At 35.1% G+C, this 116,982-nt stretch overlaps 11 protein-coding genes across 14 annotated transcripts; 5 read left to right on the forward strand and 6 right to left on the reverse strand.

Annotated features, from left to right (window-relative positions):
* Window positions 1-15,683: 15,683 nt before the first annotated feature.
* On the reverse strand, window positions 15,684-18,776 carry LOC149384023 (uncharacterized). The gene is made up of 3 exons (XM_089627971.1): window positions 18,701-18,776; window positions 17,547-17,845; window positions 15,684-16,355 (listed from the first exon to the last, which is right to left on the reverse strand). Exons 1-3 carry the CDS (start codon window positions 18,774-18,776, stop codon window positions 15,825-15,827), a joined length of 906 nt encoding a protein of 301 aa, XP_089484097.1. The 3' UTR covers window positions 15,684-15,824.
* A 4,248-nt stretch (window positions 18,777-23,024) lies between these two features.
* DELTA-ADR (delta-adaptin) lies at window positions 23,025-26,303 on the forward strand. Its single transcript, XM_089628642.1, has 2 exons — window positions 23,025-25,647; window positions 26,259-26,303. The coding sequence occupies exon 1, from the start codon at window positions 23,089-23,091 to the stop codon at window positions 25,636-25,638; it is 2,550 nt and encodes an 849-aa protein (XP_089484768.1). The 5' UTR covers window positions 23,025-23,088; the 3' UTR covers window positions 25,639-25,647; window positions 26,259-26,303.
* Window positions 26,304-28,724: 2,421 nt separating this feature from the next.
* On the forward strand, window positions 28,725-32,440 carry LOC149384025 (glycosyltransferase BC10-like). Its single transcript, XM_089627972.1, has 3 exons — window positions 28,725-29,249; window positions 31,260-31,468; window positions 31,940-32,440. Exons 1-3 carry the CDS (start codon window positions 28,725-28,727, stop codon window positions 32,385-32,387), a joined length of 1,182 nt encoding a protein of 393 aa, XP_089484098.1. The 3' UTR covers window positions 32,388-32,440.
* A 1,279-nt stretch (window positions 32,441-33,719) lies between these two features.
* Window positions 33,720-38,524, forward strand: LOC149384026 (uncharacterized). Its single transcript, XM_089627973.1, has 4 exons — window positions 33,720-34,103; window positions 34,407-34,435; window positions 35,541-36,045; window positions 37,869-38,524. The coding sequence occupies exons 1-4, from the start codon at window positions 33,720-33,722 to the stop codon at window positions 38,508-38,510; spliced, it is 1,560 nt and encodes a 519-aa protein (XP_089484099.1). The 3' UTR covers window positions 38,511-38,524.
* Window positions 38,525-50,962: 12,438 nt separating this feature from the next.
* SARD1 (Calmodulin binding protein-like protein) lies at window positions 50,963-54,927 on the forward strand. 2 transcript variants are annotated; one of them, XM_089628067.1, is made up of 7 exons: window positions 50,963-51,115; window positions 51,283-51,358; window positions 51,486-52,038; window positions 53,146-53,306; window positions 53,571-53,756; window positions 54,009-54,111; window positions 54,498-54,927. In XM_089628067.1, the coding sequence occupies exons 1-7, from the start codon at window positions 51,030-51,032 to the stop codon at window positions 54,722-54,724; spliced, it is 1,392 nt and encodes a 463-aa protein (XP_089484193.1). In that variant the 5' UTR covers window positions 50,963-51,029; the 3' UTR covers window positions 54,725-54,927. The 2 variants fall into 2 exon arrangements, with proteins under 2 accessions (XP_089484193.1, XP_089484194.1); XM_089628068.1 differs by having other exon boundaries at window positions 54,015-54,111.
* A 7,087-nt stretch (window positions 54,928-62,014) lies between these two features.
* Window positions 62,015-66,283, reverse strand: LOC149384028 (chalcone synthase 6-like). The gene is made up of 3 exons (XM_089629078.1): window positions 66,085-66,283; window positions 63,938-64,952; window positions 62,015-62,259 (listed from the first exon to the last, which is right to left on the reverse strand). Exons 1-2 carry the CDS (start codon window positions 66,245-66,247, stop codon window positions 63,949-63,951), a joined length of 1,167 nt encoding a protein of 388 aa, XP_089485204.1. The 5' UTR covers window positions 66,248-66,283; the 3' UTR covers window positions 62,015-62,259; window positions 63,938-63,948.
* Window positions 66,284-69,590: 3,307 nt separating this feature from the next.
* Window positions 69,591-73,878, reverse strand: LOC149384029 (chalcone synthase 6-like). Of its 3 annotated transcripts, XM_089628234.1 has the most exons (4): window positions 73,676-73,878; window positions 71,823-72,832; window positions 71,256-71,288; window positions 69,591-70,096 (listed from the first exon to the last, which is right to left on the reverse strand). In XM_089628234.1, exons 1-2 carry the CDS (start codon window positions 73,836-73,838, stop codon window positions 71,835-71,837), a joined length of 1,161 nt encoding a protein of 386 aa, XP_089484360.1. In that variant the 5' UTR covers window positions 73,839-73,878; the 3' UTR covers window positions 69,591-70,096; window positions 71,256-71,288; window positions 71,823-71,834. The 3 variants fall into 3 exon arrangements, with proteins under 3 accessions (XP_089484360.1, XP_089484358.1, XP_089484359.1); XM_089628232.1 differs by lacking the exon at window positions 71,256-71,288 and having other exon boundaries at window positions 69,593-70,096; XM_089628233.1 differs by lacking the exon at window positions 69,591-70,096 and having other exon boundaries at window positions 71,181-71,288.
* Window positions 73,879-76,399: 2,521 nt separating this feature from the next.
* LOC149384030 (chalcone synthase 1-like) lies at window positions 76,400-78,711 on the reverse strand. The gene is made up of 3 exons (XM_089627975.1): window positions 78,434-78,711; window positions 77,302-77,884; window positions 76,400-76,781 (listed from the first exon to the last, which is right to left on the reverse strand). Exons 1-3 carry the CDS (start codon window positions 78,615-78,617, stop codon window positions 76,400-76,402), a joined length of 1,149 nt encoding a protein of 382 aa, XP_089484101.1. The 5' UTR covers window positions 78,618-78,711.
* An 8,139-nt stretch (window positions 78,712-86,850) lies between these two features.
* On the forward strand, window positions 86,851-87,916 carry LOC149384031 (putative fasciclin-like arabinogalactan protein 20). The gene has a single exon (XM_089627976.1). The coding sequence runs from the start codon at window positions 86,851-86,853 to the stop codon at window positions 87,805-87,807; it is 957 nt and encodes a 318-aa protein (XP_089484102.1). The 3' UTR covers window positions 87,808-87,916.
* An 872-nt stretch (window positions 87,917-88,788) lies between these two features.
* Window positions 88,789-92,990, reverse strand: LOC149384032 (uncharacterized). Its single transcript, XM_089629189.1, has 9 exons — window positions 92,467-92,990; window positions 92,034-92,218; window positions 91,568-91,746; window positions 90,601-90,885; window positions 90,426-90,484; window positions 90,316-90,352; window positions 90,170-90,241; window positions 89,764-90,064; window positions 88,789-89,401 (listed from the first exon to the last, which is right to left on the reverse strand). The coding sequence occupies exons 1-9, from the start codon at window positions 92,600-92,602 to the stop codon at window positions 89,000-89,002; spliced, it is 1,656 nt and encodes a 551-aa protein (XP_089485315.1). The 5' UTR covers window positions 92,603-92,990; the 3' UTR covers window positions 88,789-88,999.
* An 11,354-nt stretch (window positions 92,991-104,344) lies between these two features.
* Window positions 104,345-112,153, reverse strand: LOC149384033 (ABC transporter B family member 15-like). Its single transcript, XM_089628134.1, has 8 exons — window positions 111,908-112,153; window positions 111,754-111,811; window positions 111,498-111,676; window positions 110,326-110,783; window positions 109,119-109,659; window positions 107,760-108,602; window positions 105,651-106,610; window positions 104,345-105,131 (listed from the first exon to the last, which is right to left on the reverse strand). The coding sequence occupies exons 1-8, from the start codon at window positions 112,151-112,153 to the stop codon at window positions 104,706-104,708; spliced, it is 3,711 nt and encodes a 1,236-aa protein (XP_089484260.1). The 3' UTR covers window positions 104,345-104,705.
* Between the last annotated feature and the right edge of the window lie 4,829 nt (window positions 112,154-116,982).

Genomic DNA, 116,982 nt, shown 5'->3' on the forward strand with positions numbered 1-116,982 from the left:
ATCCTACAGAAAGCTAATTCTTTTTAAATTTCAGATGATTTTTCTTTCAATAAAAAATTAACAAAAAGTTATAAAAAGAAAAAAAAAAGTCACATAAACATAAACAATAAGAAAAAATTATAAAATCAAATATGCTCGAAAACAAGGTTGGACGGCTAATTTTCAATTAATTTTTTTAGTACTTTTTGTGTCTGGGTAGCGCTCGGTTCGATTTCCCTAGTCCCTCCCCAGCCTTTGTGATGTGACTCTTCATTAGCAATTAAAATTAATGTTTGTTTAAGATAAAAATTATCCATAGACAATTAATCTAATAACCCAATAGTTCATCATCTTAAAAAGTAGTCTAAATATTATTTTATTAAAAAAAAGAGTTTGGCAACGCGTAGTAATTTAATTAAATTTTTAGTCAATTTAATTTTTACGGACTGAAGAGCTATTTTTATAATAAACGAAAACTTTAGCTAGAACTTTAGAAAGAACAAGGGAAATGTGAAATGTCTGGTTGCAATAAAAATTTAATTATTAATCGGATAACCTAGCTGAGGCTCTATTTATTGATACGTACGTTGACGTGGAAACCGGTATTCATCTCATATCATCTTTTAGATACATCTATGTAATGTTAAATATTTTTTTTCCTTCTTCTGAAATTTGCATCATTAGGAGTTTTTCAAAGCATCATGTATTTCAGTGGGTGCGCTCTTGATTCCACCTGAGACTTATATTGGATTGAATGCCCAATACATAGTCACTTAATTTCATTTTCTTTTGGTTTCAATTGGTTCTGATGACACCACTATCCACCAATAGAAAATAATATGCCTTTTCAAAAGGTCACTAAATTAACTAATATGGAAAAACATTTATCCACTAAAGGATAATATCCCAAGTGGTTGTTTTGCTATTTTGAGATATTTTACGAGAAAGAATAGATAATAGGAAACAAATTACATTCATATCCGTTTAGATAACCAAAATTTGCAAAACAACTTTACTAACAGTAAAAAACTCAATTTATGCTCATATATGTGTTTAACGGAGAAGAAAGGCTTATGTGTTTTTTTTTTTTTAACTAACATATTAATTGCAGATCTTGATTACTTTGTTAGTATAAATCTTGATTATATTTTTCTTTTATTCAAATATTGTTCTTTCCCATAAGATTATGCTGAATAAAGAGTAGGAATTTTGTTTCCGAAAATCTAGAAATGATTATTGATGTTGGAACATATCAATATAAAACTGAACGGACATATTGGCAAATAATTTCAGGTTGTGATAAAGTCTACACAAATATAAGAGGAATAAGGTGCTCTGCCTCAGTCATAACAAAAAATCGCATCTCAAAATTAAGTGAAAGTTCGTCGAACAGTAGAGAAAGACCATAGTGAAATTATGTTTGGTCAGTAACAAGATGTCTCACACAATGTTATATCAATGTATGCGACAATTGTTCTGATGGAAGTATGGATATGTAAAAGACACTGCGTAAATATAGATGACACGGAGAATGGTAACCCAGTTCGTTGCAATGTCACATATGCTGGAGGGTTCTCAGCCCAGTGGAAAAGATATTCACTATATCAATAAGTAGTCAATAATACAACAATAGACTTATAAGAACAACACCGATCACAATGCCCTATTTTCTATTACTACCCGTGAATTCCAAATCAGACTCCCCTAAATTTGAGATAACTCTCAATTTCACTCTTCAAACACTCTCCCGATATTTGGACGCCTTCGATGTCAACACTCTTGAAACCTTCAATCACGAAATTACAAAACCAAACGACTCCCTAACACTCAGATCTCTTGAAATGTGTTTAGAAAATCACACCACACACATCAAACAAATAGCGTCCGCTAGTCGAGCACATCTAAGAACCCTAAACATTCGATGAATGTGTCAAGACTACTAAGGGTGATGCGCTTGACTTTTTTAGTAGTTAACACCTTTGGAAGTCAATCTAGAGTTTCATTACTCATACATGGGTGAAGTGTTGGAATTGATCTAGGGTTTAAGAAAAAGTTTAACGCTTCGTTAAACGGCGGAATTTTAAAAATTTTCTTTTTCAAGTAAAACGGTTTTTACTAACCTAGACAAAGAGCAAGCACATGTAAATAAAAACTATTATGAGCATAGAAGTTTACTAACCTTTCTTGAAGCTTGAACTTTGAGAAGCTTTTGGAAAGTTGCAACGCTCGTCTACCTCGCAACATGTCTCTCTTTCTTTCCTCGGCACCTCGAGCAACCACAAAAGTTTCTATCACTAAATCACTCGAAATAAAAGGAATTAGTGAGTGGGCACTTTTAAACACTACGACCTAAGAACGAGTCTTGAAGTCGCAGAGCTAAACTCTAGGTCAAATGAGGACCTAGGTGCCAAAACAATAAAACGAAATTGAAGAGAGAGAGAGAGAGAGAGAGAGAGAGAGAGAGAGAGAGAGGATCAGCCAAGGTTCTAGAGAGAGAAGATCTCAAATCTCTAAAACTTGGATGAATGAAATGTGAGGAATGAGGCTCCTATTTATAGGAGAGGCTTTACCTTCAATAAGGTAGTTTCCTCTTCTATAGAATATCACATATTCATGAGCCAATTTCCTCTTTTTCCTCTTGAGATACTCGGCCAACACAAGGCTTCTAGAAGCCTTGATTTGTTTCCTATTTTGTTCCTTTCTAGCCTTGGCCGATTCCCATGTGCATCCATATGCAAATTTGTTTCCTCTTTTTCTTTTGGCAAGTATCTTGATACATTTATGCACAAAATATTCTCTCTTTCTCTTGGGTATTTGGGCGCCTATCACCTTCTAGAAGGTGCTTCTAGAAGCTATTCCATTTTGTTTATGACAACATGAAAAAAGCCCATTAAGAATTTTCATTAAAATTCTTATGAAATGAAATTAATCCACAAGGCCCAATTAATCTTATTATGGCCGAGTGTTACTTGTCATCAAATGAACATGTCAAAAAATTTATTGACATTCATTTCATCATATGTCTCAAAAGACAAAAATACCCTTTTGACAATTTTCGTTCTTGTTTTGACTTAGCTTCCCGTTTAACTATTCATAATCGATGTGATTCGTGACAGTGACCTCATGGATCCAAATGAACAAAGCTTGAGCTAAAATACTTGGACTCAAAAGTTCACAAACCTTTTCCAAGTTTAGCTTAATGCCAACTGACTCCACTAAAGAGTTGACACTGAAAATCTCTCGGTTCAAATGAATTTATTTTCTACTCAAGAATTCAACTTAATTGTAATGAGCGGATCCACATAATATTATCAGTGTTTACCCTTCATGAATATCATCAGCTAGTCAGGATTTACAAAATTACCATTTTACCCGTCTAGCTGTTATTTCCTCAACTCCTTTGTCGCTTGTGAATAAGTTAGAAACAATGTATTGACGAGGAGCTAACAAGTCACATTGTTTCATAAAAAAGAGTCAAGACTCAATTTGGACACTGGCCATTTCATTTATTCACACTCCAAGGAACAAAGCATGAGGTGATATACATTGCATTTCAGCAATCTTGTACATGAATTCCATATCTATGAGAACTTCACAAAGTTACTCATGACATTCTCACAACTTAGTACTTCACCAATATGCCTTGTTCGGAATCACATAGTGAGTCCGAACTCTGACTTTCTCAAATGAGAATACTAAGGTGTGAAATGGCATGTCTCATTTCAGGATTAAGGTAAGCACGATGCAATTCATATGTAGTGACTTCGAGACATAAGAGGTTAAATGGTTTGTTCTTATCTTGTCTCTAGAAGTGCACTGGTCAATTCAGTACATTCGGAAGATACCTAGAAGAACTATAGAGTCTCCAACTCTCAATGCCTCATAACCAGACATCATAGATTCTTATAACAATCGTACTGAGATCAATAGTCCTTTGACTCTTAGATTGCGAATATATCGTTTTAAGCAAACTACGAAGAGTTTGTTCATGCAAATCTACATTTGTCTCTTCGTAAGTTGTTTAGTTTGTTTATGGACTAAAGACTAAGGTTTTATCATAAAGCTTCAGACAAGGAAGATTGAATGAACGTTTCAACTTTTTATTAATGAATAAGCAGTTACAAGCAAGAGTCTTCATGAGACTTTATTAGAATAAATATCATACTCTAAAAATAGTTATATCATTCTAATTAGAATTTGTGGTATAAAAATTAATTTTTAATATTATAGGCAATAGCAAAACAAAATAATTAAAAAATATAGATCTTCATTACAAGTAAATTTTATTAAAAAAAAAAAAAAACATGACATAAATATATAAATAAAATCCTAAAAATAGATTGTCAAGCATAATACAATACAAGAAAATTGAAAATAAAATATATAATTCGTTATTTGTATACCTAAATTTTAAATGTTATATGTAATGTGTGTTTATCTAAAAAAATATATAATTTTATGAGAGTTCATATGTATTTAAGAATCTACAAAATTATTTAAAATTAATGTTAGCTAGATAAGAATAAAAATTATGACTGGATATAAAATATGCAAGTTAAGTATATGTGGGCTAAAATGTGATACATAAAAAGTTGTCAAAAGTTATTAAAATAATAGATTTATAAGGAATATTTTTTTTTAATGTTAGAAATAGAGTTTTGAGTTGGAGATAAACAATGTTTGATTTGACATAAACTGTATAATAAAGTGATTAAAATTGTATAATAGAGATTTGGATTAGAGATTATCTAAGTGACAAAATATAGTTGTATTCTCTCTAACACAACTCTATTTTACACTCTATTATAGAGTTTATGATTGATGAAACTCTATATTTGAAATTCCACCATATACCAATCACATAATAAAGTTAGATTATAATAACATTAAACAAGTTTCATTTATATCAAAGCAACTAAAAAAATATTATAATTTATACGTTATCTATAATTATATTATTTTATAACAAAGATGAATATCATACTCTATGTTATATTATGTAATGTGTTCCCTATAAAATAATTGTTATATATAATGTGTGTTTATCCAAAAAAAAAAATTATAAGAGTTTATATTTATTTAAGAGTCTACAAAATTATTTAAAATTAATATAAAATAGATAAGAAATATAATTATGATTGAGTATAAAAGATACAAGTTAAGTATATGTGTGCTAAAATGTGAAATATAGAAGATTGTTGAAATTATTAAAGTGATAGATAAATAAAGAATATGATTTTTTTGTGTTAGAAATAAAGTTTTGAGTCATAGATAAAATACTGTTTAATATGACATAAATTGTATAATAGAATGATAAAAATTGTATAATAAAGTTTTGGATCGAAGATTCTTTTTTGCAAAACTCTATTTTTTTTATATGTATATGGTATATATATGTGTATATGTATATTTATGTGGCAACGTAACACTGCACTACATAGTTAATTAATTTCAAGATAAATGAGACTAAAATTTATCCAGTGATATTATGAGCCAACAGTGTACGTTGGACACACATATATATATACATATATCTTCAATATTCTCCTGCACTTAGAAATGGATATAAGAAATGATGAACCGCATTTAAAAAAGGTGTTGCAATAAAAATGCTTCCGAAAGATAAAACCTGCAGAGAGAATCCCGGAAACGGCCACGTAAACGAACCTCATTTTGGCGCAGATCGGAAAGTGCTTTTAAAAAGAAAAAAAATGTAGTGCAGATTAAAGTCTGATTTTACCCCACTTGGTATTGTGACCAAATACTATATATCTATAATTTATTACCCGAGTCTCATCAGATTTGATTGGGATGTCTAAAAGATGGTCATCGCTGGATTCACTTATATGATCTGATCTGAAAGGCTCTAGATATAACGCATTACGAATATTATAGACATGAACTCAGTTTTTTCTTTAACATTATTGATTTCCCCACCCCAAAAAAATAATACTTTTAGATATACACATAATTTTAGCTAGAAAAAAATATTGATTCGACAAATGACATCTTAACACTAAAAAAAAACAAGACTACTTCATCCAAATTCTTATTTTCTAATGAATGAAATAAGGGGATGAGAAGCGGGTAGATGATATGCAGGACTGACTCAAACTATTATGTTGCCTTAGGCTAAAATGAAAAGAATTAGGTGTATATTATTAAGAAATTGGGTATCATACATAATAGGTATGTTGTTGCTGAAAATTGAACAATGATTGAAGACTTCGGGCGGTTCGACCCAAGGCCGGACCAAGTGACCCAATACTTGTAACAAACATAAACTCAACAAAGTTCAAAACAACAATAAAGTAATGTAAATGAGTTCAACAAAGCAAGAATAAAATATAGAGAAATGAAAAGAATAAACTATTCGAGATAATGATGATGATGGAGAGTGTGTCACTTCACTCCTTCTTCTTCTTCACTCCAAAGCTATAAAATGAAGTTTTTTCATATGGTGACCTAGCCAGGAATATATGACCCTCCAAAGTATGATTTCGGAGCATTTTGGGCCCTTGCATGGGATTTAAGGGTCAAGATTAGCTCAAAAAGCGAGGATGAAAAAAGCTGAAAAACACGGTGGCGCGATGTGCTACTTGAATAGCTCGCCACACCATGTTTGAACTTGCAAAGGGTGGCGCGCCTTGGATGACGCGTTGGGTGTCTAAGTTCTTGCTTAGTGTTTGCATCTTAGGCACGACGCGCATTGTGATAGGCGCGGCACGCCAACTCCAAAATTCACTTCTCGATTTCGTGAAGTCCAAAACACCCCTGTTAGCTCACAAATGTCTCATTTTATTTCAGGACTCTCCAAAAGCTCTCTTTAACCCAAAAACATGAAAGTTCACTAAAATTACACAAAATAACATAAAAAAAAACTCTTAGAACAAGCTTTGATTCTTATCTAAAAGGCGGAGATAAGTGTGAATGAATCTCACTTATCAGATACTTGAGAGTAAGAAGAAGAAGAAGAAGAAAATAGCTAAAAAGACAGAGGCGGGGCGCTCCGACGCTCAGAATTAGTCTTATTGCTATGCGTGAGGTGAGGACACCGATACTCTTCATAGTTTAGGAGATTTGTGCTCGATCAGAGGAAACTATCAGTGGAGGGTCCTCGACAGCGTTTCAGAACTCTAGAATCGAGTAATTTGAGTTTAGAAAAAGTTATCTCTTCCCTTCTATGAGGAAGGGTATTTATAGGAGAATGAGGGCTAAAAATGCCCTAAATTTTATGGTATTAGCCATGCAAGACACACGCGAGAGTCAAGAAAATGAGGTCTTTTTTCATCCCACAACACATTAGATATGCTTGCAAGCATGTAGACTACGACCTTGCTATTAGCCATAATCCACTTGTCATAATTCTCTCTCAAAATCTGATGCATTATGAGTAAGAAAGGGAGGTCTATCTCCAGTGAGAACAAAACGGATGCTTTCACTCACTAGCACAATATTCATGTTCGACTTCCACTTAGGAAAGTTTTTCACAAATGAGAACGTCTTTCAACTACAGAGCCATAATAGGGTATGGCATGATTTATTGAAAACATAAATATGTAATAAATTAAAAAGTTGAAAAGAAACAACTATAAAAAAAATATTTAGGGAATAAAAACATAATGCGCACATGCACGTGGTAGAATACTAATGTTGAAAGAACTCAGCTTTTATGTTCATTGGTAATTTGACCAATAGTCACCCCTTGTTTCCCTGCGGAGACATAGCAGATTGCATTTAGCCAAAACTAAAAACCATTTCATATTAATGAGTAATTTTCGTTCATGTACTATTCATAACTATGCTCACTAATTACCATTTTTTAGGAATCATGGCCACATGCAACAATTAAATTGTATGTGCATGAGTCGACTCAACATTTCGCCCAAATGAGGACTTAACCCGAACGTGTTAACGTAGGATTAGTCAGGAATGGAATACATCATCTTTTGCCTATCGTTAGAGACTCAACCTTGTTATTGGAATCAGAAAAAACATTCTTTATGGAATGCCATACATAAGCATGCACGAAGCATAGTTACTGACACGAGGCAATCTTTAATGCTTCACGGTGTTGGTATCAATATTGGAGACCAAAAAAATATTGACTCAACATACTTTTAGTATTTTTATTTTCCTATCATTGATCGTGGGTCTAGGTGAGTCATGTTTAGATGTACTAATCTTGATTACATACCTATTAAAAATGATTCTAAGCTACCTATTAAAATCCCTTTGAAGTTATTTTGATTAAAAAAAAATCTATGGTTTATTTTCAAAAATAAGAAAACCCATTATAAGGTATTAGGCACATACAATTTGTCCAAAGAGGTTAGGCCCAATAGCATTGGCCCATAAAATTTAAATTAAATTTCATATAAAAATAATTGAATTTTAAATCTTTGTGTACTGGGCTCAATTTGCCCACGTTCCCGCAAGCTCGGCCCGTAAAAGGTTTAGACCGAGCCCACGTCACATTCCTTATTTATTGTGGACCTTAAGCTCACTTTTAATTTAAAAATTATGCTTAAGAAAACATGCTGACCGGAACAACAATGATTACTAAAAATACCCGACTTTTCAATAGCCAATTCCGACTAAAAATTAGACATTGATGTGGTAAAGAAACTAAAGTGAAAGTTGGAAAAATCGGACTTTGAGTATTGTGCACGCTTGAAGATCCGAAACGGGGCTTTTTCCATGTAATTGACCATTTGAGAGGGAGTCTCCTTTTATACTAAAAAAAGAAGGATTTGCATAGAGACTTGCTAGCTATTAGAGTCCTAATTATTCTAAAGTCGTTTTCTATATTATCTTATGTCGTTTTTCCTCTTTTACATTGTTTGTAATAACGGCCTCGATGGCTTTTTAGTCTTTTACGTGTGAACACTGAAAGTATAAATACTATGCTTCACTTCAGTATTTGGTTAATGAGAAAATGAGAAAAGCTCTACGTTTCTCACAAATACTCTCTCGTTTCTTAGTATACGATTCATGAACTACGATTGTATTATGGTATCAGAGCATTTGATTTTCGCTACATCGCTTGATTGATTGTGTTCGTGAATTTTCCTAGCTCTATTGACTCTACAGCGATCTACGTGAAGATCAGGAATGAAGGATCAATTGTCTTCAGCAACTTCTGTAACTGAGAAGCCGGCGAACGAAGATCTCTCCAATCCTTATTTCCTTCATCATTCGGATAATCCTGGAACGATTCTCGTGACGCAGCTTTTGACTGGTGAGAACTACATTTCATGGAGCCGATAAATTCAGATTGCTTTGTCAACAAAGAGCAAAATTGGATTTATTGATGGATCTATAGAGAGACCTTCGAGATCAAACATTTCTGCCTACAATGCGTGTGGCTACTTAACTCCGTCAGCAAGGAGATCTCCACAAGTGTTCTGTTCTCGGACTCAGCTCATGAGATCTGGCGAGATCTGGAAGAGAGATTTCAGCAAGGGAACAAGCCACATATATTTCAGCTCCGATGTGAATTCGCGAACCTGAAGCAAGATCAGAAATAGGTTGGTACGTATTTCACTAATTTGAAATCGATTCATGAAGAGTTGTACAACTACAAGCCTACGTGGTCGTGCAATTGCTCATGTGGAGGATCTAAGGCTCTAAATGAGTTTTATCACGAAGAATATGTCATGTCATTTCTGATGGGACTCAACGAGAGTTACACTCAGACTAGAGGACAATTATTGCTCATGGATCATATGCCTTCGATAAACTAGGTATATGGATTAGTATCTCCGGAGGAATGCAAAGATTTATTGGATATGTTGAAACCGGTCAATGGAGACTTGTTCGAGGAGGTTTACATGGATCTTTCTCAGGGTTATTCTCTTCCGAATACCTCTTTGCCACCTGGTTCCAAACCTGTTTTCCGCCTTCACAAGACAATTTATGGCTTGAAGCAGGCTTCGCGACAGTGGAATTTGAAGTTTACCCATGCTATAGTGCTGTTTGGGTTTGTGCAATCTAAGGATGATTATTCACTCTTCACCAAGGGACATGGTACTCAGTTTGTTGTTGTGCTTGTATATGTCGATGACATCATCATTGCCGGTCCCAATTCAGACCTCATTGCTGCTGTAAAGGCCTTTCTTGGCACTCGCTTCAAATTGAATGATCTTGGTGATTTGAGGTTCTTCCTTGGGCTTGAGGTTGCACGATCCTCCTCTGGTTTGGTGATCTCTCAACGACAGTGTGCTCTAAATTTGTTAGAAGATTATGATTTCTTGGACTGCAAGCCTGCGAAGTCTCCAATGAATCCAATATCTTCTCTTGCTGCCTCTAGTGGTGAGTTGCTTTCTGATGCTACGTCCTATCGTCGTTAGATTGGTCGCCTACTGTATTTGACGATCTCTCGCCCAGACATCACCTTTTGCGTCCACACTTTCAGCCAATTCCTTTCTGCTCCTCGTGTCCCTCATCTTCAAGCAGCGCACCACCTGATTCGTTACATTAAGGGCACTCCTGGTCTTGGCCTGTTCTATTCGGCCTCACCTTCTTCTCATATCTACGCCTTCTCAGATGCTGATTGGGGCACTTGACACTCGTCGGTCCGTCACTGAATTTTGTGTTTTTGTGGGTGACTCCCTTATTGCGTGGAAATCTAAGAAGCAAGAGACTGTTTCGCGATCTTCCGCCGAGGCTGAGTATCGTGCACTTGCGTTGGCTGCATCTGAGATCATTTGGCTTCAACAATTGTTACGTGACTTTGTTGTCCCATGTTCTTCTCCGGCTGTCTTGTACTGTGACAATAAGACTGCTATGCACATCGCCTCGAACCTGTCGTTTCACGAACTTACTAAGCACATAGAGATCGACTGTCATTTCGTGCGCGACTGCCTTCAGCGACATGTGTTGTAGCTTCTGTCCATTCATTTCAGTTTGCAGCTTGCTGACATCCTCACCAAACCGCTTGTTGGGTCTGCTCTTCGGTCTCTCATTTCCAAGATGGCTCTCAAGGACATCTTTAGGCCGCCATGAGTTCCATCTTGCAGGGGCGTATTAGAGTCCTCATTATTCTATAGTCGTTTTCTATATTATCTTATGTCGTTTTTCCTCTTTTACATTGTTTGTAATAACATCCTCGATGACTTTTTAGTCTTTTACGTGAAAGCACTGAAAGTATAAATACTCTGCTTCACTTCAGTATTTGGTTAATGAGAAAATGAGAAAAGCTCTACGTTTCTCACAAATAACTCTATCGTTCCTTGGTATACGATTCATGAACTACGATTGTATTATTAGCGATCGACGATGCAAACATGAAAGGCATTTTTAGGGTGGTTAATTTGTAATTACTTTGAGGATGTTCCTTTCTCTTTGGATTCTTGCTACATATATGCTCACGAGATTTCAGGCATTCAAATATATACATAAAACAAAATACTTTTATTGATTTCCATGGGATAGTAATATTGCCAAACACATATAGAATGCATTGGTACGTTGAGTGAGACACATACTTATATCAAATTTATTTCATGCAGAGTCACAAAAAAAAGATAGATCAGGATATAAACATCACATACAATCATTATATACATACATATATATATATATATATATATATATATATATATATATGTATGACCTTCGTGTTTAGGATCGACACGTGTCTTTTCCGGTGCAACCGCGAGCTTTTTTGAAATTAGGGTTAAGTCTAAGAGGTGGTAATGATGCATACGCATTCTTCCAGTTCGGGTGGTTTCCGACCCAATTGGTCTTCAAATTAGCACACTCCACGCTCGCCACCATGATCCCCATAAAAACCAAACACACCACCCATGCCCTCATTTTTTTGTTGCTCTAAATTAAATTTCCAATGAGATAATATATGAGTCACACGTATATCTAGGGTTCACGGTGGATTTGAATTTGTGTTTCTAATTTATTAGTTTTTTTTTGTTTTGTTTTTTTATTTTTTTTTATGGTAAGTAAGAATGACTCTACTATTAATAATGTAGGTTATGTATATATTTAGAAAAGATTGGGAGATGGTGAAGCTGGAATTAGTTTTGGAAATGAGTTTTCACTTTGTGGTAATGAAAATGCTGGTTAGCGAGAACAAGAAAAACAGCATGTTGTTACTAGGACACGTTTATTATATATCTTACTTGTCAAACATAAAAATGAAATGCTTTTATTGGTTTCCATGGTGATGATTATGACTGACAAACATAAATACGCATTGAATTGTTTGAGGAAGACTCAGACTCTTCTTGAATTATGATGGGGGTAGTTTAACTAAAAGGAAAATATGGAATATTGATATAACTTAAACTAGACATCTAATATAATAATTAGGGTTTGTCTCAGCCGGGTTCGGTTTAGGAAAGTTGTGACGATGCAGTCATGCAGGCCAACATGTCCCGATCAAAACAAAACACACTACCCACGCCTTCATTTTAATTGTTGCTCTGATTTTTATTTTTTTATTTAATGTATGTACCTTTGGTAATGAGATGAGATTGTGATATAATTCATGTATATTATGTGGTTGACCACCCTTTTCTTGTATATAATTTAGATTTATGCATATTTAGAAATTATTGTAAGGAGGTCAAGCTTCAAATATTATTACCACTTTTACATATATTTTTACTAAGTTGGTGATCAAGAACCATTTTCCTACAAATAACTTGGTTTTGCATGTTGGGTCAGATTTTCCTAAGCCCAAAAAAATTATACAAATGGGCCTATGGGCCTGAAACCAAAACATGAAATCATTCATTTCGAAATAAAAACACACATTTGCACAAGCATATAAAAGGACACATTTGGTTGAGGGGCTGAGGAGATTCACGCGGCAATATATAAAAAAAAACCAAAGAAATTTCCTGCTCTCCTAGCTTGCTACACTGACGCGCGCAGCCACACCCAAAATAAAAGAAAAAAAATTCTCTCTCTAAAAAATTTCTCCGGCAGCAAAAGAAAGGAAAAAATACAAAAAAAAAAAAAAAAAAAAAAAAACTGTTTAAGATAATCGATCCCACATTTCTAGAATATGTCGCGGCGATTTCCATTTTAGCGGCTATAAACTGAACAACCATGAAAAATGTCGCGATTATTTAATATCTCAAATATATAAGTGGTAAGAAATTATTCTTTACAGCTACAATAGTTGGCCCTAGATGGACATGCGTTCCTTATAATTATTCTTTTCCCTTCCTTGATTAATATTTTTCCTTATTATGAAGCAGAGAGTGGTGGTTCCATAATTTCAGCTTGAGAGTTAGTGCGCACACAAACTCAACGTCTCGATGGCTCACCAACGCCGTCCCGATCAAAACCAAACACACTACCCAGAAGTTCATTATTGCTCTAAATTTTTATTTTCATAATGAGATTTAATACATATTGTAACATTAGCTAGTCACGCATAAATATTATCCTATCATTGGGAGGAGTCAAAAGCTGGAAATAGCTTTTAAAACTTACTTTTCACTTGATGATTGAAAACCATCGCCGGTACGCGTGATGCGCATAAAATGTTCTTATAGGAAAAAAAAAAAATAGCAGAAGTGTCTCTGTAAGTTAAAACTAAATACTTTATTGATTTCCATCGGAATGATCACGACGAACAAGCATAAATATACATTGGGTAGTTTGAGAAAGACTCAAAACTCTTTATTGAATAATTATGATCGATATATATATGGGACTAATTAACTAAAAAGAAATATGGCATGGCATATAACATATAAACTAGATACATGAAATGTACGTGATATCATAATTAGGGTTTGGTGCAGCCGGGTTCGGGTTTGTGGCAACCGGCCCAATCCGGGTTCGGTTTGGGAAGTTGTGACCATGCAGGCAAAGGGGATCGGCGGAGCTTTCGGTTCGGGCGATCGATCCGCAACCAATCCTTCTTTAAATTAAGGCACTCCACGTTGTGAGGGCTTGCAAACGCCATTCCGATCAAAATCAAACACACCACCCACAACTTCATTTTGATCACTGCTCTAATTTTTATTTTATTTTTTTGTAATAAGAATAGATGAGATTGGATGAGATTAGATGTGGTGACCTGATTCACGTAGTATATATAGACGTAAAGATTGTACTGAGTGGAAAGAGTTTAAGTAGGGGCTAACGGGTGGCTGTAAATTTGTGTTTCTAATTTTTTTTTTTACCGTTTAGTTATTCGTTAGATAAATATGATTTGGTTGGTCGTCAGTTCTTATTATATTACTAATTTGGTATATTTAGTATTTATTGTGATGAGGTCAAAGGTGCGAATTATTTTGGTGGGTGACATTCACTTGTTGATTGTAAACATTGGCTGGTGAATGGTGACGCTTAAAATGTGACGAGCAATAGAAAAATGACCGTATCGTCTCTGGACGTAGCAATTTGTGATTTTTTTTATTTTTATTTTTATTTATCGAAGATCTAAAGAAAACGTATATCAGTAGCTCAATGCGTACGCTGTAGCAAAAATGGAGTTTACAAATAATAATAATAATAATAATAATAATAATAATAAAGGGTGGTCTTACTCTTACTAAATAGTCTCTAAAATAGAACAATAGCCAAGATTTATCTCATATATATTATGAAGTTAATAAAGTAAGGAAACATTGTTTTATAAGATTTAAGATTTTTAATATTCATAAATTCTATAGCCCTGCTAACTGGTTATACCTAAATAGAGACATTGAAAATCACATGTGAAACATGGATGTAGGTTCATTAAGTGAGATCATTCAGTGCATACTATGTACACAATCTTAGATAGACTGATTAAATGTATCGTTTAAGGAATAATTACAAAACATAATCAAAATAACTGATAATGGTCATACAAGTGATTGATCAAAATCTTAGGGTGATCCTAGATTTCAAAGTTGTATTCTCACGTTATCTTTGTATAATTCGTTAATTGATAAATGTATGTTTATATACTTATTTTTGGGAGTTGATAATTGTTACTGTTTACCTCTCTCAAGAGTTTTAATTGTCTTTGCAGATTACTTCGTGCTCGTTTACTAAACATTTTCAGCATTTTATAGGAGTTTATCTCCATTGTGAATTTTGTATTTATTCTTCATCAACAATACAATTTTCATTTAAAAAAAAAAGTAAATATCTGCTCATTCAACAGCCGATTTCATTTTTTTTTATAATAACCTAATTGCCGATTTCATAATCGATCAATTTCTCACACTTTTATAATAAATTTAGCAAAAGAATATTTCGCCAAAAAAATAGCGGTACTTATAGTCAAGCCCAGGCCAAATGGACGGAGTGTGGTAGCGGCCAAGGCCCCTCCCAAGGCATGCCCGTTTTATTTTATTAGTTTATATTAAAAAAAAAAGTCCCCATGAAAAGTGACCACAATAGCAAGGCACCTTAATTGGGTTGTGTTGCTTTGGGCTAAACCTGGCTTACCGGGAGTTCCCGCGCCTCCCGTCCCGCCCCCGCCCGGACTCCCGTTAATTCGCCGAACGGGAGTCCCGTCCCGTTATATAACGGGACGGAGGCGGTAAATGTCTAACGGGATCCGCGGATCCCGTTAGGCATTAAAAAAAAAAAAAAATTTAAAAAAAGAATTTAATAAATAAAATGAAAGGATTAAAGTGAAAAGATTTGGAATAAGTGGGTAGAAATGAAAAATATGAATGTTGTTAAATAATTAAAAATGGGTAAAAAAAACAATAAAGAAGAATGTGAAATTAAAAATGGGCCTCCTAAAAAACCTCACCGACCCCTAAAAAGGTGCGACGGCGAGGAAAAAGAGCACCCCTTTCCTCGTTAAATGTTTGAAAATGTATCCCGGACAAGGGCCGGGATATCCCTTTGTTATACACGATACTTTAACCATTTATGTTTACGTTTGCAAAATCAACTTCAAAATCGTCTAGAATATCGAAGCACATGAATGTTTCTTGTGCTCGATTTCGATGTTGAATCCAATCTTTTCCGCACGTCAATGCTTCGACCATCTCCGGTTTCAGGCTGCATCTTCTATCGTCGATGATCCGGCCCGCGCTGCTAAAAGCCGCCTCAGAGGACACAGTTGAAACTGGGATGGTGAGGATGTCTTGTGCCATAGATGACAAGATCGGAAACCTCCTCGCATTCTGCCTCCACCAAACCAAGAGGTCGATGGCTTCGTCGTCCGACCTGACCCAATCGTTCCTATCGTACTCTTGGATCTCCGGATGGGACCGTGCGTCGGTTGCGCTTGACCTCGTCTGACTTGTCCCAGCTTCTTGTTGTTGAGGAGACGGGTTGTACGCGGGCGCGTTGACGAAGACATTCGTGTATTGGTGTCTTCTCGGATATTGCGTCTGTGATTGAGAAGGTTGCGCTCGGTATTGCGGTAGAAGTTTCGCCTCGTAAACCTTGAAAAGATCAAAAAAAGCTTGCACGATCCTCGGACGATCAAGTGCAACGTAATCTTGGTCCACAAAATGGTTTCTTATGTATTTCAAAAAAAATTTTAAACCTCCAATTTTACATCGGACGTCTAGAATGGCTCCAAAACCGTATAGTAATGGAACCTTTCCAGCCCCCCAATATTTTAAAAACTTTGCTGTCATTGCTTGAATAGAATCTTGAAAAATAGTTTCGTTTTTATTTTTATCAAGATGCACAGCTATTGCGGTCATAGTATGAAGACCGAGAAAAGAAGTGGGAGTGTAAACAGCAGAAAGATAACAAGTTTCTTTATAAAAAATGTCGAGAAAAGAAACAAATGATTCAGCCATCCTAATATCCAAATCAGATATAGCGTTTTCGCCATGTACGCTGTTAATGTAAGAAACAATAACATCGACGTAACGCTCGGATAAGAAGTTGGTCAGCATAAGAAAGGTTGAATTCCACCTAATTTTGTTATCTAGGTGAAATGTGCGTTCTTGAAGGCCGTTTAGTCTAAGCCGTCTCTTAAGCTCATCTACTCTAGAGGTTGAACTATTTATCCAACTTATGTAATTCCTAATCTTGTTTATCGAAGGGTCGTAACTAGCGGCTCCGGCTTGAACTATGAGGTTGATGATGTGGGTAGCACAACGTTGATGTATAAGGGTTTCGTCTGCGTTAAGTTTTTGGGTCAACTCCCTAATCATGGCGTTGTTGCTAGTGGCATTATCTAAGGTCACAGATATAATCCTATTGTTCAAACCCCACTCAGCTAAAACACTAACTATGATATCTAAGATGTTCTCACCAGTGTGCGAACCTTCTATCCTCCTAAACGCTATGATACGTTTGTTCAGGTTCCAATCATCGTCTATGTTATGGACTACAACGCTCATAAAGTCCATCTTAGATTGACCGGTCCATATATCCGATGTTAAGGCTACGCTATATCTACCAGAGGATATTGAGTCTTTCATTTGTTCCTTTTCTCCTAAAAACCATTTTAGGATATCGGATCTCAAGGCTTTCCTAGACATTAGTTGTACGTTTGGAATAAAAGAACTAATGAATCTAACAAAGCCTTGAGATTCGATATGACTAAAAGATTGATCGGTTGATACAAAATATTCAACTAAATCACGTCTAAATCTTAAAGGATCGATGTTACTTACTTGGGTTGTAGAGGCTCCAGATTGTGTCCCCCCCTGGCAGTGTCTGTGATGACTCCACAATAGCGACGTCCCAACTCTAGTGTTATGAGCGCTAAAGATTTTGCCACAAACGTGACATTTTCCGGCTTTTTCACCGTTGGCAACCACCTCTTCAAAGAACGTCCAGACAACAGACCTCGCTCGACGTCGTGATGCTTGTGCTTGTTCAGGTTGTTGTTGTTGTTGCGGTGGTTGTTGTTGTTGAGGTGGTTGTTGTTGTTGTTGTTCTTCTCGGGCACGTCGTCTTTGTCGGGTCTCCTCTTGTTGCTCACGTTGTCGAGGTCGTGGAACTTGAGTTCGAGGCTGAGGTGGTGGCGGTGGGACGTCTTCTTCTTCATCCTCCTCCTCCTCGTCATCATGTTGTTCATTTGGATCTTGGGTTTCGTCGTCGTCTTCTTCTTCATTTGGATTTTGGGATTGATGATAATGTTCCTCGAACACTTGAAACTCTTGAAAAGCGGCTTCGGATGGCGGTATTTGTGCTTGATATGCTTGCTCGGGATCCATTTGAGGATAATATGGCATTTGTGTGTTTGGAATTTCGGTGAATTCCGTATTGTGGAAAGTAGGAGCAACATAATTTGGATCGAAAGAGTATTGGGTGTTTGGGTCGGGGGCGTTTTGAGACAAATGCAACCAATTTTCTTCAAAACGGTGCATTCGTTCTCCTCGGGAAGCTCTTCCCCTTCGACCTCCTCGGTTGTGGGATGATGATGCCATGAGAAAATGAAAGCTTTAGAGAGTAAAATTGAGAGAGTTTGAGAGAATTAGAGAGAGAGATTGAGAGAATTTGAGAGAGTTTGAGAGAGTTTGAGAGAGTTTGAGTGAAAGGTGTGAAGAAAATGAATGAAATGGGGGGGTATTTATAGATTTTAGAAATAAGTGGGAAAAAATAAATAAATAAAAAAACCTCATTTTCGGCTCCAACGGCATAAAACCAACGTTCATATTCAAACGGCTCTTTTTTTTCGGCCGTTGGATCACCGAGATTAAAAAAAAAAATAAAAAAAAAATAAAAAGCAACGGTCGCTAACGGGATCCGCGGATCCCGTTAGCTACAGTAACGGGACGGGACTCCCGTCCGTTACGCTTAACGGGACCTCCCGTCCCGTTACCTTCATTACCGGTAGCGGGGATTCCGTCCCGTCCCGCTACCGGTAAGCCACGTTTACTTTGGGCAACAAAGCACATTCCTTTTAATTTGGGCTGTGTTGGGTATAAATAATTGCGATTTTAAAGCTAAAAACAGCTTTTATTAACATATAAAAAGTACAGCAGTATTGTATTGAGAAACCGAACATTTTTTCATACCTTAAAATAATATTTCAAATAATTGGCTGCTTAAGCCACGGAACGTGTAGCAATTTAATTTTAGCCAACATTTCGTTAATTTCCCGTAAATAGTCATCTTGCTTACGTGACAGGTTATTAATTGAATTAGTTTTACATTTTTGCCCTTACGCTATTTTAATTAGGCAATTTTTTTTAAAAAATTCGAATTTAATATTGAAACCGAAAATGGAAGTTATCAAATTTGAAATTTGAATTTTGAGCAGATTTTGAAAGATATCAGCCATTAATTGTCTATTTTTGTTGCAATTCATTAGGTAATTAATTTCGAATTAATTCTTCATTCATTGATATTATTTTGTCTTCCATATATTCATAATTTCCAGAATTTTCGTGCTCAAAATATATCCAGAATTTTTCAGTTTATTTACACGATTAACTGTAAATAGGCATTGTATTTACAGTGATTATACTGTAAATAAGCTTCGTATTTACACGAATATACTGTAAATATGATTTCTTTTTACACGAACATACTGTAAATAGGCTATCTATTTACACGAACATACTGTATTTAAAAAAAAAAAAAACCATAAACTTCTCTCAGCAAGAATTTGTCGATTTGCACATGCGTTCCAGGAACAAGAATGAACTTGATTCCCAGGTTATAAAAGAAAACAAAATTCCTGAGAACCAAAATTAGTTGAGAATAACAAAATCATAGATCGTTGCTTTGAGACACGGGATCGTCGCCGCCACATTCGTCGCCACCAGCAGCAGCCCCACGCCGCCCACTGCCTTCATCGCCATCCACCGCGATCCCCGCGTCACCTCTTCCACAGCGTCCTTCTCAGACTTGATCCCGATGCAGATTCAAACAAACAGCCTTGTTTGGAAAAAAAAATTAGAGCAGCCGTAAAAAAAATTTAGAACAGACATTTTTGAAAAAAAAAAAAAAAACTCGGGATATTACATTTTCTTTGTTGTCGGGTTCGAGTGTTTATGATCTTCAATTGCATAAAAGCTTCCGAAAACTCTTTAATCGCCGAAAAGTTCCAGAACTTCTTCATTTGCCGTTTTTTGCTCTGAAATGGTTTGGGTTTTTTTGTTATGAAATTGTGTTCGAGTGATTTGTTGAGGCTGCGTGATTTGGTGTATTAATTAATGACGTTAATGACGTTCCTTGAATAGCGGGAGTAGTTATTGACCGAATATTTGGTTTTTAATTTTTTAATATCTGCAGTAAAAATAGGCGGGAAAATGTGAGGGTATACTCGGCCAATATTTGTTGTAAATAAATCATCCTGGCTATTTACCACTTATTTACAGAACGTTGGCTAAAAATAAATTGGCCATTTTCAGGAGGCTATTTAGCTTAATTACCCATAATATTTTGTTCTCATGTAATTTATACTTTTCAGATCATTTATTTGATTTTACAATATTCAAAGTAAAAAAAAAAAGGGTGATTAGAAGTTCAAGAGAAAAAAGAGCTCAAGAGAGATATTAGAAGGGTTATAAATATTGAAGATAGACATATTAAGCAAACTATTTCCAGGTCCTATCTTTTTTTCTTCTTTTTTTTTTCTTTCGATTTGTTATAAATATTGAAGATACACATAAGTTCTTGAAAATATACTAGATTATAATGAACATTAATAAACCAATGATGATTTGAGTCGTATTTACGATCCGGGGAGATGAAAAAATCTAGATAAAAATTTAAAACTTTTAGTTTCAAGGGAAAAAAAAGTTCAATACAAGAAAATAACATAAATTTTCTAGAAAAGATAAATATCCTAGACAATTCGTAATTTATCATTATGTAAGAAATTTATCAAATGGAGATGGTTTGGTTTGGTTTAAATATTTAGACAAACTATATTATTTTGTTACAAACTATATATCTGGTATTCAACAATGTGTTATGAAGTGAAGGAACTAGAGATTTGAAACACCTTAGTTATAAGTTGAAGAGTCACGAGACAAACATCGAATATTTGGTAAGTATTAGTGCTTCATTTGATTTTGAAGTAGGATTGACTAGGAATAAAACAATAGACAGAGAAGTCCAAGAAAATTCAATAAAGAGAAGGAACATTGAAATATAGTTTATTAATGCGATTTCTCGGATAACATTCACGAGACACGCGTCGAGGTGCGAGCTTGCGATGTGTCTCGATCTTGTGCTGTCGGGGCCACGTTTCCTCGGGTATCGAAAGAGTGATGAAAGTTTGCTTTCTTTTGAGAGTCCTTCGGATTGATGATTATGTTCTTCTGGCCTTTTTCGTTGATCTCTTCGGATTCTTCGTATTCTCTTTGCTCTCTTCACTTGGTCTTGATTCCTTCTTCTCTTATCTCCGTCTTTGTCTTTTTCTTGATCTTTTTCAGTCTTTTGAGTGCTTTGAGAGATTTGAGAGCTTTTATGGTTCTTTTTTCCTCATCTCCGCTCTCGTCTACGTCGGGATTTGATCCTCTTGAGCGACATCTCTTTCTTTTTCTTAGCGGAAAGAAAAAATACAAAGGGTATATAATGAAATGTTCCTCTTATTAAGTGAATAACATGAGAATTGGATTTCTCAAGTTCTTAGACATTTTTTTAGAGGGAATGTAATTTGGCATAATTTTAGCTTTTGTTTTTGAAAAGTAATATGAGGGAGAGAGAATATTTCTTCTTCAATTATAGAGAAAATAAAGTAGATCATTCCTCTTTGTGTTTTGAGGTGAAAGAGTTTCTCTTGTTTATGAGAGAGGAAGTGTTTCTCCTTTAATTCTAGAGAGAAAGAAAGAAGATTGTTTTTTTTTTTTTTTTTGTGTTTTTTTAGAATCAAAGTGGAGTAACTCTAGCATTATTTTGTGGGCATGTGTTGAGGAAATTTTAAAGAGAGAGAGAGAGAGAGAGATATAGAAGTTGTAGTATTTTGCTTCTCTAAGGATTTTGAGTTTTTCCTCTAAGACATGTGTGGTATTTATAGGGAGACTTGGACCTTAAGTTTCCAAAAAGTGGTTTCACACATTAGGGACGTTTGTGACTCAACCTTGAGAGCTATTTGGAGTTCAGCTCTCAGAGCCATTTGGGGCTCAGAGCCGTTTTCCTTGAATCTTTTACTTGTCGGTTTTTGGTTAAGAGTGTCGTTTTTCACTTATGAAAAATGACGACATAACATAGCTCATGCAAGTTAAACACCAAGATCATGGGACTTGTTGTCCCTCGATCTTCGGTTTGTCACTGTATTGAATGCAATCATTGATATCTGTTGCGCACTTAGCGACTAATTGACTATGATTACTCGAGTGAGAATCAAGGAACAAAAAGTTTGTATAAGTGTGAATGGTATGATAGAGCGAGTTTCATCCTGACCCGATCACAGATGGTAGCCTATTAAAAGCTCGTGAACTAGATGTTCGTTGAGCAAATTGATAAAATGATGACACTACATATCGAGGATACGACGGTAAAATCCTTTTGATATACCAACCACATAACCCACCTAGATGAATATTTCGGGCTACTGGAAAAATACGAAATAAAGTTGAACCGTACGTCAAAAGTGTTCGTTCGGATTATTTTTGGGAAATTGTTGGGAAACCTGCTAATCCATGAGAGGATGCTAACCCCGATCAGATCAACACCCTTATGAGATTCCTCTTTCCATGAAATGTGAGGGAGAAACAAATGTTGAGTTGAAGACTTGTATATTTAAACTGCAAGGCTTGTGGTATATTTAAAATAGTTGAAATTATTAAGTTTATGTAGTTTTTATATAGAATGATTGTATCATCCGTTACTTTTCTCGCAATTTTTTTTTTTGAACATTTAAAATAATTTTATCATCGTGTCTTTATAATTTAGTTATCTGTTATATCTGATTTCGGAAATGAAGAGAGGTTAAATCCGAAAAAAAAAGACAGTCACGAGAAATTGAAGAAAATTTTATAGTTTCTTCAAGAATTTTTTTTTTTTTTTTTTTTTTTTTTTTTTTTTTTTTTTTTTTTTAACGTTATCCTCGGTCTCCAAGATTTTTTTTTACGGGTCCAGGTCCATTTCCCTTTTAGTTGGAGCTGGTTTCAAAATTTGGGTCACCCAACAAGATTGACCCGACCCATAAATTTTATACGCAGCGATCTCTCTCTCTGTTCTTTGAAACAATCTGAACATAAAAAAAAAAAAAAAACGCAAAAAAAAAAAAAAACACAAAATGAGCGAGAAACAATGTTCCCATATCCTCTAAAGCCCCAAAAATCAGAATCAATGGCGGGTTCATCGATAATGGAGAATCTATTCCAGCGCACGACGGAGGACCTAATCAAAGGCCTTCGTCTGAGCCTGGTCGGCGAATCAGCGTTCATCTCGAAAGCCATGGACGAGATCCGGCGCGAGATCAAGTCCACCGACATGGACACGAAGTCCACCGCAATCCAAAAGCTGTCGTTTCTCTCGTCCCTCCACTTCCACGACATGTCGTTCGCCTCCTTCCACGTCGTCGAGCTCATCTCCTCGCCGCGCTTCTCCCACAAGCGGATCGCTTACAGCGCCGCCGCGAACTCCTTCCACGACTCCACCTCCGTCCTCCTCCTCCTCACCAACCACCTCCGAAAAGACCTTTCTGCCCCTAACCCCTTCGAGGTAACAATCGCTCTCCAATGCCTTTCCATGATCGCCACTCTGGACCTTGCCCGGGATTTGACTCCCGAGATCTTATCCCTCCTCGGAAGCTCCAAGCTTTCCGTCAGAAAGAAGGCTGTCGCGGTGACTCTCAGGTTCTTCGAGAAATACCCGGACTCGGCTCGGGTTTGCTTCAAGAGGCTCGCCGAGAGCCTCGAGAGCCCCGACCCGGGTGTCCTCTCGGCCGCGGTCGGGGTTTTCTGCGAGCTCGCTGCACGCGATCCCGCCTCGTACCTCCCATTGGCGCCCGAGTTTTACCGGGTCTTCGTCGATTGCAAGAACAATTGGGTGTTGATCAAGGTCCTCAAGATCTTCTCCCGGCTCGCCCCGCTCGAGCCGAGGCTGGCCAAGAGAGTCGTCGAGCCGATATGCGATCTCATGCGACGGAACGGCGCAAAGTCCGTGGCTTTCGAGTGCGTTCGAACTATCGTCTCGAGCTTCGGCGGGTTTGAGCCCGCAGTGAGGCTCGCGGTCTCGAAAGTTCGGGAGTTTTTGGCAGAGGACGACCCGAATTTGAAATACTTGGCGCTCAAGGCGCTCTCGATCGCGGCTCGGGATCATCCGTGGGCGGTCTCGGAGAACAAGGAGGCCGTGATCGAGTCCCTGAGCGACCCCGACCCGTCCGTGAGGCGCGAATCTCTCAACCTCGTGATGGCTATGGTGACCGAGGCCAACGCGGCCGAGATCTCGAGGGTCCTCATGAACTACGCGGTCAAGTCCGACCCCGAGTTCTGCGACGAGATACTCGGCTCGATCCTCGCGACCTGCGGTGCCGGGGTTTACGAGATCGTCGCGGACTTCGACCGATACGTGTCGCTCCTCGGAGAGATGTCGCGGGTCCCGCACTGCCGGAAGGGAGCGGAGATCGAGAGACAGCTGGTCGATATCGGCGTCAGGGTCCGAGACGCGAGGCCCGAGCTCGTCCGCGTGGCTCGCGATCTCCTCATCGACCCGGCTCCGCTCGGGAATCATTATCTCCATGGGATTTTATCCGCCGCGGCTTGGGTTTCCGGTGAATACGTCGAGTTCTCGAGAAACCCGCTCGAGATCGTCGATGCGCTCTTACAGCCTCGCGCAAATCTCTTGCCTCCTTCGATAAGAGCCGTTTATGTCCACTCCGCCTTCAAAGTCTTGGTGTTTTGCTTACACGCTCATTTCTCCGATGGAATAGATGGTTCCGAAGATCTCTCGAGCGACTCCGTTGTGAACTTGTTGAATAAAATCGAATCGGGCGTTGTGCCGTTATTGGGAAGCCACGACGTCGAGGTCGTGGAACGAGCTCGGAACCTAATCCGCTTCGTTGAGTTGATAAGGAGGAACGAAGCCGAGGCTCGCGGGATCGTCGAGGTCGTGCAAGACGTGTTCTCGGACGAGCTCGGTCCGGTCTCGGCGACCGCCCAGGAGAGAGTTCTCGTCCCCGAGGGCTTAGCTCTCAAGGAGAATCTCGAGGACTTGGACCCGCTTCTCCCAGAGTTTCAGACACCTCCGTCGAACACGTTCTCTCTCGGAAGCAGTCCCGTCGAAGAAGAAGAAACCGGAGTTCCTTCTCCGAGCCTGCTCGAGAAGAGAGACTCGAACGAGTCAACGTCTCTGCTCGCCCAACACCGGAAGAGACACGGTCTGTACTATCTTCCGTCGGAGGAGAAGAGAAAAAACGGCGAAGAGGCATCGGAGAATTATCCTCCGGCGAACGATCTCGACGCTGCCGTCGAAGGTCTCTCGAACAAGAAGAAGCCGAGCAGCCAAACAAAGCCGAGACCCGTGGTCGTGAAGCTGGACGGAGATGTGGTACGCGATTCGGGGGTCAAGGCTCGATCAAACGACCACGATTCGCTCTCTGGGGCTGTTCGCGAAGCTCTTTTCGGCAGCGACTCCAAACCCAACTCATCAGAAAAGAAATCATCCAAAGGCAAGGAGATATTATATGCCGACGAAGACGGTCCCGAATCCAATAAAGATTCCGGTATCATCGATGAGACGAGAAAAAGCAAGAGCCGATCGGAGAAAAAGAGCAGTCGTCGACACAGCAAGCATAAGTCTCGGAAAAGAACAGACGTGGCTCCTCAGACAAAGGCTATCCCGGATTATCTTTTGTGACAGCCAAAGGTTGGTTTTTTTTTTTTTTGGGATTTCTTTTGGCTTTGTTTCTTGTCGAGAATTTTGGCTGCTAAGGTTCGTTATAGTGTAGTGTAAATTTTTTTGTTCTTACATTTTGGGTTTGCAGTTTTGCCTTATACACAATTGAATGTTTTCGTTTATTTTCTTGTGTGTGTTTATACTCTGAATTTTGTGACGATGCGAACAGTTGGGATTTCGTATACTTTTTTCTTCTCATTTTCCGTATGAGCGCAAAATATTCCGAGAATTTTAATGTTCTCTTATTTGGCTTTAACCATTTGACTCTGAGATTTGGTTTTTAAAGAATGAGAGGTGATCTTTTAGCAATTTAATTAACTTTTTTTTTCCCCCCACATTTATTACTGCCTTATTTGCATTTCACGAGCAGAGTTCTTGATTCTTAATGAGTATTTCTTTCCCGGATCTGACTCAAACAAGTGTAATGCAGATTTAAGTTTTTCTCTTATTTGGTTTCAAACATTTGACTCTGAGATTTGGTATTGAAAGAATGTGGGGTGATCTTTTAGCCTTTGAGTTGAACGTTTTTTTATCCTATTCTATCCACATTTATTACAGTGTTACTTTCATTTCACAAGCAGAGTTCTTATGAGTATTTCTTTCCCGGGTCGGACTCAAACAAGTGAAATGAAGATTTAATAAAGGGTTATTAAGCTATATAGCCATACGGATATAGTGGATTGAGATATAACCCACCTTTAGTTAATTTCTTGTAAATAGTCAAGTAAACTTATTAACAGATTAATAAAAGACTTATTTAACACAGTCAAACATATATTTTAGGTAGTTAATAGGCTGCCACATATGCAAGTTGGCTATTTACAAAGTATTTATCAAAGGTTGACTAATTTACAATTCCTATAGTTTAAGTGGCTTATGTAACCAATTTTTTGTTTAATAAACCTAGAAATAACCGAATACATGATTCGCAGTCAACTCTTTGTACTTTGGATATCCTCACGTCATGCTTTTATTCTTGACACGCAAGGAATTGCAAGTTTACCGATCTTGTGTAGTTCATCGTATCACGAAGTGTATTAGCTGTGTCCTCAAATTTGACGTTGACAAAATCTGGGCAAGCATGTGAAGAACATTGGTTGGTTTATGATTCTCGAAAAAAAAAATATATATTCAACCGATGCCTTGTTTGAAAACATAGTTAGCAGCAATGGGTCTTATAACTTATCATGACAGCGCTGAGAATATATTATATTCTTTGTTCTTACATTTTGGGTTTTAAGGGCTGCCTTATAAACAATTAAATTCTTATGCGTGTTATGCTGTGAATTTCACCGACCATTGGCTTTTTTTTTCCCTCCCTTTTATTAATTTTTATTTTTATACTTATTTTCATGAGCAGAAAGATAAAGAGTATTTCTTTCCAGAATCAGATTCAAATAACTGAAATAAAGATTTATTTAATTGGAAATAAATAGCAACAGGATGATAATTGATTTTGGGTTTTCTTTATTACCAAGTGTATCGAAAGTGTTCGTACTTTGACCGATCATGTCAACTCAATTATAATATCAAGTCAAGTGTATTAGCTGTGTTCAAATTTGTTGTTCATGCTTTTAGAGAAAATCTTGGCAAGCATGTGAAGAACTCCACTGGTTGCTTGATTCTGTGGCTTAAAGCTTAAGGTATAATAGTCAATTGTTATGGAAGTCATTTTAAAAGGAAACGTTGACGAAATCCAGAGCGTTGATTTTTTTTTTTTTTTTTTAATCTAATAGTAGCTCTACTCGGTTTATGATTCCCGTAAAATAAAAACGTTTGGGGCTAGTCCCTCCTCTTAATTTAATACAGAATTCAACGTAAATTAACATAATAGATGCAAGGGTAAAAAAAATAAAAAATCAATGTCAACAAAGTCCCATTTATGTATCGGTTATGCTTAAATTAAATTAAGAGCATTTATATTGTAGACCTAATAATTAATAAAATATTAAGATTGAACTTGTTATTTGTAAAATATTTGAAATTAGACTTTTGACCCATTTTCTAACAAAAATGTCCTTGAGAGTATTTATGGTTTTCGATGACACGCATAAGTATTTATGGTTTTCGATGACACGCATAGTTTAAATACTCATGGATATTTTTGTAAATAAAAATGTGAGAAAAGTCCAGTCATATATATTTTCAAATAATAAGGCCAATCTCAATATTTTGTTAATTATTAGGTCTATAACCTTAACTTTCTATTAAATTAGTCCATTTATACCCTCTGATTTCTACTGAGGAGTGCAATATCGTAATGTAATACTGAGTTAATAACAAATAACCATGTTATTTCCGTTAGTTAAAAATCATATTTCCAATTGACCAATGGGCATTGTTTATTCTCAGTAGCCGTGGCCTTTAAGTAACGTTGGTAAAAAAAAACCCACTTGCATGAAGTTTAAAATGGAGGTCTATGAACACCATGTGGCTTGTAATCACACTTCTTTGCTTAACAACTAAAACCATACAAATGTGTGGTTATTAGTGTGATTATTGTGAGCGAAATTAAGAAAAGAGAGGGTTCCTAGGAAAATGCGTGGTGAAGCAACTAACTTATGCATGAAGTGTCAACCCAAATCACATGCAATCCACGGTAACTTTCGATTAAAGTAATCTAACACACATTCATGTTTCTCTATTATCATTATTCTTTAGACTTTTTGGCCTAAATAACCCCTACAATTATGTTCTTGACATTTTACTCCCTGACTTTTTCAGTTGAGCATTTGAGTTCGTAGCCTATTTGATTTAGCAGGTCGAAAGAAACAAAAATGGTAATTTATAACTCTTTTTTTTTTATATACAAATTAACCTCCCTAAACTTTATTTTGCATATCAACCCCATTAATTTACATTTTCGGTTTCCCCGGAAACAAGGTGAAGGTGAAGCATGTAATACAGGGACCAAAATGCAAAAATCATAATAATTTAGGGACTATCTGCGCAAAACAAAAACCTATTATTTAATGAAATTATAGTCGTTACCATGTATGTATAAATTAACCTCAATCACCATCCCCAAGTGAAAAAAAAAAATAACAATGGAGAAGATTTCACGGTCCCATTGTCAACTAGGGAAACTAATCCACTCCATATTCTTCCTCATCGGACTATCGATCGGAGTAACGGCGAGCGTGTACTACAAAACAGTGCTTGTGCTGCTTCAAAGAAGCCTCTCAGACTCATCATCATCCATATTCACGAAACCGCCACAACTCTTGGTCGTTTTGCCTGAATCCGAACCAGCGTCGGAACCACCGCCGTCTCCGCCGGCTCCGCCGCCGTTGAGGCCGACTCTCCTGCACGGGATGGGGGACAACGAGGTGTTCTATCGGGCTCTCTCGCCGGCGCCGAGAAGGAGAGGATCGGAGCCCGCGGTGGTCCCGATAATCCCAAAGGTGGCTTTCATGTTCTTGACCAAAGGGCCTATGCCGTTGACTCCTCTCTGGGAGCGTTTCTTCAAAGGCTATGAAGGTCTTTACACCATTTACGTTCATACCGACCCTCTTTACGTTGACTCAATCCCGGCTTCTTCTGTTTTCTTCAAGAGAAGAATCCCAAGTCAGGTCAGTTCTTCTTCATGTACGTACGCATAAGATTTATATGAATTATTTGTTTATTTATTCATTTTGACTTTTAGTTCCAGTAGGAGAAAAGTTATATAAATCAGCAATTCGAAACTAATTAATTAGTTTTTTTTTTTTTTGGTAGTAAACTGTTCGGTAAATAGAAATATTGATATTTATTTCGTATATAAATTTATAATCAAGGCAAAAAATTTACCAACACCAGATATTTATTTTCACATTTTTTACAGAATTAACTATTTTACATTTTTTTTTAACTTTGACTATTTTGTTAGTTTTAACTTTGGCAAAAAATTTCACATTTTTTTTTAACTTTGACTATTTTGTTAGTTTTAGACAAAAATTAACTATTTTACAGATTTAATTTATTTCAATTGATTATTTAATTAGAAAACCTTAATAGTATATAGTTATACAACATAGCCTCTAGTAGTTGTTTTTTTTTTTTTTTTTTTTTTAATTTTTAATTTTTTATATTTTTTATGGATGGGTGTGTCCGTGTCCGTGTCCGGTGGATTTTCATAATTCTAAGAGTATTCATTGTCAAAGTGAACGTAACGATCTTATTGTAGGAAATTTTGTTTTTTATAGATAAAAAACGACCGTAATTTAAGTTTTAGTACTTTTTGTCGTGGAGAAATATTATATATGTGATTTCTAAACGCGTACGAAAACAGGTTTCAGAATCATACTCCAAAATCATTTTTTTAGCCAGATTAATGATATATCAATATTCATTCCTTCTTTATTTTATATATACATTCCTTTTTTTTTTTTTTTTTTTTTTTCTCTAGAAAATAAAGAAGCCTAATTTCCTATTCTTTTTGTAGTCAACATATATCCTAGATCCAAATGCTTTTTCCCTTATTACACTAACCTCACAGCTTGAATGTTCCCTAAAAATGATCGTTTATAATAATAAAGGAAATAATAAATTCAGCAAAATATCGTTCATTGATCACCAATCATATTTTGTAGTAACCGAAATGGCTAAAATGATTAGTTTTCGGGTTAGCAACAAGATATTTTCCACATCAGTTTAATAAAATTTAACCTTTTTTTTTTTTTCACATGTACATAGAAGTTCAACTAAGAGCATCTCCAATTTTAAAATCGTGAGAATTACGAGTACAATGTATATAAACTCCCTACGTTTAAATTTTAACCGAATTATCTAAAAGTTAATAAAATAATCCAAACTAAAGCATAACACACGTAATATATTATGGAGGGGTACACATAAATTGAGCTATTTATTTAATTATTTGAATAATTTAACTATATATAGTTTTAATTGTGGATGATTATTTAGCTATTTCATAACTTCTTCTTCAAAACTGATATTTCTTATCATACATAATTTTGGAGGCATACAGTAATTGAATACATATTTTTATAGTATTTTTCTGTTTACGGTTACTTTTCTATTTATATAATATTTTTTAGTCTTTTTTCCCCTTGTTTATATTCTTCATTCAGAATAAGGGCGAAAGCATCTAAAAATTAAAAAAAATTAGGCATCTATTAAAAATTGAGAATACGAGGTATTCTTGTAATTCCTATCTCCAAATGAGGCATCCGTGTAAAAGGGAAACTGTGCAGGGCGCCCCAATATATATCGTGGCTTGGGAAAATAATTAAAAATTAGGTATTATTATTATTATTATTATTTAAGGAAAAGGCCTTTTGAAATAAAAAAATACAAAACAAATATTAGGCCTATTGGTTAAAAGAAGTTATTATAATTAAGCCTAAATTTAAGAAGTATTCTAAATATTTAGAGGCCTAAAGCAATGGTTTACTTAGTCTTATGCTATCTAATCATTCCATAATTCTTATTTAACTTTTTTCATTTTGATAACATAATTCCATAATTCTTATTCAACCTTTTTATTTGATAAGATATTTAAGAAAGTATGGAATTTGTTACACTCCATGATTTGAATCTACATTGGAGATGGTCTAATAAGTATCGAAGTTGTAATGCAGGCAGTGCATTGGGGGCAAATTACAATGATCGATGCAGAGAGACGGCTGTTGGCGAACGCGCTGCTCGATCCCTTGAACAATAGATTTGTGTTGCTCTCCGAGACATGTGTCCCTTTATTCAACTTCACTACAACCTACAGTTATCTCACCAACTCAACCACAAGTTTCACCAGCTCTTTCGACGACCCTAGGAGGGTTGGGCGCGGAAGGTATTATACCAAACACTTCAATATATTATGATTGATATTATAAGATTTTATTTTATCAATACATAGGGATATAATGAAAAAAATTACGAGGGCAAAAGTTCAAATTTATTATTTTTTTATATATATAATATTAATGTGATCTTTCGAGTATAAAGAGATTAAGATATATTTGTAAGTTTTGGATATTATTTAATTCATATATGTATAAATTTAATGACTATGATAATAAATAAGTTCGAAAGAGCTGAAAAAAAAGAAAATTTACTACAATCCGGAAAAAGAGTTAGAGGGACCGACATCCATCTTTCTTTTTATGACTGACTCTATAACTTTGCACTCAAGTTTATAAATAATGTTCATCATAGTATTAGCAATATATATATATATATATATATATATATATATATATATATATATATATATATTGCTTGATAAGAATCTATTAAAGTTTTTTTTTTTTCCTCCGTGTAGATACAACCCGGACATGTTTCCAACGATCTCGATTTCCCAATGGAGGAAGGGCTCGCAGTGGTTTGAGGTGAACCGAAAAGTTGCCCTAAAAATTGTGTCAGACACCAAGTATTACCCGATCTTCTTAGACCATTGCAAGCCACCTTGTTACGTCGATGAGCACTACATTCCCACTTTGATTCATATTGTGTGTCCCGAGGAGAACTCAAACCGGTCCATCACTTGGGTTGATTGGTCGAAGGCTGCTCCACATCCGGGGAGATTCGGGAGAAATGATATCTCCGGTGATTTTTTGAACCGGATTGCATTTGGTAGTAATTGCAGTTACAATGGAATTCCAACTTCTATTTGCTCTCTTTTCGCTAGGAAGTTTTTGCCCAACACTTTGCAGCCTTTCTTGCAACTTCTACCGAATAATTTCTCGATGAATTTGTCCTTGCCACTCTGATTTTGTACATACCACAAGAAAAGTATGTATTGATTTATTGTTACTCTCTCTCTCTCTCTATGAAAGTAAGGAAATAACATAAATTGTAGGTAGATCAATTTCAAGAAACAGACAGGGTGCTCCATTTTTTGAGCGGTAGATATCTATACACCATTTCAAATTTATTTCCAAATAAATGTTCTCTTTCAAAGTATAAAAGGGACATAAAAACCTACTATCCTCATAGTGAAGAACAATTAATGTCATTTTTACACTAAATAGTTTTAGAGATTTTCGATGTTACAAATCAAAGTTCCTTCAGTTGATAAAACACTTTCTTATTAAGGAATTTTCACCCATATTTATATCTTCGATGTTTATTGAAATGATGCACTATATTACGTATTGTCAAGTATATAACATATTTCCCTTGAGTTCCAAATTATTGTTAAATCTTCATGTTTTATCAATCAAGTGTTAAATATTTATGACGTGAGTATACTTTTTTAGTTGTCTTTTGCATTGAATGTTAACGTTGTGTTATACCTTTGCATTTGACCGATGAATTGTGTGTGGCCTTCTTTAGCTTTAGAAATTCTATACAAATTCCGTAATTGTGCGCATCGAAAAGTTGATTTTTTTTATTGACCATAGTCATACTTCCATTTCAAGATCTCAATGCGCACAAGTTTCATCACTGTTTTTAGAAGTCAAGGATGCTTGAACAAGGGCCGATGGTTCTCCTCAATGAGAATTTAGTTGGCGCAATCGGAGCCAATGCCTTTGATTCCGAGAAAGGTCAACTCAATCAAGGCTTTATGGATACTCAACACTCTAAAATATCTTATGATATATTGAAATTGAAAAAGTAGATTTATTAGTTTATCATGATGTTTCAAATACGTTATGAAACAACTTAGCAGTTTCAGCAAATTATCAAAAGCAAATAAACTGTAAGTAAAGAAACAGACGAGTCGGTAACCTAGTTCGGCTAATCGTGCCTACTCTTCACTAGACGCTAGAATAAGTACAATGTCAGACAATGATGGACGATCACCTTCCAAGTCTCCTAAGCTTCAGATTAACCAAGTGATTTCTAACGTAGGTTCCCCTGTGTATGAGCTCCCCTTACTTTCCATTCACACTCTCTCATTATTTCGACAACGTTTATAATAATACGTGGTTTTACAATGGTCAGAATAAACACAAAATAACTATGTGACAAAGCTCTACCAATGGCTGTGAACAACACAGAGTATAAAGCACACATAGGACCTGTATTTCGGCGATGACGTGTAGGGTCCTCGTTCTCCATCGTGTTGGGCTGTCAACCCACCATAACTCCACATTAGTATGATATTTTCCGTTTTGGACCCAAGCCCGTACGGTTTTGTCTTTGGGCACATTCCCAAAAGGCCTTATACTAATGGAGTTGGTGTGACTCTTATATCCAAGACAATTCTTGCCTACTCTTTCGATGTGGGACTTGGGTTGCTACCCCAACGATCCTCCCCTCAAACCAAGAACCACATACACATGGTCTCCCCTCTAGAGAAATCATCTTGTACCGCCGTTTGGCACCAACGAGACACGCCGCCTGACTATCGTCATTGTCAGGAAGACTTTCGACACAAGGCACTCCCATCGCGAGGTCATCACATTGAGGGCTTCTCATTCCACATCGCAAACACAGCCCAAACTCCCAGTGCTCCTGAACCTTTGGCTCTGATACCACTTGTAGGGCCCTCGTTCTCCACCGTGTTGGGCTGTCAACCCACCATAACTCCACATTAGTATGATATTGTCCGCTTTGGGTCCAAGCCCGCACGGTTTTGTCTTTGAGCACTTTCTCAAAAGGCCTCATACTAATGGAGTTGGTGTGACTCTTATATCCAAGACAATTCTTGCCTACTATTTCGATGTGGGACTTGGGTTGCTACCCCAACATGACGAGTGCAACAAACATACCTACATGTGTAACCCTACCAAAGAGGGAATGCGTCCATTATATATGACATACAACAATGTGTCCTTGACTAGAGTTTTCCAATACATTTGGTGAACGCTCATTGGACGATGGAAAAAAAGCGCATAAACAAATCAGACAAAAAGATCGTCTACATAAATTCACATCACTATACTGACGTGTAAAGTAGACATCACATCACTACTACAAAAATGACTTTTAGAAGCGACGCTTGGAATTAGAAGCGACTAATCGCTTCTAAACTATTCCACAGAAATACAAATATTTTGCTTTGAAAAAGTCATACTGTTGAGATTAGAACCGATAGACCGCTTCTAAATTTTTTCCGCCAATTCGAAGCAACATGTCAAAGGCAACTGCATGTTGAAGACTGATGTTCCCAACAACATAAAGAGCAATAATTTTTCCATATAAAAAACAGCCAACATACGGTAACAACATAAAGGATTCAAAATCAAATGACCACGAATATATGTGTCAATTCTATAAAGCTCAAATGATTCTTTTTGTCACCAAATTAGAAACACAATTGATCATTTTAACCTTATTTGAAACCAAATTATTCATTTTAATTTTGAAAAAATGATATATATATATATATATATATATATATATTATTGTCTATAAATAAGAAGGAAACGGGGGAAAAACGCTATATATGCAGCACCTTTAGTATAGTTTTTCAAACAGAGTTGACTCCTATACAATTTAATTTGACAATACATTGATATATAGGAAATATACTACAGATACAGAGACTACTACGCGTGACTCACCTCTTCAAAAAAAAAAAAAAAAATTACCATATTACATACTCGTGGATGTTTATATTTGGGGTATACAAAAAAATTGGTTGTCTCATCGTCAATCATACTATCATAGGAAAGAAAAAAAAAAGGTAAGAGGACAAAAGTAAAACGGAAACGGAAACTTTAGTCTGATAAAAAAAATGGAAACTTAGTTGTCTCATACAAATACTCGCGCTTGAACGCCAATTTAAGAATCTCTTGTGTAGAACTATTAGGGAAACTTGTATATATATATTATAAAATATAAGCATCTCTCTCTCTCTCTCTCTCTCTCTCTCTCTCTCACTCTCAAATGGCGACCAAGAAACACCACCAAGATCATGCAGTGATAGCCTCGTCCCCAAACAAAAACAATAACAATAACAATAACAGCCAAGTAATACAAGTCCATAAACTAATCTCAAACCTCATAATATTCGCAAGCGGTGTAGCCTTAGGAATCGCCATAAATCTGTACCCCAAACCCTTTTCAAAACCAAGCTTCAACAACGTCATCCAATTCAATTACCGAATGACCCCTCAAACCCCAAACGCCACCACATTCACCGGAATCCCCACACCGCCGCCGCCGGCGAAACCGCGGACGGGCCTGAAGGACTTCCTGAGGCCTCCGAGCCTGAGCCACGACATGACCGACGACGAGTTGCTTTGGAGAGCCTCCGTGGCACCCAAAGCCGGCCGTCGGGGCTTTCCGTCGGAGATCGCACCAAAAGTGGCGTTCTTGTTCTTGGTCAGAGGCGACGTGGTTTTGGCTCCGTTATGGGACAGGTTCTTTAAAGGGCATGATGGTCTTTTCTCGGTTTATGTCCATTCCAGTCCTTCCTTTAATGCGAGCACTGTGCCTCCAGATTCGGCCTTCCATGGCCGGTGGATTCCTAGTAAGGTAATTAATTTAGTCTTTTCTTTTGACTCTCTTTCTTTATCTATGTTCTATGCATTATTTTGGAATTACTATTTTTTTTAATGATTATTATTCTGAAATTTCTTTCGACGAGTTGCTAAAAAAAAACTCGTGACGACTCAACAAAATACTTATTACAGATAATTTATTTTTTTATTTTTTATTTTTTGTGTCTTTTTGTTTTTCTTTGCGCTTCGAATTAAATTAATCACATTGGTTGTGTACCTTATATCATTTAGCAATTGATAAGGTATACAATCAATGGGATTTGCTAATGCTGATTTTTATTTTTTTTTATTTTTATTACATTAATATGCATTCGAAGGGTAGATACACTTCATTGATCGTGTGACATTTAGTTTCATTGTTGCACTTTTTTGCTGGGAATTATTCCCAGTGCCCATTTAAAAAGTAGTCCTAAAATTTGCAAGAGAATAGATTTTATATTTATATATATACATGCAACAATTTGTTTAGTCACGTTACATTTGTTTTAAATCATGTAAAAAATTTCATCGAAGTGATATGTTCGTCTACAGTTACCCGTTAAACTAAACGTGTACTTAACATATAGTTTATTTGCTTTGAATATGAAAAGGGGATTAGTTATTTTTCACTAATATAGCTTATTCCTAATAAAATCTCTAAAATTAAACCAAATTATATCTGCTAAATAAAAGAAATAAAATAAGTTATACTTACTAAGCATAAGATCCAGATAAATCAAGTAGTTAAATCTGAATGATATGGTAAATAAAAAAAAAAAAAAAAAATAGAAATCCCAGACTTGCTTAGGATGTTTCAAAAAAAAAAAAAGAAGAAGATTTGCTTAGGTTTTTTTTTTTTTTAAATATTATAAATATTTAAATTTAAGTTGTGCTACACATACATTACTATTTCCTTATTTTTTTTTCTTGAATTATACTTGTGGTTCACCGTTGGGGATTCTAGGTTGCACATCAAAGCTCTGTTCTATTTATACATTGCTTAGATTCTACAGTCATGGCTTTAATATGAAAGCTTCAAGAAAACTGTATATCATTGCTAAAAAGAATAAAGCTATAAACATTTCTGGATTCAGAACAAAACTTACTTGATATACATTCCTTTCTTCGCCTTGTCTCCTCTATAAATTATTAGGGCCCGCTACGCAAGCAAAAAGTTTTCTTTTCAATTAACAAATAGTGTTAAAAGCTCTGATAACAATACATTTTTTAGAGCGAAACCTTAGCAGTTTTATTTAAGGATAGAAATGGAAATCCAATATTAATAAGCAGATTGCAATTTTTTTAAAAGCAGTAACTTTATTTTTATTTTTATTTTTTTTAGCACTTGTTCCCTTAATGATTTTTGCAAGATGTGTCTAAATTTACCGAATACTCTTTTTAGCTTTTTACCAAATAATTGCATATACTAAATAAACACGTCATTAATTTTACCAACTCTATTGAACATATGTATTTTTATTGTTCTTTGGATATATAAGGTAATCTAATATACAGATCATCATATACATGGGTAAATTCAACTTAAACTGACTACAGGTCTTTATTAAATAATAACTAAAACAAATTGACAATCTAAAATAGTATTCAAATTTCTATAATCACAGTACGTCATAAGCTAGAATTGATCACATAGGATCAGTGTACCCTCATATCAATATGGTACCTAAAAAAAAAAAAAAATCTAAATATTGAATTGTAATTTGAATTTTTTCTTTAACAAAGATAGTTATTAATTTTTTCATGAGCTTATTTTACGATTTGTAACTATTTTTACGCCCAAATTAATTTTGATTTCAGGACGTGAAATGGGGAGATCCGAACATGGTTAAAGCAGAACGTCGGCTATTAGCCAACGCCTTGCTCGACTTGTCGAACAAACGCTTTGTCCTTCTCTCCGAGGCTTGCATTCCTCTCTTCAATTTCTCCACCGTCTACGACTACCTAATGGGCTCAAAAAAGACTTTTGTCGAGGCCTATGACTTGCCCGGGCCCGTGGGCCGTGGCCGCTACAAGTCCAAAATGAGGCCCCATATCAAGCTCTCCCAATGGCGGAAGGGCTCGCAGTGGTTCGAGCTCGACCGAGCCCTCGCCCTAGAAGTGGTCGCGGACCATAAATACTTCAAACTATTTGACCGGTACTGCCACAACTCGTGCTACTCCGACGAGCATTACTTGCCCACATTCTTGAGCATCAAGTTTTGGAGGAGGAATTCGAACCGGACGTTGACTTGGGTTGACTGGTCAAGGGGCGGGCCCCACCCGACTAGGTTTTTGAGGCAGAGCGTGACGGTTGAGCTTCTCGAGAGGCTGCGGCACGGCAGAGAGTGCGAGTACAATGGGAAGAAAACCAATGTTTGCCATTTGTTTGCTAGGAAATTCATGCCCAATACTTTGGATAGGCTATTGAGATTTGCTCCCAAGCTCATGCAGTTCAATTGATTTTTAACTTCTTTTTTTTTGTTTTTTTTTTTTTTTGGGTAAAGGATATAGCATTGCAAATCTTTTTCACCTATAATGAAATTTTTTTAGTTAGAATTAAATTTTCCTTATTTTCCATTTAAACCATAATTTTGATATATATACCACAATATATATATATATATATATAAGGTTTTTTGTTTTTTTGTTTTTTTGTTTTTTTTTGTTTTTGTCTTGATCGTTACAAGTTGTAAATCATATAGGTTTTAATTATTTTGACTAACTTCTAAATTAAAATAAAATAAAATAAAATATAGGGGTCTCAGCCAAAGTTATAACGCCTCGAGTTTTTTTTTTATTTCGTTGATTTAAGGGTGGGGATAAAAGTTGTCAACTAGATATATTAGTTGTTCTTTAAATAAAATATCTTTTGTCATTAAAATCTTAAAATCACAATAGGAAAAAAAGACTTAGACGTGACTAAGATCGCATCTATTAAACATGAGAGATGCTATTTGGCACGATTAACGACCTCTGACGATCCACTCAGAGGTTGACACGTGCATGTTTAATGCCACGTGTCAACTTCTGAGTGGATCGTCAAAAGTCGTTAAGCGTGCCAAAAAGGATTCCCGATTAAACATATATGCTACATTAATAAAACTTATTTTTCAATGAATTTTTAAATAAAATTATAACTAACTAAGTTACTTAAAACTTATTAATGACATTTAAGCCGAAGTTTCAATTTTTTTTTTTTAAGTAATAACCATTAGTAGGGGTGTCGTGGCATCATATTCAACAAACTGAAATTCCAGTTGAAGCCTTCTGAAAATTAATTAAAGTTTAATTTTTTTTTTAAATTCAAAATAAAATATTTTATTTGCTTAATTAATATTAATTAGTTGATTTTTTTTTGGGATTTATAGGAAGCATGAATTATGTTCATTGTTTACATGGCCGGCCCAACACTGAAGCGGACTAAGCAATTGCTTAAATCACCTTAAATTTGGGTAGAAAAAAATGCCCCAAATTTTGTATAAATGAGCCTCGAGTTTATTGCCAAATAAAGCTAAGATTTTCTTATTTTAGGGAGGTTTTTTTTTTGTTTTTTGTTTTTTGTTTTTTTTTTTGTTTTTTGTTTTTTTTTTGTTTTTTTTGTTTTTTTTTTTTACGTTATGAAAAGCGGCCCATTGGAATTGCTGGCCCATTTTAAAGTTTTTCATTTAAATAAGGAAAATTACTAAAAGTAGGACTAAATTAAGGCCAATTTCCATTTTCCTACTTTTTTTCAAAAATTTACCAAACTAGGACCTGTAAAAAAAAGTCAAATGAAAGATACACAAAATTCTACCTATTATACCATCATACTAATTACCAACCTACAATCTTCCCCAATAAAATCTCTTATTTTTTCTCTTTCTTTCTATTTTCCCGCTCAGCCCATCGAGAAAAAGAATTTTTTTTTACTAGTCCTAGTTTGGTAAATTTTTGAAAAAAGTAGGAAAATGGAAATGTCCCTTAATTTAGTCCTAGTTAAGGAAAATAGAAAAAGAGAAGTGCGACCTTCACACCACTGCATTCTTTTGCTGCGACTTTTTTTTTTGTCCTTGCCTGTAATCTTGCCATTATACAAACTGGAGCTGTGACATTTTTTTTTTTCGTTTATGAAATTGCAATTTCATTAAGATAGGTTTAATATTTATTAAAAATAATTGTTATATATCATTATTTTTGTTATTTTTTTTACTAAACATGGACGAGACCACGGAAAGATAAGATAACAACCCTCACTTAGATGGTGGAGGAATACCGTGATTACAACAAAGCCCTTTGATCGCTTACAATCTCTCGCACGGTACAAGGTGGGACAAACCATGTCCAACGCACATTCGAATCAACATAATGACCAAAGCGGGCCAATTATGAGCAACAACATTACAAGATCGCGGAATATAAATAACATCAAAATCTGAAAAAAGATCGAGCTTCACCTTGATGTCATACAAGATTGTACCCAGTTCCGCTGTCGGGATTATCCCACTCTTAATTGTGCACACCACTTCAAGACAATCGGATTGAACCACAACCCGCTTAAGCCCACAATCCTCGGCAATAAGAACACACCCGGTCCCAAAGTGCCCATTTCTATTATCCAAAGCTGCATCAACACTAATGGCTATAATACCATCACCTGGCGGAGGCCATTTCGAAGCACCGTCGACCCTGCCCTTCGGATTGGGATCGCCTTGAGAAAATCTCCGGTCCATTCCACGAGTTCCTCCGGGGCCTAATTTTTAAATTTCGCTTAAAAGCCGGTCCTGGTTTACATTGATTATTTCTTTTTAAATTTTCATTTGAGCAGTGAAAAATAGGGTCGTTCTCGTTTTTCATTAGATAAGATTAATTACACAAATAAGCCACTTGAAATATTTAGATTACAATTTAGCTAAAGTTTTTTTTTTTTTTTTTTTTTTTTTTTTTTTTTTTAACCCAAAAATATTTATGTGGCATTTAACGTAAAATAGTAATTGCCCATATTATCCTTTATTGCTGAAACCATTTAAAAATATGGTTTATTAGATGTATTTACTTTAATTATTTGTATTTATTTATTTAGATTTTTTGAAATGTGGGCTACTAAGTATAGCGATGTGATTTGAAATGTATACGGATAACGCGAGATGAGACTTTATGATGTGTTTATTTTAGTTAATGCTTAGATTGTAAAAATAATCAAAGGTCGACAAAATATATGTTTGTGAATGGCTAATGTACTCGTGTGTGATAGTCTGATAGAAATGTTTTAGTAAGCAATAGGATTTTAGGTGCTAATATTGAAAATTCTTGTAGTCGTATATAATGTATGAAATTTCGATACAATTACGTCAGCTTTTTTTTATAAAAAAAAAAATCGGGACAATAGTTAAGCTTCCTCGAAATGTGGTAGCCTTTACTTTTATTAATGTCATAGAAGGACTGTGACATAGAGAGATTTAGTCAACAAAAAGTTGAAACACTTTCGCAGGAACTTGCTTGGTTAAAATTTCTAGACAAACGAAACACACTACATATTTGATATAGACCTTTTATTTGTCTTGATTTGTAGAAAATCAAGCACATCACATATTTGGTATAGACTATTATGTATTATAATAAAACAGAAACATTGTCTTTTCCAGAGAAAGAGAGGTATTGGCCGTAGTGTACTGAGATACAAAACATACATCATAACCTATCGTTTTCGCTAATGTTGTTTTTTTGCTTTACTCGAGTTAATAACTATAAAGTATATTCATTAATATTAAAAAAAAAAAAAAGTGAGTCCCACACTGCTTCTGAGTGTGAGAAGTGTCCCACACTGCTTTGGAAAGTGCCGCCAAACTTCTATTAATGTTAACTTCAGTAACGGACCCCATACAGTACATACTTGTAGCTTGATTTTTATGTTAATGTCAAAAGTTACATGTCTCAATACAATCCGTTAATGATCAACATTCAAGAGCTCATGCACTAATAAGTCTATCAAGTCTCAAAATCCAATCCTTTAATTTATGTTAGCTCTAGAAAGAGGGTCTTTGGTCCTCCGTCATCTTTAACTTCCGTTCGGACGTTTAACATTAGTCGGATTTGAAATGTGAGGTACGCCTTATAGGCCGTAGCCTAACTTTGAGAGAGGGAGAGAGAGTAAGAGTCTTACATTTAGTCCTTGAGAAGACCTTCGTATTTATAGAGAAGTCAAAGTAGCTAGAGAGACCAAATTGGCATTAGAGAACGGATGAGCAAAGGATGGCCGGATACATGGAGGTTAAGGGCCAAGCAACGGTCAAATCCCAATAATTGGGGAATATGTTTAGCTGCGACTAACATATTTTAAAATAAAAAATTAGGGGTAAATTTAGCCGCCCAACTATTGAGATACCATCTGATCCTGCTTCTTCGCAATATCGTTCATGGTCATGAGTAAATAGAATTATATTTTTTTCTTCAATTCGTCTCGATACTCTCATCCATTAAACCTCAATGGGAGGGAATTATTTAGATAAAAATTGTCAATTAATTTTTATTAATAGAATTAGAAGAATTTGCTGCAACTAGTCAATACCCTAGCTTCTTTAAGATTTCCGTCAAAGTTTCATTTTATTAAGAAAATAGCCCATCAGACCGAAGTAAATTAAATAAACTAAAACCGTTAATTGAATTTACTTCAGCCTGGTGGGCTCCAATTATGGATAAATTACAGGAATCCCCATAAACTCTAGGTCGAGTCACAAACCACCCCTCAACTTAATTTTTCCACAAAATCAGTATCTGAACTCTCGTTTTGCTGCAAAAATGTTCCTTTTGTCAATTTTTAAACCATTCCGTCCAAAATTTGATGACGTGTATGATACATGTGAAGAGCGACCTTGGAGAATTCTTTGCGATCGGGCTTGTGGCATCTCTTGATGAGACTAACGTTGTCCTTGGCGAAGTTTCTGAGGGGATCAATGACGAAGTCAATTGCTTCGATTGTTGTTCTTCTTCGTCTTTAAAATGGACCGGAGAGGATTTTTTTTAACCCATTTTATTGTTTTCAAAATCTGGGTTCAATATTAAAATAACTATTGGGATCGTTGAAAGGGATTTTGAGGCTGATCCGAGGCTGATTCTGGGACCATTGAGAATAACAATTGTTGATCTTTTCAACAACAACAACAATAACAATGGCGTCTTAAAAAAACCCTAATCCCGATCGTGGAGGTCAATGGATTGTTGTCAATGGTGCCCACAAGAAGAGTAGTAGTCCTTCTTTATTTATGTACATTTGATGTAATAAAGTCTCACGAAGACTCTTGCTTGTAACTGCTGAATCATCAATAAAAGTTTAAACGTTCATTCAATCTTCCTTGTCTTTTTGAAGTTTTATGATAAACTAGTCTTTAGTCTTTAAACAAACCTAACAACAAATGAAGAGTTATAGATTTTCATGAACAAACTCTTCATGGTTTGCCTAAAACAATATGATCCAAAATCTGAGGGTCAAAGGGCTATTGATCCCAGTATGATTGTTAGGAGAATCTATGATGTCTGGTTATGAGACATTGAGAGTTGGAGACTCTATAGTACTTCTAAGTATCTTCTGAAGGTATTGAATTGACCAGTGCACTTCTAGAGACAAAATAAGTACAAACCATTTAACCTCTTATGTCTCGAAGTCACTACGTATGAATTGCATCGTGCTTACCTCAATCCTGAAATGAGACATGTCATTTCATAGCTTACGTATTTTCATTTGAGAAAGTCAGAGTTCTAGATTCACTATGTGATATAGACATGATCTATTGGTGAAGTACTAAGTTATGAAGATGTCATGAGTAACTTTGTGAAGATCTCATAGATATGGAATTCATGTACAAGATTATTGAAATGCAATGTATATCACATCATGCTTTGTTCTTTGGAATGTGAATAAATGAACTGGCCAGTGTCCAAATTGAGTCATGACTCTTTTGGATGAATAATGTGACTTGTTAGCTCCTCGTCAATACATTGTTTCTAACTTATTCACAAGCGACAAATGAGTTGAGGAAATAACAGCTAGAATGGTAAAATGATAATTTTGTAAATCTCATCTAGTTGATGATATTCATGAAGGGTAAACATAGATAATATTCAATGGATCCACTCATCACAATTAAGTTGAATTCTTGAGTAGAGAATAAATTCATTTGAACCGAGAGATTCTTAGTGTCAACTCTTTAGTGGAGTCAGTTGACATTAAGCTAAACTTGGAAAAAGTTTGTGAACTTTTGATCCAAGTATGTTAGCTCAAGCTTTATTCATTTGGATCCATGAGGTCACTGTCACAAGTCATTTCGAGTAGGATTAATTAAACTAGAAGCTAAGTCTAAACAAGAACTAGACAAGTTTTACGAAAATTGTCTAAATGGTATTTTTGTCTTTATGGACATAGGATGGAATGAATGTCAATAAATAAGTTTTTTTGACATTGTCATATGATGAAAATAGATTATTCCACACGGCCATATTAGAGTAATTGGGCCTTGGAGATTAATTTCATTTCATGGAATTTTACTTGAAAATTCGTAATGGGCTTTTCTTATGTTGTCATGAACAAATGAAAAAACATCTAGAAGCTCCTTCTAGAAGCATTTACACGTCCAAAATAGCTAGGGAAATAGAGTTTATTTTGTGCATTGTATGAAGATACTTGTCAAAAGAAAAAGAGGAAACAAATTTGCTCTAGAAGGAAATAAGACACACGGCCAAGGGAGAGAAAAACAAATGAGGAAACAAATCCAAGGCCTTCTAGAAGGCATGTTGGACGTCCAAAGCAAGGGGAAAAGAGGAAATAAGATTTGCTCATGAATATGTGATGTTCCATAGAAAAAAGGAAACTACATTTTGAAGATAATCCTTTTCCTATAAATAGAGCCCTCATTCTCATTGTTTTTCATCCCAAAATTTTCGAGCTCTCTCTCTCTCTCTAGATTGCTGAAATTCCTCTCCATCTCTCTCTAGTTGCTCGGTTTAGTTTTGGCACCTAGGTCCACATTTGACCTAGCGTTTTGTTTTAGCTCTCCGACTCTAAGACTTGTTCTTGAGTCGTCGTATTTAAAAGTGCCCACACACTAAATCCTTCTTCTCTCGAGTGATTCATGTGATGGAAACTTTAGTGGTTACTCGAATTCCCGAAGAACGAAGAAAGGCGAGCTAAGTGGGGAGACGAGCGATTCAACCTCCACAAGCTTCTCAACGATCAAGCTACGTAAAAGTTAGTAAACAAGTAATTGCTCTTCAATAGTTTTAATGTAAAATAACATGTGCTTACTCTTTGTCTAGGTTAGTAAAAATCGTTTTTATTTGTTAAAAGAAATTTTTAAATTTCGCCGCTTGAAGAAGCGTTAAACTTTTCTTAAACCTAGATCTATTCAACGTGGATATCCCTGGAGTGTATTGTTGAAATTGGGGGTTTATTTCACTGATCACCATGACGAGACTGATAGTGGAGGTCCACAACGCGACGGACCCGATGCCCAAGGATGGCCATGGCACGACGATCCCCCTTCATGATGCGCACGAGAGAGAAATTGCTGGAGTATGTAGTTTAATGCAATATAGTAAAACATGTTTATTATAGGTGTTGCTCCTTTTATTCATATAGTTCACTCTCTAAACTTGTTTTATTGCAGTTTTTCACTAACTTGCATTTCAAGAATCGTGACTAGAATATGACCCGAGACGCTCTTTAGACATGAACAAGGACGAAAAAAATGTGATAGCGTCGTAATTAGAGTGTATAAATTATCATTATATCTCGTCGAAGGATGATTCCCTCGTGACTCATTTTCCATAAGATTTATTAAAACAATATTGGGTCAAATGAACTTGTCGGTATCGCCACCATCCTCCTTATTTTTCTATTTCTTTGAAAATGAAAGAAATTCAAAACTTACCTAAAGGATTGAGCTATGTTTTATTTTGAGCTATAGATTATTATTATGTATGATTTAGATTTCATTAACTAAGACGATTTTATTATTAAGATGGCGTAATTGATTTTAAAAGGCAGTGATCCTTTGACCCACTCTTTATTCTTTTATATTTTTATATAACCCACAATTTCTTCTTGCATTATTTTTCATTCTCTTTTAAGAAGGCAATAATATCATATATAATTAGGATAACAACAAACAAAGACATGTGATCATGACGCTATGACCCTTGAACATCAAAGCCTTTGGATATTTCTCTATTATATGACGTTGGTACTTATGAAGCCTATAATGTATGCTTTTTGTTGGTGTTTTCGCAACATGAATATAGTAAATGAAGCTCTACAAGAGAGATCCTCACAGGTACAACATACGTTTTCTTCTTCTTCATTTTTATGGTACAAAAATAAAATGATTATATTCCACTCAAAATGTAATAGCTCATTTATATATAGCTGTCAGAGCTAAAAATAAAATTTAGGAAAATTTGTAACTAACCAGTCCACTTTAAACATGTGATTTTGAATCTAACATACGTTTGACAATTTTTAGGGATATAACCAAATGGCTTATGTGGCAATAATTAAAGTCTGATTTGCCCTTAATTATTAACAAATTCGTCTCTTTCTCTCTTCTATTTTTTTTAAAATATTTTTTTTTGCATTAAAATTTCAAAACTTCGTATCTTTCTCATACAGACTCGAAATTGAGTGGTTTTAGATCTACAAATTCGTGGCGTCGAGATCTTCAAAAATAGACCCATTATGTTTGATGAAAAATTATGTTTAATGCATAATATTTACGTTTCCATTTATTTTTTTTATAATTTCAAAAAATTTCAGTTATTTCCATATTTCAGGTAGTAACGCGATTTTTCTACATCTATGGTATTAAACATGATTTTTCATCAAACACAATGGATCTATTTTTGAAGATCTCGGCGTCACGAATCCGTAGGATTTGGAATCACTCAATTTCGAGTTCATATGAGATAGATATGGTTTTTTTTGAAGTTTTTATGTAAAAAAAGTGTAGAAAAAAAGTATGAGAGAGAAAATAACGAATTTGTTAATAAATAAGGGCAAACCAGACCTTAATTATTGTCACATAAACTTGTTGGCTATTTCCTAAAAGTTGTGAAACGTAGGTTAAAAATAAATTTCATAGTTTCATTTTGGCTATTTTACTACACTGCCCATAATTTTTTGTGAGTAAAATATTACAAAAATAATTATAAATACTAAAAAAATTAAGGGTAAAATAAACGCCCAACTATTGAGATACCATCTGATCCTGCTTCTTTGCAATACCGTTCATGGTCTTGAGTAATTAGAATTATATTTTTTTTTCAATTTGTCTCAATACTCTCATCCATTAAACGTCAATGGGTGGGAATTATTTAGATAAAATTGTCAATTAATTATTGTTAATAGTATTAGAGGAATTTGTTACAACTAGTCAATTCCATAACTTCTTTAAAATTCTAGTCAAAGTTTCATGTTATTGAGAAAATAGCCAATCAGGCTTAAGTAAATTAAATCAATTAAAACAGTCAATTGAATTTACTTCGGCCTAGTGGGCTCCAATTATGGATAAATTACAGGAATCTCCCATGAACTCTAACTCGAGTCACAAATCACCCCTCAACTTAATTTTTCAACAAAATCATTATCTGAACTCTCGTTTGCTGCAAAAATGCTCATTCTGTCAATTTTTTAACCATTCCGTCCAAAATTTGCTGACGTGGATGTTACGTGTGACATATTAACAAATTTATAAACATGCGAATTAATTACCTGCATAACTGCCTAAAAAATTTATCCTAATTAATTAACTTAACTAAATAATTGCTAAATCAACTTAATTAACATACATATAACCACTAACCTTCACCGACGGAGGTATGGAGCTTCGACGGGACTGAGGCAACGGGGCTGCGACGCGACGCAGAGTTACAACACAGAGTGAACACGTGTAGCTCAACGCGACAAGGAGCTCAAGCGCGGGTATGCTTTGACCGGGGCTGTCGGGCGAGGCGCGGGGCTATCGGCGAGCTCGCGGGATTGTCGTGAGAGGCGCGAGATTATCGGGCGAGGTGATCGATGCAGTTGAGGCGCCGAGCTACAGAGAGAGAGAGAGAGAGAGAGAGAGAGAGAGAGAGAGAGAGAGAGAGAAACGAGAGACGGAGAACGAGAGTGAGTGACGGAGATTACTGGGCTGTCGAGGCGAGGGTTTCAAGGCTGTGAGGTAGGGTTGTCGAGGCTACGAGGCTGGACTATTGCTTTCGACCGAAGATTGTTGACGACGGGGATGAGAGCTCACGGGGCTATGGGACTGTCGAGGGGTTGTTCGGGGCTGATGCGCAAGCAGGATGTGGTGATGGCTGTCTGCGAGGCATATGCTAACGATGGCTGTGGTAGTGGTGGAGGATGGTTGGTGTTAAAAAAAAATAGAAAAAGAGGAAGAGAGAGGTGGTGGTGGTGGTTGGAGGGCGTTTGGAGGATGGTTGTGGTGGTGGCAGAGGGTGTTGGTGGTTATTGGAGTGAGGGACAGAGGGGTCAGTGGTGGTGGTGCTCGGAGTTGGCAAAAAAAAATAGAGAGAGAGAGAGGGAACCCACAGGCGGTCTGGGCGGAGGAGAGAATGCTAGGCGTGGTCGGAGTGAGGGCTGAGGCGAGGACGACGACAGTAGAGGAGAGGGGTTGGGTGTGGTGGTAGAGGCTCAGTGGGTGGTGTGGTGGTGGAGGCTCGGAGTGGTGTTGGTGGTGTATTGGTGGAGATGGTGGCGTGGACGAGCACGGCGGAGCTTCACCGAAAGTGTGGTGGGCGGAACTTCCAAGGTGAGAAAATAAGAGAGAGAAACTTAAATTTGGGTTCTGAGTCGGGGAAGAAGAAGACGCGAATTCATACCAGTCTGACCTAGATTCAAAGCGACTAGCCGCTTCTAATTTTAAAGTCACTCAAAACGAAGTCTTTTACTAAAAATTGAAAATTTTAGCGGAGAAAACAAGAAGTCAAAATTTTGACGACGTGGAAGCAACAAGTCGCTTCTAATATCGCTTCTTGACAAAAACAACGTCCTTTTGATAAAAAAAAAACGAAAATTTGACTGAAAAAATAAAGAGCCAATAATTTCGACAGTCTGGAAGCGACATATCGCTTCTACAGCGACATGTCGCTTCTACAATGACAGTTTGCCATTAGAAGCAACATTTGTCGCTTCTAATGTCAAATTTTTGACTTTTTCAAAACAAAATGGTTGAAATTTCAAACTGCTGTGGAAGCGACAAGTCGCTGCTAATGGAAAAAATGTCGCTTCTAATTTCTTCTGTCGCTTCTAAACGTCATTTTTGTAGTAGTGTTTGCCATGTATCATTTTCACTTTTCTCTGCGAAACATTATAATAGAAATAAATTACTTTTCATAGTTTAAACCAAGGATTGAAATTCCACAGAAATTGGACGGGAACCGGAGTTTTTAAGAGTCCCGGTACCATTTCGCACAAAATCGTTCCTTTCCCTTTAAACCATGGTAAACCGGAAAAAAATCCCGGATTTCGATCCACGAAACCTTGGTTCAGTGGTTTTTTTCCCAAAAAATCATGGTATTTAAACGAAATTCGAGCCCAAAATCATAAAAAGGTCGGGAAATTATAGGGTTTTTTTTCAAAGCGGCTGAGAGGATTTGTCACTGTTTTCTGCAAATCTCGAGGATTTCTTCCGTTTTCCGACAGTCTAAAGGCGAAACTTTCCTGTGTCCCAACGGAAAGCGAGCGTAGCCATGAGTTAGGGTTGAAATCCCGATTAAGTTCAAATGTAAATGAAATATATTGTTTTTTATGAAATTTGTTAATGATTAAATTCAATTTTTCAATTTCTAACTTGATTATTGGTATTAATAAGAGTTTGTATGCAAAAATTTTGAATTTTTTTGTTAGATCCGAAAATACGGTTTTGAACTTTTTTTTTTTTTTTTTTTTGTGTGTTGAGCTATTTCATATTATTTATGTTGAACTATTTGAATTATGAAATTTAATGTAATGAAGATATTGTAGACTATTTCATTTTTAAATAATTGTTCATTGGATATCCATCGATAAATAGAGTATTTGACGATATACGATGATGATAACAATAACTTCAACGCACAATTTACATTTTCTTTTTGTGGATACCACGTTATACCAGCAAAATTTGAGCCCGAGAACAATATTTCGATCCTTAGTCTAAATTCTCCATTTTAAATACATGCAATTTCGACATCATACCTCCACATTAATATTTATGAGTCCACATCCTACCAAACCGAATCTACATACGGGTCTATGCTTTTATTGGTTTGTCAGGGTGTGGACCGTTTCATGAATTGTGTTAGTTTATAAGATAAGCATGATATATTGTGGGTCCTCTAACGTATATGAATATGAATTGTATCCTTCGTCGAAGCAAGAATTATAACCACAATAATAGTCACTCGTTCGTTTCAAAAAAAAAAAAAAAAAAATAGTCCCTCGTTAATTACGTATATAAGGCATAAGCAACAGGAAAATATATATAATCAATCTAATTTAAACATCAATATAATGTATGGCTTTAATTCTTAGGATATAATCTGATTATGTGTACGTATACACGAATCATGACCGTTCATCTGTGAGCCTATCGTACGGGGTTTATGGGAAAGAAGAAAATGCAACAAAACAGGTAGGGTTGACTTTGAGAGCATTGACGTGAAAGTCTTTACATTCTTTTCTTTACTTATATATATATATATATATATATATATATATATATATATATATATACCTTTTTCTTTATATATATATATTTATACGTGTCACACTTCGCTCTAGTTTCACTCCTCTTGCCGAGTCGCTTCCTTTGTCGTTCGCCGAAGCTTCATAGAATAAACGACCAAAGAAAGAAAGGCCTAAATGTCAAAGTCTCTCACCACATCATATATAAAGCCCCTGAAGTTTTAAAAACATCAATATCTTTCTAATCACCCTCTTTCACAGTGCAAATAGTTGAGAGAGAGAAAAAAATGGCGAGCAAGCGGTTTTTTAGCAAATCAGAATCAGACAAAGATCATCCGGACGAGATTCGGAAGAGACCCAGAACTCTAAGATCGTATGTCTTAACCATCTCAATCATTAAATAGATATATGTCGATTATATTAACATGGCATGTACATGTTAATTTAATCCAACAATATATACATATATCGCTTCTGAAAAGATAAATTCCTTGATTACAAAGTTTATATTATTAACATTTTTCTTTTTCTTTTTCAAAGTGTTGTTGGCGATGTGGTAATGGTGAACTCTCTTCAGAATCTTTTCTCATCCTTGGAGCCTTTGCTCAGACGAGTGGTACGTTGATTTAAAAAAAAAAAAAAAAAAAAAAAAGACTATGCATATAGATATATAATTTTTGCATATTTATGATACAAATACCATTAATATTAATGTACTGAATGGCTATGTATGTAATAAATAGGTGAGTGAAGAGGTTGATGAAGCTATGAGACGGTGTACTCGATCTCTATCTCGTTCTTCATCGCTGCGAATCGAAGCCCTACAAACCTCAAACCTGAAACTAGTTTTCTCTAAGGCTCTTCAAGTCCCGATCTTCACCGGGAGCAAGATTCAAGACGTCGATGGGAACGCGCTTCGGATTCAAGTCGTGGACAAGAGTTGTAACGGTGCTCCGTTTATTGTAGCGCATCCGATCAAGCTCGAGATAGTCGTCCTCGACGGAGATTTTCCCTCCAGCGACGGCGATGGATCTTGGACGAGCACTCAGTTTGAGAAGGCCGTGGTGAAGGAGCGGGCCGGGAAAAGGCCGTTGCTCCATGGTGAGCTGGCAGTGACACTGAGGGACGGGTCGGCCGTGATTGGAGATATCGAGTTCACGGATAACTCGAGCTGGATTCGGAGCCGGAGGTTCAGGATCGGGGCACGGGTCGTCTCAACCAGCTCGAACTCTCCGGGTTTTAGCATCGGTGAAGCTATGACTGAGTCTTTCACGGTCAAAGATCATCGCGGAGAATGTAAGTTCTTTTTCTATCTCATCTAAATCTGGATTTGATATTAGTTTCCTTTTTAATCATATGAACTTTTAGGATTTTATTAAAGAAGTATTTTGTCATCATGATCTTTAGTCAAATCTAGGTTTTCTTGATTGCATGTTCAAATAGAAGCTTGTTCATAGGAATCAAATTTTCTAGTCTTGAAAGCCCTAGCTATTTCACTGTTATTCAATTGTATGAGTACATTTTTTTTTATTGCGTACATGAGATGATAAAAGTATCCCAAAGAAAAAGAGAATAAAATTATATTATTCTACGCTAAATTAAACTCTCATTCCTTTGATCAAGTAAATTAACTGGAATTATTAGCTATTACTTATGTAATAATCCATTATAAGTTGGAAGAATCTTGTCAGATAGGTCGCTAGCTTAGTTTAAGTGAATATAATATTTACATCTTTTTCAGTTGAATGTGCTGTGATAGAAATAGTTGAATTAAGTCAAATCAATTTATTCCGACGACCGAATCAAACACTATTAGTATTGAATAGGTGCTTTTAGTTTAAGCCTTGCTGTAGTTTTTTTTTTTTTTTTTTTTTTTTTTCGTTGCCTCTTAGTTAATCAGTATAGTTGATGATTAAATTAAGCCCATTCCAACTTGACTGCAGAGTTTTGTTCGAGTCAATATCACAAATAAAGCCATAAAGCCATAAAGCCACTTGCCTTTGGTTTCTTTCTAAAACAATTCTATAAATTGGGATTTTCCTATGCCACTACTTTCTATTGACTTCAACTAACGAACAAAATTTCAAGTCAAGTTCACACCATACACCAATAATTCACATGTACAGTAAATAGAAATACCAGGAGAATTTTTATTTTATTTTTAATTTCCTTCATATTTATATATACAAGTGACTTTTTTTATCCCGAAAATGTTGTCCATAGCTACGTGCCTTTATTTTCTTTGTTTTCGTTGCTAATTATGCATTTTTTTTTATTCCTATCACTTGATTACGTGTATTATTTCCTAATATAAGTTTATAGCTACAACCTAAATCAATGAGCATATTTTTCATTTAAATATATTATCTCATGTAAATATATAATATATACATATTTATTTAGTGTACAAGAAGCATCACCCACCAAAGTTGGAAGACGACGTTTGGAGGCTTGAGAAGATTGGGAAAGATGGAGCTTTTCACAAAAAACTATTAGAAGTTGGAATTAAGACAGTTCAAGACTTCTTAAAGCTTTCCGTCATTGACGTGTCAAAGCTTAGAAAAGTAAGCACACCAAATATAGTACTTAATTTTACTTTCGTTTTTTAATACGTTATATAAAACATATACACACAACTAGCTTCTGCCAAATTGGTTATAACTTATATGTATGGACAACTTGCTTTTGCCAAAGTATTAATTTCATATGATACGTTATATGATATTCGTTATCGTTATATATTGTTGGTCAATATTCTATACCAAAATTGGCTGCCTACGAATATTCATTGTTTTTTGTTTTTTGTTTTGTTGCTTTTGTGAAAGCAGACATTAGGTGTTGGGATGTCTGATAAAATGTGGGAAGTGACTCTAAAGCATGCAATGACTTGCGAAATGGGCAACAAGAGGTATATATACCGCGAAAACCACTTGTGCCTCACACTCAGCCCTATTTGCCAAGCCATTGAGGCTGAGATCAACGGTCAAGTAATTCATGATATGCACAACCATAAGGTATGTATTATATATGCAAATTAAACCAAGTGCTCTATTGATGATGCATTATTTATTTATTCTACTACTTTCAAGGTCTATTATTGACTGTTTTTACGTCGTTTTCGGTGCAAAAAGGAATGCGTATTAGCTTGGGTTTGATTATTTTATGTTCTCTTGTATGTCACTACGTCTACTACTTGCATTTATATATGATTTGACAAGTTAAATATCCGGATTATAGCGTGTATATTTATAATTTAATAATTGTAGTTTCAGTCCTATTTCGAGCGTTTGATAAGAGACGCATATGGAAAATGGAATTCACTTGAAGTGGTTGACACGATTATGAACGGGACTGCCCTTTTAACACAAGGTACGTATAAATAATACATTCATAATATACATAATAGGAATAAATTATACAAAATCATAATTTGAAACTAACTAATTTCCAAAATAGTCCATTTTCAACTTTTTAGTAAAATAACCAAAATTTTAAAATCAAATTTTTTACGCCCTATATAATTTTGACATTGTATATAGAGTGTCTAACTTTATATTTAAATAAATTTATTGACAAGGATAAAATATTACTCACACCTGATACTTCTGAATTTTTTTGTATATATATTTAGCTAACAAATTAAAAGTTTATTTCCAATTGCGTACTTAGCTAGCTGGCCCATGTAAACATGTGCAAATTAAATATTAATAATAAATAAACTTATAAGATTCCGCATCTTGTTTATTTAATTGCAGGTGATTTGATAGAGCACCCATACCACAACCACAACCACAACCATACACATAATCTGATTGGTGAGAAAGCGACGATGGCCGTTGGATATGTTCCCGGGAATGTTCAAATGGACAGCTGTGATTGGTTGCAAGTGAACACGCCGTACTACTACACTGCCGAAACAACCAACCAAAGAACAATCTCTGAGTCTTCATCGGCCGGCGATTTGGCCTCTCAAGGCCTTTAAATATCAAGAATATATTAGGTGTGTATAATATTATGCATAATATAAGAGTCATTTCCTTTAATTAATAGTCTTTCAACTTGACAAGCAATGTATTCTAAACAGCTTTGGGAAAGTTATCTTGTTTTTACTCTGTTGTTTCTTCTGATTAAGTTATTTGCAGCAGGGTTTTGGTAGTGTAAATAATTCCACTTGTTTATGAGTTATGGTTGTTTCTTCTGATTAAGATCTCTCTCTCTCTCTCTCATATATATATATATATATATATATATATATATATATATCAATGTTTAGAGAGGCACATTCAATGCTTCACCACAGAATTTACAAAATCAATAGTAACACTTTACCGATCAAATTTACTAGAATACCGATTACCGACTTACATACTGATGCATATTCTATAAAATATTTTTTTATCAATATATTTTAGCTTGGGCAGTTATCTGTATCAGTTGTTACTCTAAGTGTTGGCTGTTTTTGTTATAGCAAAATTGTTGTTCTCTCTAATATTAGAAATGTTGAATATTCAGTTGACTTAGACTTAGGAAGGGTAGTTAGGTAATTAGGTATCTTGTAATAAGCTGGCACTTTATGGTATATAAATAAAGTGTTATTAAGCTTTAGTCTTTCATTCATTATGTACGGGAAAAACACAGGGAAAAATCAAGACGAAAAGAAAAAGAAAAAGGAGCGAGAGAGTTGTGAGGATTGGGAAAAAGTTCTCGGGTAGATTCTTTCTTCTTCTTCATCTTATTTCTTAGGGTTTGTGAAGCTCGGGCTGTGAGCTATCACTGGGTTATTGATTGTGTTGTACTGGGCGATTGACATTCATAGTGGATACGAACTCTGAGAGATGAGTTCCGGGGATTAGGCAAATTGCTGAACCTCGTAAACAAATTGATTGTGTTCGAGTGTGTGCGTGTTTGTGTGTTCTGGTTCGTGGTTTAACTGATCGGAAATCAACAATTGGTATCAGAGCATTTGGTGGAGAGAGATCTTGTTCCTGATCAGTCCAAACACAAGACGGCGCAACTCTGGCGAACAATCAAGACAAAGACTCGGTGGTCCCTGAGCCGACTCACACCGTCAAGAAAGACGAAGGAGACACCGAAAAAGAATCTGCAGTAACCATCGCCACCCAAGCGAATCAAGCAATTCAAATCTGTAAAGAATCTTGACCAGTGTCAAATATGAGGATCGACATCGACAAGTTCGACGGAAATGGTGACTACAGAATATGGAGGAGAAAGATTAGGCCACTCTTGGCACAACAGCGTCTTCTAAAAGCAATTGAAGATCCTATCGTGTGGCCCGAAGGAACTACTGAAGAACAGAAGAATGAGGTACTTGAAACTGCAACTGGTACTCTGATTTTCCATCTATCGGATTCGATAATACGCCAAGTCGATAGAGAAAATACTCCGGCCAAGATTTGGAAGAAATTGGATGAACTCTTCCAAGTCAAATCGTTGACAAACAAGATTTTTCTAAAGAGAGACTCTTTGGCTACACAATGAGCCACTCCAAGTCGCTAGATGAAAATCTCGACGACTTCCTCAAGATGACAATCGAATTGGCCAACTCCGGAGATAACGAGGCTCTCAATGACGAGAATCAAGCAATCATTATCCTCAACTCGCTTCCAGAGACCTTCAAGGAAGTCAAGAACGCAATCAAGTATGGTCGCACGCAAATTTCTCTGGAGGAAGTTGTATCTGCACTCAAATCCAAGGAGTTTGAGTTGAAGGCAGAGAAAGGACAGAGCTCTAGTGGTGAAAGTCACTATGGTCGGGGCAGGAGTCCAACCAGGTCAAGCGGCGATCATTCTCAAAGCAAAGGAAGGGGACAAAGCAGCTCGAGCCACAAGAACTCCAAAGGCAAAAGTCAGCAAAGAAGCCAATCAAAATCCGGAGACAAAGAGACCAGGAGTTGTTACCACTGCAAGAAACAAGGCCATCTGAAGAAAGACTGCTATTCCTGGCTCAAGAAACAGAAAGGCAAAGACTCAAGTAGTGAAGGGCAAGGAAATGACTCAGCAAACTACAGCGACGGATATAACAGCGGGGAAGTACTTGTGATGTCTCACAGCCTCCTAAGAAGCGATTGGATCCTGGATTCACGGTGCACATACCATATGACTTTCAAGAAAGAATATCTCTCAGATTTCAAAGAAATCGGTGGAGGAAAAGTGGTACTTGGAAACAGTGACACTTGTATGGTTGAGGGCATAGGAAATGTCACTATAAAGATGTTCGATGGATGTCAAAGGATCCTGAAAGATGTCAGACTTGTTCCAAGTCTCACAAGGAACCTAATCTCTCTAGGTGTCCTAGATGACTTGGGCTACTCCAACAAGATTGAGAATGGAACAATGAGGATCTCAAAGGGAGCGCTTACAGTGATCAAAGGACAGAAAGTTGATGGCTTGTACCACTTGATCGGTGACACGATTACTGGAGTTGCTGCTGCAACAAATGAGTCACCGGAAGATCAACGAGCAAACTTGTGGCACAAGCGACTTGGGCATATCAGCGACAAGGGGCTTCAAGTCATGAAGGAACAAGGCTATTTTGGAAAGGAGAAAATCAGCAAAGTGGATTTCTGTGAGCATTGCGTGTTGGGAAAGCATCATCGACTCAAGTTCAAAACCGGTCACCACAACTCAAGCCAAATCCTCGAATATGTTCATTCGGACTTATAGGGACCGGAGAGGAATCCAACTCATGGCGGTAACATTTACTTTCTGTCTTTAGTCGATGATTTCTCAAGAAAAGTCTGGGTTTATCTTTTGAAAAATAAAAGTGATGCTTTTGAAAAATTCAAAACCTGGAAAATTCTTGTAGAAAACTTGACAGATAAAAAAGTCAAAACTCTAAGAATAGATAATGGCTTAGAGTTTTGCAATGAGTTGTTTGATAATTTTTGCAAAGAATCTGGTATTCAAAGGCACCATTCTGTTAGGTTAACTCCTCAACAGAATGAAGTTGCTGAAAGAATGAACCGGACTCTTCTTGATAAGTCGAGATGTATGTTGTTTAGTTCAGGGCTGTCGAAGAATTTTTGGGGTGAAGCTGTGGTCACAGCAGCATATTTGATCAATAGGAGTCCCTCAAGCGCAATCGAGTTCAAAACACCTGAAGAAAAATGGTCAGGTACACCTCCTAATCTAAACCACTTGAGATCCTTAGGTTGCTTGTGTTATGCTCATCAGAAAGAAGGGAAACTTGACCCTAGGGCTGTTAAGTGTATCTTTCTAGGATATCCTCAAGGAACAAAAGGTTATAGACTGTGGTTAGTTGGACAAAGAGGTTTTAGGACTATTAACAGCAAGGATGTTGTGTTTAATGAAACTGTTTTTCCTTGCTTGAATGACCCTGCTAGTATAGGTAGTGTAGATCCCATTTGCACTAACCATGCAGGTACAATGTCAAGCGAAATTCCTATTGGCTCAAGTCAGCGAGACAATGGTCAGGTGGAGCGTGTGACTCAAACTGTCCAGGAAATAGACACAAGTCAAGAGCATAGCGGCAACCAAGATGAAGTCACTGAAGCTGAAGAAACAGGCATAACAGAGTCTCCACAAACACCAACCAGCTATCATCTAGTCAGAGACAGAGCAAGAAGGGAGTCAAAGCCGGTGGAGCGATATGGCTTCTCAGCATACACGGATCTACTTGCTTATGCGTTCATGACTGCAGTGGAGATAAGCAAGTCAGAGCCAGAGACATATCAACAGGTTGCAAAGTGCAAGGAAGCTAAGAAATGGCAGTTAGCCATGAATGAAGAAATGGATTCCTTACACAAGAACAACACGTGGGAAATTGTCAAGCGGCCGAAGAATCAGTCTACTGTGGCTTGCAAGTGGATATATAAGATAAAAGAAGGCTCAACCGATTCAGATCCAGTAAGATACAAAGCAAGGCTCATGGCTAAAGGATTCACTCAAAAAGAAGGAGTGGATTACAATGAGATTTTCTCGCTAGTTGTGAAGTACAAGACAATTCGGCTCATGCTCTCGTTAGTCACTCAGTTTGACTTTGAGCTTGAACAGATGGATGTCAAGACGGCGTTTCTTCACGGGGACTTAGAAGAAACTATCTACATGGAGCAGCCTGACGGGTTTGAAGTTCAGAAGAAGAGTGATATGGTGTGTCTTCTAAATAAATCACTCTATGGACTTAAACAGTCCCCTAGACAGTGGTATATTAGGTTTGATACATTTATCACGTCTAGAGGGTTCTGTATGAGCTTCTATGATACGTGCTTGTATTTTAGAGGGTCTGAAATTGAAGAAGCCGAATATCTGCTACTGTATGTGGATGACATGCTGCTCATCAGCAAGCGAAAGTCAAAAGTGGATCAAATGAAGAAACTTCTAAAGTCAGAATTCGATATGAAGGATATGGGAGCAGCAGGAAAAATTCTTGGAATGAGAATTGAAAGAGACAGAGACAAAGGAAGTTTATTCCTAAATCAGTAAGGGTATTTAGAGAAAGTTGTGGACAAGTTCTCGGTTAGAGGGTCAAAGTTCACCAGTCTGCCTCTAAGTGCTCATCAGCAGTTCTCTAAGTCTCAGTGCCCGGAAAGTGATGAAGATGAGAGGTTTATGAAGGACAAGCCATACTCAAATGTTGTGGGGTCAGTCATGTATGCAATGACGTGTACCAGGCCTGACATGGCTCATGCAATCAGTACACTCAGCAGGTTCATGGCAAACCCGGGAAAGGCACACTGGTTTGCAATTCTAGGAATGCTCAAGTATATTGCCAGTTCTACACGTACAGGTCTCAGATACGTGAAGAACAAGTCACAGGGAGTCACAGTCGAAGGGTTCGTTGACTCGGATTATGCCAGAGACAGAGACTCGAGGAGGTCAACCTCAGCGTACTACTTCATGGTATGTGGGAATTGTGTCAGTTGGCGGTCTCAGCTCCAATCAGTGGTTACTTTGTCCACCACAGAAGCAGAATATATTGCTGCTACAGAAGCAGTAAAAGAGGGAATATGGATTCAAGGAATGTTGAGAGAGTTGAGATTCTTTGAAGGCACTGCAGTGATTTACTCTGACAGCCAGAGTGCAATTCACTTATGCCGAAACCCAGTATTCCATGACAAGACAAACCACGTGGAGATTAAGCATCACTTCATCCGAGACAAGGTTACTCAGAAGGTGATCGACATTCAGAAAGTCAGCACCAGTGAGAATCCTGTAGATTGTGGCACCAAGGTTCTACCTCTCAGCAAGTTCAAGCATTGCTTGAAGTTGCTTGGATTCGAAGCAAGGTAGCAGGGAGTTTGAACAATGATTCTCTCAGAACGTCGTCGTCCACTGTGAAGCTAAGTCGAAGACAACTGAAGGTGGAGTTTGTTGAATATTCAGTTGACTTAGACTTAGGAAGGGTAGTTAGGTAATTAGGTATCTTGTAATAAGCTGGCACTTTATGGTATATAAATAAAGTGTTATTAAGCTTTAGTCTTTCATTCATTCTGTACGGGAAAAACACAGGGAAAAATCAAGACGAAAAGAAAAAGAAAAAGGAGCGAGAGAGTTGTGAGGATTGGGAAAAAGTTCTCGAGTAGATTCTTTCTTCTTCTTCATCTTATTTCTTAGGGTTTGTGAAGCTCGGGCTGTGAGCTATCACTGGGTTCTTGATTGTGTTGTACTGGGCGATTGACATTCATAGTGGATACGAACTCTGAGAGATGAGTTCCGGGGATTAGGCAAATTGCTGAACCTCGTAAACAAATTGATTGTGTTCGAGTGTGTGCGTGTTTGTGTGTTCTGGTTCGTGGTTTAACTGATCGGAAATCAACAAGAAACATATTGTAGAACGTTTTCTGTCTGTTTTACATGTCAGAGCTATGATATTTGTTTTATTTCCACATCTTATGGATAGTTAATTACAATTAGATCAATAGTTTACCAAACATCCTAAATGTTCCGGATGCTTTGAATTTTCTCCATTACCCTCCGAATGCTCGATATTAGAATGTCAAAGCACTAATTAATTAACTTCGATTCGAGCATGGAATTCACCATAAGTGTATATAAAATGCACCATCCACCATCGCCACCAACAAAGGAGGCACCATCTCGCCAAAATCCGATTCTTACAATCATCCACACATCATGCCCGAGAGCCCCGCATTTAAATTACAAGTTGCCAAGATTCTTGTATTCGCATTAAATATACAATGGAGGTGATTCCCTTATGCCCAAGATAAATCAAGGAAAGATGGCTCTTAATTTATATCTTTATCTAATGTAATTACTAGCCCTCCTCGAGTATCCCTGAAATTTCCCGATCATTGGAGCTAATTGGCAATCACCACATTCAAGAATACTCTTGAGGTGAGCCACACTATCTGACCTTGTCTGGGAAGAGTAAAAATTGATTTCATCAATGGTCAAAACATCCGATCAATTTATGGTACCTAGCATAATTTAGTTGATAATTCCACAACACCTCCAAAGTGAAAGTTTTGGGTTCAATCTCCACCGGCAGTAAAACTGTCATTCAAAGAAAAAAAAAACGGCCGACCAATTTCCTTCGCACACCTCGAACCAAAACTGAAGACGGCCATCCCTCACCGATTACTCTTTGGTAAGGACTTGGAACCTTTTTTTATTATTTTTTTTTTATCAAAGAACTTAGAGCCCCCCCCCCCCCCCCCCCCCCCCCCCCCCCCCCCCCCCTATCCTCCAAGAAACTCACATTTAATCACTATTTGGTCTTTCACACTTATGATGTGTGAAATTAGTTAGTCAACTTGGAAATTTAACTTCTAGCATTTCTCACCATTGATCTTGGAAAATCCCAAAATTTGAAAATGAAGATAAAACATTAAACAATCGGTAAACATTGAAATAAAAATTTAAAACTAGATCATTCATATTTGACGCCTTCATGCACTGAGTAAAACACAAGAGATATATCATATAAATAATTTATTGTTACTAATCAATCTCCTAGTTTTTTTAAGATCATAGCCAAAATTTCATTTAAGTATTTTCTTTTAAGATCATAGGCAAAGTCAACCCCCTAAAACAGTTAATTTAATTTACTTCGACCTGATGAACTATTTTTTTTAATAAAATAAAATTCTGACTATTTTTTTTTAAATAGAGTAGATCATTGGACTACTGGCTCGATTATCCCTAACATATATGATAACTATATTTCAAATTACTAATTTAGTGCATCCATTCCAGTAGTTTAGCGCCGATGCAAAACTTTTAAAATATAAATAAATAAATTCAAACGAATGCAAGCATGAACATTAGGCTTCAAATAAATGTCATTTCCATGGAAAATACATTTTTCTGTATTGATCGTCATAACATAAATCTCAGACTTCATATCACCAAATTTCTTTACTTCTTTACATATCCATTTTATTTTACAAAAGGACGATAACACTTTCAAAGCTTAGTATAAACCTTTAATATAATATGACTATATTCATTACTTCCTTCTGGCTATTTCACCTGCAGCCGAACCCCAAAGAGCCAAAGTTTTCACAGTATCTGAAATCTGAAAATATATTTGTATATACATACATATGTACGCACATATACATATAAATTAGCTAGAATCCAAATAGACATAATTTACACATCATTATAAAAATAATGTGCTTCTACGTAATTGTCGCGATTCAAATTCTTCTCGTACTATGAAATTTATTATTATCATTTTGACGTGATTTACTTATATAATCGGAAAATTAAGAAAAATAGCCAAATTAAATTTGACCAATTATAAATTAGCCACAGTTTTCAAACTTTTAGAGAAATAGCCGTTATGCTTATTAAATTAATTATAGATGACTAAAATATCATACATTTAATTTTAAAAATATATAAAAATATGAATAAAAGCCATTAAAATCTAATCAGTTTTTAAATGAAAAAGAATCAATAATTCAGACAATTGTCAATAAAATAAATTGAAAAAATGAAAGTAAAAAATCAGAACTAATTACAACTAAAAAATAAGGACTATTTAAAAAAAAACGAACTACATTTTTAAAACATCAAACTCTTTCATTTATAAACAAACAAACAAGTTTTAGACTCATTGATTTTAATTCCAAAACACAAAAGTAATAGCATTTATAAACAAACAAACAAACAAACAAACTAGTATTGCATAAAATATAAGTGTTTTTAAAAACATGTTTTTATTGTATTTTAATCATTTCGCGTTTATAAACAAACAAACAAGAACTGATGTTTATTGTTAAGTTTTTAAATAAAATAAAAAGGTGTTTTCATTGTTTTTCTCATAAGAAAATAATAAAAAAAATACTATTGAGAACTGCTATAATAATTAATAATTACAATTTTTTACAAAATTAAAAGAAATGAAAATTAGTAATTATTTAAATATAATGAAATTTTGGCTATCTCTTATTTGAGTTAGTTTCAAAGTGACCAATTTCTCTATAAAGAATTTGTTGCAATTATCCATTCTACTGGTTCATTTTAAGATTCTAACCCAACTTTCATTTATTAAAAAAAAAATAGAACACCAACATGCAGTAAATTAAATTAACTAAAAAGTTAATTAAATTAATTAACATTTTACTTAATTTAATTTATTGCGGGCTGATGAGCTATTTTGTAATGAAATGAAATTTAGACTACTTTTTAAAAGGAGGAAAAGCTATTGGGGTATTAGCTTAATTGGCCCATTATTATATTGACATCGTTTGACATAGCTTTGTTTTAAAAAAAAAGTGCTTTTAGATTCAGTTTTTGAAAATAAAAATGTTTTTTTTTTTAAACTGACAGGTGTTTGTTAAACTGTTTATAAAACAGTTATTGCTGATAACAAAAGCTGATTTAGCGTTTGGTAAAATAAATATATCATAGTAAAAAAACTAAAATAAACATATTCTTAAAAAAAAAAACTCTCTTCTGTCTCCTGTACGAGGATATTATAGTAATTTCTATAGTAAACTTAAAAACAATTTTTCTAAAAGTTAGGAATCGTAGCTTTCCCAACGATCATGTACAAAATCTAAAATCGCTTTTGAAGTTTTTTGTAAAAACAGTTTTGCCAAACACCAGATAAACATTTTAGTTTATTCTAAAAACAAAAACAAAACTTTTTAATCTCAACCAAATGCCAACATTATGTAAATTATTTTACTATGGTTTAGGTGATCCATATGGCACAAAATTGTCATTCTAAGAAAAATGATTACCTTTATTAATTCTATATAGACACGCTCCGCAAGATCATGGTTTCGATGGTAAACCCGGGCCCAAAAGCGACCATCACACCCCAGTCCAAGCCATACCCTGTGGTGGACTTGCGATCCGCAACAACCTTCCTTCGCACCTCGTCGAGAATGAAAAGCACGGTTGCGCTCCACATGTTTCCATACTCAGCGAGCACGTGCCTCGACGCTTGAAGCTTTCCCGGCGCCAGACCCAGCTTCGCCTCCATCATGTCCAAGAAATGACTCATCCCAGGATGCACCGCGTAAAATAACGAGTTTTGGTCTTTCTCAACGACTCCTGCAAATAGGGCGAGAGCGTCCGCGATGGCCGTCTGGATGTTGGCCTCGATGTAGCGAGGCACCTCGGGTGACATCGAGTACGCGATAGCCCCAGTGTCCCTGAGAGTCATTGAGATGGCCGTCTCCGAGCCTGGGACAAGCATTTGTTTCGCGGACACGAGATGGAACATCGGCGTCTCGGAGGGGATAGGGGATTTCCCGACGATGACGGCGGCCGCGCCGTCGCCAAAGACGGCGTGGCCGACGAGCTTCTCGAACGATGGGGTCGGGGCAGCGAACTTGATGGCCATATTCTCGGAGCAAACCACCAAGACTCGGGCGGACGAGTCTTCTTGGGCGAGACTCTTGGCGAGGCGGAGGGCGGCGCAGGCGCCGGCGCAGGCCTGGCCGTATAGGAAGTGACGGTGGACAGAGGGGCGCAGGCCGAGGAGCCTCGCGAGGTGGCAGTCGGCAGTGGGGATGGTCGGGACGGAGGTGGTGGCGAAGACGAGGTGAGTTATGTCGGAAAGCGGCCGGCCCCACTCTTCGATGGCCTTCGTCGCCGCTTCCGTGCCCAGAATCGGCACCTCTCTCGTCACCATATCCATTTGTGTGCTCACCGGTAGTTCCATTTCGTTGGACGGAGACGTTTTGAGGCTCTTTCTCAATATGTCTTCGGTCAAGTACATGTGACGTTTTCTTGTTCCCGAAATCGCGCCTGTAATTAATATGAAGAAACTATATGAAATAGCCAAAACTGTTACCCTTAATTCAAATTATAGCTAAATTATTTAAATCATCCTGTTTACGACGTTTTCATAATATGAGGCATGCGTCCTACTTTGATTTGAACTATTTTCTTAATATTTTAGATGCTTAGTTCGTCAAAATTAATTAAGCGATTAATTTTAACCGATTATTTCATAGTTAACCGTTTGAAATTAACAGTTAACTGATTAATCGTTCTAAAAAATATACGGTTAACTAGTTAAATCTTTAACTGTTTTAAACAGTTAATGATTAACCATTAATTGTTCAAAATAGTTAAAAGTTTAACCACTTAATTATTTTTTTCACTTTTAATTATGGTTCCATCATTACTAATTATACAAAATTGTTATTTGAAACTAATGAATCAATAAAATACCCAAAATTTTCATATTGATCAATAAATAAAGCAAAATGTTTTCATAGAATAGTGAAAAACATCTGTACGCAGTAATAAAAAAATTTAAAAAAACCTTTATTAATTTTGGAATTACACAAAAGGAATTTGATCTTTTGGTTTTTAACTTATTGGCTCCACAAATGCAAGCCCTAGCGCCATAGATCTTCCGTGACCGAACGAATTAGTGGTTCGGAGTTTTATAATAAAAAAAAATCGTCTTTATAAAAGACTTACATCAATTAGATTTATTAATTATTATGGTTGCACGGCCATATTTTTTTTCTGACCATGAGCTTTCATGAAATATATAATAAATAAAACGATTAATCTATGTTTAGTTAGCGTACTAAAAGAATTGAATACTAAGTCTTCTAATAATATATAGCTTATTTGAAGAATAAAATATCGACAATATGCGCGGAAAAAGTCTAATTAGGCTATTTATTTTTTCAATATGCGGAGAATAAAATTATAAATCAATGGATGCTTGAATAAAAAAACATGGAAAAAAGGCCCAATAATAATAGTTCAGCTGTCTCGTGATTATGTTTATCAAAAAATAAAAAATCAAAAAGAGTTGTCGTGATTATTTTGTAGTTTCTAACACACACACACATATATATATATATATATATATATATATATATATACATATATAAGGTAAAGAATTAGGGTTTCTTACAAGCATTCTTGAACTTCTGTTTCAACTCTGTCATGTGGTCGTTGTTGGTTACTCTGAAAAAGAAGTCGGGAAACTCAGATTGAAGGAACTCATTCACCGGATTTGCGGTGGCAATAGCAAGAATACTCACTGTGCCTTCACAACTATCCATTTTCAATGCCATATCTTAATTCAATATTTATTTCTATGCTCTTGAAATCTGTTTGTTCTATTGTAATCTACTTTGCTTTATTTATAGATAAAGAAAGACAATGCTTTAGCCTTTTAAATGATATTTGAAATAAGTATTTGTTGCAACTAGCTAATTATATATCTTCTTTTAAAGATCTAGTCCAAAGTTTATTTTATTAGAGAAATAGTTCATCAAATCGAAATTAAGTAAATTAATCTAGCCAGATTAATTAATTTACTTTAGCTTAAAAGACAATTTTTTTAAGTAAACTAAATTAACTTAACTAGTTAATTAATTTAATTCGGCCATTTAGACTATTTTCTTAATAAAATAAAATTTTAACTAATTTTTTTTTTTTAAAAAGAGCAAATTATTGAGCTAATGATCTAATTGCCCCTATTTGAAACCTATCGAAACAGTTTCCAAGTTTATTAATTGTGCTCTTTGATGCCTCATGACTACCGACAATGTCCTATTGTTTGGTATATATTTTTCAAACAAAAATTAAGTGTTGTAGACTGTTGATTTTATCTTATGAACTGACAATCAAGAGTATACATGTCGTAGATGGAACGGACCCGAGGGACCACCGTGTGTACTATTGAGATGTCGTTTCTGCGTTCTTGTCGTACACCTCTCGTTGCAAAATTGGTTACAGGATTTTGTCCCTTAGGAAAAATAATTCAGGGGAATGTGAAAAAAAATCATACAATTTTGGACTAAAAATTTAGTCTCACTGAAACACGGCCCGGCCGGATATATACGTAATTTATTTCTAAAATAAATAAGGATTGATTATCGTGAAAGAAATATCTTAGTTGGGGACCGAATTAGAAAACCCAATTTTTATATACAAGGGATTTCAAACTTTCAAAGTCTTATAATTTGAGAATATTCAACTATTTAAAACTCAATTTAATACATCAACGACTTGCTATTCTAGTACATTTGTAATTGCGGAGTTGAACCTTGAATTCGTATCACTAATTTTCTAGTCATTACTTTATTTAATATAACCATAAATTTTAAAAATAAGTATCTTTTTATAAAACTTAACTTAACGTTGAAGTCAAGGACAAAACCTAGAAAATGTGTTTTTGTTTTAGAATTGCACTGAGCTTTTTTATTAGAAATACTGATCTTACTATTAGTAATGACCAATATTTTAGTGCTCTATTCTTAAGACTACCCGTAAATTTCAAATTTGACTCCCCTAAATCTGAGATCCCTTCACTTTCACTCAATCAACTTAAGTGCTTGATCAATGCTTATAATTGTACACGATTTTTACAATATCATGAAACACAATCCCTACTCGGTCTCTTGCTAACAAGTAGAATTGAAACATTTAGAGAGTAAATCACACTCATACTAAAAAACGAGTTTTAGCTCACGAACCTAGAATATGTAACCAGACGCAAAATGTATCTTTTATAGGACTCAAACCCTAGCTGCAATACCTTGATATTGTTTCCTTGTCGATCGACTCAATCTAATTCGATGGAGATTAAATCGAAAGCGAACAACAATAAAAACATAACTTGCACAAAATACTCACTAAATCGAATTAAGTGCGATAGGCAAACATATTTTTCCAAGATGTTAAGAACAATGATGTAGGGCATCTTGGATTAGTTTTGCCAAGCTACAAACTTAGTTAATTAATGTATCAACAAAATGTATACAAATATACTCGCACCATACATCGACTCCAATAAGTGAGGCACCATCTCAGAAAAATTAACTTGTTACAATCATCCACATCATGCCCGAGAACATCGCATTTAAAGCACAACTTGCCAAGATTATTGAATTGATGCTTAATATACAATGGAGGTTACTCCCCTATATTCATAGAACCTGATTTTTTTTTAACTTTCCCGTTCATTGAAGTTGATTGGCAGTTGATTCAAGTATACCCTTAAGGTAAGCCACAACCTAACCTAAGCTATCTCTGATCAAGAACTTCCCAGCCACATAGATTAACACTCTTGTCATTCTCCAACCGGATTCCTTCTCATAAATCTGTAAGCTTTTTTTTTGGTGTCAAGTATGTGATAAGGTAACAACCAGCTCCTCCTCAAAATCATATGGGTCTTTCATGAAACCCAGCTCCACCCTCTGACACTAGAAACAAAGATGAAATATGCCTCGACCTCAGACTCAGTATTTCCATTTCCATGTTCACCTTGCCTATGGCTCAATCCAAAATGAGACAAACACCCCTCATCGATTACACACTGGTTAGGACTTTGGTATTACATGTGTTGTTGATTTATTAGCGGCAAGATGTCTTGTAACATGCTTCGTAATATGTTGAGTATCTTGGCCGTTGTGCGCATAATCTACATATTTAGAAAGTTTTCAATTTTGTCGAGATTGTTTGAGAAAGAAATTCTACGTACATTTTATCCACGTGAATAGGTAAGAAAACCATATTTCGACTTCCAGAGATGTTGACCACCATAAAAAAAAATATAAATAAATAAATAAAACTTTTGCCTTTAGTGATCTTTGACACATTCATTCACACAATTAAGGTTCTTGGATTTGTAAGACTGGCGGACTGAGGAACTTGTTGTGTGGTATGTGTGTTGTTATTCTCTAGATGTTATTTCGGATTCATAAAGCATAGAGTGTTATTTGGGTTTTGTATTTTTTTATTGAGTATTCACGGCTATTGACATTGAAGATAAACAAACACTTGGAGAGTGCTTGAGTCGAAGTGCAGGGAATTCAGATTCAAGGAAGCCTTAGTTATAATTCACATGTAGTAATAGGAATAGGGCCTTGAAGTGGGCATCATTCAGATAAGACAATCGTGTACTATTGACTACTTTTTATATAGTGAATTTCGTTTTCACCGAGCAACTCTCCTCCAGATCGTAGGTGACATAACACCGAATTGGATTATCATTTTTTGTGTCATTTACTTGACGTAGTGCTTTATATTTTCTACTTACTGCATCGAAACAGATTGTCGCATACCTTAACTCTACATTATATGTGACATATTGTCTCTGACTAAATAGAATTTCAGACTTAGACCATCTTACCTCCAAGAAACTCACATTTGATCGCTATATATATATGTAGTTTTTCACATTTGTTGTGTGTGAAATTAGATAGTCAACTTAAAATTTTAATTTTCTAGCGTTTCCCACCATGGATCTTGGAAAACCCCAAAATAAATGAAGATAAAACATTAAACAATCGGTAAAATTTGAAATAAAAATTTAAAATTAGATCATTCATTTGATGCCTTCATGCACTTAATAAAACAGAAGATGTGTGCCTATTTAGTGCATCCATTCCAGTAGTTCAGCGCCTATGCAAAACTTTTAAAATATAACTAAATAGATAAAAATGAATGCAAGTGATATGATAGAGTACTCTTCCACACAGTACCAATCTCCAAAATGGCAAATCAATTCTCAGTTCATTGCATGAGTCACGTTTGTACATCATTAGCCCTACTTATATCTTTCAGCCATAGAAACATACAGGAAAATATTCTGAGCTATTACGTGAATTCGTCATTGGGCCGAGCCTATTGACTTAAGACACAACTGAGCCCATTTAGCGTATCAGGCATGAACATTAGGCTTCAAATACGTCTCATCTCCGTGGAAAAGACATTTTTCTATATTCATCGTCGATCGAACATAAATCTCACACTTCATATCACCAAATTCCTTTATTTGTCTATATATCCTTTATATTTTAGAAAAGGACGATAACACTTTCAAAGCTTAGTATAAACCTTTAATATTATAATATTCATTACTTCCTTCTGGCTCCCAGCAGCCGAACCCCAAAGAGCCAAAGTTTTCACAGTATCTGAAATCGGGAAATATATATATATATATATATATATATATATATATATATATATATATATATATATATATATTAATATTAGCTAGAATCCAAATAGACATAATTTACACATAATAATAATGCTTCTACGTAATTGCTGTGATTCAAATTCTTCTCGTACTATGAAATTTATTATTAATCATTTTGACGCGTTTTACTTGTAAATAAACAAACAAAATAACTGATGTTTACTGTTATTTTTTTTTTTAATAAAATAAAAGGTGTTTTTTTATTGTGTTCTTCATAAGAAAAAAAAAATACTATTGAGCAACGCTATAATAATTAATAATTACGATTATTTTGCAAAATTTAAAATAATGAAAATGACTAGTGATTTAAAAATAAGGGTAAACTAGCAACGTAGCCATTTTGAAACATGGTTTTTGGAATCTAGCCAACGTTTGGTAAATTTTGCAATCTAGCCATTTACTGAAATTTACGGATATAAAATACCTAATTTACCTTTTTTTCTTATACTTACTTGATCAAAGCACTAGCCCACGTTTGACCGGTTTGAATTGTATACAGCTAATTAATATCATATTTTTTTCGCAATTTAATTGAATATTTAGCTAATTTAATAGTAGATTCGGTGATGTAATTAAAAGAGAAAGCTAATATTTATTTATTGAATAAGTCAAAGTCAAACACGTCAATGAATACACGGGATTAGTCATGAACCATTCAAAATTTGAAAATAAATTTGGAAAAAAAAATTGGTTTATTTGATATTATGCGTGTGAATCCAGTAATGCAATAAATGCACAAAAAATTTACCGTAATTAACAGAAATTAACAAATCAGCGGAGATTAACAAAAATTTACAAACATTTACATTGTATTTGCTTACACGGCTATAATGTTCATCAAATAAATAAATGCTCAATAACCAACTTTGTCAAATATAGATTTTTTTTTTAAATTCGAAATATATACACGTATTTATATTGTATATAGCAATTTAATTTCAGCTTTTTGAATTCATAATAGGGGATTCGGTGATGTAATTAAAAGGAAAAAGAAATATTTATTGATTGAATAAGTCAAACAGGATAATGAATACACGTAATTACTCATGACCCGTTCAAAATTAGAAAATAAATTTGGAAAACAAAAATACCGTATTAAATGAAAGGAAAGAAATCGGCTATACCTGCACATATGTAAATTTACCATAATTAACAGAAATTAACAAAGCAACGGAGATTAACAAAAATTTACAAACATTTACACTGTATTTGCTTACACGGCTATAATGTTCATTAAAGAAATAAACGCTCAATAACCAATTTTGTCAAATATAGATTTTTTTTTTAATTCGAAATATAAACCGAATATAACAAATTCGGCTACAAACCCAAGTTTCAAAACGTGGGCTAGTATTTTTGAAACCAAACCAAGGCTAATATAGTAAATATCATCTTACATAAATATGACACGTCATCAAATTTGGCTAGATTCGAAAATTAAACGAAACGTTGGCGAGATTACAATTGCAACGTTTGATGTGGCTTAGATCGACTAATTTTTCTAAAAATAATGGAAGTTTGGCTATCTCTTATTCGAGTAAGTTTCGAGTGGTTTTGAACAGTTTCTCTATGTAATTTTTATTATATTATATAAATTATTTACCATGGTTTAGCTGATGCGCATAGCACAAAATTCTCATTCTAAAAAAAATGATTACCTTTTATTGATGCTATATAGACACGCTCCGCAATACCATGGTCTCGATGGTAAACCCGGGCCCAAAAGCGACCATCACACCATAGTCCAAGCCATTACCTGTGGTGGACTTGCGATCCGCAACAGCCTTCCTTCGCACCTCGTCGAGAACGAAGAGCACGGTCGCGCTCCACATGTTTCCATACTCAGCGAGCACGTGCCTCGACGCCCGAAGCTTTTCCGGCCCCAGCCCCAGCTTCTTCTCCACCGCGTCCAACATCAGACTCATCCCCGGACTCACCGCGTAAAACACCGAGTTCACGATGTCTTTCCCGGCGACTCCGGCGAACGGAGCAAGAGCGTCCACGACGGCCGTCTCGATGTTGGCCTCGACGCAGCTGGGAACCTCGAAGGACATCGAGTACGCCATACCCGCGTCGTTATAAGTGGCCGACAGGGCTGTCTCGGTGTCCGGGACGAGAGTCTGCGAAGCGGAGAGCAGCTCGAAGAGCGGAGTCTCGGAGGGGAGCGGGGATTTTCCGACGATGACGGCGGCCGCGCCGTCGCCGAAGACGGCCTGGCCGGCGAGCTGCTCGGGCGACGGGGCCGAGAACTTGACGGCCGTATTCTCGGAGCAGACCACCAAGACTCGGGCGGCGGAGTCTTCTTGGGAGAGAGTCTTGGCGAGGCGGAGGGCGGCGGAGGCGCCGGCGCAGGCCTGGCCTAGGAGGAAGTGGCGGCGGACGGAGGGGCGCAGGCCGAGGAGCCTAGCGAGGCGGCAGTCGGCGGTGGGGATGGTCGGGACGGAGGTGGTGGCGAAGACGAGGTGAGTTATGTCGGAAACTGGCCGGCCCCACTCCTCGATGGCCTTCGCCGCCGCTTCCGTGCCCAGAATCGGCACCTCTCTCGTCACCATTTCCATTTGAGTGCTCACCGGTAATTCCATTTCGTTGGACGGAGACGTTTTGAGGCTCTTTCTCAATATCTCTTCGGTCAAGTACATGTGACGTTTTCTTGTTCCGGATATTGCGCCTATAATTAATATGAAGAAAGTATATCAAATATGGTCAAACTGTTACCCACAATTAAACTTACAAAAAATTAGCTACGTAACCCACTTAAACTATAGGAATTGTAAATTAGTCAACCTTTGGTAAATACTTTGTATATAACTAATTTGCATACGTGGCAGCCTATTAATTACCTAAAATATATGTTTTGTTGTGTTAAATAAGGCTTTTATTAATCTGTTAATAAGTTTACTTGGCTATTTACAAGAAATTAACCAAATGTGGGCTATATCTCAATCCACTATATCCGTGTGGCTATATAACTTAATAACCCTTAAACTTATATAGCCAGACTATATATTCTAGCAGTTATAAAAATAAATATTTAGCGATATAACTCGCAAAAACATAACGTTTTGTAAGTTTTTTTGTAAATAATCATAAATATTTTTAAATAGTAAAAAAATTATAACGTAACCAATATTATTTACACATATTTACTAAAAAATTACTTTACGTAATAAATACATTTACGTGGCTATTTACCAAAAATTAACAAAACGTTGACTATTTAAAAAAATTTAACGTTTTAAATGGCTAAATAGCCACTAGACCCTTATAAAAATGGTTCAATTCAATGGGTGCTCGAATAAAAAAACCATGCAAAAAAAGGGTTGTCGTGATTAATAAATAAGGGAAAATAAGACCTTAATTATTGCCACATAAACCATTTGGTTATATCCCTAAAAATTATCAAACATAGGCTAGATCCAAAATCACATGTTTAAAGTGGCCTAGTTACTTACAAATCTCATATTTTTTTTAGTTTCAAACATATATGGTAAAAAGAATTAGGGTTTCTTACAAGCATTCTTGAACTTCTGTTTCAACTCTGTCATGTGGTCGCTGTTGGTTACTCTAAAAAAGAAGTCTGGAAACTCAGATTGAAGGAACTCATTCACCGGATTTGCGGTGGCAATAGCAAGAATACTCACTGTGCCTTCACAACTATCCATTTTCAATGCCATATCTTAATCTGATATTTATTTCTATGCTCTTGAAATCTGTTTGTTCTAATTGTATTCTACTTGGCTTTATTTATAGATAAAGAAAGACAATGCTTTAACATTTTAAATGGTATTTGAAACCTATCGGAAACAGTTTCCAAGTTTATTAATTGTGGTCGTTGATGCCTCGTGACTACCGACAATGTCCTATTGTTTGGTATATATTTTTCAAACAAACAATAAGTGTTGTAGACTGTTAATGCTATCTTATGAACTGACGATCAAGAGCATACATGTCGTAGATGGAACGGACCCGAGACGCCACCGTGTACTAATGAGATGTCGTTTCTGTGTTCTCGTCGTTCTCCTCTCGTTGGAAAAGTGACTTGTCTGGTTTGAGGGTATTAGGGTATGAAGAGAAAATATTAATAGTAACATTATTCTTAAAGGTGTGGGGTTCTATCTAAAACCTAGCTTGGTAATTAGAGGAGTAACTCATAAGCCTTATAAAGAGCCCAGGATCGTAATACTCAGTCGATGTGAGACTATCCTTGATACACCCCCTTACGCGCACAGGCACAAGCACACATTGGCACAGACACTGAAAGCGTGAAGTATAGGCCCGATCAGGTAGCCCACAACCGAGAATGGGTCCCGCTCTGATACCATCTTAAAGGTGTGGGGTTCCATCTAAAACCAAGCTTGGTAATTAGAGGAGTAACCGACAAGCCTTATAAAGAGGCTAGGATCGTAACACTCAGTCGATGTGAGACTATCCTTTATACACCCCCTCACGCGCACAGGCACAGGCACACATTGGCACAGACACTGGAAGTGTGAAGTATAAGCCCGATCAGGCAGCCCACAACCGAGAATAGACCCTGCTCTGATACCATCTTAAAGGTGTGGGGTTCCATCTAAAACCAAGCTTGGTAATTAGAGGAGTAATCCACAAGCCTTATAAAGAGCCCAGGATCGTAATACCCAGTCGATGTGGGACTATCCTTGATACACCCTCTCACGCGCACAAGCACAGGCACACATTGACACAGACTTTGGAAGCGTGAAGTATAAGCCCAATCAGGTAGCCCACAATCGAGAATGGGCCTCGCTCTGATACCATTTTAAAGGTGTGGAGTTCCATCTAAAACCAAGCTTAGTAATTATGAATGGTATTTGAAATCAGAGAAGAAGCCAGTAATATGCAAAAAAAAAAAAAAAAATGTTCATAAGGACTAATTTATAAATTTTTTTAAGGTAAAAAAATAAAATAAAAAGTTATGAAAAATGGGGAAAAAAAAATAAAAAAATTCAGGGGGCTCGGACTCCATGTGACTTTGTCCTTGTTTGTAACCTATTGGAAACAGTTTCCAAGTTTATTAATTGTGGTCTTTGATGGCGTGTAACTACGGACAATGTCCTATTGCTTGGTATATATTTTTCAAACAAAAAATAAGACGTTTATCTGTTCTCAGCGTTCTCCTCTCTCGTTGGAAAATTGGTTCACTGGAATTTGTCACTTGAGAAAGAAAATTCAGAGGGAATATATGAAAAAAATCATATAATTTTTGGCTAAAATTTTAATTTCATTGGAGGACGGCCCGGCCCGGCCCGGCCCGGCCCGGCCCGGCCGGATGCGTAATGGTGAAAGAAATATGTTAGGCAGGGACCCATTATGAATTAGACAACCAAACTTATATTCATATAATTCAAGAAAATTCAACTACTTTAATGTCAATTTAATATATAAATGACTAGCTATTCTAGTACAAATTGTGGAGTTGAATCTTGAATTCTTATCCCTAATTTTCTAGTGATTACTTTATTTAATTTTAAGCATAAATCTTTAAAATAAGTATCATTTTTATAAAAATTAGAAGAAATTAGAACATAAATATGTAATGTTGTCATAAACATACACTTAAATACTTTCTTTTTGCGCAAAAAATAGATATTGATTGATTTCTGTTACACTCTTAAATCAAATCAGTTAAATTTGACATAAATACACATAGCATCCTTAAATTATTTAACATTTCATTTTTAAAATAAATTAAACATCAATAATATCATTTTATAATTAAAAACGAATTTTTTTATTATAATTAAGCATTAATAATATTATTAAAACGATTTTGGCCTCCATGTAAATAGGTATCCTCAGCCAGAGCCTGCACAGTGCACACTAACCTAAATGGTTATAATTAAGCATTAAAAATTTATAATACTAAGAAGGCTAATTTTTAATCTATAGCCTAAGGTCCCCGAAGAGGTTGAGCCGCCTCTGCTGGCTCCGCCGCTGTATCGATACATACATACACACACACATATATATACATACACACACATATATATACATACATATATATATATATATATATATATGCATACTTGTGCTAAAAGTCATCTAAAATAAAGAAATTAATGACTATTATAGTAATTAAGCTTACTTTTTATGCGAAAAAAAACTCCTTTTTATCGAAAGGAAGAACTTGATTTGTTTTTTTTCACTTTCCTTAGGGATGAGAATCTATAAAATATATATATATATAGTTTATAATTTAATGTATCATAAATCATATTCATACAACAGTAGCACTGCGCAGGACAATGTTCTCGACTGTAATCCCGGGCCCAATTGCTACCATAATGCCCCATTCCAACCCGTCCCCAGTTGTCGCTTTCCCCTCGGCTGCGGCTTTCTTCCTCAGCTCGTCGAGCACGAAAATTACCGTGGGGCCCCACATGTTTCCGTGCTCCGCAAGCACGTGTCTGCTCGCTTGCAGCTTCTCCGGCCTCAGCCCTAGCCTGCTCTCCACCTTGTCCAGCACCGCCCGCCCACCCGGATGCACCGCGTAGAACACCGAGTTCCGATCTTCTTCTCCGGGAAAAGCCTTCTCTATTACCCTCTCGATGTTGGCCTCCACGTAGAGAGGTATCCTCGGCGAGAGCTTGTACACCAACCTAGGGCCGGAATAAGCAAACCAAATATTTTTTTTAAGGCATCTTTGCTGCAGTGGAGATTGAACCCACGACTTCCACACAGGAGGTGGTGTGGAATTACCACTAGGCTATCCTAGGTACCACATAAGCAAACCAAACATAAATGGGGCCGATTCTCAAAATTAAATATTTTAGGGTAAATTTATAAAATCAATCTTAAATACAATTTTTTTTTTTTACTAAAAAAAAAAAAAAAAAAAATCTTTTGTTCCAAAAAAGAATATTTATGAATGATCAATTTAAAAGGACTAAAAGCTAAGAAAAATTAAATAATTAGGGCTATCAACACCGACCCAGTGACGGAGTCAGATAAGCTAATCGAGAGGGGCAAATTTGAATGAAAAAATTCAGGAGGGGCAAATTTAGAAAGAAAAAAAATTAGATAGGACTAATTTATAAATTTTTAGAGTAAATTAAAAAAAAAGGCATAAAATATAAACCATGACCCCAGAGCCTCATGTAAATCCGTGCCTGCACTGACCCCGTGTCTGTCATATTCCCGGAGACACCGGTCTCCGAGTCTGGGACGATCATATCAAACGCCGACACCATCTCGAACAACGGCCTCTCTGACCCTCTGACGGTTGTGGAACCTCCGACGACGACAGCCGCGGCGCCGTCCCCGAATATGGCCGGACCGACGAGGTTATCCGGCGAAGGGGCCGAGAACGAGACCGCCATGTTCTCGGACGAGACGACCAGGACACGGGCACCGGAGTCGTTTCCCACGATGTCCATGGCGAGTCGGAGGGCGGCGGAGCCGCCGGAGCAGGCTTGGCCGTAGACGAAGTGGCGGCGGACGGAGGCGCGGAGGCCGAGGAGTTTGGCGAGGCGGAGGTCGGCGGTGGGTGTTCCGACGACGGAGGCGGTGGCGAATATGAGGTGAGTGATGTCGGAGACCGGCCGGCCCCACTCTCCCACGGCCTTCTCGGCCGCTCTCATGCCGAGGAGTGGGACCTCTCTCGCCACCAATTCTTGCATTACGCTAATTGAGTGGGAAGGATTATTTCCGAGTATTTCTTCGGTTAAGTACATGTGACGTTTTCTTATTCCGGAGTTCTCGCCTGTGGACTCATGCACGAATAAATATATAATATATTGCACGTTTATTGTTTTATGATTTATGTTCTAATAAAAAAAACATACACGATAAGCAGTGTCGGAGTTAGAAATTGAAGTACGGGTGGTAAATTTGAAAAAACAAATTTAGGAAGACAAATTTAAAAATATCATATAAATTCGGGTTAAAATATAAAAAATGATATAAAAATTAAGATAAAAATTGATAATTTTTAAAAGTTCATGGGGCATCTCCGCCTTTGACGATTAAGCCTCTCCGAATCTCATGATCGATATTTAATTGCGTTTGTGAGTTTACCTTAGATAGTGCTACTATTTTATTATCTTACATTTTTATAACTTTTTTTTCTCCAAATTGGCTGATAGAACTCACGAATTTATTTGTCTATAGTTTTACTTCAAGAGTGCCTTAAGACCCAACTGAAAGCTTCGTGGCAATACATATACATACTTAAATTTCATGTAATATGATATTACGTAACGTATAAAAGCAAAGAATAAATAAAAAGAAACAGAGAGTTGGGGTTTCTTACAAATGCGCTTGAACTTGTTTTTCAAATCGGTCATATGGTTGCTGTTGGTAACTCGAAAGTAGAAATCTGGAAACTCGGATTGAAGGTAGTGATTCACAGGATTTGCTGTGGCAATGGCGAGAATACTGGCTGTGCCTTGCGATCTCAATGCTTGTGCTGAACTTTTAAGTGAAGACCGTACCATATTTGCCTATTCGTTCCTTTTTTTTTCCCTATTTTTTGTCTTGAAAACTGTGTTATATGCACTTCGCTTATATAATGAATATACGGAAGAAAAAAAAAAACAATAACCAATATCGTTTAGTCGATAAGCAGCATATAACAAATAGAATGATGTATGTGCACTGCGAAGTAAAGCATATACATGTATATATTTCTACTTACATATTAAATAAATTTAAATCACATTGAATTTTGACATAATACTCTCTCGGACTTAAAAGATAAGGCAAAATTAAGTCGCACAGAAGGTAATTAGGCATGCTGGTTGGCCAATTAAAAGCATAATGTGGGGAAAAAAAATCGAACAATAAATTTAGAAATAATAATCGCTCTACCTCAGGCTCTAAATGCCATCTTTAGATATGCTTTGCTTATTTCATTCTTTCTTCTTGAAAAATTATTCAGGATGACAAAAAATATAAATAACAAAATTTGTCCAAGTGTTGATAAAAATTAGTTACGACAATTGTCTTAGCAAAAATTAATATATGTGACTAGAACACGAATTACACAATGAATAATTTGCTTAATTTTCTGAATGGATTAGATTTATCCACCAATTATTTATGTTGTATTTTAAAAGAGTCGATCACGTGCTTTTAGTATTTGATTCACTTTTACTTTAACTTTTTGGTATACCTTCTACTTAATACTGCTATTTCTCCAATATTTATACGTGCCCCACATTTTTTTTTTTTTGGCTTGAAAAAATACGTGCCCTGCCTTATTTGTAATGAAAGCTCGTGCATTTCTTTAAAAAAAAAAATAGAATACTAAATGACTATTCTATATATACTAAAGATAGGTACAATATCACTGTAAAAACTTTGAGGACCAATCAAATTATAACAATCAAATGGATATTTTTTTTAATCCGAATAAAAATAGTGGTGTAACAATGCAAGTTGCAATAACAGGGAAAACAAAAACAGCCGTATAAAACAGAAAAATGTCTATCCAATCAAATTATGAGAAATTGCCCTATTTGTCACTCTTTTGATAACTTTTTCCCACATTCCTATAAAACCTTAATCTGTCCCAAAATGCCACCAAGACAAGTGTAAAAAGTCAAGTTTGCCCTTCACTATCTATTTTCTTTACAAATTGGCATCTATGTTTACTCAGCCATTTTCTCTCGAAATGAAGACCGATTAATACTCGAGATCTCTTAATACTCAGTCAAAACCCATTTACCCCGAATTGTTCTCCTATTTCTCATATCAAACTCAAACTTTTCTCATTTTCCTTCTCTCTCATGTCAAAACCGTCGAACTTCTCTCTCTCTCTCTCTCTCTCTCTCTCTCTCTCTCTGTAACTGCATGTAACCTCCGATAAACCGTCGACTCAAACCCACCCATTTCATCTCTACAGTAACTCTCTTTTCTGAACCCACTCAAACCCATCACTTCTCACCCGAACCCCTAACATCGAGAAGAAAAATGGCGGACTCAAATCCATCACCCCTGCGTCCGACACCCCCGCGTCGGAGTCCTCGAATCGTAACTAAAGTCCCGGAGGAGCCGGCAAGTCCAATGCCGGCTCGGAAACAGAAAACAACAACTTCGCTCAAACCCAAACCCCGGACGAAAATTGCGGCGGCGAAGCCCCCAAAGAGGAAGAACATCACGGCGAGTTCGTCCGACACGGAAGAGGAAGAACTGGTTCCCAAAAAACCCCGTACAAGAATGGGAACTTCAAAGGTTAGTGTTGTTGATGAAATTTTCTTGATTTTTCCGAATATTAGTCTCTGAACATGGGAATCGGTTCATCTCTGAATATTTGTTGGTGATTTTGTCTCTGAATACTTGTTGGAATATTTGTCTTGTATTGTTGTTGTATTTGTCTCTGAATATTGTTGTTGTATTTGTCTCTGAGTAGATATCAACAATGTTGACATCGATGTCAACATTGTAGACATATATGTCAACATTGTTGAAATCTATATCAACAGTGGACAATGATGTCTAAAATGTTGACATCTATGTCTACAATGTTGGCATCTAAGTCAACATTGTTGACATCTGATGTCTACATTGTTGACATCAGATGTCTGCAATGTTGACATCTGATGTCTACATTGTTGACATCAGATGTCTACAATGTTGACATCAGATGTCTTCAATGTTGACATCTGATGTCTACAATGTTGACATCAGATGTCAGACATCTGATGTCAACATTGTTGACATAGATGTCAACAATTTTTTTTTTTCTTGATTCTCATATCATTTCCTGATCTGTTAAATCTTTATTTTCAGGGTTGGTCGAGATTTGTTCCCGAAGGGAACATTGTTGACCATAATTTCAGTTTCTTTGGATCCCTCGAGAAATTCGAGGAAGCTGCAGATATGAACGAAGAAGAGAGAGAGAGAAGATCTGGACGACAGTCAGAAGAGATGGACTGGAAGAGAGAGACAGAAGAGATGGTCGAATTAGGAGAGTGAGAGAGACTGAGACCTAGATGTACTGGACAAGAAAGAGAGAAGAGATGGACGAAGGAGAGAGATTGACTGAGACTCACCTATTAATCGGTCTTCATTTCGAGAGAAAATGGCAAACTTGACTTTTTACACTTGTCATGGTGACATCTATGTCTAATGTCAAAATTGTAGACACATATGTCTTCAATGTTGACATCTATGTCTGATGTCAACATTGTAGACATAGATGTCAACAATGTTGACATCGGATGTCAATATTGTAGACACATATGTCTACAATATTGGCATCTGATGTCTACTTTGTAGACACATATGTCTACAAGACATATGATGTCTACATTGTTGACATAGATGTCAACAATTTATTGTTTTTTTTCTTGATTCTCATATCATTTCCTTATCTGTTAATCTTTATTTTCAGGGTTGGTCGAGATTTGTTCCCGAAGGGAACATTGATGACCATAATTTCCACTTCACATCCTTCGAAATCCCCTTAAAAGCAGTCTTCAAATTACCGGCGAGATGGAACATGCAAAAACCATGATAACCATGATAACATGCAAAAACCACTTCATATCTAGTGGATGAATTTAAATTTAGTTCTTCACTTAGGCATGCAATTCACAACATTACACATATATAAAACATAGTGTAAATAGACATATTAAGCAGTTTCAAGCATTCAAGTCATACAAAAACCCATACAAAAATATAAATATTACGACGTTTAGACCAATGATGTGGGGAATTCATCGTCAGAGTCATTTCTTGTTGATCCTCATCCTCCTATAATAGAGAAGTTCCTCTCTCTGGGTTTTCAGCATAAACAGTCGTGTCCCCTTGGGCACGACTTCCATAAAATCTCCTTTTTTCTTCAACTGGGTCTCCCAGTCGTCTCTGATGATTTCTTTCATAACACTTTCGAGACATATGATTGGACCCGATTCAGTTTAACTACAAAAAGTATCCAAGTACCATATGTACTCAGCCTGGCTCATTTGAAACTCCGTGAGTTGTGCATCACCGAGTTCCGATCCGCTTGCCTTATTAACATCAATTGATTACAATTTTAGTAATTGTCTACAATTATAGGTATGAATGTCTACAATCATAAAAAAATAATAACCAAAAATCAGCTTTGCTTGGCATCAAAATGTACCTCATTTTTAGAACATTTTCTCTTTCGGGGCTCGAAGTCATCATAGCTTGTCACCGGAGATTCAATGGAGTGTTTTTCTGACATTTCTGCATATTTTTGGCAATATTAGAGTCAACAACGTTCATTAGTTGTTGACATCAGATGTCAACAGTTGACGTCCATTGTTGACATCTAATGTCAACAAGACTTCCAAAGGCTTTCCATCTCACAAGTTCACACCAACATTAAGCAAAACCCCACACTCTGATTCACAGTCACAAAAACATGCAATGTAGAACAAAAACTCACCATCATGTAATGCAAGCAAATGAACAAAATCTGATTCAAGTATTAATCACAATGCATTAACATAACAGTCACATGTCAGTTCAAATTGAGGTGAACTTGTCAGAGAAAATGAAATAAAAGAGCTAACCATATAGATTAACAAACTTGTCTACTAGCATTTATGTCAACATTGTTGGCATTTATGTCAACATTGTTAGCATTTATGTAAACATTGTTAGTATTTATGTAAACATTGTTGACATCTAAAGTCAACATTGTTGACATATATGTCAACAAATAATGAACGTCATCTTCAAAAATCACATAACATACCTATAACAAACTCATGCTTTTAAACAACAAAAACTTCATTATTTCAAGATGAAAAGCTTTTTTTATACCCGAAAAAATGAAAAAAAAAAAAAAACGAACCTAGGGTTTTATTTCGTGGATTGCAACTTCTCTTTTCAAAAATCACATAACATACCCATAACAAACCCATGCTTTTAAACAACAAAAACTTCATTATTTCAAGATGAAAAGCTTTTTTTATACCCGAAAAATGAAAAAAAAAAAAAAAAAAAAAAAAACGAACCTAGGGTTTTATTTCGTGGATTGCAACTTCTCTTTTTTTGGTCGGAATGCTCCTACGACAATACCTGAGCTCCTCCGACGAATTTTTTGAGCTGTGTTCACGAGTTTTCTCAGCTTGGACGAGATGCGGGAGAGTGAGGGAGAGAGAGAGAGAAGATCAGGAAGACAAACAGAAGAGATGGAGGGGAGAAATGGGTTTTGACTGAGTATTAATCGGTCTTCATTTCGGGAGAAAATGGCTGAGTAAACATAGATGTCAATTTGTAAAGAAAATAGATAGTGAATGGCAAACTTGACTTTTTACACTTGTCTTTGTGGTATTTTAGGACAAATTAAGGTTTTAGTGGAATGTGGGAAAAAGTTAACAAAAGAGTGACAAATAGGGCAATTTCTCTCAAATTATTTGTTTTACTATCTCTTCCATCCATCAAAAGCCAGTTGTTTTGGGCTACAGACAAAAAGAAAAAAAGAAAAAAAAAAAGAAAATTGAAACAAATTCATATAACGAGAAAGAAAACAATTCATAAAAAAGGAAAAAAAAAATGTTAACTTCAGTAGGACCCAGATCTCTTTTTTTGAATGCCGTTGCTGTGAGTTAAAATACCATGTTTGGACAATATTTTAAATGAGAAAATAAGACAGGATAGTTTGTCACTAACATTTCATTTTATAACATGCTTGGTGATATGGACAATAACTTACAAATTCAAAGTTATATATATATAATTTTAGTATTTAAATTAAGGGTTTGGTTGTATCATTGAATAATATGTTATTTAGTCATTTTAGATTGTTCGAGTTTTAGTATTTTTAAATAATTAGGGTATAAGTTAAATTATAATAAAAATAGAGCAGTTATTATCAATTTTACTAGATAAATATAACTCACTAATTGATATTAACATAGTAAAATAAATTGTAATACTATATTTACAAAATTTAAATAAACAAATGACAATACATGATAAAATAAATACATAATACATTTTCACTTTTGTTCAGGTTAAGATAAACATAAACAGAAACAAAAAGACTATGAACCTTCACATGTTAAAAATTTGCATATAAAGCAAAATGAACATGAATATATCTATAATTCAAAAGTATATATATATATATATATATATATATATATATATCTTATATACGACATCAAATATAAAAAGTGTGTTATAATTCCATATTAATTATATGTTCTTATTCTTTTAGCTGAAGTTTTTTTACCACTCAATTACTACCTTCCTTTTTATGATTGCTATAATATCCTTTGTAATATGAAGAAAATACAAATTATTATACTATTAAAGATATAAGTTTGTAAATTATTCACGTTTTTATATAGATATATGAAATGTATGTATAATATATATATATATATATATATATATATATATATAGGAATTGTAAATTAGCCAACCTTTGGTAAATAATTTGTAAATAGTCAACTTGCATACGTGGCAGCTTATTAACTGCCTAAAATATATGTTTGGTTGTGTTAAATAAGGCTTTTATTAATTTGTTAATAAGTTTACTTGATTATTTACAAGAAATCAACCAAAGGTGAGCTATATCTCAATCCACTATATCCGTGTGGCTATATAACTTAATAACCCATATATATTTTATAAATTACATTTATCATAAAGCACTGAATAAAAATGGATAAGTTTAAAGGTAACCGTCTGTGTATGTCATTGCAGCAATGATTTTATTATTTTTTAAAATATTTTTGTTGATAATTCTACATACTACTAAAAAGGAGTGAAAGTTGAATATACTATAACACCCCCAAAAAAATTTGTTACATACAACACTGCTGTCAAACAAATTGTATTGGATATTTCGGGTAAATATTTCTCCTTTAGCTGAATTGTGTATTATATATCATCCACCTGGATCAATGCATGCATACACAAATACCAATATTTAAAAAACAACTCATATGAAATCATCATTTACAAATGAATTAAAAGCATAACCAATAATGTATATCAAATTACGTGATTTAACATACGTGGCTTATATTTTCTATCTTAATCCCATTTAAAAAAAAAACCCCTGTCTCATTCTCTTTATATATTAATAATAATAAACGCACTCATATATGTTATTAAACTCATTCATTTTTATCAAATTTTCAATTATCAATGACATAATATTTTAATTGGTAATTAAAGATTTGTACCCTCATAGCGATAAAAAAAAATATTTTCCTCATATATAATGATCATATAAGGGCATATAGAAAGATATATGAAGTAATCGAGAATTAAAAAAATCAAGTTAGATAAATAAATAATAATAATAATAATAATAATAATAATAATAATAATAGGCGGTTGTAGAATTTGCCATGTGTGTAAGAAAAATATACAAATACTAGATACACACAATTTCTTTTTAAGGTTTATGTGATATATATATATATATATATATATATATTGTTAAACCGCTACTCAATTTTTTTTATTTATATAAAATTATAAATAACCTTCTAATTTGTTTTATTTCTATTAATAACGCTCAGTGATTTATATTATCTATTCATTTAATAAATTTAAAAAATAACTCGCCATCATTTTACGATTAAAGTATAGAGAAATTGCTTAATTTGCCACTAATTTCATAACATTTTCCCACTTTCCACCAAAAGACTAATTTTTCCCAAAATTTCAGTCTATGTCAACAATGTTGACATTTAATAGTGAAGGGCAAACATAAATGTCAACATTTTTGACATAGATGGTGGCATTTTGGGAAAAATTAGCATTTTGGTGGAAAATGAGAAAATGTTATGAAATTGGTGACAGATTAAGCAATTTCTCTCAAGTATATTCTAACATGTTAAAAATTAATGCAAACTCAAGTTATTTAAAAATAAATAAATAAATAAAATGTACAAATAAATAGTAAAAAAAATTACTAAAGTTATATATTAATATTAGAAAAAATTAATTTAAAAAAATGTTGTGCATTTATGAAAACATTTGTAGTTGTGTTGATTTCTTTTCAAACTTCGTTATGTGACATGATCAAATGATAATTGTTAGTATTAATGTATTTTATATATTTACTTTAAGCTTAAGCTATTATTTTAATAACATTTACAAAATTTGGATTTTTAATTTATTTGTTGCACTTTAATTGTAATGTTTTTTGTGTGTTAAAATATTAGTATTATAATTGTAATGTAATTATGAAGATAGTCAAAATGCATCACACCACCGGTTGTGATATATATATTCGATATTGAAAAAAAGGATCACGGAAAGAAATATTTTATAGGAATGGGTTAAAATAATTGTCTATGTTATCGTCATAGCTTTATTTGTAATACGAGACATATACAATGATGATATATATATATATATATATATGTTTACGTATTACAAACATAATTAATATATACGATTCATATAATATTTATCTATTATAATAAAATCACGATTATAATGTCTAAAAAATTTAAAAGTGACTTTTTGTTCATTTAACCCGCAGCAACGCGCGGGCAAATTCACTCGTTAATAACTAAATAATTCGCCATCTAACAGCGTGGGCCGAATAACCAACTAACGGAATGCCACGTCATCAATTTATTCCCGCCAAAGACAAGTTCTCTTTTTTAGTCTTCGGCCCTTCGAACTTACTGTGTATGCCACAACCATCTACTCACTCTTTCAAAGAGCAAGAAAAAAAACAAAAAAAAAAACCCCTCTCTTCTCGAAGGTCCTTCAATGGCGATTTTCACTTTGATCGCATCCCTCGCGATTCTTCTCTCCTCTTTCCTCTCCCTCTCATCGTCCCTCTCCACCACCGCCGTCAACGACGCCGCCGAGATCCTCTCCGACGCCGGCTACGTCTCAATGTCTCTGACGCTCCTCTCTCTAATCTCACATACTCAAACCCTAGACGACTCTCATTCCTCTCTCACCGTTTACGCTCCCTCCGACGCTGCGTTTTCCGCCGCCGGCCAACCGCCTCTCTCCCTCCTCCGCCGCCACTTCTCCCCTCTCCCCCTCCCCGCTGGAACTCTCCGATCCCTCCCCGCCGGCGCCGAGATCCCCACTCTCTTCCCCGGCCGCAACCTCCTCGTCACCTCCTCTGCCGCCGAGATCTCCGTCAACGGAGTCCCCGTCGCCGCCGCGTCGCCGATCTTCGACGACGGCTCGCTGATTGTCTACGGAATTGACCGATTCTTCAACCCTAGCTTCTCTGATCGGTGCGAATCTCGGGCGGCCGGAGCAAGGTCGTGGCTTCGGGAGGCAAGCGAGAGTCTGAGGATGAGAGGATTCTCCGCAGCGGCGGCGATTCTTGACGTCCAGGTGTTTTCTGGAGAAAGCTCGCCGGGGATTACGGTGTTCGCTCCGCCGGATCAGACCGTGGCGGATCGGATCGGCCGGAACGAATCCACGGCGTCCGTGTTCCTCCGCCACGTGGCACCGTGCAGGCTTTTGTCGACCGATCTTGCGGCGCTGAATTTCACCGTCGCCAGAGATGCGGTTTTTCCGACGTTCATGGAAGGGTTTACGATTGCCGTTTCGAGATCCGGCGATGATCTCAGCCTCAATGGGATTCTGATTTCCGAGCGTGATATTTACGTTGGGGATTCGATTGCCGTCCATGGCCTCAGTGGGATCATCGCCGCTGCGCCGATATCGGGATCAGAATCTCTGAGCAAGAAAGGAAAGTGATATAGAAATGGTCTAATTTTGAAGAGCCTTACTACAACTAATCATGTAACACTTTTAGTGTTAGTACATTCTCACATGATATGAAGTTTTCAGAAAGGAATTATGTTTAGGAACGATATATGTTGATAAAAAAAAAAAAAAAAAAAAAAAAAAAAAAAAAAAAAGTAACCATAGCAGAAAGTTCGATTTCTACACTTGGGTTCAAAGTTTCTAGCATAACTTCTATGTATTGATGGCCATCCCTTCAAGTTCAATAGCTCCATTGCACTAATTCATTTATTTTGAAGGGTAATATAATTAAATAGCAAATTTAAAGTTATTAATTTGCAAAATAATCAAAATTTATCTTAATTTAGTGAAATAACAAAATATACATTACTTTAAGAGAATTGTAAAGCACTAATCCTATTAAAACATGAGTATTTCATTATAGCCTACGTTTCTTTTTCTTTTGAAAAGTAGCCATTACGTTGATGTGGCAGCATAAAAAGCATGATGAAATTCCTCTTTTATTCTTTCTTTATTGTACGATTTTTTTATTTTAATTTTTTTGTCTAGCAGTTACTATTTTATTGTAACGTTGAATACATTAAATAACTGATTTTGTTCCCTTAATGTAGGAAACGATTATTGCTCTTATTTGACACGGTTATTTCCTTCGTATGAATTTGAATTGTTATTTCAGCGTTTTTCTATTTGGTTTATGATTTTTATTCAAATTTATACAATAAATATTCATTATTATAAATAATCGTTAATTATAATAATATATCACTTATATATGGTGGAAGTTATTTAGGGGTAATGAAGTTTTTTTCTCCCGTGGTAATAAATTCACCTGGTTAATAAACATAAATTATCTAAACGGCGGCTAAAATGCAATTTTAAGTTTGAAAATGACTAAAAATCTACACTGCCCTTAATTATTTTGGACAATTTTCTTTTTTTTAAATGGAATCTATAATCTGAAAAAACAGAAATATCTTTAACAACTAAAAAAAAAAACATTAAGACCGAGTAAATAACAAGACAAACGGCTGCTCTCAACTCAAAGGGAACTTCGTTCCACTTCGGATTTTCATTTTTATTTATTACTATTACTAGTTTCTCAATTACGTACATGATTTTTCATGGGGTATGGTATACATGGTATATATATATATTCTAATCTTTAGTATCAAGAGGATCCGAATCAGAGCATCTGTGGAGACGCTTGATGGCTCGAGGTGATGGCTGGTTTGATGATAGGTAGCTTATTTTCTGGGTTGGCAAACACTTCCTCCCTTTGGGGGCGGTTTGCAAAGAGAATCCAGAGAAGGAGACAAAGAAGAACACCGACAGAGACGAGGGCCAAGCCCACGTTCACCACCTTGAGGCGATGGCCCAATGGGCCGCACCGCTGCGAAGTGATGGCCCGAAAAGCGGCCCGAACGAAGTTGCAGTCCTGGAAGCTGAGCAGAGGAGGGGTGTAGTGGTGGAGGGCGTAACTGACATTTACCGCCGCCGTGAGCTCGGAGTACATCTCCGGCGTCAACCTCCCACTTGTCCGGCACGTCCCCGCCACCGTGACTTCGCACGTGAATCCCCGCCAAATCTAGAACAAATATATAAAAAAAAATAAAATAATTAGATTGTTTGTGAAAACTTGACGGCTTGTTTGTCGTTCTTTTATGTTTCTAATTCTTTAAGCACTGTTTTTCCGAAAATGGAAACAAAACCGATTTTCTCGGCACTTCTGTTCTAGAAATAGTTACATTTCAAGGCAAATCCCGAAGATACAAATAAATTTTCAAACAAATATATTCAAGTAAAGAAGAAGAAAAAAAAACATATCACAAAATTATACCTTTTGAAAGAGAAATATAGTAAGATAATTATCAAACAATTTTTGTTGAGTTAGACTAGTTCTATAACAATTATGCAATATTTGGTATTTTTTTTTTTTAATGTACTTACCGAGGACGCATTTGCGAGGGAGACCTCGTGATCACCGCAGCGGTTATCTTTAAGACGGGAATCGAATGGGTAACAAAGCGGCGGCACTGCGGGCCCGGACTGGTTGTAGGACCCACCATTGGCGCTCGAGTATATGAAAGTATTGACCACCGTGACTATGCCGTTGATCGTCTGCTTGCTCTGCCTCAGGGTCTCGCCCGTCGTTCTCTGATCGACACATGGCAGTATGTTGCTCAGCGCAGTCTCAGCCTTCGGGTTTTCGACCCACTCTTCCATCGCCATGCACGTGTCCGATATCGCACTACCAAAAACAAAAACAAAAAAAAAAATTAATTCACAAAAATGAGAGTATTATATACTTATAGGGTTATAAGTTTCTTATATTATATTATATAATATTCCTTACTTGTTGAGGATGACAAAAACTCCACACAGCAAGAATGTAACTGCAACAAGCAACCATCCACTCAATATGAATCTGCAAACCAAAAATGAAATTAGTATTAGATTTGAATCTTGAATTGAGAAACAAATTAAGATATTAAAACTTACATATGGATTGCGTGTTTGTAGCCGAGGATCGACAGAACTGCACAAAGAAAGAAAGACTTACGTGAATGAATTTTTTGAAATAATTATTCATTTATTTATTTCGTACTTACGGAGACCGATGAGAGCTAGGACGAGCATGATAGCAGCCACGGCGATCAAAGCCGAGCGCCTGTAAAATAAAAAAAAAATAAAAAAAAGCAAAAAAAGAATCAGCACATCATCAAACAAGGACGGTATTTTTTTTCCAAAAAGGGAACAAAAAAACACACAGCTCTGTGTACATACACTAGATTGAAGACTTTCTTGATCTCGGCGGAGTTTTGGGCGGTCTTTTGGGTGAGCGTGTTGGCAGCGGAGTCGAGTTGGAGGTTGAGGTCGTCGATGTCGGCCATGGTGTCGGAGGGCAAGAATACGTGGGCCACGTTGATTTGCTTTGCAAGGGACAAATACTGTGTCACGTTCCTCAGGATATCTACCGTGTACTCCGACTGGTTCACCACGTATTTCAGCGTCCCCAGCGCTTCTCTGTGGAACTCGTTCTGCCCCACCGAAAGAACAACGCACCCGACCCTGTAACAAGTTCACAACTCAAAATCATTATTAATTCATCAATATCACCATCAATTAAACAGAAATATTTCCAGAACAAGTGAGTTAAAGAGAATGGACATATATTTAGTAACGCTTTATTTACAGAATATGATTATATGTGTGTGTGTGTGTGTGTGTGTGTGTTAAGTAGGTCACATGACCTTACATCTTTTGTTAATTCCCTTCCATTTTTTTTAGCGTCGGATTATCTACAGGTATTGGGCTCTGTAACCATGCATGAAGTTCCATCTCAAACCGTCATATCTCTTGATAAGCAAAGGCTGAGGGTTCTAGCTCTAAGGCCCGAGGGGTCTTAAGCCCCCTGAATATCATTTTTTTAATAATTTTTATAATTCAATTTATGAAGAAAAAAAAATTCATAAAATATTTCACATTAGCTCCCCATGAGAATTTTTATTTAGAAATAGACCCCTAAAACACTACTCAGTCTCCGGCCTAGTTGCTAAGTCCCTTCTGCTCGTTAAAGCCTATCGGAGTCTAAAACCGTGCTAAATACTATGTGGTTACGGATGACTATGCACATCTTATTTAAGTCATTTCATCTTTTCTATGAGATGGTTATCAGTTCCAAACACGCTCTTCGTTAGTACCAAACTAGCCTCTGAGTCTCGAAAGAAAACCGGTCCAGAGAGAGACTTACGCGGCGGCGCAGGTGAAGAGTAAGAGCAAGATCAAACAGATGCGTTGAGAAAGGCGCGGTCGTTTCTCCTTTAAGCTTATCTTCCACCCGAAGCAATAATGAACGACGAGAACCACGCCGAACGAAACAAACCACAGGACGGCGATGACGAAAGCAGCGGCGCCCGTGAATCCTACAGACTGTTCAAACAAAAAAACAAAAAACAAAATGTGAAAAAAAAAAAAAAAAAGTTTTGATCAGTGAAAGGTGACCGAACCCTCTAATGGTTCTTGGGTTCATGTAATTCATTCCTCCATAGTCGACACATAAACCGTGCCATAATTTAATCAGGGAGACATGAGTTAAGACTTAAAACACAAAAAAAAAGGACAGAGGATTCATATTTTACACTGGATTCAGTATAAGATTACAAAAAAAAAAAAAAAAAAAAAAACTGAGAAAGAGGAAAAAAGGGAAAAGGACTTACAGCCCAGTAATGGGTGTTGGTGATGTCCCAGCCGAGGCGGTATCGCCGGAAGCCTCGGAGAATGTCGGGCCGGTCGGTCCGGCTCGCCGCCAATGCCAGCGTGGCTCGGCCATCTGACGTGGCGGGGCCCGGAGCCGAAGCGATCTCCGAGATTTCATTCTTCCACAGCCCAAGATTTTGTTCCCCTGAAAAGAGATACGGTCCCAAACCAATCAGAGACCTATTCAAGATATATAATCACAGACCAGAAAAAACAAAGCTAGTCTTCTTACCACTACTAATTAGGGATTTGGCCATATATTAAAAAACAAAACAAACTGTCACATCAGAAGAGGATCTTTGAAACAAACAGAAACTAAGGTTGGCCGGTGAAATTCATTCGGGGATAAAATTAAACTTGATCATGAAAAAAAAAAAAAAAAACATAACGAACCTATGATGAATTGACGGTGGTGCTTGATATCATCTCCGTTTTCAGCGGAGACAGAGCTGATCGAAAAGCTCAAACCCAGAAGCAACGACGACAACAATGAAAGGCATGGTGTCGATAGCTTCTTCTTCACCTTCATTTGCCGTTTCTATCTTCTTCTTTCTTTTTTTTATTGTTTCTCTGTCTTAAAAACAAAAATAATATCTGAGGCACAAATCCCGAGATTAAAACAAGCCCATTTTAATAAGCTTCGATTCTCTCTGGCAACCCCAAATCTCAAAACTCTGATCGAGAAAAAAGAGGAGAGAGTTTTCAGCTCAGGGATTTGGTTTAGTTAGTGTGTTCACATTCTCGTTTTTGTCGACTCGTTTCACTCCTTCTCTTATATACACACACATATATATAAGAGAAGGAGATTGAAGACTAGAGAGAGAGTGTGCGTGACATAGTTGTGGGGTAAGAAAGTCTACAGAGAGAAGAAGAGTGAAAGTGGGAAATAGATTTATTATTAGATTCTAAAGATTGATGGACTTTGGAGTGAGAGAGAGAGAGAGAGAGAGAGAGTTTTTTTTTTTTTTTTTTGGTTTAGCTCTCATAAGCTATAACGCGCCTACATTATGACATTACTCTCTCTCTCTCTCTCCCTCTCTCAATTTCTTTTTTGTATTATTATTTGTACAATTTATTTATACATCTTCTGATTCCATGCTTGCTACTTTAATCTCTCTCTTTTTTTTTCTTTTTTTTTTTATATCAGGACTGCTTTAATCTCTTTTATTTTCGCCGCTGCTCCTTTTTGCTTACGATTCGATTGCGTGTTAATTTCTCATCCGTGTAACGATTTCTAAAAGACATAATTTATGCCATAAATCCATGGTACTTCGAAAATGATAAAAATCTTTTTTCATGAATGTATTATTTTGACTATAATGATCATTTGTTTTTGACGCAAGTGATATATATATATATATATATATATATATATATATATATATATATATGTGTGTGTGTGTGTGTATGTTTGGTAATAGTGATTCACATTAAGTAATTAGCTGTCAAATAAACTTAAAATTCAATATTATTGAGAATAGCATAATCCCATATACCTTTCTTTCCATACAAGTATTTAATTGTTCAATTGTGATAAATGAGTTCGAAATGGATCAGAAACAGGTCTTTATTTGTTATATCGATTCGAGTTGTTTATGTGTACGTATCTGAAGTATAAAGTAAAATTTTATTTGAAGTTCATATAAAGTAAATTGAATTTTAATTAAATTAAAACGGAAGGCACTGTATTTTAAGTTATTCCAATTTAATTATTGTACGGTTTTTATTACAATATATATATATATATATATAACAGTCTAAATATTTAGAAAGATACAAAATGAACAATTGATTTTGAATACCTAGCTCAAACTTATATTTTTATAATAAATTAATACCCAAAATTAAACTGATGAAATAAATTGAGCATACTTAAATGAGTGCTTGAAAATCATATAAATTAATTGAATAGATGTACGTTTTGTCATCATAAAATTGACCGTTGTGCTGTCTTGTTTCCAGTATCAAGCTATTATATATGTACACTGTCTTGTGCGTTGGAATTGTGGGCATGAGATTTGCGTGCTTTCCTAGAGAATGAATTAACCCATTATAAACCCATAATTAGGAAACAAATTATAAATAAATGGGATCACCGACCGAACGAAGTTAGTGAGGGCTCTGATATCGAGACAAATGGGACAAAGGAGAGATAGAACGACATGTCGTTGCCACACTAAAGTGTTTTAGTTGTGTAGTTTGCTATCGAAAATTATGGCAAAGATACACTATATAGTGTTTTAGTTGTGTAGTTTGTTATCGAAAATTATGGCAAAGATCTTCAATCGGATGTGTTAAGGTGCACTGTGAACATCAGTTGTCTCAGGTTCGTCTGTGTCAAATAATTAAATAAATTATAACATTGGACAAAAGTTTGAGATGGGTGGTTTCCGCGTGGAGACTTTTGGCCCATATTGATGACTTTAATATTTGGAGAAAAAAAAAATTGACGCAAAAATGCTTAAAAATTTTACGTTGGATACATGTAGTTACCCTATCTTTTTTTCGTGTAAAATATCTAAAATTAAGTTTTAATTATAACGTTACAGAAGTTAGATTTAAAGTTTAATTCTAAATAATAAAATTTAAAATTATGGAAGTTAGATTTATGTTTGGATCATTGAAACATAAAAATTATAGAAATTAAATAAAAACTTTTTATTGCAAACACCCGTTCGATGTTTTTATGCACGACGGGACTAAGTCATAGTGAAGATGACAACGACCGCGAAAAAAAAAAAAAAAAAACTTCCTGTAATAATAAATGTGATAGAAGTCGACGAAGTCATAAAAAATAAAATAGACCTTCCAAAATATAAGTCCATCACCAAGGTCTCATATCTTAAAAGAGGAGACGAAATAAAAAAAATTTAAACCCTAACAATTGTTTGTGGGGAAGGAAAAAAAGAGAGCGACTAAGATTTTAGAGCGTTCCAAACAACATCCGCAATTTTTTTTCTCCTTTTATGTGTGAAAAAGGATTGAAAGTTTACTGCTTTCTCATTTTTTTTAATTATAAAGATAAATAAAACCCATGAAAGGATTGGAAAATGAATGATGAAGGAAAGTTACAACTTCTTATACAATTTGTGTGCACCAAATAAAGTGATTTTCTTTGTCAAATCCAAGACACCATGAAGCAAAGTATCTCCTTTATAGATCCATGAAAGCATATTCTATCTTATTTGCATGGCTCTGGAATTTACTGGATTTAAAAGTACACAAAATATCAATTAATAAGTATTATATACATATATATGTATATATATACACTACTAAACTATATCACAATGCTTTATAATTGAAATTTAACTCTGCAACGCATATAAAAATATATATGATACGAAATTATAAGTATCTTATATATAATATGTAACATCATATTTCCATGGTGTAAACGTATGGATATATATATATATATATATATATATATATATATATATATATATATTATAAAGTCTACTAGTTATATAATCATATTTACACTTTCACATTATTATATAACTAACATTTCATAAATACTAAATAAATGATCACATCCTGTATTTACACGCGTAAATTGACGTAATTATTTTATCATTTTATTTAAATAAAAAAGTAAACCAATAATATCACAGTCATATTTGTGAATATTTAAATAGGACTAGTTACCTTATTCATTATATTATATACTACCTAACCTTTTGCTAACCTGCTTAATTAAGATGCCCATAGAATTCATGCTCAAGACAAAACGAAAAAGTGAGTAGAAATGAATAAATTACAACAATAATAATAGTATTTATTTTATTTTTATATTATGGGGAAAAAAAAGCTAAAGCAAAAGCATGATTTGGAAGAAAGGAAGCATTGAGTGCGATAAGCTCATTTATTATTTATCATGCACCGATTTATTGGGTCCCATCACCTCCACCGATCCGAACGACCAAAAGACAAAACCAATTGCTACGTAATTCTCTATACGCTGCCATCAATAGCGATGTGCGTCTATAATATGGCAAACTTCTCTTAAAATACTCTATAAATCATTATTTTTTACAATATCTATTTATAAATTTATTATTGACATGACATTTTTTTTCGAAATAAAATAATTTCATGCTTTCCGTATAACCATATGAGTTTATCTTCAGAGTGACCATTTACCAATAATTATAAATTTATCAACAATTAGAATAAAACTTAATTAACACATGAATATGGTTAATCTTCTGTTCTTGTGACTTAAAAAACAATTATGATATAATCTAAACCTTTGCGTTTGGAACTGGAAGAAATCTGAACAAAATGTTTGTCCTATTCCGAAAATCTATGACGAAATTATGTTCCGTGGTTAAACATTAATCACGGTTCCGATTCTGTCAACGTAGTAGGAACCTGATACCGGTGAGGATAAATGAATATATATATATATATATATATATATATATATATATATATATATATATATATTTAAACTATTGGATTATATCTGTTGGAGATGTAATGCCTCAAAGGATAGATTTTTTTTATCCTTTCGAGTGAAAAAAAATAATTAATAATCAACTCCTAATCCCTAATCGATCTCTTTTATATATAAAACTTATTTCCTAATTTTCTCTTTACAACTAAATCAATATCTCTCAATTTCCATTAAAACTCTCCCAAATCCTCTACTCTAATTTCTCAACTTTTATTATATCGTTGTAGTAGAATCACTCTATTGTATGAAATATTTATAACATTTTTTATTTTGTGTTTGTGTAAACCCATATTATATTTGTTAGTCACAGGATTCTTTTGTCGTCAATCACATAATCACATGTTTGTCATTTATAAACTACAATTTTTTAGGTCCGAGATCCGAATATATCAGCAAGAATAACATGAATTATCGCAGATGCATTACTCGCACTAGTTATGGTACTAGTGGTGAGTGGTGACACACGTACGTATAGATTTTACGTATATCTATACGTACAAAAGTAATAGTCCTTTGTCGATCATATATACTTAAAACTTCATTTCCCTCAACCACTCACACACACACACACACACACGCCATAACTAGCAATCAGAATGATTTTACGTATACATTGCATTGATTTAGCTTGGCTTACCCTTTTTAAACGGATAGGTTTGAAGTCTATATAAAAAAACAAACGCCAGATATACTTGCAAATATAAACCTATATCGAGAAAGAAAAAAAAATTATACCGTCATATATTCCAGATAAGAATAGTTTAGTGAACTAACTGTGGTGTAAAGAGAACAAATTCACTAATGCCAACATGAACATCATCACCAAGAGTACTATATAGTATAAGCTGATTAGTACGATATATATATATATATATATATATATATATATATATATTATATTATTATATATATGCATATATGTAATGTAGTTGTTGTTTCTTTCTCAAATTAGGTAAAAAGAAACACAACTGGTACGTAACGCTATAACTGCTGCCATATGTTATATAAACAAATCGTAGTTTTATTCCTCGATTTTTCTATCTGCTCCCAGTGACGCTTCAAATGCGACCGATCAGATTTATATTATTTGTATTCTTATGTTTCTTGTACATTACATACATCATAGTATATATGTTAGTAAAATTAGTCGATTTCATATTGCTAGTTAAAACCTTTTATCGCAGCCACGTCACGCCACCGATTTTGGTAGTCCTCCCCGTACAGTCTAGAGTATATGTGATATTTGACTAACCTTCGTGGTATCTCGTAGTTGTATGACATTTGCGTTAAATTTATAATTTAACATATATTTTAAGTGGCAAATTTGTAGTATTTGTACAATTTTTGAAGTATACAACGAGAGATGTTCAAACCACTCGTACGGGCGAGCAAAATGTGGGATACCATGCAGGATACTTCTATCCCGCGCGTTATTTCAAACCTAGGCTAAACCATAATATTTGATAGAGTAATTGATTTGATAATAATTGCAATTGTAATTAATTAACATAGATCATATTTACAGCGCACAATTTTATCTAAGTCCCATTACCTCTTTCACATGTTATCTCAATCGATCACATTTAAAATAATATTGCTGTGATCACTATCGATAGTCTCTCATCAACCACTTGTGTGTAACCCACTAAAATTAGGAAAATTTGACTAAGTATACCTAAAACTAATTAAATTATTTAATTAGACTTGGTGATTTCATTGTTACGTATCTAAATTTTTGACACACATTTTGGGAGAAAAAGACTGTTATTGACATATATCCTCTCATCTAGTCATCAGTCCGCATCGTTGATGTAGTCATCGGATGGTAAAAAAAATAACTATAAATCAATAACGGAGCCAATTAAAGTTCAACGGGGTTTATGCCCCTCTCAAATTGTCTTTCTTTATATATATATATATATATATATATATATATATATATATATTACCTAAATTTTTAAAAAAAAATTCTCTATTTTTACTTTGAAATTTTACAAATTAACTCATTCGAAAAAAATTCACCGTAGCCTCCCATAAATTTAGAGTATAGCTTCAACCCTGCTATAAATATAATCGGACATCATCAAAAAAAATTATTGGTTCTCATCAGACTTAGCTTGAGTTTCATGAATTATTTGTTACATTTCATCGCGTCTTATCGACCAATAATCATATGAAAACGCATTAGACATCATCAAAAAGCATTAGAAATTATTGGATAAGCCCCATAAATTCAAAAATAATTTTTCAGTTAAGGCGTTCGATTTCAACACCAAACTATATAAAACTTCAACAAAAATCATATTAGTTAAGTGAACAAAATAAATAAAAACACCTATATAATAACAATTATATTATGCTCAATCTAACATACTAAACATTTATAATCTGAAATATTTTTTATTTATTTAAATTTGTTTTTGTCACTGATAGGAATTCCACATTGAAATTGAATGAGAACTAACAAGTGTTTATAAAAGTCATGAGTTACTACTCTCATTCTCAATTGATTTTGAGATGGAACCTCATAATATATTTCCACATCGTATTAGAGCCCATAAAGTCCAAACGGGTATCCGATCTAATCGTTGAGATTCAGCTCAAAATGAATGAATGCAAAGAGCCGTCATCTTGAGCGGAGATGTTAGGAATTCCACATTAAAAGTCAATAGAAACTATATCAAGAGTTTATAAAGGTCATGGAGTTACTCCTCTTAATAATTTCACTTGGTTTTTATTTGTAATCTCATGATACTCTTACCGTGTCACCGGAGAAGGAAGAGCATTATATCTTTATTGGAACTCTGCAGCCGCCATTGGAGAGAGAGAGAGAGAGAGAGTTTAGTTTAATAGGTTAAAAATGTATTTTTGTCTTAAAAATGGTTAAAAAAATAGAAAAGTAACTATAAGACTAAAATGCCTAATCAAGCAATTAAAGTATGCTCAATCAAATTTGCTAAAAACATTTCTCGAGCTACAAGTTAAACGAAAGATACTAAACATATTTTTACAGTTCTTAATATTTTTTTTTTTTTTTTTTTTTTTTAATGTTGTTAAACTAGAAACTCTTTATTTCTGGAATTTGATAAGCAATATAAAAATAAAAGAGAAAAAAAATATCTACTCGATTTCAGATAATTAATCTCTATCTCGAATTAAATTCATATAGAAACATGTAACTGCTCGTGAATTATTTTTCTCTGTCTCTTTTCTACCCGTTCACAATACACTTTATCATTATTGTCCTCATTTGTACAAAATTCCAACAGTATATATACATATAGGACACATATGCATGTGATAACGTGGATACGATATAATATATATAGTTTGAATTATTTAGCAAGCGACTATAAGATTTGAGAAAACCGATACACCTCTTGATCTAGAAGTATAAGAAAATAAATAATTATTTTAAGTTAGTTGTGATTAATTGAAATTCCTCGAAACTTAATAGGTTCCAATTAATTTTACCTGAAAATGTAGTTAGTTAAAAATGGTTACAACATATTAATAATGAAAGTATTGTTTGTTTACCTAAACCTCCATCCTCGATGATATTTTTATAGATGTAACTCAATGGTGGGGCTAATACGACTCAAGATCAGATTGGATACTAAAAAAAAATTATTCGTTGAGTGGTTTGTCTAAGCACATTCATTGTCAATTTGGCACCGAATATGCAGAAAGTTATATGCATATATATCCCCAAATCAATATTCTCTCCACTACATTTTGACCAAATTGAGGAAAAATATTACGCCTATAGTAAAGTATTAATAAAAGAGTACTGTACTATGTACCCAACAACATAAAGTCCAGAAAATTATAAGACACAAATTTAGTGTATTTGAGTATTTTATGTTTCCTTCGAGAGAGTCAAATGTGAAGCACGTTTGATAAGATATAGACTTAAAACTCTGTTTTTATTAACTTTTAAATTTTAATAGGTGAAAGAAAGTTAGGTTTTGTTCACAAATATTGTTATGGAAATGCCTTGAATAAGATTCTCGCGTGTATTATTTTGTGTATACATGAAACAGTTTGGGGATATGTAAAATATCTCCGGCAACGTTTTTTATTTTTTATTTTTAATAAAGACTGAATGGAAAAGCTATACAATCAGCACACACGAATTTACATGAGCCCCCTTCTCAATTTTTTTGTTTATATTTTTGGCTCATTTAAATTACCCTAAAAAGTTTACAAATTAACTCCATCTGAGATTTTTTTTCCAAATTTGCTTTTCCTGAATTTATTTTTTCAAATTTGCCCTTTTGAGTTAGTTTTTTTTTTTGCTCCGTCACTTTACCATGGTCCATGTATAGAGTCTATAGACTATAAACGATAAAGTGTTGTATGTCACCTTTATTATTTTGTATCATCAACCACAGTTTCATAAAGATCTATGAATCTATCAAATTTGAAGATTTTTTTTTAAAAAATATTTTTATTATATATGCTGTGTACTTGACCTGTCTCAGTAAAACACGAGCAAAAGTGTAAAACAAAGCTCTATAAGTGTCTCCATATACATTTTTTTTTATATACGAACTAGGTTATGTGAGAAATTTGAAACAATGATCAAATTTGAAAGTTTCGAGTTTTATATACTGCGCAGAATAATATACTAACTTGCTCGGACAGATGGAAAAATATCAAAGAAATTAAATAACTTGTGTCACCTTTGATTGCTCAATTTAAAGTCTTCTTCACTAATTAAGTAAAACAAAAGCAAAAAAGTCATATATAAGATAAATTATTATACGCCTTTTGGGGGGTGTTTCCTGTATGTGTCCCCATATATCTCATTGCATGTTTCATGGTGATTGGTCTTGATTTAAAGCATGTAATTGACATTCATGGCTCTTAATTCCTTACGAGAGAAGCAAACAATTGTTACACTTACACCACGCAAACGCAAAGCCATTTTCGACACGACTCTTTTGCTGCATTGCATTTGGTATTGAATAGAAAAAATGAATAATATGAGGATTGGAATGTAAAACAAAATTTAACTTCATTAGGAAAATATATTTCAATTTAAAAACAGGAAATAAAATTAGTAATAATTGAGTCTGATATATTTATAAATATACATATATTTGATGCGTCGCATTTCTTTCTATAATTTTAATTTTTTTAGTCAAAATAATCATTTGAAACTAATTGATTAGAAAAATAATCGAAGTTTCAAATTTTCAGCAAAATAACTAAAATTACGTTATCAAATATTTTCTTATATCAAAATTAATTTTTTTTTACAATTATCATAAGTAATTTATCACTTAAAAAAATATTAATCCTAAGATTATTATTATTTTTTTAAACTTGATTATTGCATATTTTGACTATTCCTCTACTCTTAGAAAATTTTTGACTATTTTAAATCGATTATTTAGCCAAATCACTTTTTTCTTTTTTAAAGGCCAAGTATGATTTCTAATATGGTTGCTTTTTTTAAATTTTAACACAGTTATTGTCTTTCTTTACGCATAATATGAGAGGAAGCACAATATATTACAATTCTCTTATAATTTTTCCCTATAATTTCTCTCCACTCCAACATGTTATTCACCACAAACACAAAAATTCATTATATATATTGGAAATTTATCACTACATCAACCATCATTTATTAAATACATTTAACATTGCCTTTTTAAATTATTAGATATTGATGATAATTCAGACGTCATAATTTTTTTTGGCATTTTATTAGGAATTCACATGTCATCATTAAGACTAACATGTTATGGTATGCAGTGTTCAATCATATCACGATGGAAGGGTCATCAATAGGTATGAGTGAGATATACATACATATTATCTTACTTATATAACTCTACGGGAGTATGAGAATTAGTATATTTAAAAAAAAGTAATTTTCAGGAATCTTTTTCTTTTTAGGGCGTAACATTGAATAAAATTTTATTCAACTGCAATTTGATGCATATGAACCAAAATGTGAGGAGTTCTACGCAAAAGACTAAAAAAAATGTCTATGTGAAAATTGTACACATTTTTATATTTTTTTTTTCTTGTGATTTTAACTCACATCTATTTCTTTTTACAATTTATTTTTAAAATATCTCATTATGGTCTTTGTTTGACTACGGAATGGATTTATCTTAGATTTGAGTGAAGAAAAAAATAATTAATTTTGTGTTATGTAAACTATGTGGGCCTAAAACCTACATTTCAACAATAAAGTTTTGGGCTCAAAACCACACTTTTAGCCCAACAACTTAGCCTGGTTGATTTTTTTTTTTTTTTTTTTTTTTTGGAAAATAGTGGGTATTAAACTCACGACCTCTATTTTAGAGGTGATGTAGAATTACCAACTAGGCTTATAAATATCTTATGAGTCTAGAATCATAAACAAATACTATTATATTTTGGGATAATAAAGTCAGTAACCCAATATCTCTCTCTTTTTAAAAAATAATTAAAATTTCGATTTATTAAGAAAATAATCTACCAGACCGAAATAAATTAAATTAAATATTTTAATTAATTTAATTAATTTTGGCCCGATGAGCTATTTTCTTAATAAAATTAAATTTTGGCTAGAATTTATAAAGAAGTTAAGAGATTGGCTAGTTGCAATAAATTCTTCAATATATTTTTCTGTTATATATACATGTATATATATACATATTTGGATTATAATTACAACCATGTTTGGGAAGAACCACTAAATACACATAGAACACCCAATTATTGTTCCATTGATATACATATGATTATAACATTTATATATTGTTTTCTTTCATAGAAAAATATATTTAAATTAAACTGGTTCAAGCACAATATTGAAAGTTTACGCTTACTACAAATTTGAAAATGAAAATTGCAATTTATGGAACAACCACTATTTAGGATGAACAACCGCAAAATACAAATTGAAAAACACCAAAATATATTCAGGTTAAACGTTAAGTTTTGACTATTTATACATTCATCCTTACATTCTATTATAATTTTTATTTGTAATTGTACTCAATGGTAAGCACTTTAACCCTTTTATAATTTTTACGCTTACGTTTGGTTTACTTGAAAATTACATAAAAAAAATTAGTTGAAATGAGTTTTTTAATCACAATTTTAAATACAAATAAATACTTGGAAGTCCATATCTAAATTGTAATTTAGAGAACAATCGGTGGTTTTTTCATTAATATTCATATTAATTTAACACTTATATTTTGTTTTCTTGTAAATAGAAAAAAAATTATATATTTAAATTGAACTGATTTAATCATAACATAAATTACGCTTACTAAAAATTCACAAGCGATAATTGCAATGTATGGAACAAGCACTATCTAGGACTAACAACCGCTAGATGTATATAGAAGAACCGGTGGTTTATTCCAAAACCCATAATGATTTTAAAAATAAAATACTAACATTTATGTAATTATAATCGAAGAGTTAAGTATGACCATCCCAACAATTTTCCTAAATTTTATTATATATACATATATACATTTTTTTAATCTAGATCAACACTTTAATACTTATATGAATATGAGACATATATAGTTTACATGCAAATCATTCAAAAATATATTTTAAACGAGTTCATTTAGCAACATTATTAAACTTATTTGTTAAGAATTACATATCAAGCATTTTAATTTAGAGAACAACCACACTTTACAACCACTGGCAAGTGCACGCCATCAAAAGGTTGAGGAGTCCGATGAAATAATTAATTGCACGATGATTGAGTTGTTAGAGGTGCAATAGTGTAGGGGCAAATATATAATTTATCCTAAAAATTAACTCTTATTTTAAATCACAAATAAATAAAAATAAAATGTAGAAGTGTGGACTGGTCTATTTGAACTCTCATAATATATCAGGTAGACATTTTAATACAAATCAACCGTTAGAACAGGTGCATATATAACATTGATGTTGAACGGTCCAACATTACAACATTTACCATTTCTAATACTTCTTTTAAATTCTCCCTATCTAGGCTAATTTTTAGAATTTTTTTGAAAAATTCTTTTTTGAATTTATTTATGATTATTTTTTTTTTCCTTGTTAGTAAACTAAGTTGTGGTGTTATTGTATGTCCGAATTTTTATCATAAAAAAGGCATGTCCTCAAAGATTTCCAAGATGTACGGACCAACACCCTTTTATGAAGATTAATATTACGACTCGTCCGCGGCGTGAGAAAGGCTGACAAACGAATGGTAAGCCCCGGCGGGCCCTCTGGCCATGAGAGACGAGTGCGTGCCCTTGTCGACCACCACACCTTTTTCGAGAACGATGATCTCGTCGCAGCCCTGCACGGTGCTGAGGCGGTGAGCCACGACCACGCTGGTCCGTCCCTCGAAGACCCTCTCGAGCACCCTCTGCACCGCCCTCTCCGACCGCCCGTCCAGCGCGCTCGTCGCCTCGTCAAGCAGCACCACCGCCGGATTCCTCAGAACCGCCCGCGCGATCGCGATCCTCTGCTTCTGACCCCCTGACATCATCAACCCTCTGTCCCCACACCACGTCTCGTACCCGTCCCGTTGCCCCGCGATGAACTCGTGGATCCCGGCCGATCTTGCCGCCTCTACGATCTCCGACTCCTGGGGAAAAATAGTTAACCGGTTAAACCTGTAACATTTATGAACGGTTAACCGTTAACCATTAACAGTTAAAGACTTGACTAACCGTGTTTTTTAAGGCACGATTAAATAAATTGACCGTTAATTTTAATATTTTATTCAGAATATTAGGAAAATAGCTAATTAAACGTTTGACATTACTAAATAGTCAGCGTTTGATACATCTTAAATAAATAGCCACTTTCAAACTTAAATCTTATGTGAAGAGCCAACGTTTCATATATGAAAGTGACTATTTACATAAGATTTACGTCTGAAAGTGGTTATTTACCTAAGATTTAAGAAACGTTGGTTATTTAACAGCGTCAAACGTTTAAGTCGACTATTTTCCTAATGGATCCTATTTTATTTTCTTGTTGATTGGTTAAAATTAATCGCTTGATTTATTTTGACCGAAAAGAACGATTAAAATTAACTAATTAAAATGTAAATAAATAGATCAGTTCATTTGTACCGGTAAAAAATAATGCCCATCTTTACCTCCCACGAGGATGACGACGATGACGATCCGTATGCGATGTTCTCTCGTATGGTTCCCGCGAAGAGAGTCGGCTCTTGGCTCACCAGCGCGATCCGGCTCCTCAGGGATCGGAGGTTGTAGGATCTTATGTCTATTCCGTCGATCTTTACGGCCCCTCGGATCGGGTCGTAGAATCTTTCGATCAGCCCGATCACCGTCGATTTTCCCGATCCGCTTCTCCCCACCAATGCCACCGATCTCCCGGACCCCACGAGGAGCGAGAAGTCTCGAAATATCTTCACCTCCGGCCTCGTCGGGTACGAGAAATGGACGCCGCAAAATTCTATCTCCCCTTTGATATTATCATCACAAACACTCTCCGGGCTATCATCGGGCTCGATTCTCGTGTCCCGGTCCAACACGGAGAAGATCGACCGAGTCGCTTCCGAGGCTTTCGATATCATGGTCGTGGAAGTCCCGACTTCGACGAGGAATCTGTGGATGGAGAGCAACATGATCGTCGTCTGAAACACGGCTTTCGGCGAAAGATAACCCTCCATCACAAGCTTGCCACCGTACCAGAAGTTGAGGCTCCAGTTCAGAGTGACGATCGAGGACGTCAAACCCAGCGTGGCTCCCGCGAATCTCGACTGTCTCGAGCTCTCTCTCCCGACTCTTCGCTGAGCTGTCGCGAGCAGCTTCGAGATGCGGTCCTGGGACGAGAACGCGGTGATCGTTCGGATGTTGGACACGGCTTCCACGGCGAGCTTCGTGCTCTCGTCTTGGGCGGCCGTGGATTTCCTGGTGAAGCGTTTGAGAGTGAAGAGTCTTGCGTAGAAGCATGCGACGACGAGTGGCTGAACGGCTATGGAGACGATCGCGAGCCTCCAAGCAAGGACTAGCCCTAATGTCCCTGATATAACTACCACGGAGATCGCTTCCATGATAAGAGATAGTTTATCCACCACCAAAAATCTCACCTGAAAATAACAAACATACATATTAATAGGCGTGAGTAAGAAATCATATACAGGGGGTCAACTGTCAAAGAAAAACAAATTAGGATAAAAGTTCAAATTATAAATTTGAAGGGATAAAAAAGCGTAATTTCCAGTCATAAATGATAAATATATATATATATATATATATATATATATATATATATATATATATTTTTATCGTCTATACAACAAATAAATTAGAGATGCTAAGATAAATTTTTACACGGTAAATATGCTTTCTATACACTTGTTAATATTTTGATTAACGATGTACAATTTTAACATTGACAAGTTTAGCATTTTTTTTTATAACCTCAAACCTTACCTATTTTGTAATTTATTAGTTTTTTTTGTTGTTGTTGTTTAAAAAACTAAGCTAAAAACTTTAATATAATCAAACTTGAATACGTAAGGCTAGTTGGGAATAAATATTTTCTAGCTATTTTGCTAAATGAGACTTAGCCTAGATGATTAATTTCGTAGCGTGAATTTAATACCAATTTTTCACGAATAATGCGTTTGGCATAGTTTTGCTTTTTTTAAAAAAAGTGATTTTAAAATAGCTGTACGAAAAAATTGTTGTTTTAAAAAACAGATGAGTGTTTGATAAACTATTGTAAAATAGTTGTAGCTGTTAACAAAAACTGTTTTAGTGTTTGGTAAAATATATATATATATATATTAATATTTATAAGTAATAATTATTTATATAAAATGTAATTAATAATAATAATAAGATATATTTTGGTATATAAAAAATATATCAAAGTGGGTGTCTATAGAATGTAAAAAATAAATTATAAATTTTGATGACGTCAAAAAAATTATTTGATAAAAGCATATAAAGATAATTAGAATTAAAAGTTAGTGTAAGAGAAAAAAAAAAGTTAAGAGAGAGAAACTACAAAGCAAAAACTAAAACTACGTATAAAAGCTACAAATTGTAACTTTTGGTTTTTTAGTTAAAATTTTAAAAAACACTTTTTAGCTTTTAGAAAAAAAAAAACAATTTTACCAAACACTTGAATATGATTGAACTTTTAAAAAAAGCTAAAATCAAGCTTAATAAACTGAGCCAAACATAGCCAATATTTGGTAGTACTAAAAGAAACTAAGATTTAAGCTTACCAGAGTAGTATCTTTTGTTAATCGAGAGAAAACTACGCCGCTAGAGTTCTCTTCTCGATCGAACCACCCGACTTCGAACGTGAGTATCTTCGAAAACATTCGCTCTCTTATGACCTTCGTCAAATGTTCGCCGACGTACCCGAAATTGTATTGCTGGCTCACTTGAGTGGCGAAAGATAGCACCGATAACCCGAGAAAACATAGCGCCAAATCTCCGATCACGTCTCTAATCTTGTTGGGATCTCGAGAATAATACACCGATATTGTCACACCCATAGCATATGAGTACACTGGCTGGATTGCACCAAGAACAATAGAGCCCAAACATCCAAACCCTGCTTGCTTCCACTCTCTCTTACCCATCGCCAATAATCTGCAATACGATGGTTTAGGAGTCTTAGGGTCGTCGATTTTATTAGCAACCGTGTGCTCTTCGATCTCGATAGAATCGTATTTTCTTGTGTTGGGATCGGACGGTCCAAAATCGTTGCAACATTCTTCTTTCTTGGTATTGTCCATTTGTTGGAGAGAAGCGAGAGATTTGAACGCGCCGTCTTCGCGTTGCATCAACTCTTCGTGTGACCCGATTTCGACGATCGCTCCATTCTCGACTACAGCGATGATGTCGGCGCTCTTGACGGTTGACAATCGATGCGCTATGATGATAGTAGTTCTTCTGAAAACCAAGTTTTCTATGGATTTTTGAATGGCCTTCTCCAATTCTGAGTCCAACGCACTAGTCGCCTCGTCCAAAAGAAGAATCTTTGGTTGCCGGATAATTGCTCGAGTGATCGCGATTCTTTGCTTCTGACCTCCTGATAATTGAACCCCACGCTCGCCAACCTATCATTTTCGTCATAAAAATTCTAAGCAAATGTGCTTAATCATTTTAAGGAGAAATTATACAAAAGAACCCTTTGAAGCTAACTTATTAGCAAAATAACAAAAGTTTCAAGTTTTTGACAAATAATCAAATTTAAGTTGTCTTTTTTTTTTCCTACACTAAGATTATAATTTTTGACAATTTATACTAAAAAAAAATCATCACTTTGAAAAAAATTAAATATAGAATTAAGAAAATTATTGAAACTACTTGTACATTTTAGATATTTTACTAATTTTACTAAAAATTGACTATTTCGTAAATCTCTATTAATTATAATTGACTATTTAGGGCCCTAATTTTAATAAGAAGATTATGTCTCATGTGTGCTCGAGCCCATGACCTCAATGAGCCTGGGTGAAGATACTCGCCAGCTACTCGACTTGATCATTATGTGCTATTAATAATTAAATGGAATAAATTATAGAGAAGATAAAATAAAAAAAAAATAAAAAGAAAAAAAAAAAACCCACTACCTGAGTCTCATATCCTTCAGGTAATTCGGCGATAAAACTATGAGCATCACATGATTTAGAAGCCTCGATGATTTGGTCCATCGTAGCGCTTTCGTCCCCGAAGAGAATGTTTTCCTTTATTGTGGTCGACAAGAGCGTAGGCTCTTGACTAACCATTGCCATGAGAGACCTTAGCCATTTGAGTTGTAACTTATCAATGGAGGCTCCATCCAAGAGAATCTCTCCGTCAAGTGGGTTATAAAATCGTTGAAGCAACGAAAATGTCGTCGATTTACCCGATCCGCTTGGGCCCACCAAAGCAACGGTTTTACCGGGTGGGATGGCTAAGCTAAAGTCTTGCAACACGACACTTTCAGGCCGCGACGGATACGAAAAACACACTTTCCTGAACTCGACTTTTCCGAGGACGTTTTCTAAAATCACGCCTTTTGTGTCTTGCGAGTCGATTTCGGGAGTTCTCGCCATCACTTTTTTTATTCGATTTCCGACATAGCACGCTTCTGTTACGTCCTTTAAGTGTGACAAGCAGCCACTCAATGCTCTGCGCGGAGCAACAAAAATCAATATCCATTAAATTTAGCTCTCTCATTAAATTGAATAAAAGTATTTGAACAATGCATATTCCAATTGGTTCTCCGAAAAAATAAGGCAACCTTTGTAATTATCATTTATCGAGAAAATTGGTCTTTATTATCATTAATTTTGCTTTTGCGATGAACAAAACCCATCTTATATGGAATGTGTCGTACAAACTGAGCTAGTCCTCTTTGCATACTCATTCATACCTTGTATTAGGATTTGGGTTAAATAATCTATATATACGCCTATGAAAACTCGAGTTTTTCCATATAATCAATTTTTGGTAAATTTTAAATAAATAGCCACGTAATTTTATTAATAATGCCAAAAAAACATTAATAGTTTCAAATATTCGTTAATAATTGTAAATAGCTATAAAACTCCAAGGACATAAATAAAATATTAAAAAACGTTTCACATCACTATAATAACTATTTACTTATAATTTACAAAAAAAAAAAAAAATTTGATTATTTAACAAATCTCTGAATTTTGGTGGAAAATCCAATTGGAATATTTTCATGAGCTTTATGAAGAAAAAAAAAAACTACATTAAGAATATTGGTCCATCTCCATGCTACAAAAAATAGCAAAAAAAAAAAAAATGAAAAGGTGTGAGGAATCTTACTGTCCACCCAAGATGATGGAAAGGCCAGCAAAGTAAACGGCGCCGCCTTGAGCGCCTTCGTAAATGACCAATTTGATTCCGTAAAATGACAAGACAGACCATATCGCGAGCACCGAGGCCCCGCTTCCGATCGCCAACCCCTTCACCAATCCCTGCCTCACTCCCACACTCACCGACCGTTCCAAAGCCGCAGAAAATCTGTCCAATGTTTTTCTCTCCCCGACAAAGGCGTACACGACTCTCACGGAGCTTATCGCCTGCTCCGCTATCGTGCCAGCCTGGCGGTTCGCTCTCCCGATCCGAGCCGACAGTTTGATCAAAGATCTTCGACACAACCAACCCGGGACTACGAGGAGCAGAGTCAAAGGCAGCGAGACCAGCGCGAGTTTCCACAATAGTATGAATGCGACGGAGTAATTCAGTATGAATGTGCAGAGTTTCCTCACAATATCTGGGATCTGTTTCGCATTGAGATGAAGACATGATAGTGTTATTAGAAGTAGATAATAACATATGGAAAATAATAGCACAGGGATCTAGGGATGGACGGAGTCACACATGTAAATTAGACGCGTTAATATGTAAAAAAAAAAAAAAAAATGAGGGGAGACAAAATTTTAAGGTAAAAATGAAAAAAAACTAGCAAAAAGCATAATTTTTACTGAGTCACCAATTTTTAAAATGCTGAAAATTACTTGAGCTGACTCATTTATAAAAATAAAAAAAAAATATAAATCGGAGAACGTTCCACTTTGTATTATTATTACACTAAATCACTAATTTAAATTTGATGTAGAAACTATACTAAATATAAAAGCACGTCAACTTGAAATTCTCCACCGGAGATATGGTAAGGCATGGAGGGAGAGAGAGAGAGAGAGAGAGTAAATTGAAAAATAAAATTATGAATAAAGATTATTGTCTAGCACCATTAATTGTTGGCACATGTCACAATAACAAGTGGGGAAAGGATAACTTGAGATCTTATTATCAATGTCAAGAATCATGATTATTGATTCAAATCAAGTAATAAATATTGAGGGAAAAAAAATCAAATGTTCAATAAATTATTTTTCCTAATAGAAATATACATGAAGCTATGGTGTACGAACAGGCAAACAAAAGGCATATACAGAGTAAGTAAGTAAACCGATGAATTTTTTCGGAGAAACCTTTTCGCTAATGACATCTTCGATGACGAGACTGTCGTTGGAAATGCTGGTTATAACATCGGACGTGGTCGTTCCTTTCATGTCAAAGTAAGCCAAGTCTTGCCTCAGAACCGCTTTCAAGTACTCGCATCGCAGCCTCGAAGCTTGCCTCTCCCCTGTTCTCGTCCAACAATATCCTTCTGAAATATATCAAAAAATCTTCTTACTTGAAATTCCAACAACAAAAAAGAAAAAAAAAATCAATGATAGGGCAAACCTATGAAACTAGCCACGAAAGTCGGGAACGCGGAATATACCAACATAGCCAATGCATTCTGTCATTAATTCAAAACAAACATAGATATTTGAATTAAATAAAAAATAATAATTATGAGATGTTGATTTGGAAAAGAGAAGAAAATATTAAGGACCTTGTCGAGATTATGGCGGAGAAGAACATGATCAGAGCTGGATTTCGATAGGCCGGCGATGTCGTTGAACATACGGGTTGCGAAGATGATCTGAAGCCGACTAGTGAGGCAACTAATCACGGCTCCGAGAAACCCGAGCCCCATCAGAAACACGTCCACTCGATCCGAGTGCATAAAGATCGAGCCAAACGATCCGTTTGATGGATTAATTTCCCGCTTTGCATTCTCACTTTTCTCTTCAATCATTTTTCCAAACTCTCCTCAAAGGCAGTGTTGGTGAGTTGGACTACTTTGATTTTATAGTTTTAACTTTTTATAGATATTAATGCTAAGTCATCGGTTAAGGAGAACATGTTAACGCCAAAAAATGATGGGAGAGCGGGCTTCGATCAATAAATGATTGATTCTGATAAGCTGAATAAATAAGTATAAACTGGACAACAAAATCTGATCTCATGTAAGAGTTTGAATTCTATCGATAATGCATCTCGAGATAACGAAGATGGTCCCTTTAAGTTCTTTTATTTTAATTTTGTTATATGTTATGTGTATCTTGAGGTATGGGTCGTTATTTATCTATAATTATATGTACGATTTCATAGCTTATACACTTTGGCAACTTGTGATAATATATTATGGTTTTGCGCGCGCGTTCTCCTTTATCCCATGCATAATAATGATAATAAGAACAGGTGGTCCTCTATTTTACTCTTTAGAATTTTCTGATTGACGTTATCTTGTAGCTGGGGACATTTGCTACGCTGCAATATTAATAAACACAAAAATTAAAGGTGTCGATCAATTTTCTTGTGGAAATGGAAATAGCGTGTAATAATTTCCCGCTTTGCATTCTCACTTTTCTCTTCAATCATTTTTCCAAACTCTCCTCAAAGGCAGTGTTGGTGAGTTGGACTACTTTGATTTTATAGTTTTAACTTTTTATAGATATTAATGCTAAGTCATCGGTTAAGGAGAACATGTTAACGCCAAAAAATGATGGGAGAGCGGGCTTCGATCAATAAATGATTGATTCTGATAAGCTGAATAAATAAGTATAAACTGGACAACAAAATCTGATCTCATGTAAGAGTTTGAATTCTATCGATAATGCATCTCGAGATAACGAAGATGGTCCCTTTAAGTTCTTTTATTTTAATTTTGTTATATGTTATGTGTATCTTGAGGTATGGGTCGTTATTTATCTATAATTATATGTACGATTTCATAGCTTATACACTTTGGCAACTTGTGATAATATATTATGGTTTTGCGCGCGCGTTCTCCTTTATCCCATGCATAATAATGATAATAAGAACAGGTGGTCCTCTATTTTACTCTTTAGAATTTTCTGATTGACGTTATCTTGTAGCTGGGGACATTTGCTACGCTGCAATATTAATAAACACAAAAATTAAAGGTGTCGATCAATTTTCTTGTGGAAATGGAAATAGCGTGTAATAGTATAGTGCCCCCCCCCCCCCTCCCCCTTCCCTTTTTTTTTTTTTTTTTTTTAATTAAGCAAGAATAGTGTTCCTCGATTGTTGCGAGGTTCTTTCCCGACATAGGCGGAAACCGACTACGGGCTTCATGGCATAGAAATTGGTAGATCATGACCCGGCACGAAGCCACATGGGAGTGAGAGGGGGCTATAGCTCCCCCTCAATTTTTTTTTTTGCACTTTTTGCCCATTTTTTATTTTATTTTTACATTTTTTTATCCTCAAAATTTACAAATTAGCCCCCTGAATTTTTTGTTGCAAATTAATCCCCCTAATCTAGATTCCTGCCTTCGTCCCTTGATGACCCCGGTTTCTCATCTTATGTCCACTCGTGCCTCGGTCAAGCAAGCGATTAATCCTTCTTGATTGCCTCGAGGTGTGCTCGAGTGGTCCGGACAAGAGATAAATATTGGGAAGTCGGGTGTGGTCTTCTCGGACAACCTTGGCGGACGAGTGAAGGCGAGGCCCGAAGTATCTTCTCTTCAACTCAAGGTACAAAGTGTCTCGGCCCGAAGGAGAGGTACAAAATTGACACTAAAGAATATATTTTAGCCATTTGTAAAATTGAGTAGTTAATTTTTAATTATAAACAAGAAATTGTGGTAGACTTGAAAACTCAAGGTATAAGTGCAACATTTAACTAAAATCTAAGAGATATATAATTGATATTTTCCCATTAGTTTTTCTTAACATTTTTTTTTTCTGAACGAAATAACCTCGTATTGTGTATTATTCGCAAGGATATCCTATTCCTAATATTAAAGTGCCCATGTTCTCTCTAAATCTTCACCAACTATTTTGTTACCTTCGTATAACTTATTTTGTTTAGGGATAAAAATAAAAGCATTTAGTTCGCTACTTTGTATTTGTATACATAATATAATTAACATAAATGATTTTTGTCCAGACTCACGACTTTTAACGACTCCAAAAAGCATTAAGTTTAGGCAAATCAGCAACGTATTTTCCTCGAAATCTTGGAAGAATAAATTAAACAGATCAAAGTTATGACTCAAGACCCATTCATAAAAGGGGTATTAAGGTCAATAACCAATAATCCACTTTTCTTTTAAAAAATAGTCAAAATTTTATTTTATTAAGAAGATAGTCCATCAGACCGAAATATATTAATTAACTTGTTAAATTAATTTAATTTACTTCGAAAAATAACCCACCAATAAAAAATTAACTTGTTTAGACCTAGACCCATTCAAACAACCATATTAAATTACTTTCGTAAGAGACACTTGACAAGTATCCAATCATAATAATATTCTCATTACCTCTAGAAAAATAATTCTTTGTAATATATATATATATATATATATATATATATATATATATATATTTTAACTCTTAGACTTGAGAAGTCCAAGCATTATATTATTCATGGAGTATAACTCGAGTGCTTTTAAATTAACCATTCTTTATCCACAACTTGAAAATATCTCTTTTTTTCTAACGTTCTCAATACACTCTTACATAGCGCTATATTAATCTCAATCTGATTCTCATATCGAGGTCATAAAAAAAGTAAATCATCAACCATAAATTATTTTCTTTATCTTTGTGAAATGAATTCGTCTCTCTCTTTCTGGAATTCATTTCACTCATTTACGCTCTTATTAGTCCTGATTTTTCTAGCCAAATCAAGCAATGGGATCCAACATTGCGGACCATTTGATTGCGGAGAATCGTACAAGAATATCTCATACCCTTTTCGAAAAACAACCCAACCGGAATATTGCGGCCACCCGGGGTTTGTCCTCGACTGCGAACCCGAAACCGATCACCCTCTCTTCGAAGTCAAATCTCAAAAATTCAACGTCCTTGGAATCGAATGGGAGGCCAAGATTCTCAAGATGGCAAGGCTCGACCTTTCCGATAAAGTCTGTCTCGAAAAGTCAACCTACACCGATTTCAACTCCACGCCCTTCAACTACACTTCAAAAAACCGAATCGCAACCTTGCTGTACGGTTGCGATGAGGCCGAATCTTGGCCTAAACGAAACATCTCGAGCCTCTTACCATTTCCATGTAGTACGAAGGACAACGGCTCTCGTTTAGCTTACTTGGTCGACAATCCATCCGAAGCCGAGTTTCTATCAAAATTCTGCAGCGTCAGCGTTGTGGTTCCGGTAATGGACGACGCCTTGAGAAGAGGGATCGGTGCTGAGAGGGTTTTGGAAGAAGGTTTCGAGGTCCAATGGATGAGTGTGGACGAAGAGAAGTGCTTGGATTGTATGAAAAATAATGGAAGCTGCGGATATAACAAGACTGTGAGCGATTTTATATGTTTATGTCCTCCAAATCATCATCACCATTCTAATTGGAGCTGTGTTGACTTCCCTCCAACCGACTCGGGTATGTATTTCTCAATTCTTTTAATAACGAAAACTGTCTGTTTTATTTGGGAGAGTTTACTCAGCAGAATTATATGATCTTTTTTATAAGTTTCCGAAAGGAAAAAAATAAAATAAAAAGTGTTATCATTGAGATTCAAATCGCGGTACGTTTCTCTTCTTCTTTGGACGTACTAGTAAGAAATATTTCATTATAGACTTTATTAGCGTTTAGTTAATGCGGTGATCATACTTAACGAACATGGTAAACCTGCCCTTGAATTCCATAAAACATGTATCCTTTCTTTTACTCACATCACATGTATATTCATGTCGTAATTATTGCAATCTTTCTTATTTTATTGTTTCTAGCTAACGTCTAATTTTAACCGTTCGAAAATTAAAATATATTGGAGACTTACAAATAAGAAATGAAAAAAAAAAATTGGTTAACAAATAAAATTCAACCCAAAGAACATGGTGCATTTATTATAGCCAGTTTTTTCTTTGGTTTGATTGAGTCCACTCCTCAAAATCGTATATTAAATCTTTTAGTCTATCTAGATATGTTGTCCATTTTAAAGAATATTAGTTTTTAACAATCTAGGCGCAAATAATTTAGAGAAATTGCCCAATTTATCACCAATTTCATAACATTTTTTCACTTTCCATCAAAAGACTAATTTGACCAAAAATGCCACCATCTCTATCTCAACAATATTGACATCTATTTTTGCCCTTCACTATTAGATGTCAACATTGTTGACATATCGGTGACATTTTTTGCCAAATTAATCTTTTGGTGGAAAGTGAGAAAATGTTATAAAATTTGTGACAAATTGGACAATTTCTCGATAATTTAATCAATTACATTAATTCTTATATATAATTATTCAGGTAAAATATTAATAAGATAAGTTTATTGTTCTAATTATTTGGATAAGCTTATAACTTTTTCTTATCTTTAGTAATATTTTTAAAAAATAATTGATTTTTAAAATCCAAATCAAAAAGTTATCTTAAAATAATTTATAAATAAAATTAAAATAAAACAATAGTACAACTTAGTCAACAGTCAATGTAATAGAAAACTCCAACGCGTCATCCAATAAATTCGTAGTCTTGGGTCAATGTCATAGAAATATCATAAAAAATAGAGAGAAATTACCCATTTATCACTAATTTTATAACATTTTCTCACTTTCCACCAAAAAATTAATGTGACATCTCATCTA

The sequence above is a fragment of the Urtica dioica genome, chromosome 10 (assembly GCF_054948205.1).
Source record: "Urtica dioica subsp. dioica isolate 48M chromosome 10, U.dioica_male_clone48M_v1_H2, whole genome shotgun sequence".
NCBI lineage: Eukaryota > Viridiplantae > Streptophyta > Magnoliopsida > Rosales > Urticaceae > Urtica > Urtica dioica.

Excerpts from the sequence above, each read along its gene's own strand:
- LOC149384028 (XM_089629078.1), bottom strand. The coding sequence starts at position 66,247 with ATGGCATTGAAAATGGATAGTTGTGAAGGCACAGTGAGTATTCTTGCT. Across the intron at positions 64,953-66,084 it reads ACAGAAGTTCAAGAATGCTT|GCGCGATTTCGGGAACAAGA; the intron begins GTAAGAAACCCT and ends TATTAATTACAG.
- LOC149384026 (XM_089627973.1), top strand. The coding sequence starts at position 33,720 with ATGATATTTTCCGTTTTGGACCCAAGCCCGTACGGTTTTGTCTTTGGG. Across the intron at positions 34,104-34,406 it reads CTTTGGCTCTGATACCACTT|AGTTTTCCAATACATTTGGT; the intron begins GTAGGGCCCTCG and ends GTCCTTGACTAG. Across the intron at positions 34,436-35,540 it reads ATACATTTGGTGAACGCTCA|AATACAAGTCCATAAACTAA; the intron begins TTGGACGATGGA and ends TAACAGCCAAGT.
- LOC149384033 (XM_089628134.1), bottom strand. The coding sequence starts at position 112,153 with ATGATTGAAGAGAAAAGTGAGAATGCAAAGCGGGAAATTAATCCATCA. Across the intron at positions 109,660-110,325 it reads TCCATCATCTTGGGTGGACA|AGCATTGAGTGGCTGCTTGT; the intron begins GTAAGATTCCTC and ends TGCTCCGCGCAG. Across the intron at positions 106,611-107,759 it reads TAACAAAAGATACTACTCTG|GTGAGATTTTTGGTGGTGGA; the intron begins GTAAGCTTAAAT and ends TGTTATTTTCAG.
- DELTA-ADR (XM_089628642.1), top strand. The coding sequence starts at position 23,089 with ATGTTCCCATATCCTCTAAAGCCCCAAAAATCAGAATCAATGGCGGGT.
- LOC149384032 (XM_089629189.1), bottom strand. The coding sequence starts at position 92,602 with ATGAAGGTGAAGAAGAAGCTATCGACACCATGCCTTTCATTGTTGTCG. Across the intron at positions 92,219-92,466 it reads CCACCGTCAATTCATCATAG|GGGAACAAAATCTTGGGCTG; the intron begins GTTCGTTATGTT and ends ATCTCTTTTCAG. Across the intron at positions 90,065-90,169 it reads GTTTTTGTCATCCTCAACAA|TGCGATATCGGACACGTGCA; the intron begins GTAAGGAATATT and ends TGTTTTTGGTAG.
- LOC149384025 (XM_089627972.1), top strand. The coding sequence starts at position 28,725 with ATGGAGAAGATTTCACGGTCCCATTGTCAACTAGGGAAACTAATCCAC. Across the intron at positions 29,250-31,259 it reads AGAGAAGAATCCCAAGTCAG|GCAGTGCATTGGGGGCAAAT; the intron begins GTCAGTTCTTCT and ends GTTGTAATGCAG. Across the intron at positions 31,469-31,939 it reads AGGAGGGTTGGGCGCGGAAG|ATACAACCCGGACATGTTTC; the intron begins GTATTATACCAA and ends TCCTCCGTGTAG.
- LOC149384031 (XM_089627976.1), top strand. The coding sequence starts at position 86,851 with ATGGCGATTTTCACTTTGATCGCATCCCTCGCGATTCTTCTCTCCTCT.
- LOC149384030 (XM_089627975.1), bottom strand. The coding sequence starts at position 78,617 with ATGGTACGGTCTTCACTTAAAAGTTCAGCACAAGCATTGAGATCGCAA. Across the intron at positions 77,885-78,433 it reads AAACAAGTTCAAGCGCATTT|GCGAGAACTCCGGAATAAGA; the intron begins GTAAGAAACCCC and ends ATGAGTCCACAG. Across the intron at positions 76,782-77,301 it reads GGGAATATGACAGACACGGG|GTTGGTGTACAAGCTCTCGC; the intron begins GTCAGTGCAGGC and ends TTCCGGCCCTAG.
- SARD1 (XM_089628067.1), top strand. The coding sequence starts at position 51,030 with ATGGCGAGCAAGCGGTTTTTTAGCAAATCAGAATCAGACAAAGATCAT. Across the intron at positions 52,039-53,145 it reads CAAAGATCATCGCGGAGAAT|TGTACAAGAAGCATCACCCA; the intron begins GTAAGTTCTTTT and ends ATATTTATTTAG. Across the intron at positions 53,307-53,570 it reads ACGTGTCAAAGCTTAGAAAA|ACATTAGGTGTTGGGATGTC; the intron begins GTAAGCACACCA and ends TTGTGAAAGCAG.
- LOC149384023 (XM_089627971.1), bottom strand. The coding sequence starts at position 18,776 with ATGTGCTTTGTTGCCCAAAGTAAACGTGGCTTACCGGTAGCGGGACGG. Across the intron at positions 17,846-18,700 it reads CCCCGCTACCGGTAATGAAG|AGGAGACCCGACAAAGACGA; the intron begins GTAACGGGACGG and ends GTGAGCAACAAG. Across the intron at positions 16,356-17,546 it reads CTGGAGCCTCTACAACCCAA|GTTTACGAGGCGAAACTTCT; the intron begins GTAAGTAACATC and ends GATCTTTTCAAG.
- LOC149384029 (XM_089628234.1), bottom strand. The coding sequence starts at position 73,838 with ATGGCATTGAAAATGGATAGTTGTGAAGGCACAGTGAGTATTCTTGCT. Across the intron at positions 72,833-73,675 it reads ACAGAAGTTCAAGAATGCTT|GCGCAATATCCGGAACAAGA; the intron begins GTAAGAAACCCT and ends TATTAATTATAG.